Raw genomic sequence first — 117,933 nt, 5'->3', positions numbered from 1 at the left:
CAGTTATCAGTCTAGAAATGTTCATAGACATAGACTATACTTTTTTTTTTTGGTAATTAAGTGATTTAAATTTTAAAAAAAGCAAAATATTGGAAGCACAAATATTCAGATTAACAGATGGTAGACTCCTCTCGGCAGAGACAATAAAAAAAGACTTTACAATTCTTCTCAAAAAAAAAAAAAAAGACTCAAGACATTGTGATATTGGCATAGGGATAGATAAATAGATCAATGGAACAGAATAGATAATTCAAACATAGATCTTCACATATGTATTTGGGCAACTGATTTTTCAACAAAGTGGCCAAGTAAGTCAATGGTCAAAGGGCAAGCTTTTTAACCAACTGTGCTGTACTAACTGGTTATCCATATGCAGAAACAATTAACTTCAATGCTTACCTCACACCATACACACAAAAAATTAATTCACATTGGATCATAAACCAAAACATAAATGCTAAAACTGTAAAATTTCTAGGAGAAAACATAAGAGAAAATCTTTACTATCTTAAGGTGAGAAAGATTTCTTACATAGAACACAAAAAGCACAGTTATGAAAGAAACAATAGATAAATTGGACTTTATCAAAATAGAAAATCGTTTTTTGAAAGATCAGTTAAGAAAATTAAGACACAAACTGAAAGAAAATATGCACAAAACAGAAATTTGACAGAAAGAATCATACCCAGAGTATCTCACAACCCAATAGCAGTAAGGCAACAACCCAATTATAAAAACAGGCAAGGAACTTCCCTGGTGGTCCAGTGGTTAAGATTCGGAGCTCACAGTGCAGGAGTACCGGGTTCGATCCCTGGTCAGAGAACTAGGTCCTTCATGCCACAACTAAAGATCCCGCATGCGGCAACGAAGATCCCAAGTGCCACAACTAAGACCTGGCACATCCAAATAAATAACTAAATAAATATTAAAAACAAAACAGGCAAAACAGGGAATTCCCTGGTGCTTTTTGCGCTTTCACTGCCGTGGCCTGGTGGTTCAATCCCTGGTTGGGGAACTAAGATCCCAAAAGCCACATGGCATGACCAAAAAAAAAAAAAAAAAGACAGGCGAAACAGTTACTTTTCAGTCATGCTGGGGTTTTTTTGTTGTTTGTTTGTTTGCGGTACGCGGGCCTCTCACTGTTGGGGCCTCTCCCGTTGCGGAGCACAGGCTCTGGACGCGCAGGCTCAGTGGCCATGGCTCACGGACCTAGCCGCTCCGCGGCATGTGGGATCTTCCTGGACCGGTGCACAGAACCCATGTCCCATGCATCGGCAGGCGGACTCTCAACCACTGCACCACCAGGGAAGCCCAACAGTTACTTTTCAAAACATGATACAAATAGATATAATAGCACATGAAAAGATGCTCAATATTATTAAGTCATCAGAGAAATGCATCTTGTACATACCATTATACAACCACTGCACTAGATAGACTTACATTATTATTTTTATTTATTTGGCTGTGCCGGGTCTTAGCTGCAGCCTGCGGGATCTAGTTCCCTGACCAGCAATCAAACCCGGGTCCCCTGCATTGGGAGCATGGAGTCTTACCCACTGGACCAACAGGGAAGCCCCTAGACACATTTGAAAACACTGAGAATTCAAACTGTTGATGAAGATGTGGAAAAATGAAATGTCCATGATGGCTGGTGGGAATGTAAAATTGTACAACCAATTTCAGAAATCGTTCGGCAGTATCTTATAAAGTTACATATATACTTACAATGCAAACCAGCCTTTCCATTCTTAGCTATTTACCAGAGATATGAAAACATATATCCATGCAAAGATTTGTACACAAATGTACATATCAGCTTTATTCACAATAGGCAAAAACTGGAAATGACTCAAAGGGTCACAGATGAATGGATAATTGTTGTATGTCCAGTCAATAGACTGCCATTTAGCAACAAGGATGACCTGATGTCAACATCAGAGAAATAATCTCAGAAGTGCTACAGTGAGTGAAAAAAAAAAAAAAAAAAGCCAGACATAAAAAGTGCTTACTGAATGCTTCCATTTATATGAAACTCTAGGAAAGGCAAATCTAACTGACGTGAATAGAAAGCATATGTGTCATGGAGCTGAGAACGTAAGAGGTGACTGGGAAGGGCTAATGGCTAGAATCTATATGTCGATTATGGTGGTGTTACATGGGTGTATAACTTCGTGAAAACTCATTGAATTTTATGTAAATTATACCTTGAAGTTGATCTTTAAAAATTTTTATATGGTTTAGGTCATAAACTTCAATTTTGTGTAGGTCAGTGTACTTAAAAGAAATGCAATAAAATGGTCTTCATGTGACAGTATCAATACAAGGTTGTCTTTTACCTTTCCTTGCATATACTAAGCTTTATAAGGACATATATGTACCAAACTGTTGAAAGTGCACACTTACTGCTGGGAAGGATGCTCTGCAGAAAGTCCCCATTTCTTCACTTTCTTTAACTTTCCTCCCTTGCCCTCTTACCTTCCTTTCTCCTTGGCCCTTTCCTTAATACCAGTAACAATTTATGTTTGTAATAAGCTTTATAATTACAAAGCACTTTCCAACCTCATTGGATTCTCAGAATAATTTTGGGAGCCTGGGATGGAATTATTTCCTCATTTTATAGATGATGGAAATGAAAAATGAGGGCCAATGAGATAAAAAAATTTTACCCAAGGCAGCACAGTTTGTACGTGCCTCAGAACATAATAACTCTTTTCTTAGCTTCCATGTCTTTTTTTTACCCCCTACACATTACCAAGTTGTAAAAATAAATTCCACTTAGTTACAAATATAATGATTACCTTTATTGAAAACAACCTAAATTTCATGAAAAATTTTGTCTGAAATGTTTTGGATATCTGAAATAGGCCTAACATAGGAAGTATAGGATGTGGGGTTTCAGTAATTATAGGACGTCTTGTTGACAAAATCCAGTCACCTCAGACAGATCAGTCTGGGCCTTAAGATGCCTTTGGGTATGAGGTACTTATGATCAAGGGCCTTGTCATTGGTGTTCACCCACAAAAGCCACCAATGGAGGGATGTAAAGGGAAGATTAACTCTTTCCATTTCCTTATGGCTATTATGGTCATGCCCTGAACGCTGCTTTCCTTTCTCTTACCTGCAGCCAGACAGGGATTTTTTTCTGTTTGAACAACAGAACCATTGTTTATAAGATCAATTAACCAAATCACTCCTGGATTGTCCCTTATCTCTTCTTGATTTTTGTGGAATCCCATCCTAGCTCAAAACTAGCACTGAAACCCTGTGTTTTATACTTCTCTGAATTCCTCAGACTAACTGTTGCCCAAGGAAGTGTGGATATCTATATTGCCTTTGGCACTGGGAATAGGGATTGAGGGGTGAGGTAAGATTATCTATTTATATTTATATTGACCTAACATGGTGCTTTTTCTTTTAATCTTCACCCACATATTTATTGAGCACACATTCATTTCTTTCTTCTTTTTTTTTTTTTTTTGACCACGCTGCACCACGCTGAATGCAGGGTTTTAGTTCCCTGACCAGGGATTGAACCTGGGCTCCCTGCAGTGAAAGCACAGACCCCTAACTACTGCACCACCAGGGAGTTCCAAGCAGACACTCATTTCTTTGTCTGCCACAAAGAGATAGACATGGTCCCTGCCCTGGAGGAGCTCACATCTAAATTTCCAGTCATATAAGTCACATTTTTTGTGTTACTAGCTAAAAATAAAAAAACCCTACAAATTAGTTGGGTGTGCTAATCAGTCTGCCAGCTAAACTCCTGAAGGGTCGTGGAGGCAAGCTCCTTGTATGGATAAAGGAATTCTGGCTCCCTAGACAGGGTCTAGTACCCTATGAGCTCTACTCTCTTTCAAGCATGAGACACAGGCCCCCACTCCAGCTATAGACCTGCAAACCTTGCCGGCTCGCAGTTCCCAGCACTACAGCTTAAAAACCATATTTTCCCCACCACTCCTTCACCATTTCAGTTTCAGGGAGAGGGAATTAACATTTTTGGAGCACCTTCTTTGTGTCAAGTGCTTTTACATACATTGTGCTATGCTGTAATTGTCACAATTCCATTAAGTACAAGTCAATGCTGGAATCTAAAATAGCTATGTAGTAATGCAAAGAGGACTGGCTTTGGAATCATAAAGACTGAGGTTTCAATTCTGCCTCAGCCACTGACAACTAAAAGTCACTACTAGTTCACTCATTCCTTTCTTCATTTATTCACTAAAATATTTATTTTAGTAGATATTCAAGCTCTGTGATAGGAGGTGAAGATTCAAAGGTGAATTAAAACATAATCTTTATTTTCAAGGCCCTTACATTTGAGGGATGGAATAGGGAGATGAAATTCTTAAACAGATTGTATCAATACAATGATAGGTCTTACAGGTTATATTATGAAAACCTTATGACCTTTCACAATCTAAGCCTTGGAGTCTTCATTGGTAAATCAGGAATAATTATACCTCACTTCCAGGCACAGTGGCTGGCACATAGAGATTAATATTGCAAAGCCCACTATTCCAGGGAAAGCCTTTTGTGTCTCGCTTTTTCCTTTTTGTAAAGTAAAAACAATAAGTGATCTTTTAACAAATTATATTTGAAGGCTTATGATTCATTTTAAGTAAATACATTTACATAACTTTATTACAACAACAGGTATGAAAGGAAATTACTGAAAATCTCACCATGCTAGAAAATCAGTTACTTTCATTTGCCAGCCTTGTTTCCCAGTTTTTGTCTATGTTACAAAGCTGTATCTATATATAAATGTTTTAGTGTTGTTATATTTGTAATTTTTGGTGACTGTGAAAAATTTAATTGACTGGATTCCTGTAATTTGCTTAACCATTCCCCTACGGTTCCACATTTCTTTTGAGAGGCAGAGTGATTCATTGGAGAGAATGAAAACTTTGAAAACAGAAACATCCTTGGTTTGAAATCCTAGGCAAACCTCTTACTAAGTGACCTTGGGCAAGTTATTTAACCTTCCTGAAAATGTCTGACTGTTTAAAGAAGGTGGATTTTAATAGGGATTATGCTTTTATTCTGCATTTAGAGGTGATCTGTATAAAGTCTGTGCCAAAATTTGTATACTCAAAAAACAAACAAACCAAAAACCCCATAATTTTAGTATTTGATTATAAATATGTAATGTGATAAACACCTTTTACACATAAAGCTCATTTAACCCTTTATGTTATTTCCTTAGGATAAAGTGTCGTAAATGGGATTAGTTGGGTCAAAGATTATAAACATTTTTATGGCATTTAGTAACATCTCAAATTGCTTTTCAAAAGGCTTCCTTCAATTACACAGCTACTAGCATCACACATTGAATCAGCCTTACCTTATGGTTATCATAGGTATACTATTATGTGAAATCTTTGTAACTGTTTTAATTTTCTTTCTGTGAAGTTTGAATATTTTTCTCTTTCTGAAGAGCAGGTCTCGTCTGTAGGAGCGACAGCTCAGGGCCACGTGGGCTGCGGACTGCCCGAGTGGACTACATCTCCCAAAGTGCTCCACGGGCGCGCCGACAGGAAGTGGCCAGAGCATCTCCCGCCTCCACGCCGAAGAGAAGAGGTTCTATCCGGGGCCTTGGCGCTTCTCTTTCCTTTCGCGCCGGTTGCCGCTGCGGATCGTGGCGGGTCCATGTGCGCAGTGAGCGGCGCTATTCCTGGCCCAGTAGCACCCGAGCCCCGGGTTTGACTGTGTCCGCCCTGCGATGGACCCCAACACCATTATCGAGGCCCTGCGGGGCACCATGGACCCAGCCCTGCGTGAGGCCGCGGAGCGCCAGCTCAATGAAGTAAGGACGCCGGGCTGGCGGCGGCGACGGCGGGCGGGCGGGCGGACTGTGGCAGGCCGAGCCCTCCGGGCCTGGCCAGAGGCGGGGACGGCGTCGCTGAGGGGTCCAACTGGAGCCGTGGGGCGGGGACCTGACGGGGAGTGCCACGCCGGGGCCCTCAGGCTGCTGCGGCGGCGGTGGCGGCGGCGGCCAAGGCAGCCTTTGCGTCGGATCCTGAGCTGGGCCTCTGGCTGCGGTCGAGGCATGAGGAGCCGGCTGGGGCGAGGCGGGCGTGACGGGCTGGACACATGGCTGACTAGGGTGGCCGGCCGCCCTCTGGCTCATTCCCAGCTCGTTCCTCGCGCCCAGGAGGGGGCGAAAGTCACCAGGAGGTTTTTCAGACGTTTCCGGCAGCAGTCTCGCTGGCGCCGGATTCGGAGGGGCTCCTGGGAATGCAGAGCTAGTCCCATTGGGGGCTGTGCCTGTCAGCTTGTCACTTCCCTGGGCTGATCGGTGACCTGCACAACTTTCTCCTCTTCGGCTGAGCTGCTAGGGACAGCTTTCAGAGGCGAGCCACCGCTTCTTAGGCAGGGTGCGGGGAGTGCGGGATATCTATGGGAGTCTGATTCACTGCTCTTCTACTCTGTTAACGTCTCGGTCGGGGAGGCAGCGCGATTTAGTGCAAGGTGTCAGGTGAAGTGCACCCTTCTAGGTAGAGCTGTACCACTAATTTCTTGACTGACCTTGGGCAAGTCTCTTAACCTTCCGACGCTGAGTTTTTCCCATTCATAAAATTAGGCCACAGGGTTTGCTGTGACAGTCAAGGGAGACGATGTAAGACAGAGTGCCTTGAAACGTGCCAAGCTCCATGTCACCTCTCTGAGCGTTGGTTTCTTTTTTTCCCATAATTTTGGAGGAGACCACCCTTTGGAAAAGAGCCTTTTAATGTGGGTATTTTATTGTACTCTTTTCAGTTTCATTCTTTGTTTCTAAATTTCTGTAACTTCTTACATTTTAGTATTTTAGAGGCTTCTTTGAAGGATCGCTGTCACTTCCTATGCTTTCCTGTGAATTTGCCCAGCTTTAGTGAGGTTTAGTGTAATTTTTTTTTTTTTTTACATAAAGAGAAGTCCCTCGTTAAAATAGAAATTCAGTTAGTTTATGCTCTTCTTAGCTGGTGGGCAAATTATTTAAAAACATTATTTATATTGACTTCCAGTTGTATTGATAATTGAACATCTTCAGTGTACAATGCTGTTTTAGAGATTCCTGGCCTCAAAGAACTTAAATTTTAAGAAGACCACCCATGGAGTATAGACAAATTAAGTGTAAAATTATTTAAAAATGAAAAGTTAAATCTATTTTATATGTGAGTAAGACCATTAGATCTTGCCAAGAATGTTGCTGAAATTCTTAGGCTCGAAGACACCTTGGGAGGAGGATAGATTTCTTTTGGATATAAAGTAGTGAGTTGAAAGAAATTCCCACTTTGAACCATTACTAAACCATAGAGAGAGTTGTGGATTGCTTTTTATTTTGATTTGTTTTGTGATAGACACAGGTTAAGATGAACATTATTTTGTTGATGATGTGCTAATGCATATATAAACCTAGACACACTAAAAGTTTAGTCATAGTGATTTCTACCATGACTTTGCCCTAAAAGCACATTATTTTGACTAAAATACTGTGTGTAATTATTAATTTTAAAAATTATTATTTGAAAGAATTGGTTGCCTTGTAGAAAAATTGGGTAAGTGATACTTTCTGCAAATTTGAAATCCATTTATTCCTCAAGCAGGTATTGAATGTTCAGTTGTATGTACTAACATCTTGTAGTGGAGACCTGGGGTAAGTATTTCACAAGCTAGTTTTTAGAAGATGAACAATCAAAATAGTATTCAAAGCATTTATTACTTAACCCTTAAGCTGCTGTTAGGATTTTGAAATACTCTGGAGTAGTGAACACTGCTTATCTTTTCTTTCAAAAAAAATTTGATATCTGGCCTGTATTTCTTTGATGGTTAAATGGTTACATTTTGCAAATTTCTTTCTGTTCTTACACCTAGATTTTTTAGTAATTTTCCTAAGACAACTTTTCTATTAATTAGAATATTTATTCTCATTTCTAATCTTGATTCCTTTTTAATGAAGTGCTTCCATTTGAATACTTTTTGCTTTGACTTTTTTGTGGCAGAACCTTGATGTAGGAAATAGATCCCAGGTAAGTCTTGAAGAAGCTTTACTGTAGTAAGAAGGAGGAAGTAGCATTTTATTTCTGGCAAACTCTTCTTGCTTTGGATAAAATAGGGTGAACCAGTCAGTCCATGATGTCTCATTCAACTGAAGCTACCCTTTGGTTCATTTAGTTAAAAGAAAAAGATCATTGCCATTTGAATGGCTCTCTTCAGCTAAGTGAAGTAATCACTAACTCTATAAAAATTGTAAATGTTATCCAAGTATTAGAGTGCAGATGCTTTAAAAACAAAACGAAAAGTGCCCTTGTCTCAGAGCAATTGCACTTAACTGTTCCATCTGCTTGGAACCCCTTTTACTCAGTTGTCTCCCAGAAACTTCTATCACTGTTCAACTGTCTCCGTATCCCTAAGGAGTGGCCTGACTACCATGCTCCCTGTCTCCCTTCACTTGTTTATTTTTCTCTGTGTCACTTATTTATCATATGTATTTTACTTATTATTTCCCTAGTACAATTTTTGAGTTTCATGAGGTTAGGAATTACTGTGTTTTGTTACTGCAATTCTTTGGTTGTTAATGGTAGGCTTTACTGACTTCCTGTTATAATAGAGAACAGTATAGGCTTTAGATGTCTTATACCACCTCCACTTCAAGGATTTTAAGGGTGCTTTTTTTCTTTTTAAATTTTATTTATTTAGTTTATTTTTAGCTGCGTTGGGTCTTCGTTGCTGTGCTCGGGCTTTCTCTAGTTGCGGAGAACGGGGGCTACTCTGTCGCGGTGCACGGGTTTCTCATTGCGGTGGCTTCTCTTGCTGCAGAGCACGGGCTCTAGGCGCACGGCCTTCAGTAGTTGTGGCTCTCGGGCTCTAGAGCGCCAGCTCAGTAGTTGTGGCGCACAGGCTTAGTTGGTCCGCGGCATGTGGGAATCTTCCCGGACCAGGGCTGGAACCCGTGTCCCCTGCATTGGCAGGTGGATTCTTAATCACTGTGCCACCAGGGAAGTCCCTGTTTATGTTTTTTATGTTACATATAGATAAAGTTCCATACTGTTAAAGACCACAGTAAGGACACTCTTTTTGGCAGATATTTTCAAGATAAATCTGATTTAGTATTCCCCACTTTGTAACTTTGTAGTGTGTTATGAATTTTGATTTTTTTAAATATCTGCTGTAATTTGGAACCCATTATTCTCTCTCATGTCCCAATTTGAAATATGTTTGAATAACAAGCTTTGCCTCAAAGACTGAAGAAAACCATTTTGATTTTTTTTTTTTTTTTTTTTTTTTTTGCGGTACGTGGGCCTCTCACTGTTGTGGTCTCTCCCGTTGCGGAGCAGGCTCCGGACGTGCGGGCTCAGCTGCCATGGCTCACGGGCCTAGCCGCTCCGTGGCATGTGGGATCCTCCCAGACCAGGGCACGAACCCGTGTCCCCTGCATCGGCAGGCGGACTCTCAACCACTGCGCCACCAGGGAAGCCCTGATTTTTTTTTTTTTTTTTTTTTTTTTAACTACTGAAGATTTCTGCACTAGCTGTGGGGTGTTAAAGTTACTTAACTTCTAACCATCATTTTCCTTATGTTGATATGGTATGTCATTGTGTTGTGTGGGTTGAGTGAGATGATGAATGTAAAAATTTTAGGAAAATGGCACCTACTAAGTTCTCTCCAGATTATTTGAATTACTGTTTAAGTGCCAATTGATTAACCAATCCGACATGCAATACATTTCATTTCCTACCTCAGTCTACTAACTTTGTAGTTGTTCATCTCAGTGGCAGATGATCAGCACTGATGGAGAAAGAGCACAAGTACATATTATTTGGACACTGAGCTCACTAGTAGATAGCATTATTGCAGCATGAAAGTTGGCACTCTTAAAAGCACAGTGCCTGCCACATTATAGGCTCTCTATAGTAAATGTTTGTTGAGTGCAAAGAGAAATAAGAACTTGAATAATAGAAATGTTTTTTTGTTTTTCTTTTAAAATATATTTATTTATTTTTGGCTGAGTTGGGTCTTCGTTGCTGCGTGCAGGCTCTCTAGTTGTGGCGAGTGGGGGCTACTTTTCGTGCAGTGTGCAGCCTTCTCATTGCGGTGGCTTCTCTTGTTGAGGAGCACAGGCTCTAGGCACTCGGGCTTCAGTAGTTGTGGCACATGGGCTTCAGTAGTTGTGGCTCGTGGGCTCTAGAGCGTAGGCCCAGTAGTTGTGGCACATGGGTTTAGTTACTCCGTGGAATGTGGGATCCTCCTGGACCAGGGCTCGAACCCGTGTCCCCTGCATTGGCAGGCGGATTCTTAACCACTGGGCCACCAGGGAAGCCCTTGAATAATGTTAAGAATATTAAGAATACTCATCTTTGAATTGTTAAAGTAGGTTTGTGTTACAGACATCTGTCACTTCTCATTTAAATTCTATACTATATATTCTAGTATATCTAGAAGTGCAATTTTAAAAAATTTGTTTAGCTAATCTAAAATATGTGCATTTGGTATTCATTCAACATTGTTTCTTATATTCCAGACTATTTGCTCTTGAATACAAAGACTGTCCTTTCCTATCTGTACGCATGCGCACACACACACTCAGAAATACTTGTTTTTTTCATTTGTAAGATAAAGAAAATAATGTCTGGAGGTTTTTGGCAGATTATTATAACAGAGAACAATATCACTGCTCTCTTCCTGCTTTAGCTGCCAGTGTTCTTCATTGGAAACCTTTCTATATGCATACCTTTACTCATGCTGCTCACCCCTCCTGTTAACCTCTTATCTTCTAAAACTGAAATTTTTCCTAACCATAAATCTCATTTAAATCTACCTGTGGAGTAGAAGTTTTTCAGGCCTATTATTGCCTGTTGTAATAATAGTTTTCTAATTGTAATGTTTTATCTTGATAAGTTACTGTATCAAGTTACTTGATACAGTAACTTTTCAAGATACGTTTCTTGATATTTTGTGTTTATCTTTAAAATTCACAAACTAAGTCACATCTGCTGTTTTCACAGATGGTTACTATTACAACTGAAAGTGATATATTTATTTATAGATGGTTAATTTGATTTTATTTTATTAAAGCCTTATGAAATGTTTAGTCAATGAAAATCTTAGGTCTGGAAAAGTGCAAAATGACGGCACGTTTATAGGACAATTTAGCAAGTCTAGAAATTCAGCAAATATTTATGATGTTATGATGTATATTTTTGGAAGATAGAATAGTTTGTAGTCTGAGCAGGTTAACATTCTTTAATTAGGAATATCTTGAAGTAGATCCTGCTTTGAATTTGAGAGAGGGAAAGTTCCTGGATTCTTGGACTGTTAGACAGGAAGTTATTCAGTGACAGAGCATGTTAAAGATCTGAAAGAAAGATAACACCATATTAATATTTGTAAGAAAACAATTTTCTTTTTCAGAAATAGATGCATGCATTATTTTACTTACTGTTTCTGTCAGTGGCACATTAACAAAGAGCTTGATTTAAAGTGGGCGCTTTTTTTTTTGGTCGCTAAGTAATTTATAATTAAAGTGTGTGTGTGTGTGTGTGTGTGTATGTGTATGGTATGCGGGCCTCACTGTTGTGGCCTCTCCCGCGACGCGCAGGCTCAGCGGCCATGGCTCACGGGCCCAGCCGCTCCGCGGCATGTGGGATCTTCCCAGACCGGGGCTCGAACCCGTGTCCCCTGCATTGGCAGGCGGACTCTCAACCACTGCGCCACCACGGAAGCCCCAACTAAGGAGTTTTTTTAAACTGAGCCTGTGCGACGGGAGCCTGTGCTCCGCAACAAGAGAGGCCGCGATAGTGAGAAGCCCGCGCACTGCGATGAAGAGTGCCCCCCCCCACCACAACTAGAGAAAGCCCTCGCACAGAAACAAAGACCCAACACAGCCAAAAATTTAGAAAATAAAATAAAAAATTAAAAACTCCTTATTTGGAAAGTATTACTGCAATTTAACGAAAGGCAGGAGGACACAGTGAAGAGCCTCAGCCTAGTCCTGGTTTTACCACTACATTGCCTTAACCTCACTATGCCTCATATTTCATGTAGGTAAAATAGATACAGGATTTGCCTTTGTCAACTTCTTTAGTAAAGCAGAGAGGATAGAAATTCCTTGGCTCTTGAAATTACCTGATTGTATTCATTTTATGTAAACTCTGATGTCATAGTGCCCTTAAGCGCCTCTCTTCCTTATGAATGATGTAAAGTACAGTAACTAATTGAAGGTCTATTTGGTTACATTACAAAATGGTGAGAATTAATAAAAAGTTACCTCTTAAAGAGTAAGCTTTAAAAGATATATGTATTTTTAAAATTTATTTATTTTATTTATTTTTGGTTGCGTTGGGTCTATGTTCCTGCGCGGGCTTTCTCTAGTTGCATCACTCGGGGGCTACTCTTCGCTGCAGTGCATGGGCCTCTCATTGCGGTGTCCTCTCCTGTCGCAGAGCACGGGCTCTAGGCACGCGGGCTCAGTACTTGTGGCTCGCAGGCTCCAGAACGCAGGCCCAGCAGTTGTGGCGCACGGGCCTAGTTGCTCTGCGGCATGTGGGATCTTCCTGGACTAGGGCTTGAACCCATGTCCCCTGCATTGGCAGAAGGACTCCCAACCACCGCGCCACCAGGGAAGCCTGCTTTAAAAGATATTGACAGTAGGTGATTACATTGGAAAATGTGGGTCTAGAAGGGAAATTGATATTGGAGAAAGCATGACTACAGTCTGTCTGGTTCGAGGAGCTGGAAACACCAAGGAGAAAATGTCTAGTAGGCAATTGGGAATGTGGAACTGAAGTTTAGGAGAGAAAGCAGCAATGGAAAAGTGATTTTCCTTCTGCAGGTGAATTGAGAGGAAGGGAGTGTGATCCAGAGGTGTGGGGTGGACTAGAGAGCTGCATTCCCTTTGGGCCATGCCCATTTTGGGGACATTGAGAAACATAGGGAAAAGGAGATGGGATAATTGTGCAGAAAAGCCAAAGGGCGCCAAGAAAAGGAATTTCAAGTAAGAAGATTGGTTGTAGATTTAGTTTCCTTTTTCCTTAAATAAATTTCATAAATTTTCTACCACTGAACATGAATTCCTTTTGTAATAAGTAAAAAAGCTATGAGAAAAAGAAAGGGTTGTTGATATTTCTAAATGAGGGAAGTTAAAGCAAAATGAGTTTGGTGTGGGCAGGGGAGGGGAGCTTTAAAAATATTGGCAACCTTGGAGAAAACAATTTCTGATTACAGGGTTAGTGAGTGAAATGCTAGTAAGGGGGTAGGAATAAGTTTGTAGGTTAAAAAGGTAGTAGGGTCAAGGGAAATTTGTTTATGTGATATGTATGCCTTTTGTTTTTTTTTCTTTTGTAGTTTGACTTATTTGGGGGAGTAAGGGGAGCTACCTGTGGAGTAGAAGTTTTTCAGTCCTATTATTACCTGTTGTAATAATAGTTTTCTACTTGTAATGTTTTAATAGTCATCTATCCTAGAATTATATTATTCATACTGCTTCAGGACCTTATTCTTCCTGCAGCATAGATCTGATCATGTAAAAACTTTCAAAAAACGTTCACACTTAATGGATCTTGATGTCACAATATACCTGTTCATTTTTTAAAAAATAATTTTTATAGATTTATTTATTTATATTTATTTATTTTTGGCTGCATTGGGTCTCTGTTGCTGCTCACAGGCTTTCTTTAGTTGTGGCGAGCGGGGGCTACTCTTTGTTGTGGTGCACGGGCTCCTCATTGCGGTGGCTTCTCTTGTTGCGGAGCACGGGCTCTAGGTGCATGGGCTTCAGTAGTTGCGGCTTACAGGCTCAGTAGTTGTGGCTTGCGGGCTCTAGAGCGCAGGCTCAGTAGTTGTGGTTCACTGGCTTAGTTGCTCTGCGACATGTGGATCTTCCCAGACCAGGGCTAGAACCTGTGTCCCCTGCATTGGCAAGCAGATTCTTAAGCACTCTGCCACCAGAGAAGTCCCTACCTATTCATTTTTGTCTTTCACTGTTCTCTTTCATTCTTCTAGTAATCTCTTTAACATAACCCATACTTCTTTTCCTTTCAAAAATCTTTTCTCTCCATCTCTGTGGGTTTAAATCCTTTAGGGTCTAACTAAAAAACTTACCTTTCAGTCTAATTGGAATTAATCTCCCAACCTACTTTATAGTGGTGATCTTTTATCTCTGTCGTATCTGGCATGTTGTAAGTATTAGTAAGTGGAGTGGAGTTAAAGGAGATGGAGATGATGTTGGGGCTCTTGAAGAATTTTGATGAGGTGGGTTAAGGATGAACGTTGAATTATTTGGTATGATGACAGATCATGAGAAGGTAAGAAGTTGTCTAGAAAGGTAGTTTTGTGTTACGGGTGAGCAGCTTTTAAACCTGAGTATTGTTAGTTTTAGCTCTACTTAATGATATATAATGACCCATTTGTTGCTTCATTTCTCCTGGTTCTCTGACTGCTAGAAGCCAGGAGCTTGAGGAGGGGCCTATAATTAGTGTCAGCATCCAGAAGTTACATTTATACTTTGACTCATAAAAGATTTATTGTAGCATCTTCTCAAACCTAATCAGTGTTTGCCAAACTTTGATAAAAATTGATGCTAGTGATATTTTTACTTAAATTTATTTTTTATAGTGTAAAACATGAAGACCTTTAAAATTTATGATAGTTAATAAATATAGTAATAGTTAACATGTGATAAGAATTCTTCTAAATATGTGATAGTTTGCTATATCCAAGAATGTCAGAAAGTTGTTAGAGATTACCCAATGTTTGAAAGAGTTTTTTCCTAACTTGTATAGTTAGTGTTTATCTTTATTTGTCCTGTGTTTTATAATTGTACAGATCCGTGGGGTTTTTCCCCCATTTTTAAACTTTATTGGGGTATAATTTACATATCGTAAACTTTACCTGTTTTAAGTGAAATCAGTGATTTTTGGTAGATAATACTATTACCACAATCCAGTTTTGGAACATTTCCATTATTCCAGTAAGATGCCTTTTTCCAGTTTGTAGTTAATCCCCATCCCAGTCTTAAGTGATTACGAACCTACTTTCTGTCTCAATTTTCTTGAGAACCTAATTTTTAATATTTAGTACTAATTTAAGTCCATTTGTTACCTTCTTTGGGAGAATACAAGGCTTCCTGCACTAGGGATTTCAGCTGGATGGGGCCAGTAGATAGATGTCCCAGGTTGAGATTGCTTGTGCTATTCCTGCTGACAGAAATATCCTTTCTTTCTTACCTATAGTCTAGCTCTGTTGTCTGAAAGTAACTTTTTTTTTTTTTTTTTGGTCAGTTGTACTTTTTGGATTTATGCTGGTTTGTTTTTGAAGGCATTCAAAGTGACCTTAAGATAATAGGGTAATAATCTAAGTGCTTGTTTTCAGTGTTTAGTTTTGTTGATTTTTAAAAATAAATTTATTGATTTTAGCCACTTTAGTATCCAGTTCAGTGATTTTTAGTGTATTCACAGTTATGCATCCATCACCACAAACTTTAGAACATTTTTATCCCCCCTAAAAGAAACCCCATAGCATTAAACGGTTACTCCTAATTCCACCCTACACCTCGAATCCTAGGCTACTTTTTGCTCATAGATTTGTCTATTCTGGACATTTGATATATATGAAATCGTACCATCTGTAGTCTTTTGTGACTGGCTTCTTTCACACAGCATAATGTTTTTAAGGTTGATACATGTTGTACCACGTGTCAGTACTTCATTCTTTTTATTACTGAATAACGTTACATGAATGTATGGATATGCCACGTTTTGCTTATCCGTTCATCAGTTGATGGGTATCTGGGTTGTTTCCACTTTTTTATGAAAAATGCTGTGAATGTTCAAGTAAAAGTAGTGTTGTTGGCTTTTTCTTTTAATTGAGGGATAATTTACATATAACACAAAGCTCAAAAATATGTACCGCTCAGTCAGCTTTTACCTAGGTACCACCATCTAGATTAAGATAGATAGATAGATAAGTAGGTAGGTAGATAGATAGATAGATAAAACATTTCCATTGGCCTAGAATTTTCTCTTGAGACTTGTCTTCAGGTTACCATTATTCTGACTTCTGTTAACTATAGCTTGGATTTGCCTGTTGTTAAACTTCACATTAATAGAATCACATAGTATGTGATATAGTCTGGCTTCTTTCTCAACACATTTTTGAGATCTGTATTATTGCTTGATTCCATAGGTTGATTTTATTTTTTTAATGTATTGTATAGTATTTCATTGTATGAATTTTACCACAGTTTGTTTATACATTTACTTGTTAATGGACAGGTATTATTGTGAACATAAGCACTTATTTCTCTTGGATATATAAGGGGGAAATTGCTAGGTTGTAAGATAGGTGTATGTCAGATACTGCCAGTTTTCCAAAATGGTTTTACCATTTTATACATCTCCCAGCACTGTGTTCCATTTTTTTTCCCCATCTTGACCGGTGCTTTGGTATATTGCATATATTGTTTTGTGGTAGGATTGTCTTGTCCACATGTACTAATTCTTTGTGTGTGTGTGTGTGTGTTTCCACACTGTGCAGCTTGTGGGATCTCAGTTCCCTGACCAGGGATTGAACTCGGGCCATGGTAGTGAAAGCCCGGAATCCTAACCACTAGGCCACCAGGGAACTCCCCATTTGTTATGTCTTGATATTTGCCAAAATACTTTCCATGTTTATTCCTTAGAGCTATCCTGTGAAGTAGATTTTGTTATACTAACTTGGTAATTAAGAGTTAGATTTGCTGAATCAAACTTCCTCAAGAGTTAAAAAGGTAGGAAGTGGCATCACTTATGTTTGATTCTAGCAGTTCATTCCAGGAGTTCACAATTTGATGCAGGAGACAAGATATCTACTGTAATATTAATGGCCTAAAAAGTGCCACAGTAGTGGTCTTTGTGGGCTCATCAGTCTAAAAATATAAATGTGCTTTTTCACTCTGCACAGCCCCTAGGTGATCAGAACTGCTTCCAAAATGCCTTTTTTTGTTGATTCATTGTTAGTCTTTCAATAAATTTGTTGAGTATTTTGAATGTCAAACATATGAGGAACGTTATACGGTAAAGTCCTTACTCTCAGTGGAGCTTAAAGTCTAATAGGAGAGTCAGACATAAAACCAGCTACAAATATAATAATTAAAATACGTAATAAGTATTATGAAGTAAAAAAAAAACCTTGGAGCTTATGAGAGTAGTAGGGACCCCTGCTTAGCCCTAGTGTGATCAGTGAGGAAATGCTTCTCTAAGGAAATGTTTAAACTGAGACCCAAAGAATGTGAAGCTGTGGACCAGTTAACTCTGGTGGAGCACTGGAGAGAAGTGTTGTAGGTAGAAAGTCACAGCATGTACAAAAACTCTGCAATGGGGTAATGTGTATTGTTGAAAGGACCTAAAGAAGGCTACTAAGGTGGGGCAGTGGGGGGGTGAAAAGGTTTCTTTATTATTTATTTATTTATGGCCGCATTGGGTCTTTGTTGCTATGTGAGGGCTTCTCAATGCAGTGGTTTCTCTTGTGGAGCACGAGCTCTAGGCGTGCGGGCTTCAGTAGTTGTGTCTTGCAGGCTCAGTAGTTGTGGCGCATGGGCTTAGTTGCTCCGTGGCATGTGGGATCTTCCTGAACCCAGGCTCGAACCCGTATCCCCTGCATTGGCAGGCGGATTCTTAACCACTGAGCCACCAGGGAAGCCCCGAGAAGGTTTCTTTAAATGAGGCTGAAGATATAGGCAGGAGCAAGATAACACAGGGCCTTTTAGGCTTTAGGAAATAGAGTAGAAAATTGTTAAAAGGTTTGGTTAAAGGGGATTAGTTTACAATTTTAAAGATTATTGGCTGCTAAATAGAGAATGGTGGGGGGGGCAGATGGTTACATTAAGAGATGATAGTCACTTGGACTATGTTGGTGTTAATGGGAATGGAGAAAGTGGATATAATAATTATACAAGCATTTTGTATATAGAATTGATAGGGCCTGATATATTGTATTGGGGTAAAAAAGAGGGAAGTATTAAAGATGATGTTCAGTTTTCAGATATGAATAACTGTGAGGATAGTGCGGACAAGGGTTGGGAGAGGTGGTACAAGGAAGTAGAGTCACAGCTTTTAGGGAAAAAAAATCATTTGAACATAGTAAGTCTGAGAATCCTGTGAGATAATGAAGTTAGGGATGTTAAATAGGTTTGTTAGAGTGTCCTGGACTGGAAATGACATATTTGATTTATAGATAGTATTTAAAGACAGGAGTTGGATGAAATCAGCTAGGGAGCAGAAAAGATGGCCTGAGACTGAGTTCTTGCACCATGTTCTAGCATTTGTACGTAGAATGAGAAACAAGCAAAGGAGCCTGAGAAGGTACCAGGAAGAGTGGTGTATGAACTATGTAGGTGGAAGGGTGTTTCAAGAAAGTGATAATGGTTAACTGTGTTCAGATCTATTTGGAGTACTGGAAAGGGTAAATTCCTCCCCTTCATCTAACTGCTCCTGTCCAGGTCTTAAATTTAAGCATTACTTCTGGGTTAGGAGGTTCTACTTTGATTCTTCCATAGTGTTTTCTGTTTCTTCCATTATACTTTATGGCAGTTACCTGTTTGTCTTGTTTTCCTTCACTGTTAAGTTTCCATGAGGTCATGGAGACTCATTGTCTTGTTCAATCTTGTATTTTCAGCTCCTAGCATAGTGTTTTGCACCAAGAACACCTAAATAAATAATTTTTGGAGTGACTGAGTGAGCAAAGTATCACTCTGGGTCTAATGTGAAAGACATTTCTTTATATCCAAAGGGAAATTTTTCTGTTTGTAAGAATGTGTTTGTAGAATGCATGAGAGAGTAGCTTTGACATATATACACTACCAAATGTAAAATGGATGGCTAGTGGGAAGCTGCTGAGTAGTGATGACCTAGAGGGATGGGATAGGGAGGGTGGGAGGGAGGCTTAAGAGGGATGAGGGGATATGGGGAGATATGTATACATATAGCTGATTCACTTTGTTGCACAACAGAAGCTAATACAACATTGTAAAGCATTTATACTCCAATAAAGATATGAAAAAAAAGTCTATAAGGAAGAAATTAAAATAAAAATCACTAGTGTCCATGTGAACATGTGCAGAAAAATACTAAAACTTGGGCTGGAAGGAGGAGATAACATAGGAAGTGGTTATATTGGGGGAGAGGGAATGAGAACACATATGAGAAGAGATTTCAGTTCTTTATTAATAAATCAAAATCAAATATGACAAATTTAGGAATTATTAAGTAACTTTTATACTGTTAATGAAAGTAACCCAGGATCATAGCATAAAATTTGGATAATAGAAAATAACATATAGAATAGTTCCTCTATAATCTTACCATCCCAGATACAACTTATTAGCATTTTTGGTGTGTTTCCTTGTTTTCTGTATATGTTGCATTGTATATTCATGTAAATAAATTTGCTAAATTATCGTATAGTTGGTATCCTACTTTTATTGTATGTTCAAAGCTCTTCATTTAAATTTCCTATTGAAACATGCATACAGAAAAGTGATCGTGAGGGTACAGTTGATTAATTTTCACAAAGTGGACACACTTTTATAAAACAGCCATATTAAGAAATAAAACATTGGGCTTCCCTGGTGGTGCAGTGGTTAAGAATCCGCCTGCCAACACAGGGGACATGATGAGTTCGAGCCCTGGTCTGGGAAGATCCCACATGCCTTGGAGCAACTAAGCCTGTGCGCCACAACTACTGAGCCTGTGCTCTAGAGCCCGTGCTCCTCAACAAGAGAAGCCACTGCAATGAGAAGCCCACGCACTGCAATGTGGAGTAGCCCCCGCTTGCCACAACTAGAGAAAGCCCGCACGCAGCAACAAAGACCCAACACAGCCCCCCCCGCCAAAAAAATAAATAAAATAAATAAATAAATGATTTTTTTAAAAAAGAAGCGTTGTTAGCACCTTGGAAACCGCCCCTCAGGCTATTAATTTTTACTCATTTAATTTTTGTCTAGATACTTAATAGAATGTCTCTGGAGAAATTATTACTGAATTGAGGAAATAGGTATCACATAAGACACTGTTTTTGAGCTGCTGCCACCAGTGTAGGTCAGAAGTGCAGTGGTACACAGGCAAATGCAAACATACAAAAGTTTAAGGAGTTAGGTTACTGAATTTTTTGAGTTCCTTATATGTGAGTGATAGGAAATAAGGCTGGAATCAACTTGTGGAGGAGAGCCTTTTGTGCCAGCCAAGGAGTGAAATAGAGTACTGAGAATATTTATTTGCAGAAATTTAAAATGTATGTTTTTATTGTAGGCACACAAGTCTCTGAATTTTGTTTCAACACTGCTTCAGATTACTATGTCGGAACAACTGGATTTACCTGTGAGACAGGCAGGCAAGTTTCCTGAATTATTTTCTTGGGTGTATGTAAATAATATCATTTCAGAGGTTCATAGTTGAATAGCAGAAGTATCTTGGGAAGGCCCTTCAGTGATTTTCTTCACTGAAAATTGGTTTGCTCCCTTGTGTTTACTACAAACTGCCACAAGTGCCTTGATATCTGGTAGCAGAGTTTAAGGAATGTGATATTTCATTGAATTAAAAAAGAAGCTGGAAGGAGAAATTGATGGGGTTTATTGAAAGAGTCTCCATATTCCCTGTTTTCTTCCATGATGGATGATTCTAAGATACAAACCTCCAGCTGTTTGCTTTTACTATTTTATTTTAACCATTTAAAAGGTACTGTTTCTTAGTTCCAGTTTCAACAAAATATTGAGTAATTCCCTCAGTATCAGACTCTATGAAAATGGGGCATACTGCTCCTGATATCATCTGTTAGTCTGCAAAATAATGGAATTCACATCTTTAATGCTTGTTGTTTAATTTATTTGCAGATGTATTTCTGATAGGAAATATAAAGTGCCAATAACCTTACTATTCTAGAAAAACCAGTTTTATTTCTATGGTTATTTCTTGCTGTTCTTTTTCCCTACACCAATTTTGTTAAAAAAATTTTTTTGCTTTATTTAATGTATAGTAAGCACATCCCTTTTCTCTACATAGTGTTAATCTTAAAATTTATGTTTTAATGGCTAAATAATTTACAATAATGTGCCATATGCAGTGAACCATTTCTCAGTTGTTGGAATTTAATCTCAGGTCTGTTTGATTAACAATTGTATTCCCAGTGCCTAAGGTATTACCTGACACACTGCAGGTACTCAGTAAATGAATGAATGAATATAAGTTGTTTATGATTTTTTTAAATTGGCATATAAGTAGCACAAAAATGGGATATTTTTTGTGCCTATAAAATACAGTAATTTTGCTGGACCCTGGTCAGCAGTAAATCTTTAAAAAATTTTTCTAGTTAAATAGGAAAAGGTTGCTTTGTTTATTTTAACTGTCAGTTCTTTTTTACTAATGAAGTTAACATTTTCCCATTTAGTTATTTTTTTTAGATAAGAATCTTTGCCTTTAAATCTCAAAATGTTACTAAGATGTTGAAAGCGTTTGGCATTTAGGAGGGACCTTAACACATTAGAAACTTGATTATGTATATTAGCAAAATTAAATTCTACTAGAAAGTTGTTTATTAGTATGTACAAAACCAGAAGCAACCAAACTATGAAATTGGTCCTAATTTTCAAAATATAATCATTACTTTAAAATTTATTACATCCTTGTAATAATTGAATGATATTTTGTAGTACACGGTATATGGTGGTTTCATCTGCTAGACTTTGAAAGATGCATTCATTCTATCTTTGTAGTAGAACTCAAGCATTCTTTATGGAGTAGACTGTGAATCATGAGGTTCTTTCAGTGCAATTCTCACCTGCTTATGTGTTTTGTTCAAGCAAACACTTTTTAAAATACTGAATCAAAAGTGTACAAATAAGTATATATATTCACTTCCTTTGTGCATTTTGATGGAAAGAAATACTCAGAGGCTATATCTGGAAGACATAGGGGCTGTATCAAGTCTTAATTTTTATCTTTGTTCTGTTTTGGAACTAAAGAATAAAATAGTATTAATCTGAAATATGTCAGTCCCACATGCTGAGTCAGTGTTCTTGACTGTAGATGTAGTTTATCTTAAAGCTTTTGTTGAAGGATATTTTAATATGTAGTTGTAATCTTTTTTGAAATGCTGTAAGGTGGGGTATTATTTTAATTTCCAAGATAAACCAAAGTAGAATATAAAAATCATAGTTGTATCAGTTATCCTTGTTTGAATAGGTACAAGACTCCAGGTAAGTATTAATTACTAATCAGAGAAGAATCAGTGTTTTGCAGAATTTAGAAATTAATTTTGAATAATTTCCCTTTCCTATACATTCTGTACATTGGTGTTTGAGGATTCTCTTTCCTCATTTGGATGGAGGGGTCTAAATAAAAAGCATTATTACCAAGCTAGTTCAGTTAGGGTTAGCTAGCAGTGTGCAGGCTAGCAGTATGATAACTGACAGAAGGAACTAGCAATGTGCAAGGTGGCAGTATGATAACTGACAGAAGGTAGTAATCTGTAATTTTTGAACACAGCAAATTCTCCCATAAAATAACACGAATTTGAATTGGTGTGATTGTGGTGTATGATTGAAATACTTAAATTTATTGACTGAGAATCTTTATATACTGTAATTTTTCTATGATTAAAAATAACAACCTTTGTGTGTGTTAGTCACTTTGACCTGCTCTAACAGAATACCATAGACTGGATGGTTTATAAACAACAAATTTATTTATCACAGTTCTGGAGGTTGAGAAGTCCAGAATTAAGGCACTGGCAGATTTGGTCTCTGAGGACCTACTTTCTGGTTCATAGGCCCTCGCATGGTAGAAGCGGAAGAAGCTCTCTAGGGTCTCTTATAAGGGCATTAATCCCATTCGTGAGGGCAGATCCCTCATTAGCTGATCACCCTACTAAAACCCTCCTCCCCTCATCACATTGGGGGTTAGGGTTTCTGTATGAATTTTGGGGGCCACAAACATTCAGTCTGTATAACAGGGTTATTAATTACAGAAACTATTGGTATATGTATGTGGTTTTGTTTTTAGAGGCTTCATTTAGAAAGCAGATTTGGTAAAACAGCTTTCCTACAGAAAACAGGGGTGAAAAGTGTTGTGTGTAAGTGTGTTGTAAAAACAATTTTGTTTGTAGTTTGCAGAGTTCTCTTAAACTGTATGTTTAATAATAACTTTGTGGGTGATTACTGTAGCTGAGCACTAAACTTGTGTTTTATCAACTTTTAAAATTATAGAGTATAGTATTTTGATTTTAAAAGGTTAGTTTTCCTAGCAATGTTTGGTCTGACAAATAAATTGAGGTGTAGACAGGGATATTTACAGTGCTTTCACTTTCTTGTGTCAAATTGATCTATATTTTAGGTGTTATCTATTTGAAAAATATGATAACACAGTATTGGCCGGATCGGGAAACGGCACCAGGGGATATATCCCCTTACACTATTCCAGAAGAAGATCGACATTGTATTCGAGAAAATATTGTAGAAGCCATTATCCACTCTCCTGAGCTCATCAGGTATGTATATGTTTTTAAACTTAACCTTTGTTGCAGGTATTTAATTTGCAGGCTTTGGAGGGGTGCAGAAGAGGGGATCTTTTCAGAACATAAAAATCTGTCATTTTTTGTGGCACAAAACTTAACAAATGCCGTTACAGGGGAATTCTTTTTTGTTTTCTTTTCTTACTACAGTTTAATTTTATATTTATTAAAAACCAAAATTTTAAACTTCATGTAATACTTGTGAAACATACTATGATCAGATGAAAAGGAGGTATAGAAAGTTATAGAATACTGTCATATACTTTATATTGTATAGTCTTTTGATATTTGGAAGCTCGTTGTGTATGATTTTGTAGAATTTTTTTTAAACATCTTTATTGCAGTATAATTGCTTTACAGTGGTGTGTTAGTTTCTGTTTTATGACAAAGTCAGTCAGCTATACAAATGCATATATCCCCATATCTCCTCCCTCTTGCGTCTCCCTCTCACCCTCCCTATCCAACGGTCACAAAGCACCAAGCTGATCTCCCTGTGCTATGTGGCTGCTTCCCACTAGCTATCTATTTTACATTTGGTAGTATATATAAGTCCATGCCACTCTCTCACTTTGTCTCAGCTTACCCTTCCCTCTCCCTGTGTCCTCAAGTCCATTCTCTACATCTGCGTCTTTATTCCTGTCCTGACCCTTGATTTTGTAGAATTTTTAATGAGAATAGTTGATGTTCTAAATGAAACCTGTCAGTTGATGATGGGGATGAAAAATAAAAATAAAATCACTTGCATTCGTAACATTTGTTGGGTTTCTTTTAAGTCGGTAGTAACAGTTTTTGCTTAGTGACTTATGTATTTTTATCTAAATAGCCTTTTTCTATATATGAGTTAACAAAATTTGAGGTAGCATTTCTTTCTCCTTATTGTTTATTTTTGACTTTTAGGGTACAGCTTACTACATGCATTCATCATATCATCAAACATGATTATCCAAGTCGCTGGACTGCCATTGTGGACAAAATTGGCTTTTACCTTCAGTCTGATAACAGTGCATGTTGGCTAGGAATTCTTCTTTGCCTCTATCAGCTTGTGAAAAATTATGAGTAAGTATCTCTCTCAATTCCTGTAGAGTTTTTTTTGTTTTGTTTTGTTTTTGTTTTTTTTTTTTTTTTTTTTCAGTATGCAGGCCTCTCACTGTTGTGGCCTCTCCCGTTGCGGAGCACAGGCTCTGGACGCGCAGGCTCAGTGGCCATGGCTCACGGGCCTAGCCGCTCTGCGGCATGTGGGATCTTCCCGGACCGGGGCACGAACCCGTGTCCCCTGCATCGGCAGGCAGACTCTCAACCACTAAGCCACCAGGGAAGCCCTCGTGTAGAGTTTTGAGAAGTAGAAAAAGCTTGGGAAATTTAAGCTAATTGGTTTGAACATCTTGAAATTTCATTTGGTATATATACTAAAGTTAGTGAATTACATGTTGATTTTAATTGTGTCTTCTTTTTGAAATAGGATTCTTGTTTTAATTCTGCAATCTCTTCTGTTGATTCAACTATGAAACTCCTTGTGCCCTTTTTTCTTAATCATGATGTTTCCCTGTTCAAAACCCAAGTTATCCCTAACTTCTCAATATAGGCTCCTCAATTTGTGCTGATAAAAGGCCTAAAGATAAGGTTTTAAGATGTGAAGGGGGTCAAAGTACATTGATCATTAGAGCTCTTTATTCTGCCTTTCTGTGAACTTTTATCTTAATTTGGGTTCTTGCGAAGTTTCAAGAACCTACCTCTAATTCTTTAAGAAGAATATGTTGGAATTTCATATGATCATTTTTAATCATTGTGTTTGAGGGATTCATAGTCATCTGCTTCAGTGTTGGCATACTTGAACAAATTATAGGTCATGTAAGTAATTGGTATCGGTAAAAAAGATTTAGGGATCATTTTAGACCTGGGCTTAAGGATCAGAAAAAAATCTAACCTTGGAAGTTGAGCACTAAAAGTATAGCACTAAAAGTAGTAAGCCAAATGTAGCAGAGATTTTCTTTTAAGTGTGTGGTGAAAGTAATGAAATTGGTAGGCACTTGAAAGTTTTGATATTAGCAGATTATGAGGAAGGAACACTTACACCATGATGGTGGCTTTATTTCCAGTCCTAACAGCTCCACAGATGGCATTTTGAGCCCTCTAATTCTGGGACTTGTAGTTAGCCTCCAATACCCTTTTTGGATCCCAACTCAAAGTAGCTGATGAACTGCTGCTTTTGTTCTGAGCAGGAGAGAAATAAACCATTTACAGCATTGGTACTGGTGTTTTCTTGTGTTCCTACCAGCTACCCATCTTCCTGCTAAGGAATGTTCCAGCTGTTGCTCCAACCTCTGTCAGAGTGCCAGTTGTAGTTCTGGTAAGTGAGTGACTAAACTGAGAGAGAATAACAGTAATAAGCTGTCATTGTCATTGAGGAGGTTCGTCTCTCCTGTCCTTAATCTTAGCAGGAGAGCGTATGACAGGGATTTTTAAAATGGGAGACATAGGCTGCTACAGTGTTGGAATTTCAGTTCATTTTCAGCTAGTGTTCGATTGTGGAGCACAGGGTGTTCCCAAGGGATCTGTGTGGACTGAAGCAGTTCTAAGAAAATTATGGAGAAATTGGAAGTTGTGATGGCCTTCAGGAGCATAGATCCTCAGGAAATGCTTGTCAAGTGAAGGAGCATAGAAGGAACATTTGAAGAGGAATGCATCTTACACCACATGGAATAGTATGAGCAAAGAAAGAAAGGTACAGAGGTGGAAATGTGACACTCTTTAGTGACTAGTGAGGAGACCACTAAATGGTGTGGATAACTTCTGTTGAGAAATTGGGGATCATTTTGTCTTCTTTTTTTTTTGGTGATGGTAGAGGGGGATCATTTTGAATTGGTAAATTGGGACCGTGTTAAAAGAGGGTTTTGAATGCCATGATGGGGAATTTGCATGTGATCTTTTACATGATGAACCGTTGACTTTTTTTTAACAGAACAGTGATGGGCTAGTATTTGAGGATTCCTGTGAGTATGGTTCACCAGTTTGACACACTGTAGCCTTGTGGTAGTAGACTTATTGGTGGGAGGAGGTGAGCTCCACGTCCTACTCCTCCACCATCTTGATTGCTCCCTAGGCTTTTATTAGTGTCACATTTACATGCTTCCAGGTCGTATGGAATAGTATTTGTTTCCTTGCATAAATTACTTGATATGGTACCACCCAACTTCCAGTCCACTACTCAGTGTAGAGAAGGAGGTAGGAGAGAAGAATATCTTAACATGGAATGGGTATTCAAACCCTCTTAATGTGGGTGATCACCTGGGTTGGATAATGGAGAGAGGTGCATAATATAATATAGTCCTCACCTTTATTGAAAGATAATAATAAAGTTTGTCTAATCAGATTGGAGAGTGCAAATGGCTTCCTTTTGTAAATGGTATTGCTTTATTGACTCAAAGCAATGTATAGGTAACCTTTTAAAATGTATGCTAAGTGTAATTTCTCAGCACATTAAATAATATTTAGAAGTCTGTCAGTTAATTGTTTAATAATCTCAGTCATTATTAGCGTGAACATTTATCTTGGTGTTTTTTATTCTTGGCAATTTACTTTGCTTCTCATTTCTCCCAGTAGAAAAAACAATCCAGCCTTTTAAGATTGTCTACCTTTTAAAACTGTGCTAAGATATTCAATTCTTAGATACATTTTCTTCCTTCAAAAAGGCTACTGGTAGATAAAACTGGAGTCTTGTAGGGAAAATCAATTATTTAAAAATATTTTTAAAAAGCTAACAGACTTTTTAAACAATACTGTTAAAATGCTAAGGAATCTATATGGGGGAATGTCTCAATTAGCTATTCTTCACTCATATCCTTGGAGCAAAATGTGATTCAGAATTCAGGATTTATCAGATTTTAGAAAGGTAAGAAGGTTCACATAATACACTCCTATGTACCAGTACCCAGGGATCAAACATTGTTATTATATCTGATATAAAATATGTGAATATTCATTCCAAATGGGATAAATAGAGATCATAAATAGCCTGTTGAGGTCAGGTTTTGTTGCCAAAAGGTTACCAAAGAACTTCTGATTTATAGTGCTTTTAGAAATAGAATATTTTCTGCTTTATAGATGCCACTTCTGCCTTAATGCTTTGTATGTAAATTACTTAAGGATGGTTATATGTAATCAATTTTATATTGATCAGCTGCTAATGTTTAAAAGCCAAGTCATTGTAGCTCCTCAGTTGTATCAGTATTCACAGTTACAAATAGCATAGTGAGGTGGTTAAAGGGCAGATCCTGAATCTGCTGAGGTTCATACCTAGGTGTCTGTACTGGGAAAGATACTTAACTTCTCTCTCTGTGCCTCAGTTTCCTCAACTATAGAAGTGAGAGTACTAATGGGGCCTTGATTATTTACCTCATAATAAATGCTCAGTAAATTTTAGATACTATTATTTGAGTTTTTTTTTCTAGTTGCTTTTTGCCTGTGGTTTGATTCCATAGTAGGTTTTTCTTCTTTCTAGGAATATAAAATTGCTTAGAAAGTATTCGCTTATATTTGTATGAACAGACAAGTAGTTTAAATTTATATCTCATATGTATATGAGATATAAATATATATAATAGATATATAGGTATACTTATCTACCTACTTATCTATCTATCTATATATAATTGTGAATAAATTCTCACAGAATTAGTTTGTATTCCTACCCAAAGGTATAAGAAACCAGAGGAACGGAGTCCATTGGTAGCAGCAATGCAACATTTCCTGCCAGTTCTAAAGGACCGTTTTATCCAGCTTCTTTCTGATCAGTCTGATCAATCTGTCCTCATCCAGAAACAGATTTTCAAGATCTTCTATGCTCTTGTTCAGGTAATTTTATAAAGTAGTTTTTATATGTAAAGTCAGTGTCTATCATTTGCCACCTTGAACAATGATAAAGAATTTCAGCATCTGAATATAATTTCACTTGAAAATTTACATTAAGTGGATAAATTGCTAGTCAAATATAAATCGCCAAAATTACAAATACATTAAAGTCTAACCAAGCATACTTTCCCAAATACACAAATAGCTCTAATAAATCTTAAATTATAAGTGGGCAATCTTAAGTTCTCTTAAACCATCTAATACTATTTACAAAATTAGTAAAATTTTCTTATGTCTTTCACCTTAAGAATTCACAAGTCTCAAAATCAGTTACTGGATTAGAGTTTACATCTAATGTGTGCTCTGTTATAACAGCCAAATATGCATAGATTGTCCCAGTAATTACAAAACCTATTCCTAAGCTTGACACAAAAATACTAATACTGTGGGCTTGACTGGCACACTGTAATGGGCCTTATTATCTTTGTATGTTGTTCTAAACCTTCCTGGGATAAAAGATCCCACTAAAGAAATGGTTGTGTCTATAGTCTCAGTGGACTATAATTACTTATGAAACAGAGTTTTTGATTAGGATTAAAATTCTGGCTCTTTTTGTGCCACATAGCCAAAGAAAGATTCATCTCATCTACCAGGACCTTGGTTCAATTCATGCCATTACTATTTTGTTTTAATCTCATTTAAATAGACCTGTGACTTTATTTCCACTAAGATTATTATAACTGACTCACTCGATTGGTTGGATTTTTCATGCCCTTGCTAGACCTTTAAAGATAATCTAATATCTTTCTAATGGCTTCTTCTTATATAATTTTTAAAAAAATGATTTGGATAGACAATATACTGTTTTTTAATTGTTTTTCCCTTTAACTGGTAGGATCACAACTTCTAGATTACAAAAATAAGTTCTTTTTATAAATTATTCTAGGGCATAGGACCCAACTAATTTTTTGAGACTAGTATACCTTGAAATCAAAATATAGTACTGTCTCATTTGTGAAAATAGAGGTCCTAAAATTCTAAATAGGATATTGATGTTGTGAGCCTATTAAGTGATGTGATTTATCCCAGGAACACAGGAATGGATCAAGAGTAAAAAACCAGTTTTTGTGATTAACTTTTATAATACACGAAAAGAGAGACCTGTAAACAATCTTTAAGGATGCCAGATAAAGTATTTGATAAAATTTAATAACCATATCTGCTTTTAAAAAGAACAAAACAAAAATACCTAAGAATCCTGGAATAGAAATTCCCTTACCTTGATAAAAAATGTTCACTAGAAATCACAATAAATATACCTCATGGTGAAAATCAGATACATTCCCAGTAATTTGGGAATAAGACAAGGATGCCCACTATCACTACCACAGTTCACCATTGTACATAACTAACCAGATCAGCCAGATGAGAAATTTGCCTATGTACTGAAAAAGGAAATGTGGATTGAATGAAGTACTTTTTGTAGGTTTTGTGAAGAGTAAAAAGAAGTTGGATTTTCTTTTGTAAAGATTTTTAAATATTGATTCTTGATTTTAATTTAGTATACACTACCACTGGAGCTGATAAACCAACAGAACCTGACAGAATGGATAGAAATTTTAAAGACTGTTGTGAACAGGGATGTACCTAATGTAAGTCTCTGTGTATTTCTTATATCACTAAACTTAAATATTTAGTTACCTTTTGAGAATTTTAACTGATATTTCCTAAAACATTCTTTGTGAATTTATATTATTTGTGAGGCAGATTTTTCTAGATAAAGAGACCATTTCATTTGTTTACATATGAATATACTAAGTGAAAAATTGTAAAGGGCTATTTTGTATATTATTAAGTGCTTGTATTATATCTGTTTATTCCATCCTAATTCTCTGTTTCTTCAGTTTTTAATTGAGTTCATAACATATGTCACCTGACATAGTTAGAAATTTTTTTCTTGTAGTGAGAACTTTTAAGATCTATTCTCTTAGCAACCTTCAGACAAACAATATAGTATTTTTAACTACAGACACCATGTAGGCAGGACTTACTTATCTTACAATGGGAAGTTTGTACCTTTTCACCATCTTCTAAAACTTAACTGTGGTAGTCATTTCACAGTATATACATATGTCAAATCATTATGTTTATACCTTAAACTAATAACAGTGTTCAATATCAATTATATCTCAAAAAGAAACAAAGAGCCCGTAGCTGGACTTTAGCCAAATAATTTGTCAGACATGCATGAACAGGGGTAGAACTTGATTTACAGGTTGGTCAGACTTTGTAGTTAGTTATATTACTTGCTTTTTAAATAACAACTTCATAGAGCTATAACTCAAATACCGTAAAATTTAATATTTTAAAGTGTACAATTCAGCGGTTTTCAGTAGTACATACAGAATTGTCCAACTATGTTTTTTTTTCCCACATATAATAACAATTTTTAAAATAACCACAATTTTTATTTAATATTCTAGAGAGGTAGGAAATTTATAATTCCTGAATCCCTAGTGTGTTTTAAGTACTTTTATATACCTTGCTTATTTAATCCTCCAAATAATTCCTTCTGAATTTATTTTAAACAGAGACATGGAAGGGTTGTGTAATTTATCCAACATAATTTTATTAGTGAGATAAGTGAGACTAGCCTCCTGTTTTGTAGTTTATTGCTCAAATTTTTATTTAAAAAAAAATGCAGAAGAAATAAATAGGATGTTTCTTGCATTCCATGGGAAACTAGTTTGATGTGTTATTTTCTGTACACATTTAATAGGTATAAAATACAGCTTTAAGAGTTTTCATACTTATATTCTGCACCTTTTTTGGTATAATTTGTAATCATAAACATGCACATATAAGTAAACAGTTCAGTGGGCTACGAGAGTCATATTCACCCGAGTAACCATCACCTAGAATATTTGTTGGTGGCTGGGTCTGGTCATCCTTACCATCACCATTCTCATTTCTAGCACCATAGATTAACTTTACCTGTTCTAAAATCTAATAAAAAGGTAATTTTTTGTATCTGCCTTCTTTTGCTTAATGTTACGATAAATTCATGTTGTGCCATGGTAGTTTGCTCTTTTTTATTGACAAGTAGTACCCCGTTGTATGGATGTACTACAGTTTATTTATTTACAAGTTGATAGACATCTGGGTGGTTTTAAGATTTTAAGATTACAAATAAGGCTGCTATGAATGTATATGTTTAACTTTATAAATAACTTCCAAAGTGGTTGTACCACTGCTCTCACTGGCCAGTGTATGGGAGTTTTGGTTGTTCCACAGTCTCATTTCTCTGTCTTGACTTAAAAATATGTCATGGATGTCTTAGGTCAATATATAATGAACCAATTCATTTTTTCAATGGATGTTGCATAATTAAACATCACCTTGTTAATGAATGTTTAGTTCTTGGCAGTTTTTCTCTGTTACAAATGGTTTTGTAAATGAATATTGTCATACATATATATTTAATGTATGTATACTAATATTTTTGAAACTAGATTTCTAAAATGAAGTTTCTCATGCCCTTTTGATTTGAACTATACTAGTTTTAATTAAGCTACTTGCCATGACCTTGATTTATATTATTTGGATCTTAACTAAAATGTTTGAGTTTAAACTTTTATAAGACTTTGAGAAAGCATGTCCTTTGTAACTAAGTAGTGAAATGAAGTGCCTCTTATATTTAAATAAGGGTTAATACTTTTCCTGTTCTAGCCTTTTATTATGAAAGGGCATCATTGGAGGAGGATTCATGTTTTTGTGAGTCTGTTCTGAACTCACTATTCCTTTTAGATTGTATTGTCTATCATTAAATAAATGTCTCTTTAAAGGAAACACTTCAAGTTGAAGAAGATGATAGACCTGAGTTACCATGGTGGAAATGTAAGAAGTGGGCTTTACATATCTTAGCAAGGCTTTTTGAAAGGTACACACATTTCTCAATATATGATAATTTGAGTTTATTTTTTTCAAGAATTTGGTTTTTTTTTAATAAGTGCTGATATAAAGCATTATGAAGACATGATGGGCATTTGAATGTTCTTTTAGATATGGAAGCCCTGGCAATGTTTCCAAGGAATATAATGAATTTGCTGAAGTATTTCTGAAGGCATTTGCTGTTGGTGTCCAACAAGTAAGTCTAAGATAATTTTTCCAAGTAGAAACACAACACTATTATGTTAATTTGTCTTGCTTATTTCTAGTTTCTTTGGCATTGAAAGATTGCATGTAGCAGTCTTTAACATTTTGAACACTGCAGTAGTTCTCAAATGTTATGGTCTCAGGACCTCCTTACACTCTTAAATTATTGAGAACATCGACAAGCTCCCATTTATGTGGGTTATTATACCTTGTGATATTTACTGTATTAAAAATTGAAACTAAATTTAATGGTATTTATTTTAAAATAACAAACCTATTACATATTAACAATACATGTTTTTGTTAAAAATAATTGTTTTCCAAAATGAAAAATTTTTAGCAGGAAGAAATGGCATTGTTACACATTTTTACTAATGTGTAAAAATTTACTTAATGTCTGCCTTAATAAAAGGCAGCTGTATACCCATCCAGCTCTGTATTCATTCTGTTTCAATTTGTTTTAATGGAAGTAAATAAAGATAATTTGGTCTCAAAGATAAGAAGTTGGAAAAGGAAAGACTTTTAATATACTTTTCATATAATTGGGGAAATTTTTGATATCACACCAACATTTGACAATGGTATTTTCTTAAAGGTTAATTGTAATTTAGAGTTTGAAACTGTAACAATAAACATTTCATCTTCTGTTAAATTAACATCCATTGCACTTTGAATGGGTCTTTTATCCATATGTGATTTTGTAACATCCTTCCTGGGTCATTGGAAAATATTGACTTATTGAGTCTATGCCGATTTTCTAAATGTTTATAGATTTCCTTATGTAGTTTTAAAAAATTACAGTCATTAATATCACCATTGATCTCATAACTATCTTTAAATATTGGAAAGCTGTCAAGTGGATCTAAGTGGTGGGTATAAGATTTTGAGAATTCTAGTTTTGCTTGAAAGCTCAAATTTTAACACCAGTAACATATTGTCAGTTTACTTGAAGTGAGAGGCTCATTTTATTTATTTTTGAGAAAAAAAATCTGCCACACACACGTCTAAATAATCATAATTTGTCTATCAGTTTTTCTTTCATGCTTATGATAATATTTGGTGGGAAAAGCTACTATTTCAGCTTTTCTTCCAACCATTGTACTTTGATATGTGGCAGAAGTGCTATATGTATACTTCCCACTTATTAATATTTATATTTCTGGTTCACTAAGGACATTCTAAGGAAAGTTTATTCTGTGATTATGTGGCTGTAAAGAATATGATGACTGCTAGTACACTTTAGTGCCACTCCTTTGATTCATGTTAGGAACCTGAAGTTTTATCATCACTGCTTTTGTACCATCGATGCAAATGTCAACACAGTAAAAAAGGGCAAATAGTGTTTTAGCATTATTATGAAAATAGTTTTGACCTGTCAGACCCTCTGAGAGGTCTGTGGACCCTATTTTGACAACTGCTATTCTCAAGTATCAAGTTGAATTAGAACTTTTGGTAGACATTAAATAAGTAGGTGAATGGTTTGGGTAAGATTTGCCTAGAAGCTGATTTTAGCAATATAGTGCTGTCTCAGAATATTGTGGTATGTTCCACAAGTAGCATATGGTTTTCTCTTTTTTATACTTAAGCAGAAACTAGTCCTTTGACACACAGTGTTACTTCAATTTGTTTATTTAAAATACTTTGGGAATAAATATGGTTCTCCACTACATAATTTTAAAAATTACTTTCTTTTTAAAAGAATATGGTGGGGCTTCCCTGGTGGCAGAGTGGTTGAGAGTTCGCCTGCTGATGCAGGGGACACGGGTTTGTGCCCCGGTCCGGGAAGATCCCACATGCCACGGAGCAGCTGGGCCCGTGAGCCATGGCCGCTGAGCCTGCGCGCCGGAGCCTGTGCTCCGCAATGGGAGAAGGCCACACAGTGAGAGGCCCGCGTACCACCAAAAAAAAAAAAAAAAAAAAAAATGGTGGTTATTTTATGATAATGACATGACCTGGGTAAGAAGTGTCAGATGTTTTTGCTAGCTTGTAAGTGGTTAAACTTTCTATTTAAACTTTGTTTTTTGATCAAAATTTTTTTTTTCAAAGGTTTTATTGAAAGTGTTATATCAGTACAAGGAGAAGCAATATATGGCTCCTCGAGTTTTACAACAGACGTTAAATTACATTAATCAAGGAGTTTCTCATGCTCTCACCTGGAAGAATCTGAAGCCTCATATACAAGTAATAATTTTCTATCTGAACTGTTTTTCTAGAAAATATAATAGAAATAACATTAATTACCAAAAAGGTTGAAAAAGTGCATTTTTTTTGTTGACCTATGCTACTTAGTCTAGTTCTGGTAATTGTACATTAGGAAAATGATGCAACATCCTGACAAACTTTATAAAAGGTATATTGTGGGGCTTCCCTGGTGGCGCAGTGGTTGAGAGTCCGCCTGCCGATGCAGGAGACACGGGTTCGTGCCCTGGTCCGGGAAGGTCCCACATGCCGCGGAGCAACTAAGCCCGTGAGCCATGGCCGCTAGGCCTGCGCGTCCGGAGCCTGTGCTCCGCAACGGGAGAGGCCACAACAGTGAGAGGCCCGCATATCGCAAAAAAAAAAAAAAAAAAAAAAAAAAAAAAAAAAAGGTATATTGTAGATATTCAGATTATTTCTTAATCTGAAACTGTTATCTTAAAATTTACCTTTAACTTCTTACTGTTGGATCATGATTAGTTTAACATGATTAGTTAACATCATGTAATTTGGAATAGGCAAAGGACTATTTTACCAAATTACTTTTGAGGCTAATTTGCTTATGTACTATTTCCAATGTAATTTATTTGCTTTATTTAGAACTGTAGGGTTTGATGGACTAAAATTTCACATTGCATTTTCTCGGAATACTTAACTGCTACCTATGTACACATGTCTTATAATGACTCGTTGCACAAAGGGTAAGAATATGTACGTTGATAGTTGATCTGAGAATGCATTAAATGCTTTACTGAAGTTTGATGTTAAGCTTTAAAACACAAACTGGAGAGTTACTTCTGTTTTAGCACTTAACGGAAATTTGAAAGTTTAAATTTGAAGACCGACTTATCTTAACTTTTAAATTGCAGGGCATTATCCAAGATGTTATTTTTCCATTGATGTGCTATACAGATGCTGACGAGGAACTTTGGCAAGAAGACCCCTATGAATATATACGCATGAAGTTTGGTAAGGAATTTTCACTTTCTTAGAAACAAAGTATGTCGGTAGTTAAATTTGTATACAGTAAACCTTGAATATTAAGGCCTCATCTTAGGAACTGAAAAACCTTCTGTCGCTTTAATGCAATTTATTCATTGTTTAGACTTTCAGGAAGCTATTCATTAGTTTTGGCATTTGAGAAAGATAATCTTCATTTTTAGCAGACACAAATACGGTAGTGTTAGTAGTTATGATTATTAGATATGCTTCTGGCACATGTCAAATCTGTTAGAAATTCAAGGTTACACCTTAAACATTAAGTGTCTAAACTATACTTCTGGATTCCATGTCAGTCATCGTGTGTGGAAATGGAAACGACGCATACCGGAAGCTGGAGTCTCTGCATGGGACTAAAGAATTGTAATTTGGCTAATGTTGAGTATTAGTCCTTCTTCGTACCAAAATCTTATATACTTTCTGTCGTTTGTACTTTTGTGACCCCATTGTGAAAATTCTCACAAGTAGTGGGGTTTTGTATGAAAGAAAATAATCACTGGAGAAATTGATGGATTAAGATTTAATTTGTACAGGAAAGACAAGGAATTAGGCTTTTACAAAGTTATATGTGGATCTGGGTTTGTTTTCATGCTCATCTTCCGTGAAGATTTAGCAAAAATTTAATGTCCTTATTTGTTGTTACAGAGCATCATTTGTAAATTATGTGAAAATGTTTGTTAAAAAAATTGAAATTACTATTTTCTGTATTAATTTTAAATTTATTCTCTAGATGTGTTTGAAGATTTCATCTCTCCTACCACTGCTGCCCAGACACTTTTGTTTACAGCTTGTAGTAAGAGGAAAGAGGTAGGTTATTTAACATGTGGATAACTTTTGCTTTAATACTTAAAATATGTTCAGATATACACTTGGGTTTTTTTTTTAATTTATTTTATTGAAGTGTAGTTGATTTACAATGGTAATTTCTGCTGTACAGCATAGTGATTCAGTTACACATATACATACATCCCTTTTCATATTCTTTTCCACTATAATTTATCACAGGATATTGAATAGATTTCCCTGTGCTATACAGTAGGACCTTGTTGTTTATTCATTCTGTATATAATAGTTTGCATCTGCTAATCTCAAACATATAGTTTTTAATGGTAGCCGTATAGGTCATTTTGTCGTCAGTGTTTTAAAAGGGTTGTTTGGATATCCAGTAAAGCATTACTTTTCTCTTTTAATCTAGGTACTACAAAAGACTATGGGATTTTGCTACCAGATTCTTACAGAACCAAATGCTGATCCTCGAAAAAAAGATGGAGCCCTGCATATGATTGGCTCTTTAGCTGAAATACTTCTGAAGGTATTTCTGTGTGTGTGTGTGTGTGTGTGTGCACACACGCAAGCACAGTTAGTTTATTTTAATGACAGCAGTTGAGATAAAACAGAATTGAGGTACAATTCACATACCATATGATTTGCCTATTGAAAGTGTACAATTCAGTGGTTTTTCATATATTCAAGGAGCTGTTTGCAAATTGCAAATTAAATGCAGATTTTCAATTGCGCAGAGGGTCAGCACCCCAACCCCCTCGTTATTCAAAGATCAACTGTTTGTGGTTTGCATGTATTTTCTGCCATTCTGTGGATTATCTGTTCATTTTCTTGATGATGTCCTTTGAAGTATACATTTAATTTGATTTTGAAATAATGTCCTCTATACTTTTTTGCTCTTGCTTGTGCTGAAGGTAATTCTTTTTGCATATGAGTTATCTTCTTTTCATGTTGCAAGACAATTGTAAAGTAGTGTTTTTTTCTTCTCAGAAAATTGATCTTTAAGGAAGTTTGTAAACATGAATATATCCCTTCACAGCCTAGGAACATCATGCTTTTGTGGCATTTTGTATGTTTAGAAACCTCACCTTAATTGTACACATTTCGTCTGACTTCATAAGATCTGAAATTTGTTTTCACTTTAAAGTTAATAAATGATAACTATTTCAAAGTGTAAGTAAATATTTAGACACAGTTCATCCTACTCCCAGAAACCTTGCCGCATATGATGCTTCACAGACTTCATCACCATGAATTTGTGGGTATATTTTGTGTATCTTTCAGCTTTTCTATATCTGTCCACCCATTCTTGTCTTCGTTTATAAAGGGTAAATTACGTGGTTATCTGTTGTGTCTGGGAATCTTGAGTGAGTTCTCTTTGCACATTCAGGTTTTTGTTTTAACTTTATGTTTTTAAATTTTATACTTAGAGAAAATTTGCAAAAATAGTTCCCATTACTCTTCACCCAGCTTTTTCTAATGTTAACATATTAGATAGCCATGCTGCAATTCTCAAAACCAGGATATTAATATGATACTATTAACTAATCTACAGACCCCTTTCACATTTTATAAGATTTCCCACTAATGTCCTTTTTTGTTTGGTCCCTGATCCAGTCCAGAATCCCACGTTTCATTTAGTTATCATGTCTCGTTAGTCACTTTCGTTTTTTTTAAGTGTTGTCAGTTTTTAATGTTGATCTAATACGCAGTTCAAGGAACTCCTCTTAAAAACTTGTTACCATTTAGAAAATATCCTATTTTAAGATTCACAGGAGTATCTTTAGATATCCAGATTATTACCCTGAGAGCAGGATATTTCTCAATCTATGTTGTATTGTTCATTTAGAACCTTTCCAGAGAGGTTCTTTCGCTATAATAGTTTTATATTAATGTTTTATAGTTATAGTTACAGTAATATAAATATAACTATTTATATTAATAGTTTTTTTTTTTTTTTTTTTTTTTTATGGTACGTGGGCCTCCCACTGTTGGGGCCTCTCCTGTTGCGGAGCACAGGCTCCGGACGCGCAGGCTCCGTGGCCATGGCTCACAGGCCCAGCCGCTCCGCGGCATGTGGGATCCTCCCGGGCCGGGGCACGAACCCGTGTCCCCTGCATTGGCAGGCGGACTCTCAACCACTGCGCCACCAGGGAAGCCCTATTAATAGTTTTTATAACAAAAAAACATTTTATAAGCTAAGGAATACAATTAACCACTCTTCCCGTTACTTAAGCACCATTGATGTTAAGGTTTGGCATAATTGCTTTCTAAACAAATGATGTAAAAGGATTAAAAAAATGTACCCAGTGATTTTTGATAGTAACGTTAGAGAATAAGAAAATTTGATGTGGATCTTATGGTTCAAAATTCCAGAATAAATGTATGTTTTGACATCAGCAGTCATTTTTAAAACTTGTGTATCTATTTGGCATTTGAGATGATTGTATTTGGAACTTTGTTTATTTTTACAGAAAAAGATCTACAAAGATCAGATGGAATATATGTTGCAGAATCATGTGTTCCCTCTCTTCAGCAGTGAACTAGGCTACATGAGAGCGAGGGTATGTTTTAAAGCTGTATTGATTTATACATTTATGTCTTGTAATGAATAACTGCTTATGTGGACTTTTATATGGAAACTTTTAAATGTTCACTTTAAAGCCATGTTTTATTCTAGACTTTTGTGTAAGTCTTTAAATGGCTGCTCATAATGTGTGCATAGTTTTCATCTGTGTCTGATAGCAGTGTCTGCCTGTGTTTTGCATTCAGATCTTGCTATCCACACAAACATCATGTAGCCAAAGAGTAAGTTGGGATCATAGTACTGGTCGAGTGTTGTGTCTTTAGACATATCTACCACTGGCCAGCCTCCAGATTCCCACACATAGAACTTTGACAATAGAGATATTGTCACATGGTGGAATTTAAGATACCTATAGTAACTCACTGCATTTTTTTTTGAAAAAGGCTTGCTGGGTCCTTCACTATTTTTGTGAAGTGAAGTTCAAAAGTGACCAGAACCTGCAAACAGCCCTAGAGCTGACACGAAGATGTCTGATTGATGATAGGGAAATGCCTGTAAAAGTGGAAGCTGCCATTGCTCTTCAAGTGCTGATCAGCAATCAAGAGAAAGGTAAAGGATTTATATCTCAAAAATAGCGCAGTGTGCTTACACGTAATTGTACAAGGCATAATCCTAGAAACTTGATACATTGTCTTCCTTTTTATTTGAAACAATCTCTTGTTTACTCTTTGGTATATGTTGTGCCAGGTTTTAAGGAGTTTTAGCTGTTTTGGCCAAAAGTTTTTTTCTCTTTCAGCTAAAGAATACATCACACCATTCATCAGACCTGTCATGCAGGCTCTTCTTCATATTATAAGAGAAACAGAAAATGATGATCTTACCAATGTAATTCAGAAAATGATCTGCGAGTATAGTGAAGAAGTTACTCCTATTGCAGTAGAAATGACACAACATTTGGTATGTTATTTGAACCAGTCATTTATGCATTACTTAGATTATAGTATTTTCACAGAGCTTCTGTATTTCAGGTACCATTCTAAGCCCTTGATATATATTTTAACTCATTTAATTCTCACACAATCCTATGTGAGGAATATTCCTGTACTGAGAGAAAATATGAGGTATAAAAAGGTTAAGTAATTTGCCCAAATTAGAAGGAGTGAGTCTGGGATTCACACCTGAGCTGTATGCGTCTACAATGCAGAGCTGTTTACTTGTACTCACATTGCATCATGACTACCTTGTTTGTGTGGTTTCCTGGAATGCTTTGGACCAAGTGAAAGATACAGATAATAGTTATAAGCAGATTTTTAAAGTGAAATTTGTATAAATAGTTATTTCATAGTTGACCTTTGTCTATTGTACATAGCCCCGAACTTCTGCGAATTAACAATGTAAATTATTTAAGGGTAATAGAAAATATGGACATGTACCCAACAATTATCCATTCATATTCTCTATACAGTGGTTTACTTGTTGCAGTTTATATTCTTGCTAAATACTGAGGTTTGAAGAATCTAACTCTTGGTATTTGCTGTGGATATTTTTAACAGCTGATTTTGAAGTGGGTAAAAGACATTTGGATAAATATAGTAGTGTTCATTAAAAGTATATTGCATTATAAAAAGCTGATTATTATGACTCCTCATAACTAATGACTTTGCTCAGAATTTTTCAAAATGATTGAATTCAATGGCAACAAAAACCCTGATGACTAGTATTTGGGCATTGTCAAATGTTAGCCAGTAATTTAAATAAAAATATTCATAATATTAAGCACTTTCTATGCCTTGCCTCACAGTATCTATGGAGATGTCAGGAAAAAGAGGTCAAGTAATCTGTTTAAGGTGACCTAGTAAGTGGCAGAGCAGTACCATTGATTATAGAGCCCAAGCTCTTAAATAATACTGGTTGATTTGGAAATGCTGATCGGTGGTGCTGTCCCAGTGAGAACATTTTAAAAATTAAGTTTTAGACAAAAATGTGTTTATACTGCTTTAATGGCAAACCTTAATTACATTCTCTTGAATGTAGGCAATGACATTTAATCAAGTAATCCAGACTGGGCCAGATGAAGAAGGAAGTGATGACAAAGCAGTTACTGCTATGGGAATCCTGAATACCATCGACACACTTCTTAGTGTAGTTGAAGATCATAAAGAAGTAAGAAAACGATCCAGTGTTGTAAAGGTTTTAGGGAATTTCAAGCCATTCTTCATCAGCTGTTCTATGCTTTTTGGAGGGCTCTGACTTATCTATTCTCTGGTCATCTTCTCACATACCTTGATTTTGCTATCTTTTAACTAGTACCCTTGTGTAGGTACCTTACAGATATTTTAGAAGGAATAGGAGGAGGTATTTGTATCACCGTATCTTTACCACAAGGCTCTGGGTTTTGGCTCCCTCTTAGGGTTACCTTTTCAGATCCAAAATTATGGTGATTCCTAGGAAAACATTCTTCCTAGTTTTCCTTTTTAATAAAAAAATTTTTTAGTTAGGGTATAATACATATAACATATACCACCTTAACCATTTTTAGTTGTACATTTCAGTGGTATTAAGTACATTCACATTGTTGTGCAGCCATCACCATCATCTTCGTAGTTTTCTTCTTTTACTATTGTCTTTTGGAAAGGTAAGCAAATTGTAATCATGAAGTTTAAAGGTGGAATTATTTAAAAAGAAAAGAGTAAAAAACATAGAAAACTAACCAGTACCCCTTACTTACCACCTGAATTTAACGTTCTATGGTATATCCTTAGACTTCCAGTAAGAAAAAGTTTCAGATAGATGTAATTGGAACCATTAGGGCACCACTTCTTAATCTCATTTCCCTACTTCCTTCCCTTAGAAGTAAGCATTGTTCTAAATTTGGTGTTTATAATTACAATGCAGATATTTAAATCTATAAATCATGTTTTCAGATTATCTACAAACTGCCTTTTGCAACGTGAGATTTTCAGTAAACTATTTTTTTTTTGTAGATTATAATTGGAGATAGCTAGAAGCCATGAATCCTATAGCTACCTTACGGTTAACAAATCAATTGTTTACTGTATTTGAAGAGTTGAAGATGTATTGAGTATATGTATTTGAAATGGATATACTGCTTCTATATCTGATTAGTAAATTTTATCTCATTTCCTCTCCCCCACTTTTTAAACATTCTGATGACTTTCAGGGATTTGGGATCCAATTGAGGACCATACTGACAAAAGGGGAGTTTGTATTTTCTGTCTATCTTGTATGACTTTGGGGCCTAGCTCACTATTATATAAATGAAGGTGGCTTAAAAACTATTGGGAGTGGTAGGAATAGTGCCTTATTTTAAATAATTTTTCAGTAAGCTACTTATTTACATCTCAATTACACTCAATTATATCTGGCCTGAATTAATCTATGTTTACACACAAAAAGATTTTAGTCTCTGCAGAATGATGTGGCTCCTTTATTTTCATACTTAATTGCATTTTTCCAGGAAATTTTTTCTTTATAGGTAAACTATGCATGTTCTTTCTTTGTTTGTCTCATTGTAATGGTATTTCATTAAATTTCATACCCATATTGATTCACAATTTCATAATGTGAGTCATTTTGAAACAAAGGTTTAAAATATTAATTTGTTCACAATATTGACTTTACATTGAAATGCATTGAATTATTATACATTGTTTAATAATTCATTCAGTGTGCTACAATTCCATATGTTTTTTTTTTTCTCTTTTAGATAACCCAGCAGCTTGAAGGAATCTGCTTACAGGTCATTGGAACTGTTTTACAACAGCATGTCTTAGGTATATACCTCTGTGTTAAGAATACACTACTATTTCATATGAGCAAGCATTGTCCTAATGACTCAGTATTCTCTTTTAGAATTCTACGAGGAGATCTTCTCTTTAGCACATAGTTTGACATGTCAACAAGTGTCTCCACAGATGTGGCAGCTACTACCTCTGGTATTTGAGGTTTTTCAGCAAGATGGCTTTGATTACTTTACAGGTAAGTCAAGTCATCATAGAAATACTGAGGATTCCTCCCCATTCAATTTTAGTGTATCACTTGAATACAGACTTTTGAATATTCTAATCTAAGTGTTTTGTTGTTTGGATAAGTTATCAGTAGGAATTAGTGCTCAAAGATGACCCGTACCATTGATTTCCATTATCCATTTTGATTTAGTTATCACTTGAGATTTTTTTCTTTAACACACATTCTTACCTTCTGCCCCATGTCAGTCTTCTTTCTATAATCTTTAACTACTAAATATGAAGGAATGCACTTTAATAATAGCCTCATTTTTACATTTAATTATAAATGAATAATTAAAAGTGAACTTTAGGGACAGAACATTCAGACTTGCTTTTCTTTTTCTGAGATTTTTTCAGAAACATAGCATACATGTTAGTAAAGATACTTAACTGATGCTTTTTATTAATACAGATATGATGCCTCTGCTTCATAATTATGTAACAGTTGATACAGACACACTTCTGTCTGATACCAAGTACCTTGAAATGATATACAGTATGTGCAAAAAGGTAGGTCACTTTTAGTTAATATAAGCATGTGAGGCTGGTGCTATAAAAAGTACAAAATTGTGAAGAGATGTGGTACCACATTATGGTGAGCATATTATACGGGTCTGACAGAATAAGGGCTTTAAGAGTTATAAACTGAAAATGGCTTTGATTTCTAGATCTCTCAGTAATGGCTTTGACAAGTATTTGTTTTATGTCTGCCCTCTGACATTTAATTGGAGTTATAAATGTTTGGGTTTTGGGTTTTTTAAATAAATATATTTATTTATTTATGGCTGTGTTGGGTCTTTGTTGCTGCGTGTGGGCTTTCTCTAGTTGGGGCAAGCTGGGGCTACTCTTTGTTGCAGTACGTGGGCTTCTTATTGCGGTGGCTTCTCTTGTTGCGAAGCACGGGCTCTAGGCGCGTAGGCTTCAGTAATTGTGGCTCGCAGGCTCTAGAGTGCAAGCTCAGTAGTTGTGGTGCCTGGGGCCAGTTGCTCCGTGGCATGTGGGATCTTCCCAGACCAGGGCTCGAACCCGTGTTCCCTGCATTGGCAGGTGGATTCTTAACCACTGCGCCACCAGGGAAGTCCCAACACCAGGCATTTAAAAAATGATTTCTCTTCATGACGTTTTTAGATGTGTTTGTCCTCATCGATGTCATTCCTTTCTGAACACTTAGTCACAAAATAATCATCTAGTTATGTTATTATTTATTGCCAAATTATATTGTTTATGTTAATACTCTGGGAACAGAGATATCTATACCATCTACTTTCCTATTCCAAAACCCTTATCCTTAACCCTTACATTCCTCTAGTGCTAATGAGCACATCAAGTCCATGCTTTTATTTCTTGTCTGGAGACAGCCTTTGCCATCAACAGATTGCCTCTACTTCCTGCTCATCTCACATTCCATTGTCAGTATTTTTTTAGACATAGTGGTTGTCAACTTGCTATGGTTCAGAATGGCACTACATGGGATGTGCTTTGATTATGTAGACCAGTATTACAGACGAATAACTCCAAATCCTATGGATGCTTTAGACTATAGTCTGTACAATGACTATTGCAGTCACTCATATTAATTAGAATACCTTAAATACTTCAGCAGCTATAGACTGATTCAAGGTTTTGTGACACCTCCTTGCAGTTTATATTTTGTATTGATCAGGTTCTTACAGGAGTTGCAGGAGAAGATGCAGAATGTCATGCAGCAAAATTGTTAGAGGTCATCATTCTGCAGTGCAAAGGGCGTGGCATTGACCAGGTCAGTGGAGCTATTCATGATTCATGTTGGAGGATTCAGAGAGGGAATCTTTCCCTTTACTTTTTTATTTTGGGCATTTGTTCTGTATATTTTGTATGTTGTTTATTATTTAATAATTCATTGTTTATTATGACACCTAGATAACATGTTAAAATTGTTTTATTATGACACCTAGATAACATGTTAAAATTGTTCATTTAAAATTTAACCAATATTTAATAATGATCCTATATTTAATATGTATGGAAATATGACTGGCAAGTTTTATGGCTACTTGTTATGCAAGGTAAGTTTTGACAAGATTTTTTTTTTAAGTATATTGTGAGAGTATTGTTTGCCACACTATCACTTTGCAATAAGATAGATTTAGTCATTAAATTTCCATGGTCAGTTTCAACAGGAATTTGAAAATCCATCTTTATTGAGACATAATTAAAAGATAACATTGTATAAGTTTAAGGTATACGGTGTGATGAGTTGATAAATGTTTATATTACAAAATGATTACCACAATAAGGTTAGTCAGTAGGAATATTTTGAATCCAATATTGCTATTGTGGTGGGGCTCTAATAGCTCAGTGAAGACTAATTTTTCTCTAAAATTGGATTTCCCACTGAACTGGCTCAGCAATAAAAATTGGATCATTTAATGGAAGGGGGGTTAGTTGAGGCAACAAGAAAGTTAATATGGGTGGGTAGTTAACGGCTGCTTTACTTAGAGTTTTGGAATGTTTTGCTATCTTTCTCTACAGTGTATTCCCTTATTCGTGGAAGCAGCTTTAGAGAGACTGACAAGAGAGGTGAAGACAAGTGAACTTCGAACAATGTGCCTACAAGTGGCCATTGCAGCTTTGTATTATAATCCACACCTACTTCTCAACACCTTAGAAAATCTTCGCTTCCCTAATAATGTTGAACCAGTTACAAATCATTTTATTACACAGTGGCTTAATGATGTTGATTGTTTCTTGGGGTAAGTGACATATATTGGATCTTTATTTACTTTGTAAGGAACTCTGCAAAATCTTTTTTAAAGGAAAAGAAGGAAATATTTTATTTTTATTTTATTTTTTAGGCTTCATGACAGAAAGATGTGTGTTCTGGGCCTATGTGCTCTTATTGATATGGAACAAATACCACAAGTTTTAAATCAGGTTTCTGGACAGATTTTGCCAGCTTTTATTCTTTTATTTAATGGATTAAAAAGAGCATATGCCTGCCATGCAGAACACGAGAATGACAGTGATGATGATGATGAAGCTGAAGATGATGATGAAACGGGTAAGGGATTTGCAATGGAGGAAGCCAGTCTTATTACCTAGTTAGAAATATCACTGGACTTGTTCTTTTAGCCCTTGTCCTAAAGAAATGTGGTATCATAGCCAAATGCTTTCATGTTCATTCATTCATAGAACTAGAGTGTAAGGTCCATGAAGGCAGGAACTTTCAGCTGTATCACCATTATGTAAAGCAGTTCTAGGCGTATATAGTTTCCAGTGTTGGCAGGGTTTTTGTGTGTGTGTTTATATATATTTTTTAATTTTATTTTTTAATTTTTGCCTGTGTTGGATCTTCGTTGCTGCACGCGGGCTTTCTCTAGTTGCGATGAGCGGGGGCTACTCTTTGTTGTAGTGCACAGGCTTCTCATTGCAGTGGCTTCTTTTGCTGCGGAGCACGGGCTGTAGGCACGTGGGCTTCAGTAGTTGCAGCACGTGGGCTCAGTAGTTGTGGCTCACGGGCTCTAGAGCACAGGCTCAGTAGTTGTGGCACACGGGCTTAGTTGCTCCACAGCATGTGGGATCTTCCTGGACCAGGGATCGAACCCGTGTCCCCTGCATTGGCAGGCGGATTCTCAACCACTGCACCACCAGGGAAGCCCTGTTGGCAGGTTTTTAGTGTTAGTAAACGTCTGTCTATTAGTGCTAAAATCTAGCTATATCTACACGGTAAAATTAAGTTAATTAGATGTTGGCTAATACATTTCACCTGTAAGACAGTATAGACTATAAGAATATAAACTGATAGGACGTTGTTTAAAAGAAATTATTGTAATGGTTTCAAAATATGACACTTGCCATTTTTGTCTTTTGTCATTTACTATCTTAGCCAGCCAGCCTTTAAAAAAAAAAAAATCTCATAAAAGGTATTCTGTGGATATAACAAACTATTTTACTTTACTGTTGGTATTTGATTTGGTATATACCATAAGTCTCAGAGCACACCAAATGCTGGTTCTCATATTATGCAGTCCTTTTTCAGACTTATAGTACTAACAGTTGTGGTTAGTTTTCTTAGATTTCTATGAGAATTTTTTTTTTTCTGTTTATTGCTGAATATGTATTTAAACACCAATTCCTGGAACTCTTCCTTGAATTTATTCAGTTGTGATTTGTAATTCACCAACAATGATCACTTTCAGTGAGTAACAGAATATTCCATTGTTAACAAGAGCACCTTTTTATGACTTGGCAGAGGAACTGGGGAGTGATGAAGATGATATTGATGAAGATGGACAAGAATATTTGGAGATCCTGGCTAAGCAGGCGGGCGAAGATGGAGATGATGAAGACTGGGAAGAAGATGACGCTGAAGAAACTGCCTTGGAAGGCTATTCCACGATCATTGATGATGAAGATAACCCTGTTGATGAGTATCAGATATTTAAAGCTATATTTCAAAGTAAGTTAACTTGTTACATGTAATTCAGATAGCTCCATATGATCCATTTTCCTGAGTCAATCTGTTCTTATTTACGTCTGCCCCTTAAAGAAGGGGTTTTGGGTATATCAAACCCAAACTAAAATCTGATTTAGGATTGTTAGGCAAAGTAACCAAAGTTACTTCTACTGTTGCCGTAGAGATTCAGAGTATTTTCCTCATCCTATTATTTTATTTTTATTTAGATTGTAATTTTGAAATATGCACATCATAGGAAAATTGTATAGTTCAAAAAGTTTATACAATGACAGTTTGTTTTTCCTACTTCTAATTTCTAACCTCCCAGCTTTCCCCAGAAATATCTACTGTTATGTCTGTTTCTTGTGTTTATGTATTTGTGTATCTTTTTTTCCCCCCTGACTAAACCCATGCTTACCTGTCTGAGAATTTGACCATTTATATAACATTTATGGTCTTGGAATCTCTATTCTTTTCTCCTGTTTCACAATGTGTGGCTACGGAATACTAGGTGCCAGTTTTTTGTTTTTTACATCTGTGTTCTTTAACCCAACTTAAGAAATTAAAATTGGCACTGTATTTGAACATCCTTTCCCTCCAGAGTTAACTACTGTGCTATTTTATCATTCCTATGCATTATGAAAGTTGATGTAGAATAAATTCTCTGATAACCAAAGCATTAATCTTCCAAACCCATGACAAAGCAACTGTGATGCAAGCTTGCAGAAACACAAGGAATTGTTTCTGAGCTACATGGCAGGCTGTAAGGATTGATTGAAGTGCCAAGAACTTACTGACTGGCTTTTGTCCATGACTTTGTAGTTTGTATACTTAAACACATGTTAATCCCTAAAGGATGGTTTATTATAAAAGGCTCATCCACAGTAAATGCAATAAAGTAGAAGTAGAAAATCATGTTATAGAGAACATTTTCTCTCTTTCTCACTCACTCACCACACACACACCCCTTTATATAGCTAATTGAAATACAGAAATACATAGACTTGCTACTATTATATATCATCTTATGTAGTGCTTGTTTTTTGTTAAACACTGAGATTTTTAACACCTGATCCTGTGACGTGCTGTGAAATTTTGTTATTACTTTGTCACAGGTTGAGTTTGACAGCTATTTAGGCTATAATATAAAAATGTGTGAGCATTTTAACTTAAATACTGCAGAGCACCTTTCTATGGAAAGACAGTACATATATCTAAGAAAGGTTTTTGAATAAGCAATGCAGAAGAAAATAAGTTGCTTTAATTCTGAATCTTTTAAGGGGTTTGGGTTAACTTTATTTCTAGTTTCCCTAGTTTGTTACTTACTGTATAACAGTTGGATTAGGCTCTAAATCCTTGTTTACTAGAGATAAGAATTATGACTGATTAGATTTTTGAGGCATAATGCTAAACCAGAATTTTTTTCCCCCTGTATCTTTTTTTCACAAGTAATTTAAAATACCTTAGATTATTATTGGGAGAATATAAACTAGATCAGAATTTCAGTATTGGAGGTGGAGTAGAGGGAATAGAACAGAAAAGAACTACCAGGACTGTCTTATTGCCCTTTTTTCCCTTGTTTTCTTTTTGATAGCTATACAGAATCGTAATCCTGTGTGGTATCAGGCTCTGACTCATGGTCTTAATGAAGAACAAAGAAAACAGTTACAGGATATAGCAACTCTAGCTGATCAAAGAAGAGCAGCCCATGGTATGTTAATTGAACTCAACCCCTCTTTTTTTTTTTTTTTTTTTTTTAATACTTATTTATTTTTTTATTTGGCTGCACCAGGTCTTAGTTGCAGCACTGGGATCTTTAGTTGCAGCATGCAAAACTCTTGGGATTTAGTTCCCTGACCAGGGATCGAACCTGAGCCTCCTGCATTGGGAGCGCAGAGTCTTAGCCACTGGACCACCAGGGAAGTCCAACCTCAACCCCTTTAATGCAGTTAATGACTTTGATACAGCTTTAAAATTTAAATTAAGTGATTTAAAATTACATAAAAGCTACAGTTGTTGGAGGTGATAAATTCATTCCAATCTGTAGGAATGAAAAAAGGAATTTTGGTTTCGGCCATAATTTACTGATTTTAAGTATAGTTGAAGACTACTTTCAGTGTGCAGTAGCTTTGATAAGGTCGCTAAATCTCATGGGGCTGGTTTGATAGTAGAAAATTCCATTAAAATTATAAATTTTAAAGTTATGAAAACTGCAATTTTTAAAAACTATATTAAAGCCATATATCATTTCTTTTCATCGTTAAACATTTCAGTATGCCTTCCAATACAGGATGTTTCAGATAATACACAGCCTAGTAGTTTTCTAGAGGTCTTAATACTGCATCAGACTAGTTTTATATTTAAAGAGGTTCCTCCTTATAAAAAAGGCACAGCTTTCTAAAGTATTTAATTTGAATTTGCCTGCATTAGATTCATTAGCTGTTATAACCTTTGGAGATTGGATCCTTCTGATTTAGTATTTGACTCAAAATAGAGTAAAGATTTTTCTTTTTTAACAATCAAAGTTGGCTAAGAATCCTGTAGCATACAAGAGAGTTCATCTTCTCTACATAATATACTCCTCTCTTCTATACATTTAGAGGGAGAACAGAGGCCAAAGTTCAGAACTTCCTGGCTAATACTGGTGGTTAAGCTATTGTTAATGTCTGTCAATTCCTTCTTTTCTCCAAAGCAGTAAGATGATCGAATGCTCTATTAAACATTCACATATTTGTTTTTCTAGAATCCAAAATGATTGAGAAGCATGGAGGATACAAATTCAGTGCTCCAGTTGTGCCAAGTTCTTTCAATTTTGGAGGCCCAGCACCAGGGATGAATTGAGTTATACCACTTTCCTGCAGTGTGATTGTAGTGAAGAGCTTGTGTTCCTCCTAGTAGCGGTTCCAGAACTGGTTCACGTTATCCACTCTAAACTAATTGATCAATAGATGGACAAAAAAACCCCAGGAGGTGGGACCTGATCATGCAACTTGGCACTGAAAATGAATCCAGAGGGATTTTGGCGGGGGAGGGAGGTAACCTGGGGGGCAGGGAGTATTTTCTTTATTTTTTGAAGAAAGTAAGATTCTGACTGAAAGTTCAAGTGACACTGTGGAAATCTGCAACAAGAGGGGATGTCATGAAGGCAGCTTTTCTTTTTCTGAGGAAAAAATAGGCATGGGCTACAGGACTATTTAAAATGTCTCATTTACAGTATAAGCTCAGAGGTAGATGTAATTTTTACACCTATGAGTATTGTCCAATTTCTGTCTCTTCCTCACCATTGGGTATCTATTCTTTATATGTAAATAAGATAAGGTAATCGATAGCCTTATTCAATCTTCATCATTTTCATCATCAAAGATTGTTCCTATGTAGATTATTGGACATTTATTGTAGCACTACATAACTGATTAAAAGAAAAATCTGTAAATGAATTAGCACTTTCATATTGAAACAAGCCTGCTAGCCTATGTATAAAATAGCAAAATGTTTGCTGTTTATAAAAAGATGGGATGTAATGGGGTGGGGGGCAGGGGTAATTTCAAGTTATTAATTTAAAAATGAACTAGCAATTTTGTACCTGGTGACTTTGTGGTGCACTCACCTCTGATAGTGACTTGAATTCGGTATGTTAAAAGGGGTTAGTGATATTTCATTGCTGCTAAAAATGGCAACTCCCTCTGTGTCCTGTTTTTTCTTAAAGCTCTCAGTGTACAAGTGGATATTTGGATACAAGACCTTACTGTAACAAATAGGAAAGATGATATTTGAAGCATGTAAATTGGATATAAAGTTCTACTCTTAAAGAGTTGATAAAAGAGTATGGCTAAACATCTATATATGCAATCTATTAAAATAACTTAATTCGGCTATTATGTCTTCATTTGATTGCAGTTTTTTCCTAATTATAAATTTTTTCCTCAATGATCTGTTTTTATCCTGTACCTAGAAAGAATATAAAATGTATACTTTTAAAATTGACATTTAACACCTGCCCACCTCCCTTTTCCCATCTCCTCTCCCCCTCTTGTTGATGGTGGTATCTGGTCTTAGATAGGCTGAAGGCACAGGGTTCCCTCCAAAAACCACTATTGATACCACTGCAAAAACAGGCCAGCAACAAGACAATGTAGAGAGGTTGGCTTGCTTCCCTCTCTTCTAACTGCATGTTCAAAAATAAGCTTTTATTGATATTAAACATCTGTCAGAAGAGTCATACATTGGTTTATTTTTTATATACATGTATACACACAATATTTCAAATTGAAAGCAACATCTCAATGGATTCAAGACTATTAAGTGCTGTTGTCTAAACAGACTGGAAAATTTATAACTGTAAAAATGAAACATGCACACATTATTTAAAATGCATAATGAAGAAAACCCATTGGTGTTGTGTTTTTCTTGTATGCCAGTAATTAAGCCACTACTGTTGGCACTGTTTGGTTTTCTATTTTAACACTGAAGGAGTGAAAGTATTTCCTATATTTATGAATTTACTATGAAAATCGGCAAAAAAAGAAAAAAAATGTCTGTCTAAAATGTGTGGGTGAAAACTGTTAATCAAGTGTGTTTCTAATTTTTTTCCCCCCAAGTTGGACACCATCTGTAAACCCTAGGTTGCTTCAGGGGGTTTCACTATTATATAAAATCAGTAAAATTAAAATGGAGTAGTTGTATATATGCAACATTGTGTACAGAGGGGAGATACTGAATAGTATTAAACATTTTTGTCTTCCTTTACCTTTTATCCCCTACCTAATATCTAGTCTACTTTTTTAAATTTCAAACTTCACTGCTCTTTGAATTGATAATTCCAATTTTCACATTGTTATTGGAAACCATATCTAATAAAGGTTCTAGTTATTCCCATGCACAGTATGGAAATTCTCGTTTGCTGAGGTTTTGTTTCAAGAAAATGTATTGGCATGTATTTGAGAACACATTTTATTGTCTCCTCTGTCATACAGTCCAAACTAATCTACGTTTATGGATTTTTGACTGAAATGAAAGACCTTAAAATTAAACTATATTTAATATTAAATATTGTTCAGATGGTAGTTTCTAATACATCAAATATATACCTCGATTATTTTCAGTATTTCCTTAAATATAACATCAAATTAGAGTTTATTATAGATTATGGATCTTGATATGTGTCAGTGTTTTTAAATAAGCTTATAGGACTTTTAGATAACTTTTCGAGAGTAGTATTTATAAACTTGTAATTAGTTGCATGTAGATTTTATTTATTTATTTAACATACAGCCTTTCCCACAGTTTCACTAACCTATAACTTATTTTTTAATTTATACAAGTTAATTCTGATTTTGTCTGGGTTTCAGTATTTGTCTTTTTTAATGGCTGACATTAGCATAAAATCTTCACTTTTTTGTAAACTTAAGCCATCCATTTTTATAAAAGCTATTCGTTTATCAGTATTAAATAAAGGATGTTAATCTATTTCTCTGCAGGTAACAGAATGGTGATTACTAATCTACACACCTTATCAAGATAGTGACTGCTGTGTTCACATGTGGAAGAGACCAGAGTGTAGAGCAGGGGTGGCCATACCGCAGCCCTATGGCTATGTGCTGCTATTCAGTCCCAGATGTAGTCCCTGAAGCAAGCATGAAGAAAAAGTCATTAGGAATTGTATTAATATAAACCGTGTCTTTGGGAAGATCTAGCACAATGATTTAAGCATAGTAGGCATTCCATAAGTGTTTGTAAAATGAATGACCTAAAATTACATTAAAGCATATTGGTTATAAAAATGTCAGTTCTGTTCTATATAATTTTAAATTTTGGTGAGATTATCTGTGAATATTAGTATCCCTCCTGAATTCTAGGTTTTACCCTTGATGAGGTTGGCCACCCTTGCAATAATAGCACTTCACACTTCGGTGCATGTGGTTTTTACAAAGGGAAACTAGACATCCAGCTGGAAATCCAGAATTTTATTACTATGAGAAGAATATATATATATATATATATTTTTTTTTTTTTTTTTTTTTTCCAGTACGCGGGCCTCTCACTGTTGTAGCCTCTCCCGTTGCGGAGCACAGGCTCCGGACACGCAGACTTAGCGGCCATGGCTCAGGGGCCTAGCCGCTCCGCGGCATGTGGGATCTTCCCAGATCGGGGCACGAACCCGCATCCCCTGCATCGGCAGGCGGACTCTCAACCACTGCACCACCAGGGAAGCCCGAGAGGAATATATTTTAAGTAACTTTTTGAGACGTAATTCCCCTTCGAGGTTTTTTAAAAGCGCAGGTAATAATTCCTTTATGTATTTATAGATTCTGCTTTCATGTATAGATAGAAATTTGCCAATTACACTTGGTATTTGAATCTTATATTTAAATGCTTCCTACTAGAGTCTTTTAAAAAGTTTCTTTTAACATCCTTTTAATAACTCAAAATGAAATAAAAAGGAATTTCCTCAACCTGAATAAAGGCATCTACCAAAACCCTAAAGCTAACGGACTTAATGATGAAAGATTAAAAACACTTCCCCCTAAGATCAAGAACCATGCAAGCATGCCCCCTGTTGCCACTTCTTTAGCATTGTACATGAGGGTTTAGCCAGGGCAATTAGACATCCAGATTGGAAAGGAAAAAGTAAAACTATGTTCACAGTTGACGTGATGTCACAGAAAACCCTAAAGAACCCAGACACACACAAAGAGCTAATGACTTCATCAAGGTGGCAAGACATAATATCAATATACCCAAATCAGTTGTATTTCTATACAGCAGCAATGAAAGTGAAATTAAGAAAATTCCATTTACAATAGCATCTCCAAAATTATTAGGAATAAACTTAACAAAAGTGAAAAACTTACACTCTGAAAACAGCTAAATAGACATCCCATGTTCATGAATTGAAAGACATTCTACTGTGAAGACAGCAATACTTCCCAAATTGATCTGCAGATTCAGTGTAATCCTTGTAAAGCTTAGCTTTTTTGCTGGAATTGACAAACTGATCCTAAAATCTGTATGGAAATACAAGGGACTCAGAATAGTCAAAACAGTCTCTAAAGCAAACATTTAATAATTATGACAATAGTACCAGTAAGGATACTTTTTTTTTTTTTTTGGCTGCACTTCGTGGCTTGTGGGATCTTAGCTCCCTTACCAGGGACTGAACATGTGCCCTCTGCAGTGAAAGTGCAGAGTCCTAGCCATTGGACCACCAGGGAATTCTCAAGGATAAATACCTTATACTGACCAAGGAATAAAATTGAGAGTCCAGAAATAAACCCTTAAATTTATGGTCAATTGATTTTCAACAAGGGTCCCAAAACCAAAGTAGGAAAGAATCTTTTTTAAAAATGGCTCTGAGACAGCTGGGTATCTACATGTAAGAACATGAAGTTGGACCCTTAACACTATATACAAAATAATTCAAAGTGGTTTAAAGATATAAATAGAAGATCTCAAATTCTTAGGAAAAAATACAGGTGTAAATTGTGACTGAAATAGGTAATAGTTTTTGGATATAACACCACAGGACAAGCAACAAAAGAAAAAAGATGACTTGGACTTCATCAAAACTTACAACTTTGTGCTTTAAAGGACACTTTTCCAGAAAGTGAAAAGACCCCAGAGAATGGGAGAAAATATCTGTTAATCTTGAGTATATACAGAAGTCTTAGAACTCAACAACACAAAAACCTCAATTTAAAAACAGTAAAGAATTCAAGTAGACATTTCTCCAAAGAAATAAATGGCCAGTATCATAGGAAAAAATGCTTAACATCACTAGTCCTTAGGAAAATGCAAATCAATTCATGATGCGGTATTTCATAATAGTATGTCTATAATCAAGAAGGTGCACAATTACAAGTATTGGTGAGGAAGAAGAGAAATCGAAACCCTCATACAGTGTTGATACGATGCAAAATGCTTATCTGTTGTGTAAAAGTTTGGCAGTTCCTCAAAAGGTAGAAAATAGTGTCACCTAGCAATTCCACTCCCAGATGATGCAGATATCTGAGAAGTCAAATATATGTCCACACAAGAACTTGTACATAGTTGTTCATACTATCATTACTATAGCCAAAAGGAGGAAACGACCCAAATAGCCATCAATTCGTGAGTGGATAAACAAAATGTGGTATATCCAAATAATCAGATACTTGGCAATAAGGAATGAAGTACAATTACATTCTACACGTGCATAAGCCTTGAAAACAAAGTGAAAGAAGTCAGACACAGGATTCCATTTACATGAAAGACCTATAATTAGCAAATCAATAGGTTAGTGTACACTGGGCAGGGGTGGAGAGGGAGGAGGGAATGAAGAGTGAGTGCTATTGGGCGTAGGGTTTCTGCTGGGCATGATGAAAGTGTTTTCCATTAGATAATGGTGATGGTTGAACAGATTTGTGAATATACTAAAAACTACTGGTGTATGTACACTTTAAAATGATGAATTTTATGATATATGAATATCTCAATTATCAGTTTTCTTAAGCCTCAAATTTGTTTAAAGTTCTCTAAAAAGTAACATGAAATGTTTACTCATTAAATACAAATTAAGATCTAGCTATCCCCTTATTATAGGGAAAGTATTCTTCCCCCCAATATTTTGTTTTGCTACCAGGTGCTCATTTGTTTTTTAAATCCCATCACCCTATCAAACAGCCCTAGCTGGTGCCAGAGTTTGGGTGGGTAGCAGGAGGAATCTTCAGGAGCTTTAGATTGATAACATTTTGTAAATTGAGTTTACTCTCCTCTTAGTTTCCCACTAAAATAAACCTAACACACATTAACCACAACTAGTAACCTTGGAGCTCACTTACTGGGTAAGATTTTCAAAGATGTAATGAATGAATGGGGTTAACACGTGGTCCAGGGGAAGAGTTAGTAAAATGGAAAAATTGCACATACTGGAGTCACTACAGATAGCTTGAAATGAGGGGAATCATGCAACTAGTCACTAAGAAAACATTACCAGTTGTATTATACCTATGCTTATATCAGCATATATACTGAGAACTATATATCTGAGATTGGAAAGGAACATTTTAGGTAACTTCCTCATACACTTCCAAAAGTATGTTCTAATTAAGCTCTGATTAATGCTTTCAGTGTGGAAGCTGATTAACTGAGTTTATTCTACAGACCAAGGACTCTTAATTCTGGGTCCAGGAGTCCTATGAAACTGCAAAGTCTTTAGTATATTTTTCATAGCTTTCATCTGAATCTCAAAGGAGTTGTCAAAGTTCTTAAGAACCACTGCAGTTGACCATTAAAGTGAGGATTGGAGAGAGAGGGGCTAACATTTATTAAGCACTTGAAAAGTATCTCTGATAGGCACTGTGCTACATTTATCTACATTCTCATATATCCTCCCAGTCACACTGTGAAATAAGTGTTTCTGCTTTACAAATGGGGCTACAGTTTGTAAGACGAGTGACACATCTAACGGCCACAGCTTCCAATGGAGAGAGTTCGTTTTAAATTCTTTAGTGTTTTAAGAAAAGAAAAAACAGAAGAGAAAGTTTTTTTTAAAAAAGAAAAATTCTTCAGTGTTTAAAAAACTACAAATTCATAATAAAATTATAAACCTATATGAAAATAATTTGATAACTCAAAGTCACCTCCTAGACATAATTTATTTTAAGAGTTGAATGCATTATTTCTACAGTTTTTTTTTTGGGGGGGGCGCGTCGTGTGGCTTGTGGGATGTTAGTTCCCCAACCAGTGATCAAACCCGAGCCCTTGGCAATGAAAGCATGGAGTCCTAACCACGGACTGCCAGGGAATTCTCTTCCTATCTTTTTTCTATACATATAATACTTTAATGGTTATATCATTGTACAAATATGCCAAAATCAACCAATTCTCCAGGAAGTTTTTAGTTACTGAAAAATGTTTTTAAAAACTTGATGGCAACAGCTTTTGAAGGGGGCTAGAAATAAGTTAGCATATTTAAAACTGGGGTAAAGGTTCAGCTTTGTGTAAGAGCATGGATGGACTAGTACTGATTGGCAGTGAAATGTTTTCAAGCCATTAATTTGTTAAGATGTAATAAGATATGAGGGATAGGAAGTGATTTAGGGAAAATGTGAAGATTCTGGATGGCCCTGAATACTGTGTACATTTGAACTCTGTTCTATAGTCAGTGGTAAATACTGCAACACGAAGTATCCACTACCTATGACAAAATCATTATTAAGGTTTCCCCCTGAATCAGATTAGAATTATAGTGTCCTATCCACCAACACCATTCAATGTTTACAACCACTCAGTAGGTCCTGGGGATAAAAAGATGTCCTGTAACTGCAAACTACTATTACAGGGTGATTTTTAACTTCCTTTTGAGATTCTGCATTACCGTGTTTTAACAGACTAGAGGTTCAGGACTTAGTAATAAATGACTAAACTGCATAAAAGTATTTTGATTCTTTTAATAATATTTCTGATTATAAAATACAGATATAATGTACAGAAAGTATAAATTAAATGTACAGAAAGTATAAATTAAGAAGTATAAATTAAAACACCTCGTTTGTCATCTGAACTCTCTACTCTGTAAAAAAGGGAAATCTATCCATTGGGTACAAGACTTTTGAATGAGCCAATTCCTCCAGTTTCAAGCAACCTAATCCAATTTTATGTGCCACATGTTTTATTCTTACAAGGGCATAAAATACAAAAACTACTTTAAACTTCTAAAGACTATGTATTCAAATGACACTCAACGTCCTATTTTCCTTCCAGTGGCGTTTAGGCACCAATTACGCAGCTATACCTTGGTTAGGGTCTGCAGCCTGACCCCCACTCCCTACCTAAAAGAAGGTCTCGTTAAAAATCTCAAACTGGACTCGGATGTAAATCAAAACACTTCAATTACCCTCACTTAGGCCATTCCATAATCACCTGAAATGCAAAGATACTAGATCAAACATCATCCAGCTCTGTGCAGCTTTGTAAACAGGACACAAATCTCCAGTTACAATGGGGCCATCCCTCTCAGTCTCCTAGTAACTCAAATCTACATTTGAAACACCAGATTTAACAAATCTTGAGTCAACACACTTTACCTCATCTTTATTCAGCCTGGTTGCCAAAGCATATGCATACATACTGAATACTCCCGAAATGACTAGTATTTCCAACAGCTTAGAAAAATTCTGGGTTGAGAGCTACAAGAAACACTACCTAAACTTCACAACTAATCTGTATCCATTCTTAATACTGGGGAGACCGAGTCAATGCTTTCCTCAGCCTTTTGACTTCCCTTTAATTCGCGACATACACAAAAGGGAAAGTAAAAAAGAAGTTAGCGACACCATTACAGACGACTTCAAAATTTGAACCTAAGGAACATGAAAGCGCAAAAGCAACCGCAGTGTCTCCCAGCAGAGTCCAAGACCACCGCCCCGTTGTCGAGCTACGCCGGAATTTCAGCTGAGGCAGGAGGCTCATCCTCCTACCAATGATGATGCCCCGGCGACTGGAAAAGCAAAGGGAGACTTGGCAGCCAGTGACAGGCATACAGCAGCTCTCGGAAAAGCAGAGCCTCCGCCCAAGACCAAAGGCCTCAGCTGGCACCGAGAGCCCCCAGGGAACGGTGAGGCGTCCCATCCTGTGCTACCCCACCCTACCACTTCCCTCCCAACGGGACGACACTCGGCAATTGCTGGGCAAAGCCCACCCGGTCTCCAGAACGCGCTCCAGCAAGCCCACCGGGAGAGCCAAGGCCACCTCCTAGCCCCTGTGGGAAAAATGGCGCCTGTGAACCCTTCTCCCTCCCGGTTAGTCACAAGGACCAGCCTCCCTCCCTCGCTACAAAATGGCGCCTCCTGCTGGGGCCACAGAATCTGCATAATTCACTCGTCAGTGAGGCGGTGTCGCGCTGGGACGAGCGGTTCTGCCAACCAGTCAGAAGCAGAAAATTTGGTTCCGCACTTTGGGTAAGCCACTCAGGCGCTGGCTGTTAGGCCAGGCGAGGCTGACGTCAGGAAAAGGGGCGTGGATAAGGCGGTCTCCTTTCGCGTCGCCTAAATTTGAGCCAATGGCAAGCAGGAAGCGTCCAGTGAGTGACGTAATGACAGCCCAATGGAGACTGGGGGCGGGCCTCAGACCCACTATGCTGGTTGCGGGGTTGAGGGGCCGGGCGGCTGTTTCCTGTCCTGGTGCATGGTGGTCGGACGAAGGAATTGTTGGAAAATTTTCTCGGAGGTTCGTATATAAATGTGTTTTTACCCAGTGTGCATTATTCTCCGCCCGGCCGCCGCCCTCAGCGTGGCGGCGCGGGCCCGGTAGGGCCCGGGCTCGGACTCTGGCTCCTCAGCCTCTGCCGCAGGCCTTGCAGATCCAACGGCCGGCCGCGGTAGAGACGCTTGGGCAGAAGCGGAGTTTATTAATAACCCGCGGCCGCCACTCGGGCGGCGGAGCTTTTCTCACTGAGGACGCACGCCCCCCCCTCCCGCCCTTGTTTCTGCGCACTGCGCCCCGCCTGTTTCCCTCAGGGGACCGCCGAGGGGAGGGAGTGAAGGAGAGGAGGGTGGAGCCCTTGGGAGCCCGGCGGCGCTTCTCGGCATGACCTCCGCGCGGAGCGAGTCCCCTGGCGCCGCCGAGGCGAAGCTCCTCCGGCTGAGATGCTGGACCCCGGTCGGCACCAGGCCCTAGCTGGGGCGCCGGCGGCAGAACTGGCCAAAGGCCCGGTCGGCATCCCGCGTGTAGATCGCACCCAGAATTTCCTCCCACTCTGGTCGTGCACAGAATTCTTGTTTCCCTCACTTAAAAAAAAAATTTTTTTTTATGGTCATTGAGGCCTAACAGCGAATATTAGAAATTGTCATTTTTATCCTCCTTTTTTCTCGGTTTTTGCCAAAGAGTATACGAATGCTTTGGTTGCTTTGTAACATTTTATTGTGGAACGTAAATAAATTTTTATTATCTGCCCTTTTCCTTTTTTTAACATTTAAGTTTACGCATTAAGGAAGGAAGTTAAGTAAAAAGTAGATAAGAATACAATTGCTAAACTGATTATTTGTTTAAGATCAGTTTAAGCCTTTGGAAATGTCTAATCAGCTGGTATAATCTAGTGGGGATGTGAAAAATTGTAGATTCGAGGTTGTGGTCGGCTTTGTCCTGAACCTTACTAGAAGATAGTTGTGTTTTGCTGTAGGTGACAAAAATCTGTGCAATATTTAATATATTCTATTGCTAAGTGCTTAGTTTCAGTTCATTGTTAAGTGTTTAGTAAGAGAATAGGTAATGAGCTCATACAAAAGCTCAGGTAAGACAGGTAACTAATTTATCCAGGTGTATTTTGATTACTTTGGAAATTATTTAGTGTACAAATACTTGGTGCCTAGTTTTTCCATAGCTGTCTTTTATTTTTTAAAAATAATGGCTTTATTGATATAATTTATATACCTTTACAATTCACCCATTTAAAGTATAATAATTAGGTAGGTTTAATGTATTCAGAGTTGTGCCACCATCTCCAAAATTTTAGAACAGGTTCATCATCCCCCAAGAAACTGTACCCACTTAAGTTACTCCCCATTTCCCCATAACACTCCTCCTTCCCCAACCACTAATCTACAGATTTGTCTATTCCCAACATTTCATAAAAATGGAATCACACAGTATGTGGACGTCTGTGACTGGCTTCTTTCATTTAGCATGATATTTGCAAGGTTCATGCATGTTACAGCATATATGAGTACTTCATTTCTTTTTATTGCCAAATATTTCACTGTGTGGACGTAACACCTTTTATTTATCCATTCATCTGTTGATGGACATTTAGGTTGCTTCCACTTTTTGTCTATGATGCATAATGCTGCCATGAACAGTTGTGGAACAAGTTTTTGTATGGACATTTGTTTTTATTTCTCTTGTGTGTATATGTATACCTAGGAGTAGAATTTCTTGGTCGTTTGGTCATATGGTAACTCTGTGTTCAATCTTTTGAGGAACTGTCAAACTTTTCCAAAGTGGGTGTACCATTTTACATTCCTACCAGCAGTGTATGAGAGCTCCCATTCTCTAGATCCTTGCCAACACTTGTTATTATCAGTCTTTTTGATGGTAGCCATCCTAGTGGGTATGAAGTGGTATCTCTTGTGATTTTGATTTGCATTTTCCAATGGATAATGGTGCTGAGCATTTTTTCATGTGCTTATTGGCCATTTGTATATTTTCTTTTTGGAAATGTCTATTTGGGTCTTTCCCCCATTTTAAAATTGGATAGTTTATCTATTATTGAGTTCTAAGAGTTTCTTATATAAAGGTCCTTTATCAGATATATGATTTGCAAAATGTCCATTGCCCTTTGCTGCAGGTTGGGATATTGCTGTGAAGTAAGGATTCATCATATTCTTCATGGAAAGATGACCTAGCTGTTTTGGGGAATTTTTTCTCTACTATTACTTTAGCTGTTATTAAATATTTATAATGTAAGTACAGTTTATGATCATTGGAGGAGAACTTTCTGAGCCCTGATGTTCTCATCATTACTTAATTTTGAAGTTTTTATCTAGTTTTTGTTTTTGGTTTTTAATCTGAAGTTTTACCCAGTTCTGAGTCTTTTTGCTCCTGGCTTTATTTCAGGACATAGTGATTTTTTAGAGTTGGGTTGCTTGAGTCATTGCTCTTCGCTTAATTTGCATTTTAAGGGATGGCTTTTGTGAGACAGTGTTTTTTGTTTTTTAATTAATTATTTATTTTTGCTGCATTGGGTCTTTGTTGCTTCACGCGGGCTTTCTCTAGTTGCAGCAAGTGGGGGCTACTCTTCATTGTGGTGCATGGGCTTCTCAGTTCGGTGGCTTCTCTTGTTGCAGAGCACAGGCTCTAGGCGCGTGGGCTTCAGTAGTTATGGTTCTTGGGCTCTAGAGCGAAGGCTCAGTAGTTGCGGTGCACGGGCTTAGTTGCTCCGCGGCATGTGGGATCTTCCCAGACCAGGGCTTGAACCTGTGTCCCCTGCATTGGCAGGCGGACTCCCAACCCCGTGCCACCAGGGTAGTCCCTGAGACAGTGTTTTAAACTTAACGGTACTGTCAAAATCAAAGTGATTTTGTTTTAAAGATGGATTTAGACTGGAAATCTCCCTCTTCCTCATAGAAATAAAATATCAAAAACAATAATACAGCTTTCTCCATACTTTCCCATAAATCTAATCCCATTTTAAAACTGTGCCACAGTGGGAGCTCTCTACCCTGTGGAAATAACTTGTCCATTAATGTGGAGACACAGGCATTTAACTCCGAACTACATTTTTTGTACTTAAAATACCACTTTACGGGAATTCCCTGGCGGTCCAGTGGTTAGGGCTTGGTGCTTTCACTGCCGTGGCCTGGGTTCAGTCCCTGGTCTGGGAACTAAGGTCCTGCAAGCCATGAGGCAAGACAAAATAAACAAAACAGAACAAAAAACCCCACTTTACTCAGACACTGAGTTAAATGATTTGTTGAGTGGTATTCATATATACATAAACTTATCTTCGCTGCAATCCTAGGTCAAGTACTGAGTTATCCCTGTTTCGTCAACTGAAGTTTAGAGTAACTTGACCAACTATTATACAGCAACGCTTGGACTTGAACCTATGACTGGCTCAAAAGCCCAGTCTCTCAACTGAGTTATTCAGTAACCTACCAAGTGCCAACTTCTTTAACTTTTAAAAATATAGGATGTCTGTAGTTCCTTGAATGATACAGTATTTTGACTACTGTATATAATATGGCAGAGCATGAATGTTGTTCTGTTTATATACACCTTTAAGTTAAATAATGATGAATGCATTTGTCCTTGTTTTGAAAATATATGTAGTATGGTTATAATGGTCACAAGAAGTTGGAATTATTTAAATTAATGGCAGTTTATACATGCTATATACATAAAATATACAGTAATATAAGAAGTGAGGCACAATGAAAAGAGCATTGGAATAAAAGAAGACCTAATCTTTAATCCTGTTTTAGGCAATTAATTAGCCATGTCCTCATACTAATTGTATTCATTTGTTCAACAGATCTTTAGTAATTGTGTAGCATGTGCCAGGCATTCTTTTAGGCACTGGGAATTCAAAAGTGAACAGGACAGAGGGCGATTCCTGCTATCATGGAACTTAGAGTTCACTTAGAAATTCTGATAAGTGGGACTTCTCTGGCAGTCCAGTGGTTAAGACTTCTCCTTCCAATGCAGGGGGCTTGGGTTCTATTCCTGGTAGGGGAGCTAAGATCCCACATACCTTGCGCCAAAAACCCAAAACATAAAACAGAAGCAGTATTGTAACAAATTCAATAAAGACTTTAAAAATGACCCACATATGGGCTTCCCTGGTGGCACAGTGGTCGAGAGTCCGCCTGCCGATGCAGAGGACGCCGGTTCGTGCCCCGGTCCAGGAAGATCCCACATGCCGCGGAGCAGCTGGGCCCGTGAGCCATGGCTGCTGAGCCTGCACGTCCAGAGCCTGTGCTCCACAACGGGAGAGGCCACAACAGTGAGGGGCCCGTGTACAGCAAAAGACCCACATAAAAAAAAAAATTCTGTTAAGTGCTACGAAGAAGATAAGAGTACTGTGATAGAGAATAAGAGGGTGGTGGTAGAATGGATATTTTAGATAGGAGGTGACACTGAACAATATGTGCAAAAGCAGGAAGAGTTAGGAGTATTCTAGGAACTAGAAGGTCAGCATGCATGGCTGGATGTGAACAATGGAGGACCATTGAAAAGTACTCTGCAACATGAGTTATGTTAAACTCATTGGATGTTTATTGAACATATAATCTTAGGTATCAAAATTCCAATGACCCCTGGGACACAGTACCTACCTTAGAAGCCTTATAGTCTAATTGGGAACATTGGATGTGGGAGTAAAAGGACTAAGAGGAGAAAGGAATGGAATCAGAAGCCATTCAGCCAAAAACAAGGTTCTGTAAACCTCACTTTCCTCACCTGTAGAAAGAAAACTGGCATGTTTTGAATACATCTTGAGTGCTAAGGGCTTTATGTACATTTATTTCACATAATTCTTTAACAACAGCCCTATCAGGTGAGTGTTCTCCCATTTTATCAAAAGAGGAAATGGAAGCTCAGCAGCAGGTTAATTGCCTGGAGCTGAGAGCAGGTTCAAATGCATAGCAGGCCGGCAAATTATAAAACATACAAATGAAGTCTATAATAATTAAAACATGATTGGTAATTCAAAGTGATGAGGGCTACAGGCCAGATATCAGCAAATACTGTAGGATTCAGATGATAATGGACTGAGATCTTGGTAATGAGCAACAGAGGCATGTGGAAGAGCCAGTGACAATTAAAGGCTGTTCCCTGTGTCTGGACTGCCTTCTCTACTCTTCCTACCCCTAGGAAATGTTTACTTATCTTTCTTATGCCCATATTCACATGTTATCATCTTTGCATACCTGAGGCAAAGTTAGGTGCTCCTTACTTTATGAATGCTTCTGTTTATAGTAACTTTTTTTTTAAAGTAACTAGTTTTAAAACCATGAAAATAATACATGGTAAATATTTTTTTAACTTATGGAATGTATACAGTAGAAATTAAAAGGCCCGACCCCAATCCACCCTCATCTCCTAGTCCCATTTCTGGGAGGTAATGCTGTAAAAAGTTATGTATGTGTGTGGATAGCAAGAGTTAAAGAAGAAAACCAGGAAATGAAAAGATATGATTTATTAAGCTAGTGGGAATTAATCTTATTAACTTAAATTTTTCTTACAATATTGTATGCAATGAAAATTCTGTTGTACAAAACAAAATAAGATAGTTGGCAGTGTTATTGGACTGGAAGTATGAGAGACTGGAGTAAAGAAAGCAGTAAAGAAGTTATTGCAGTAGTTAATGTGTGAGGAGTTGGAAAAGAAAGGTTTTGAAGGATAAAAATAATGGAGTTGAGAGGAATGCCCTGGTGGTCCAGTGGGTAAGACTTCACACTCTTACTGCTGAGGGCCTGGGTTCAGTCCCTGGTCCAGGAACTAAGATCCCACAAGCTGGGCAGTGTGGCCAAAAAAAATTAAAAAGATGAAATGCTCTCTGTCATACCAAGTTCCCATATATATGGTTCCATTTAAAAAAAATCATGGAGTTGACAATTGCCCTGTTTTGAATATAAGAATGAGGGTTTAGTCGAGGATGACTTTTGATCATTTTAATCTGTTGTCTGGGTTTGGTGGAAATAGCCAAGTCCATATGGCAAATTGATTAGAGTAGAAAGATGAATTGGCAAACTTTAATGTTGTATATGGAATGTGTTGTGTTTAATTCAGACAGAAAACAGGATGTATTTTGATATAAAATGAATGACAACGTGGTACATTCCTAGGAAACCTCCGCACCTACCTATTGGATAGTGTCTTCCCTTTCCTCTGGCATTTGTCCCTTCAAACAGAAATGCTGAGAGGAAAAAGAATCACTGGCAGACTTTTGGATGGGGAAGTTTGAGAAGTTTGATTTGAGACCTGGGAATGTATGTAAATGTTTGGTTTTTTTTTTGCGGTATGCGGGCCTCTCACTGCTGTGGCCTCTCCCGTTGCGGAGCACAGGCTCCGGACGCGCAGGCCTAGCGGCCATGGCTCACGGGCTTAATTGCTCCGCTGCATGTGGGATCTTCCCGGACCAGGGCACGAACCCGTGTCCCCTGCATCGGCAGGCGGATTCTCAACCACTGCGCCACCAGGGAAGCCCTGTAAATGTTTTTAATTGATGGATTATAGATCTGTGTTTTAAAATGAGGAGTGCATGTTAGATTCAACTGGGGAGCTTTTTGTAAGTGGACATGCTTATTGTTGAGAAGATAATATTTAAGGAAAATACACTAGGAGATAAATGTCTGTTATTAAAAGTCAGTTATTCAGGGAATTCCCTGGTGGTGAAGTGGCTAGGACTCTGAGCTTCCACTACAGGGGGCACGGGTTCAATCCCTGGTCAGGGAGCTGAGATCCCACATGTGGCAGCATGGCCAAAAATAAATAAATTTAAGAATTTTTTTAAAAGTCAATTACTTAAAATCACCTTTATTTTATCTTATTTTTAAAATAAATTTATTTATTTATTTTTGGCTGCATTGGGTCTGTTGCGCGCAGGCTTTCTCTAGTTGTGGTGAGCTGGAGCTACTCTTCGTTGTGGTACGCGGGCTTCTCATTGTGGTAGCTTCTCTTGTTTCGGAGCATGGGCTCTAGGCATGTGACCTTCAGTAGTTGTGGCACGAGGGCTCAGTAGTTGTGGCATGTGGACCTAGTTGCTCTGTGGCATGTGGGTTCTTCCTGGACCAGGGCTCGAACCTGTGTCCCCTGTGTTGGCAGGCAGATTCTTAACCACTGCGCCACCAGGGAAGTCCCTAAAATCACCTTTAGAAATTATTTTTTTGTCTTCCTTTTTTGGGGAAAAAGACTTTCAGAAGGAAAAGGAGTTGTTGGGTTTTTTTTACCTTTTTAAAATTGAAGTATAGTTGATTTACATTATTATTCTTTTAAGGTGTACAGCATAGTGATTCATTATTTTTATGGATTGAAATTTTCTCTTTAGTTTTTATTTTTTTGTGGAGAAACCTTGAAAACATGTATAAGTGAAAGAAGGCAGTCACAAAAGACCACATACTATGATTCTATTTACATGAAGTGTCCAGAATAAGCAAATCTATAGAGACAGGAAGTAGATTAGTGGTTGCCTAGGGCTTTGGAAAGGGGGAGGTAGGGTTTTCTTTTGAGGGGTGATAAAAATATTGTGAATTCAGGTTGTGGTGATGTTTGTACAACTCTTAATATACTAAAGTCATTGAATTGTACACCTTAAATGGGTACATTTTATGATATGTGAATTACATCTCAGTAAAGATATTTTCAAAAGGAAAAGCATGGGGCTTCCCTGGTGGCTCAGTGGTTGAGAATCCGCCTGCCGATGTAGGAGACACGGGTTCGTGCCCTGGTCTGGGAAGATCCCACATGCCGCGGAGCAACTAAGCCCGTGAGCCATGGCCGCTAGGCCTGCGCGTCCGGAGCCTGTGCTCCGCAACGGGAGAGGCCACAACAGTGAGAGGCCCGCATACCGCAAAAAAAAAAAAAAAAAAAAAAAAAAGGAAAAGCATGAACAAGAGGAAAGTTCCTCTTGAATAACACATCTCTGAAACTTTTTTTTTGTCTTCTTTCTCCTCTGGCAATACCCTTTTACAGTAGTAGGAGAAAATAGGGAATAAGACAAGAGATAGAGCCGTATAGTCTCTTCTCATTTAGCTTTAAACTACTGATGAGCATTAATAGCAAACATATATATAATGCCATGTGCTGTTACAAGTGCTTTGTATTTAACACAGATACCTCACAATACCTCTGTGAAGTATCCTCCTTCTACAGATAGGGAAACTGTGGCACAGCATGGTTAAGTAACTTGCCCAGGTCACATAGATAATATGTGGTAAAATGAGATTTTGAAGCAGGTGGTTTTGCTCCAGAGTCCTTATTCTTAAGTATAGTGTTATACTACCGCTCATAAGCATTCCTTCCTAGGTATAACCCATACTTTCCAATCTATCTATAGGGGAATCCTCCTTAGATATGTTTTAGTAGCTGGTTACTTTAAATATACTGCTTCCAGTCTAGAGAAAAACAGGTAACTAAAGTATACTGTGCTAAGTGTTGTTATAAGGGTATGGACAGAGTATCTTGGGAAATACATCTAAAGCATTCTGACCCAATTTGGAGAGTTCAGATAAAACTTTCTGGTGGAATCTGAAGAATTTAGCCAAGAGAGGAGGAAGAGTATTCTAGAGGGTATGAATAGCAGTGTTCAGACCCCAGATGCAGGAGACACCTTGGGCTGTTCTGGGAGTGGCAAATAATCCAGCAGCTCATGTAAAAGTTGTTGAGCCAAATGGTTAGAAGGTTGACTTTGCCACTTACTTATGTTGTGAAGTTAAGGACATCATTTAACCTTTGTGAGCTTCACTTTCTTGGTCTGCAAAATTGTGGTAAACTGGTACTTAATTCATAGGATTGCTAGAAGGATTAAATGAATTAGTAGTAATGCCTGGCATATAGTATTTTGGAAGGGTTAGTTATCATTATAATCATTTTTATTAGTATTATTAACATTTTAATTAATATTATTATTAAATGATACCAGTATCATTAACTACTAGAATTTTAAACAGTATTGCTGGAGTGTAGAATGTGAGGTTATGCTAGAACAAGACTGGAAGATAGTGACCAACTTGTCTTGATTTGCCCAAGACTATCCCAGTTTTAAAACAAAGTGTCCTCCCCCCCCCAAACAAAAACAAAACAAAACTGAGAGTCCCATGACCCGGGAAGCTTCTCAGTCTTGGGCAACCCAGGATGATTGTCCGTCTTATTGGAGAAGTTAGTAGAATCCAGATCATGATATTTGGACTATATGGGGAAATGGGAAAGTTTTGAAGGTTTTGAGACAGAGAAATGCTCTGATTGGATTTGAAAGCACTTGGACTGCTATGGAGATTAGATTGGAGGAGGGTAGGAGTGGATTTTAGGAAGCCAATGTAGTAACCCAAGCGGTGATGGTACCCTGAATTAAGACAACCTAATAAGAGAAGTGAATGGATTTGACAGATATTTAGGAGGTAGAGTGATAGTTCTTAGTAATCAGTTGGAGAATAAGGGGGATTTGACTACTGGGTAGGTGACTGCGTTTATCATTGAGGGAGAAAATACAAAAGTAGAATTTTGTGGCAAACTATTTTGAGATGGAGGTGACTGTGGACCATGCAGGTCACCAAGGCCAGTAAGCAGCTAGGTATATAGATCAGGAGCCCTTAAGAGAAAGGACTAGATAGATTTTAAAGAGCTTAGAAATTCCAGAGATCTTTGAAGCCAATGGAATGGATATGATATTCCAAGAGGAAAAGTGCATAAAATGAAAAAACAAACTAGGACGGAAACTTGCAGTTTCTCAATATTTAGGAACCCATAGGAGAAATGGAAAAGGATTAGCTAGGAAGTTGGAAAAAACCAGGAGCGTGTGGAAGTCGTAGAAGCCAAGGTAAGAGAATGTTCTAAGAAGGAGATAAAGGTCAGTGATATCAAACCCACTATAAGACAGAAAAATATCCATCACATTTTTTTTTAGCTGCGTTGGGTCTTCGTTGCTGTGCGAGGGCTTTCTCTAGTTGCGGCGAGCGGGGGTTACTCTTCATTGCGGTGAGCGGGCTTCTCATTGCAGTGGCTTCTCCTGTTGCGGAGCACCGGCTCTTGGTGTGCGGGCTTCACTAGTTGCAGCAGGTGGGCTCAGTAGTTGCAGCACGCGGACCCTAGAGTGTGTGGGCTCCAGTAGTTGTAGCGCGAAGGCTCTAGGGTGAACAGGTTTCAGTAGTTGTGGCACACGGGCTTAGTTGCTCCGCAGCATGTGGGATCTTCCTGGACCAGGGCTCAAACCCACGTCCCCTGCACTGGCAGGCAGATTCTCAACCACTGCACCACCAGGGAAACCCCTATCACAGCTTTTTAATCTGTTCTTTTATTGATGGACATTTGAGTTCATTGCAATTTGGAACTATTATGAATAAAGTTGCTATGGACATTCTTGTTAAGTCTTTTTGTGGATGAATATTTTCATCTCTCATTCATAGAAATGGCCGTCAAACTTCATGTTAAAGTGGAGATTAGTGACCAGCCAAAGCAGTGTCAATACTTAGGGACAGAAACCAGATGGATAGCAGTGGGAAATCAGGAAATAGTCTTAGTAACAACTGTTAGAGAAATCTAGCTGTGATAAGGAGAAAAGAGAGACTAGTAGCTGAGTCAGAGGTGAGATTTTGTTTTTTTGATGTTTTAAAAAAATATTTATTTTTTAAATTTGGCTGCGCAGGGTCTTAGTTGCCATGTGAGGGATCTTCATTGCAGCATGCGGGTTTTAGTTGTGGCGCGTGGGCTCTTAGTTGCAACTTGAGGGGTCTAGTTCCCTGACCAGGGATCAAACCCAGGCCCCTTGCATCAGGAGCGTGGAGTCTTAACCACTGGACCACCAGGGAAGTCCCTGTTTTTGTGTTTTTTTAAGTTATTGATGGGAAGGAACTGGGAGAGAGAGGGTTTTTTACAGAAGAGATCCCTGAGATCCCTAAGGAGGAAAGACAGATGAAATGCAGAGCACAGGTTGGAAGGATTAGTCTTACCTTGTAGGAAGGTAATGTTGTAGGAGAGAAGGAAGAAATGTGTGGAAATGCAGTGAAGTGAGGTTTGTTGGCAGAGAATTCCTCTGATGACTTCTATATTTTCCGTGAAGTTGGGAGCTGATTAATTTGCTGAAAATGAAGTGGTGAAGGAGACGGGGTGGGAGGATAGCAGGAGAGGGAGTGGGGGAAGAAGGTTAGAGGTAAATGGAAAATATTTTAAATAGTCACCATGAAGAAATAAAGACATGTAAGTTTGCTGGACTGCTTTGGGGGTTCAGAAGAGGTTGGAAGAGCCCAAGAACTTTTATGGCCCTTCAGGACTATTCCATCAAATAAGTTATTAGATCTGAAAAATGCTTTGTAAATGTGACCTATACAAACAGTTATTTCTGACTAGAGGTGTATGTTTTAACTATCCATGTTTAGTGTCCTATTCAATGTACTTTTTTGGACAAAGGATCTATTTTGTTATAGAGTTGTGTTTCAGGAGTGCCCTCTCTCATTTTCATAATTGCTCACAATGCTTTGCTTCCCTTACCTATGACAAGATGAGCAATTTGGATAATAAAATATTAACATACACATGTTTATCTTGAGGGAAATAAAGTACAATCTAGCATCATAGTTTTGAAATGACTTTATGCTTTTTTTTAACAGAGCAATGTCAGAAGTTGAGTTTGAATATATCAGAACCTTTCTCTTTCTCCTGATGCTTCCTCAAACTCCCTAGTCTCAGTGACAGCAAGCCAGGGCATGCTTAGCAGACTGAGCTATGCAGGTGTGCCCTTATCAAGCCCTGTTTTTAATGCTACACTGTTGAGGTATGAGAGAGATTTTTTTTGGTTCTTTTTCACATCAGTGGTTCAGTTAAGAACAAACCATCACCAAAATTGACATTGCTGATGACAAGACCTAGATGTCCATTTCTCAATTCTTGTCTCTTCTCACCTCTTTTTCTCACAAGTATTTTAGTTTCAGGTCTCCTAGGCCTCATGTCAACTACCTGCCAGTCAATTTCAAATATTCTATTTCTGAATGGTCCTGGAACTTGGCAAAAAGTTTGAAAGCCTTCAATTTCCAACATTTCACCCGTCTGATAGAATATTCTACTTCTTTAAAATAGGTAGTATAAACTCTATCCCTCAGTTTTACCCTTTAGCATTCTGTAGAGCCTATGAAAACTCTACATCATTCACCAGCACATTCTAACTATTCTGTACTTAACTGAATTACATTTCATCAGTGGAACATGCTTATTTCCTGGGTGTATTTAAATAAAATTGAAGGGATTTAAAGACAGTTTTCCACAAATGTTAATCAAAGCAGTGTTACTGGGCTTCCCTGGTGGCGCAGTGGTTGAGCGTCCGCCTGCCGATGCAGGGCACACGGGTTCGTGCCCCGGTCCGGGAAGATCCCACGTGCCGCGGAGCGGCTGGGCCCGTGAGCCATGGCCGCTGAGCCTGCGCGTCCGGGAGCCTGTGCTCCGCGACGGGAGAGGCCACAACAGTGAGAGGCCCGCGTACCGCACCAAAAAAAAAAAAAAAAAAAGCAGTGTTACTGGATCAGCATACTGCAGAGGTACAGGATAGCCTGCTATTTTTATGTTGCTATACTAAGGAACTTGCTCATTCCAGGTTAGAAGATGTCATAAAATGCAGCACAAATGACCATGCTTAAATGGAGAAGCACTTTGTATAGTAGTAAATTTATGACGAAAATTTGGAATTGAGACCAGGTAATAGACTGGCACAGCTTCTCTGTTAAGTGTTGAGGTGAAACCAGCCTGAGGTTAGGATCTGAGCTTGACAGTTTCTGAAGGCCTGGCTTCTGTGCCTTCATGCAGAAAGACCTCTAAGATTTGTTAATCTAGGGTTTTTTTTGTATCATTTCTTACCACAATAAAGGTTACTTATAGTTGGAGTTCTTTATACCTGGACCATTAGATTTATATTTTCATAATAATTTGTGGTAATAATTGTATCTAACAAATCAGACCAAACTTGAAATATCTAAGGGCTTCACATTTTAAAATATTGGTCTGATGTAGATTCATACCACTGAGGAAATACTGATTCTTTTTTTTAAGGAATAAAGTCAGCTAGTATTTAGTTACTAATTTTAACCATCAATTTTCAGACTTTTTTTTCTAACTGCCAATAATTTTGGATATTTTTCACTTTTAAAATTATGAAATCTATCAACTATAAGGAGGAGTACCTGTATAAGTAATTGAATAAAAGCTTATGTTCCCACTTGGTTTTTAACAGATCCTAATATTTTTCCATATGTGTTCAGACCTTTTCCTAAAAACTATGGTTAAAAACCGGGCTTCCCTGGTGGTGCAGTGGTTGAGAGTCCGCCTGCCGATGCAGGGGACAGGGGTTCGTGTCCCAGTCCGAGAAGATCCCACATGCTGTGGAGCAGCTAGGCCCGTGAGCCATGGCCACTGAGCCTGCGCGTCTGGAGCCTGTGCTACGCAACGAGAGAGGCCACAACAGTGAGAGACCCGCGTACCGCAAAAAAAAAAAAAAAAAAAAAAAGCCCACAACATAAAATTTACCGTCGTAACCATTTTTAAGTGTAGGGTACAGTAGTGTTAACTATATGGACATTGTTGTGTGATAGATCTCTAGAACTTTTTCATTTTGCAAAACTGAAACTATACTCATCAAACAACAACTCCCCTAGTACTTGTAACTACCATTCTACTTTCTAATTCTAAGAGTTTGACTACTTTAGATAGCTCATATAAGTGGAATCATGCAGTATTTGTCTTTTTGTGACTGGCTTATTTCACTTAGAATAATGTCCTCAAGGTTCATCCATGCTGTAACATATGACAGTATTTCCTTCTTTTTTTAAGACTGATATGCCATTGTGTATATATAAATTGCATTTTCTTTATCCATTCATCCGTTGATGGACATTTAGGTTGCTTCCACCTCTTGGCTATTGTGAATAATGCTGCAGTGAAGAGGTGTTCAGATCTCTCTTTGAGATTCTGTTTTTAATCCTTTTGTATCTGTACCCAGAAGTGGAATTGCTGGATCATATGGTAATTCTATTTGTAATTTTTTGAGGAATCTCCATACTGTTTTTGTTATATTTTTATTTATTTATTTGGCCGTGCCATGCAACTTGCAGGATCTTAGTTCCCCGACTAGGGATCAAACCTGGGCCCCCTCCAGTAGAAGCGCAGAGTCTTAACCACTCAGCCAGGGAAGTCCCAATAGTGGGCATTCTAACAGGTGTGAGGTGATATCTCATTATGGTTTTGATTTGCATTTCCTTGACAGTTATATTGAGCATATTTTCATATGTTTGTTTGCCATTTGTTTATCTTCTTTGGAGAAATTTCTATTCAAGTCCTTTGTCCAATTTTTAATTGGGTTATTAGTTTTTTGATGTTGAGTTGTAGAATTTCTTTATATATTCTGGATATAACATTTGCTACATTTCATAAGTGTGTTTTTTTCTCTTATGCTAATATGTATTATCATCTTCCAGAAAGGCAGGAACTTTATTTATTACACACATGTCTTCATTTGAGATTCCTGTTGTACCCCCATGACAGCTTCCTCTGTGTCTGATTTTGGCCCATGATTCATTATTAAAGCACAGGAAACTGACTACCTTTTGCAAGGTGGCCCTTTCTAAAGGTGTTATGTGTATCTTACATACTTATTTTCACACAACCTGAAAATGTTGGTGCCAGAAATAATCAAGACTCATGATGGTGGATATGGTGTGAGCAACTATAGAGTGTTTGATCTCTAGCTTATTTATTTCATTTATTCACTATTAAATTTTCCCCAGTTGATCATTTTCTAACAAAGGACATTAATTGTATCACAGAGCCTTTTTGAGAATAAGATGGGCTGTGTACCTGCCATCACTTATTATTTCTGGTAATTGTAGTGCCCATATGATCTCTTCTGAATGCTCCACCACCCCATGTATTTGCCAGCAGTTTGTGTCCAGGAATCAGCTGTCTCTTCAAGATGTTTCAGTTAGTGTAGATTTTTTTCCCTTAGGATAGAAACTATAGGTCCTGAAGCCTTCCTAAAGAAGCTTAACACTTGACCAGCTTTCAGACAAGAAAGAACTTTTATTTATTGCAGATATATCAGTTACCTGTTGATGTAGTTATCTGGAGATTTATAGATAATTCAATGAAAAGGACAAATGCTTGAATTATGGTCAAACCGTAGGCATTTCTTAATATCATGACCCAAATTAACTTGTAATCTGCCTTTTTCAAAATTCATCTTCTAGATGAATACTGTAAAAATCATAGAGTGCTTACTACATTTTTATAGGTGTTTTCCCTTCCATTTCCTTGTCTTATTTCTGTTATATAGCAACAGTACTTGTTCTGAAAATTAGCCTGTCCCAATCCTGTACTCATCAGGGGGCTTAACAGCAGAGTACCAGTTTTACTTTGAGGCTTCTCTGTTAGCCCTTAGAAGTAGCAAGGAAGTATTGAAGTTTCAATCTGCTTTATGAACAGTTATAGATTAGAAATATTTCAGGAATCCTGGAAAAGTCAGCCCGTGATTGACTTTTATCACAGCAGATACCTTTCAGAGTCTAAACCATAGTCCCTGGCTTTAATCCAAAGAGGGTGTAGTTTATAGTGTTTATAAAGCAAAAATCTTCAAGTAGTCCTAACATAAATATAATTGCAAATTATTAGTACTATCTGCATTTTGCTCTTTTAAATATTGACACTGAAATCAGATCTTTAGACCTGGAAAGGTCCTCAAGAGATGCTCTGGTATCCAGTTCCCTGGCTCAAGGCAGCTAAATTATCCCAACTCATGTTTGAGACAACTCAAGGCCTACAGAGGTAATGGGACCTGGAGATGGGAAAAGGGAGGAAGGGGGGGGTTGTGGTGATGATTGGTAAAAGAGCCATTCATCCATTTATTCTGCACCAATTGTGTGTCTGTTGTGTGCCAAGTACTTTTTAGGTACTTTAGTCAGTGATGAGCAAACAGATAAAAACACCTGTCCATTCTATTTGAGGGAGAAATAGATAAGAAAAAAAATATATAAGTAAATACATGTGATATGTCAATTTATTAGCACTATGCGAAATATAAAGGAGGGAAGAGGGCTGGGGTATATCATCATTGGGGGGTTGGAGGTACAGTTTGCAATGAGGTGAATAAGGACGCTCTCGTTGAGGTGCCATTGAACAAAGACTGGAAGAAGATGAGGGAGTAATAATGAAGATACCAGGAAGAATGTTTCAAGCAGAAGGAACATCAAATGTAAATGCCCTGAGGCAGCAGAACATCCAGTATGTTTGAAGGAAAGCAAGGGCACCAGTGTGGCTGAAATGGAACGAATGAGACGGAGAGTAGTAGAAATGGGGGCAAGATCATTGGCCTCATAGGCTAGTGTAAGGACTTTTGGCTTTACTCTGATGAGAAATCATCAAAGGGTTTTGAGCAGAAGAGAGATATGATCTAACTTTTTCATTCAAAAGGACGATCTGACTGTTGTGTTGAGAGGAGATGAGGGAAGTCACAGTAGAAGCAGGAAGACCAGTTAGGATGCTATTGCAGTAACATCTCAGGGTGAGAGATGGTAGTGGCTTGCATCAGGGAGGTAATGGTGAAGCTTGTGAGAAGTGGCCAGGTTCAGCATAGATTTCTGAAGATTGAGTCAACAGGATTGACTCAATCCATTCATGGATTCTAAGTGGGAATCTTCAACCATGTTAAACCCAAAGAATACTAATTATGGGAATTTTAGACGTGGTACAGAACTGATGGGCAAGACTTGGGTGTGCTCATATAGTTTACTGATGAATTATTAAAAGCATGCTCTGGACTTTGGGCAAATACTTTTACCCTGCATATTAAGTGAAATTTCAGCTTATTTCAAACACTGTTTACTTCCATAGCAATTTTTTGTGGTTCATAAATATTGTTTGTAGATTTTATTTCATATACATCGTTCTTTGTTCTCAATGCCTACATTTTTTTCAAGGTAGAAAATGTTGTTAGCCCAAATAAATCGAGATTCTCAGGGAATGACAGAGTTTCCTGGAGGAGGAATGGAGGCTCAGCATGTTACCTTGTGCCTGACAGAGGCAGTAACTGTGGCAGGTGAGCAATCTTATTTGAAAGGGATCTTGTGGGTTTGGAAGTATTTATCTTAGGGAAAATGAAAACTTACAATACTGTTTATTTTGTTCCTCCTCCTTTAGCTAAAGGCAACACAAAGCTAAGCCTTTTTATGAGCATTTTTACCCTGGTATGGATGCTGGTATAGTAGGGTGTAGAAATATTTTTTTGTAAATGCTATAAGAAATCCCATTTGAGTCTAAGTTAAGCAATCTGCCTTTTGACTAATTTTTATTTTTAAAAAAATTAACTTAAACAGCACACACATATGATAGTTATCTAAAGAAAATAACTATTTTTTTTATAATAGATGGTGACAATTTAGAAAATATGGAAGGTGTAAGCCTGCAAGCAGTAACACTTGCCGATGGTTCTACTGCTTATATACAACACAATTCTAAAGGTATGTGCCTCATATACAGCCCATTGGCTATTACCAGCAATTCATAACCTCAGAGTTGGAACACCTAGCAGTTATACCGCTTCCCAATCCCTCCTACAGACACTGTACTACATATGGTAGTAATTTCAGTTTAACTTAAATTTTGTTTTGATAATTTGAGGACACCTTTTGAGATATTTGGAAGATACTCTCGGGTATCAGAATTAGTGAGGAAGAGGGGAGGGGGTAGTGTCCCTGACCGATTTTTAGTAAGACCTTTCTCACTTTTTCCCTTTAAATTATTATTTAATGTTTTTACAAAATATGTGTAAAAGTAGACATTTGGTTTTGCTTTTATAACATTACTTCTAAATCAGTGTTTACTTTGCTTCAAGTAATAGCCTAGTTCTCAAATTCCTTGTTTTTTTGGAAAGCTACTGAGCATATGTATACATAGTCAAGGGACTTGTAGCCCCCAGGGATGAGAATGACAGCTGGCCTCGTGTGCACTGATAACATCTTTCTGTCTTCCCAGTTTCAGCTTTGCTGGGGTCAGGGTCACGATTCCTAAGTGGCTCTGAAAGGTATATAGAGGTTTGACTCATGTAGCTTGCTCAGATGAGCCACTCTTCCTCTTGAACTTGTCTAATTGAAAATCAGAGGGGAGAAAGGATGGCTGAGGGAGGATTTTCTGCTTTCTGTAGGATCACTGGATGTGTTATTGAATTGCCTCAGAACATTGAGGGAAGAATCAAGATGAACATGATCTTAAGTAGTGTATGTTTTTATAGTTGATATCATTTTGAAATTGTATAAAGTTTAAAATTTTTGCTTGTGCTAAATTATTGGCTTAAATCTTTTGTTCTAGATGGAAAACTCATAGATGGTCAGGTCATTCAGTTGGAGGATGGTTCTGCTGCCTATGTTCAACATGTACCCATACCTAAAAGTAGTAAGTATTTGATATTTACTTACCCTTCTGATTCTCATACTTCAGTATTTGCTGCCTCCAGCTGCCTCTTACTACTTAAACTTAGTCCTGATCTCTAGTCCTCCTTCTGAAAGGGGAGATAGGTAGATGTCAAAGAGAGGATCTAAAGACCATTTTAACTTAATTGAGATTTTCTTTCGAAGATAATGGAAAAGAAATTACTAGACTGCACTCTGGAGATAAATGGGCAACAGTTCTAAGTGAATATTTTTATTATTTGAGATAAATCCTACACGTCTTCTCATTTTTTTTTTTCCCTTCTTTCAATTCTCCTATCCCCTGGTAAATATTCCCAAAACAGGTATTCTAATATCTTTTCCTAAAACAGGTATTCTAATATCTTTTTACCTTTAAACACTTATTCAGAGCAGCTTTGCTGGAATTACTTAAATGTTGAAGGATCCATAAAGGAAGTGTAGGTTTGTATGATATGTTTAATGGTTTATTGACTCTGTTGTTGCTGAGTTATCAAAATATGCTTACTAAATATGGGATCTAAATGTAAACATTGTTCTTGAGCAGGGGACAGTTTGCGTTTAGAGGATGGGCAAGCAGTGCAGTTAGAAGATGGAACTACAGCATTTATTCACCATACCTCCAAAGGTAAATTAGCTTTGAACATTTGAATAAAATAAGGGGGAGGTAGGGTGTGGGAAAAATAAGACCTGCCTTTAGTTGCAGAAATGCTGTTGTCATGTAAAAGAAGGATTATGCTTGTTCTCTCAAATATAAGATGGTAGATTTTGGCACAGTCTAAGGGAAAATTTTCTAATAATTTGAGTTGTCCAGTAACAGATAGAAATAGCAAACCCCTGGTCCCTGGAAGACTTCAACTAGAGGCTGCTTTTAAAATATGAAATTAAACATTTGAAAGTTAACTTGTTGATTTTTTTCTTCCTTTTAAATATAATGTCTTTAGCAAGGTCCTTTGCCCCTTGTGTTGGTCTTTAAAACTAAATAAAAATTTTAAAACTATCTGAAGCAAATATGGCAAAATGTTCATGTTTATTAGCTTTGTTTAGGGAGGACCAGGGGTTTGAGGTGGAATGCATAGGAGCAATGAGCACAGCTCTGTAGCCAGAGTATCTGGGTTCAAATCTGGATCTGCTGTCTTTTAGCTGTGTGCCCCTGAGCAAATTATTTAACCTTTTTGTGCTTCAATTTCATCATCTGAAATGAGGATTATAGTAAGTATCCACATCATAGGGTAGTTGTGAAGACAAAATGTACAAACATGTAGAGCACTTGGAACAATATTTGTCACATAGTAAATGCTCAATAAATATTAGCTATTGTTATTACTTTATAAAATACTTTATTATAGAATGACTGTAAATGTTTTAAAAGACTATTTAGTTGTGAAACCAAAGGAAGAAATTTTTTTAAATTTCGAATATTTGAAATTGTAAACAAATTTATTTAAAGTTGAGAAAAAGTAAACTGAAAATTTTTTTTCCTTAGCAGTGGGAGTTGATCATAGGTTCACTGTAATTGGCTAGATTTATTATTTCACAATGCTGTATGTTTCTTAGTATGGTTATTTAGAAGGGGGAAAAAACCATGGAGTCATACTGACATGAGTTCAGATCCTGGTTTCTCTGCATACTGATTTTTTTTTAGTACTTTTTTTTTTTTTTTTTTTGTGGTATGCGGGCCTCTCACTGCCGCAGCCTCTCCCGTTGCGGAGCACAGGCTCAGGATGCGCAGGCCCAGCGGCCATGGCCCACGGTCCCAGCCACTCTGCGGCACGTGGGATCCTCCCGGACCGGGGCACGAACCCGCGTTCCCTGCATCAGCAGGCAGACTCTCAACCACTGCGCCACCAGGGAAGCCCAAGTACTCCTTTTTAAAAATAAATTTATTGATTGATTGATTGCTGCGTTGGGTCTCCGTTGCTGCGTGTGGGCTTTCTCTAGTTTTGGCAAGTGGGAATACTCTTTGTTGCGGTGCGCAGACTTCTCATTGAGGTGTCTTCTCTTGTTGCGGAGCATGGGCTCTAGGCACGCAGGCTTCAGTAGTTGTGGCTCACGGGCTCTAGAGTGCAGGCTTAGTAGTTGTGGCGCACGGGCTTAGTTGCTCTGTGGCATGTGGGATCTTCTCAGACCAGGGCTCAAACCCATGTCCCCTGCATTTCCAGGCGGATTCTTAACCACTGTGCCACCAGGGAAGCCCTGCATTACTGATTTTTGACTGTTAATTGTTAGGTTTTTTTATTTCCTGGGTCCTAAGGAAAGTGACTTTATTTCCTCAAGCCTCAGTTTCCCATTTGTACAATAAGGTGGTAAATATACCTGCCTCACAGAATCATTGTGAGGATTGAATGAAATAACACATGTAAAGCACATGGGCCCTGCTCATAGTAAATATTCGATAAAAGTTCATTCCCTTCTTCCTTTAAATATGTAACTGTTTATCAGACTACCTTTAATTTAATGCCATTCTCTTCTACTCCCTCAGATAGTTATGACCAGAGTGCATTACAGGCAGTTCAGCTGGAAGACGGCACCACAGCTTACATCCACCATGCAGTGCAAGTCCCACAGTCTGATACCATCTTGGCAATTCAAGCTGATGGGACAGTGGCAGGTCTACACACTGGGGATGCCACGATCGATCCCGACACCATCAGTGCTTTGGAACAGTATGCAGCAAAGGTACAACATTTACAATGTGAAGAACATCCCAGATACAGCTTTTAATTCTTTCACTAAAAGAAAAGAAAGCAAAAAATAAGAAACTAGGAATTCAGAGTCAAAATCAGACAGCATCAAGGAGAAGATAAGCATTTATCTTAAAAGAAGTGAAGGGTAGAAACATTTGAAGACAAAAAAAGGAATGGAGTAAAACCTTTTAGAAGAGGAATGGGTGGCAGGTAATTCACAAAAAGATACACTCAACGATGAGTGCCATAAAAGAAACAATGAGGTATAGATGGAACTGCTTAAGAATTATAAAGTGGAAACTAGAGTTTGGAAAAGGTGAAGGAAAATCTCAATTAAGTTTTACATCAAAAGGGCTGTGTTTTTTTTCCTGCATTGAAATTATATCATTTATATAATTTAAAAGGTTTTTCCCCCATTTTTTATAATGGAAATTTTCACACATACACAGAAATAAATGATAATGTACCCATGTACCTATCTCCCAGCCTAAACAGTTATCAATATGTGAAATTTTTTTAAGCTTTATTTTATTCCTATAGGTGTCCATTGATGGAAGTGAAAGCGTAACAGGTTCAGGAATGATTGGAGAAAATGAGCAAGAGAAAAAAATGCAGGTATGTAAGGCTACTTTTTTATATTAGAATCTCTTTCTCTTAGCATTTCTGGGCCCTTCTAGGGATGAAAGCAAGAACTCACTACCTCCCTAGGAATATTTTACCAATTCACAAAAACAGTGTATGCATTAAGCAGCAGCTTTCTCAGATTACCTCCTCAGGTCTCAGAATTCATTATATGGATGAAAATGGCACTAAAGAAATAGAAATATCACAGAAATCCAGATGAAGCTTGTCTTCTGGAGTTCAAAGCAGTTTTGGAGACCAGGCAGTCTTCTGTCTGCCCCACCCTCAGCAGTTTGTGGATCCTTTTTCTGGGCCTTCACCCTTACTGTGACTGACTAACCCTTGCTGCTTTGGTTTTTATGTTTTTGTTTCTTCTGTTTACAACTGATTCCCTCCATACTTTCCTTTTCAACTTCTGGAGAGAAGGTCCAGTCTAGCTAATTGTCATTGTTCCTTTTGGGCAAAGCTGTTTTTACCGCTTCTACCAGACTCCTTCCTGCGCTGCAGATGGCCATGGGTTGGCTGCCCTTGATTCAGATGCTCACCTTGGGTCCGGTCCTTGGCTATCCCTTACCCAAATAACAGCCTAGAGCTGCAGAGCCTCACCAAGGTTTGTAGTTAAGTACAGAGTAATCACAGATGCATTCTGGGAGATCTACAAGTCAAAATTCAAGACTCTTATGAATTATGTGTTTTTGTGTTTGTTTGAGGGGTTGGTGTTTGTATGTTCTTGGAGCTTATATAATCACTGTAGTATATTACTGCTTTAATGCTGCTGCTTTTTTTCTCAGCAGTTATCTCTAGTATTTGGCTGACTGTTCCCTCATAGTTTTTTGCAGTCTTCCAAGTGTTTTATCATATTTAACTCCTAAAGTTATTGCTTCAGGGCAACACTTTTTAACTTGAGCATTAGCATCACCACTTAATGCCATTGAGTAGTACTGTTGGGGGTTATCAAGAAGATTTTATATTTATAATTATAATAAATAATAAATCACTGGTAAAAATTTGATGATTTTAAACATTGCTGGATAGCCAGTATTTCTATTTATCACTGAAGTGATGCCATGAAGTAGCAGTAATATAAACACAGTTTGTAAATCATTAAGGCCACCAGCTTTGAAACTACATGATTCTTGGCAAAATTTTCAAGTCTTTGAATTCATAAAATGAGACTTTAATAATTTTTATACTGAAGTATGTCAAATCCATCTAAGTCAAACTCTACTAAAATGCAGACACAGTGTAAATATATACAAGAGATGTAGGTCAGTGCCTTGGAGTGGCCCAATAGGGTTCTGTCTCTTATTAAAGACTAACAATTAAGTTTTTAAATAATAGAATATTTTTAAAGAAGGACAGTTTTAACTACACTTGTTATAAACTAGAATAGGTCTTAGAAAAAATGAGTGAATTTACCATTGGTCCGTATAACATTATACTATTAGCATAAAATTCTATTATGATCAATAATTAATTTCTGAACCCAGAAGCATACTAGGAATTCAGAACTGCTGAAACAGAATGTTATAAAAAGCATGCTTACTCTTTATCTGCAGACATATAACCATTTGGTGTTTGTGCCAATAGACAAAGAAAATGAAGAAAGTTGAATAGGATTTTTGTTCTGACTGTAGCTTTTTCTCCTTTTCCCTTTGTACCTCTCCTTTACAGACTAGATCTATGCTGTCCAAAATGTCGCTACTGAGCACTTGAAATGTGACTAGTCAGAATTGGCATGTGCCATGAGTGTAAAATACATACCAGAGATCAAAGACTTACAATGAAAATAAGAATGTAAAATATCTCATTAATAATGTCTCCTGTTGATTACATGTTGAAATGATAATATTTTGGACATACTAGGTAAAATAAAATAATTACTAAGATTAATTTCACCTGTTTCTTTTTTCTTTTTAAATGTAGTTACTAAAACATTTTAAATTATATATGTGGGGACTTTCCTGGTGGTGCAGTGGTTAAGAATCTGCCTGCCAGTGCAGGGGACACAGGTTCCATCCCTGGGAAGATCCCACATGCGCGGAGCACCTAAGCCCGTGCACCACAACTACTGAAGCCTGCGTGCCTAGAGCCCGCGAGCCACAGCAAGAGAAACCACCTCAATGAGAAGTCTGCACACCGCAACAAAGAGTAGCCGCTGCTCGTCGCAGCTAGAGAAAGCCCGCGCGCAGCAACGAAGACCCACCACAGCCAAAAAAAAAATTATATATGTGGCTTGTATTTGTGACTAATATTTCTTTTCATTAAGTGCTAGACCAGAAGTTCCTGAATCTTCTATCCTCCAAAACAATTGAGTACCATAGTTGAGATTGAGGACCCAATACATGGTATTAAAAGGTCAAAATATCCCAAAAGAACCGCTGCAAATAAGCAGGACCTATAACGTCTTGATTTGTCTCTTAGTACTCATCCTGCTTCTGCTAGAGTTGCTTGAGAAGTTGTAACTCTGTGTCTGGCTGAACTTTAAAGTAAAGAGGTCTATACCTAATGCAATAGATTTTTTTACAGTCTTGTTTCAAAGCTTTAGTTTTTTTTCATTGTGATGCTTACAGTTTAGAGCTTTTTCTTTCGTCTATAACATAAGCATACTAGTGCTGCTGAGCTGATCTCTTACTTGAAACCAGATTTCATAGAACAAGAAAGACCTAGAGTATCTAAAACATAATGTGCTCGTGGGAAGGCAATTTTGCCCCCTAGGGGACATTTGGCAGTGTCTGAAGACAAGTTTGGTCGTCACAATTGGAGACATCTACTGGGTAGATGTCCTGCAAGTCAGAGAACAGCCCCACTACAACAAATAATTATTCTGTTCAAAATGTCAGTAGTACCGAATTTGAAAACACTCATCTGAAGTACTATGTTTAAGGATGGCTATGTGTTCAGTTGTAAGAACCATAAGGATGATGGGATATATGTGTTTCAGGGAGGCTATGACTGTTGTCATTGCCCTCCAGCTACACCACCCTTAGTTAAGCAGAACAACGTGCTACTAAAGTAACATGTAATTTGTAATAAAAACATCTCAGTCGAGCTTCCATTCTGCTATGTAGTATCTGTGTGACTGTGGGCAAATTACTTAATTTCTCTGCATCTGAGACTTATTAGCTAAATGAGAACAATAATCTTTGCCTTACCCATCTTGTGGGGTTATGAAAACCAAATGAGAGTTTCATTTGATTAATATTTTAGGTAACACATGAGAATGTAATTTGTAAATATGTTAGCATCATGCAGCATTGTAGATGCTTTACATGTTCTGTTAGAATCCAAGGTCCTTTTTCATGGTTTCTATTAGTTTTGACTTCATTAAAAACTAATTTTATTTACATTGGAGATCAAAGTCCTTTGGCTTGGCAGTTTTTTAAAAATAAATTTATTTTTGGTTGCATTGGGTCTTCGTTGCTGCACGGGCTTTCTCTAGTTGTGGTGAGCGGGTGCTACCCTTGGTCACAGTGCATGTGCTTCTCATTGTGGCGGCTTCTCTTGTTGCAGAACACGGGCTCTAGGTGCATGGGCTCAGTAGTTGTGCCTCACAGCTTTAGAGCTCAGGCTCAGTAGTTGTGGTGCACAGGCTTAGTTGCTCCACGGCACGTGGGATCTTCCTGGACCAGGGCTCGAACCCGTGTCCCCTGCATTGGCAGGCGGATATTTTTGTTTGTTTGTTTGTTTTGTGGTACGCGGGCCCCTCACTGTGGTGGCCCCTCCCGTTGCGGAGCACAGGCTCCGGACGCGCAGGCTCAGCGGCCATGGCTCACGGGCCCAGCTGCTCCGCAGCATGTGGGATCTTCCCGGACCGGGGCACAAACCCGTGTCCCCTGCATCGGCAGGCGGATTCTCAACCACTGTGCCACCAGGGAATCCCTGCAGGCAGATTTTTAACCACTGCGCCACCAGAGAAGTCCCAGAGTCATTTTTGAGCCAAGTATGACAATCTACACAGATAGGATGTGGCAGCACCATCACCACATGCCCACAGAGTAGAAAGTCATTCGTCAATTTTCATTGTATCTCAATTTCTTAAATAGGTCATAATCTTTAAAAAAAATCTCTAACATCAGTGCAATTGTTTAAAGTCTTGTGTTGAGTTCCAGAGAAGTAATCTTCTACTTAACACTATATAAGTATAGACTAGGATCATACGGATTGTAATGTCTCCCACAGGTGACTCAAATGACCTAACCCCCTCTTTTCCATTGCTTTTGAAATTGAAAATGATTTTTTACATTGTTTAGAACATATGTCCTAAAATACATATATACATTATTATATATATATATATATATATGTATACACACACACACACACACACACACACACACACACACACACACACACACACACACACACACACACACACACACACACACACACACACACACTCTTAATTCCCTGGAGTATGTCAAGGAACACCTGCATATAATGCATTGATGGATGCTCCCTGGCTTGACTTTTCTAGAGTGGGAATCAACCTGTGAGCGCTGACTATGCCCCATTGTGGATCTCCTTTTGACTTCTTCCCGAGCTGCTGACTTCAGCCATGGAACAGAATTAACCTAACTGGCTCAGCATGATAGAATCTTCATAAAATGATGACCTGAGTCTGGAAAACCACATTACAGTTTTATCTTTTTTATCCTGAAAATTGTAACTTCATCTACTTTATTTCTGTTTAAATAATTTAAATCATACTTTTTGTTTCATCTAGATTGTCTTACAAGGACATGCAACAAGAGTAACTGCTAAGTCTCAACAGAGTGGAGAGAAGGCCTTTCGATGTGGCTATGACGGATGTGGAAAATTATATACAACAGCTCATCATCTTAAGGTATATATGAAGGAAAGGCTGTGTCTAGTTATGAGAATATCTAGGGCATTAAATGCCAATATAATGTGTTTGTAGTATTCAAACACCATTATTCTCCCCCACCTATCAAGATACAAATACATTCATATACAAAAGCCTATGCAGATTTTAGAAACTGAACTCTTTTGAGGGCTTGGACTATACTTGCTTCATCTCTGGCTCCCTCATGTACAGTATACTATGTGGCACATGATAGGGGTACTCTACATATTTGAATACATTTTTCTCAAATGTGAAATTTATGTAATTATATGGGAGATGTATGTGTAATCATTCTGTTAACAGTGATTTGCTGAAATGTAGTGAAAGTTGGTGTTAATTTGTCCTGTTTGTCAAATACATAGGCCAAGTATTTTGATTGTAGCTAAATACAACATACCATGACCCATAAAAATAATAGCTAACATTTATTGAATAACTTAAAATGTGTCAGGAAGTGTGCATTTAGCATGTTTGGAATAACAGCCCTAGAGCCCATCACCACTACTTATCAGTGTGTACATGTTACTTGACCTCTTAAGTACCTCATTTTCCTTATCTATAATATTGGATGATAAAAGTACCTGCCTCAACGAGTGGTTGTGAGAATTAAGTTAGTTAATTCTGTACATGTAAAGTACTGAAGAGAATGGCCTGGCATGTGGTAAAGGTTCAGTAAATGTTGGCCATTGTCATGAGTATTCATTTGTCACAGCAGCCCTCTATCGTAGGTACTATTATGTCCCCACTTTACAGAGAGGACTTCGAGGCTGAGAGAAGGCAAGTGCCATGGCCACACCACTAGTCAGCAGTGACACCTTGCCTCAGATTGAGGCCCCTCTGCCAGCAGCCTCCACACTCTTAGCCTTATGTTGTGTAGCGTCTCCCTGTACTCCTGTGTCTCACCAGGTACATGTTCCATTCAAACACCTTTGACCACTCTAGAAGAACTCAAACCTCCAGTATTCCTGTTCCTTATTTATTATTTTTAAATATATATATATATATATATATTTTGTTTAATAGATTTTTTTTTTTTTTTTTTTTTTTTGCGGTAAGCGGGCCTCTCACTGTTGTGGCCTCTCCCGTTGCAGAGCACAGCCTCCAGACGCGCAGGCTCAGCGGCCATGGCTCATGGGCCTAGCCGCTCTGCGGCATGTGGGATCTTCCCAGACCAGGGCACAAACCCGTGTCCCCTGCATCAGCAGGCGGACTCTCAACCACTGCATCACCAGGGAAGCCCCTATATATATATATATATATATATATATATATATATATTTGGCTGCGTTGGGTCTCCGTTGCTGCACATGGGCTTTCTCTAGTTGCAGCGAGTGGGCTTCTCATTGTGGTGGCTTCTCTTGTTATGGAGCATGGGCTCTAGGCACATGGACTTCAGTAGTTGCAGCACGCAGGCTCAGCAGTTGTGGCACGCAGGCTTCAGTAGTTGTGGCTCACGAGCTCTAGAGTGCAGGCTCAGTAGTTGTGGCACACGGGCTTAGTTGCTTCGTGTCATGTGGGATCTTCCCGGTCCAGGGATGGAAGCCGTGTCCCCTGACTTGGCAGGCGGATTCTTAACCACTGTGCCACCAAGGAAGTCCCCTGTTCCTTATTTAAAATGAATACTTCTTAACATACAGCATTTGGTCTGTACTGAGAATTATTGATCTGTAGTTTTTGAGAAAAGAAAAATTATCTTTTGTTTTTCAAAAATAACATACAAGCAACAACATAATTCAGCAGTGGAAAAATAAAAAAGGTCTCTGTGGAGACCATCCACCTGTGGAGTGCCTCAAGGAAATAAACTCATGCATGTGTTTTAATAACAGGTACATGAGCGATCACACACAGGAGACCGGCCTTATCAGTGTGAGCATGCAGGCTGTGGGAAAGCATTTGCAACAGGTAAAAACATGAATTTTCTTTGTTTCTTGGTTCCACTTGGGGGTCAGGCAGAGATGGGTCAGAGGCAGGAACTGACCCCTTGCCTTGGTCTGAATTAATGGGCACACAGTGACTAGTTTTCCAATCTCTCCCATACTGCCTTTTGTCCTATTTGCTCTGTTCTCTCTCTGTGTTCTCATTTTGCTCCTCAGACCTGTTTCTGCTGACTGTGTTTGTTATTTCACTCCACACTCTGCTTTCTTTTTTTTTGCGGTACGCGGGCCTCTCACTGTTGTGGCCTCTCCCGTTGCGGAGCACAGGCTCCGGACACGCAGGCTCAGTGGCCATGGCTCCCGGGCCCAGCCACTCCGCAGCATGTGGGATCTTCCCGGACCGGGGCACGAACCCGTGTCCCCTGCATCGGCAGGCGGACTCTCAACCACTGTGCCACCAGGGAAGCCCCACACTCTGCTTTCTTTTAGCAGGAAAAACAAAAGTCGAGCATTAAAGCTGACACAGAGTTTAACATTAGGACAGACCTTAGGGGGAACCATGGGAAACGGGCTTAGCAGTGGGACGGGTCCTGCCCCGGTACACATCCAAGAGGGCCAGGACCATTGCCAGGCCTCCTGACTTCACCCTATTCCTCATTCCATGTCTCTATTCTTTTTGGTTTTGTTTCTCAGGATTTTTTTCTTTTTTATTATGAAAATTTACAAACATTTATATAAATAAAAAATAATGTTATAGTATACCACCATAAACAGTTCAGCATGCATATCAGTAACTAACATTTTCAATATTTGTTTATATTTCTTTTTTGAGGTAAAATTTACATACGGTTTACTGTACAACTATTAATTGTAACATTCTATAAGTTTTTTTTCCTGTATCATCCAGTTATTCATTTATTTAAAAAAAATTTTATTGGGGTATAGTTGATTTACAGTGTTGTGATAGTTTCAGGTGTACAGCAAAGTGAATCAGTTATGCATATTCATATATCCACTCTCCCCCCTTTTTTTTTAGATTCTTTTCCCATATAGACCATTACAGAGTATTGAGTAGAGTTCCCTATGCTATACAGCAGGTTCTTATTGGTTATTTTATATATAGTAGTGTGTATATGTCAGTCTGAGTCTCCCAATTTATCCCTCCCATCCCCCGCTTATCCCCTGGTAACCGTAAGTTTGTTTTCTACATCATGACTATACTTCTGTTTTGTAAATAAGTTCATTTGTACCCTTTTTTAAAGATTCCACATATAAGCGATATCATATGATATTTGTCTTTCTGTGTCTGACTTACTTCACTCACTATGGCAATCTCTAGGTCCATCCATGTTCCTGCAAATGGCATTATTTTGTTCTTTTTTATGGCTGAGTAATTTCCATTGTATATATGTACACATCTGCTCTATCCATTCCTCTGTTGATAGACGTTTAGGTTGCTTCCATATCCTGGCTATTGTAAATAGTGCTGCAGTGAACATTGGGGTGCATGTATCTTTTTGAATTATGGTTTTCTCCGGGTATCATGTCTTGATTCTACTTCAGTATTTGGGGATATGAGTTGTAAACATCTAATAAGATTGGGGCACTTTAAAAAAAGAAGCATACAGTCTCTTCCAGACAGAGATGAAACTATTGAATTTTCAGCAGGACATTCCTGAGTTGTCATACTCTTGTACTTTTTTAATAGTTATTCTGTTGTGTTTGCCTAGTATTATATCCTTGGTGTTTACTATATTTTTCAATAACTTAATCTCAATGGGCATGCTTAGAGGGGTCTTGTGTAATTACATTTCTTTTAAATTTTTCTTAAAGGTTATGGATTAAAAAGTCATGTCAGAACTCATACAGGAGAAAAGCCATATCGGTGTTCAGAAGATAATTGTACTAAATCTTTCAAAACTTCAGGAGATCTACAAAAACATATCAGAACTCATACAGGTACTGGTGTGAAGAAATGTCATATCTAGGCCAGGAGTTCTTAATCTGCAGGAAGGGACTTGGGGAAGTAGTTTCTGGAAGCGTTTCAGGGAGTCAACATCAGTGGCTTCTCTTAAACTCCCAAAACTCCATGCAATTTGCCATTCGTGTGTGTATGCTTCTTTCCAGGATGAGGGCCTGTAATGCTGTTAGATTCTCAAAGGGGTTCGTGTTCCAAGAGATTAACAATGGCCCTAGACCACCAACCTTCTCAGTTTTCAGGAATTATCTGAGCAACAGGCTTATTTACCTGGGATTATACATCTACTTAGTAGCCCAACAGAGACCAGAACCTAAGGCACCCAGTTCCTTCTCAGTTTAGTACTGCTTCTTCTGCATTAAGCTGCTTCTGAAAAAAAGTGTCTGAACCTCTCACAGCCTCACAGAAAGAAAGGCTTGTTACTTCCTTGTGATCATCTCCCTTATCCTTAAATTCCTTTTCTGCTTTTCCTAAAGGGTACTCTGTTCTTATCTTCCCTCCCCTCCCCTCCTTGTACTTGATTATTTGCAGATTGGTAATATAAAGGTAATTATTTGCTTTGGATCAGAGCTGGAAGAGTTTCAGAAACTGTTGATAAGAGATGCTATTATAAGCTGTTGACTAAGTAGTATAGCATAAGGTCCTTTAGTTTGAGATTTTACTGCAGATGTTTTAAACATAGTGTTATCGCTTTGTCCCTAAATACTTCTAAGTATTCTGAGATAGTTTAGCAGATTTTCATGGAGGATTCTTCCAGTCATTAAAGTTTAACTTTTAGTTCAAATATGATCCCAAATCGGCTTTACTTTACAGTGTTCAGGAACAAAGCTGTAGGTCCCTGCTTCTATTTCATTCATGCTCTTAGTTTTATCCATTATATCAGAGGCAAGCGTCTCCAAGCTCCTGAGAATAGTAATATATTCAGCAAGTATTTTTGATTCATATTATGTGTTAGACACTAGATTTTAAAAAGACCAAAAATTCTTTTTCTTCAAGTATTATAGAATAAATAAAGTAGGAGGTAAGCTTTTAGGGGATTCTAGGGTTGTTCTAACTTAATCATTATTGACTCTATTTTTATTTTGTATTTCTTTAGGATATGTATTTCTTTGTCTTTTCTCAGCCCTTTTTTTTTTTAAGGGATCACAGGCAGCTTTTAGTGTGCTTGCTGTGACACCTCTTTTATTTTTTTAATAACTTTTAAAGATTTATTTATTTATTTATTTATGGCTGTGTTGGGTCTTAGTTTCTGTATGAGGGCTTTCTTTAGCTGTGGCAAGTGGGGGCCACTCTTCATTGTGGTGCGTGGGCCTCTCACTATTGTGGCCTCTCTTGTTGCGGAGCACAGGCTCCAGACGCGCAGGCTCAGTAATTGTGGCTCACGGGCCCAGTTGCTCCATGGCATGTGGGATCTTCCCAGACCAGGGCTCGAACCCGTGTCCCCTGCATTGGCATGCAGATTCTCAACCACTGCGCCACCAGGGAAGCCCTCAGCTCATTTTTTAATATCCCTTTCTGGGTGATTCCATCTTGGAAAGTCATGTAATCAGTGATGAGTTTTGAATACTATTCAGGTTTTCCTATGTAAATTTAAGTTTGGAGTAGACGATGTTGTTGACAGAAAAAAAGAAAAAAAAAAAACTCAAAGGGAAGCTCAATACAAAAAGGCTAGAGAGTCTGAGCATGAATGATCCTAGGCAGAATTGAAGGATAAGACATTTCAATATTCTGTGTATTTTTGCACCATTTAATGTATTTCCCTTTGTGTTTTCAGGAGAAAGGCCCTTTAAATGTCACTTTGAAGGCTGTGGTCGGTCTTTCACAACATCGAATATCAGAAAAGTGCATATTAGGACACACACAGGAGAAAGACCTTATTACTGCACAGAACCAGGATGTGGGAGGGCATTTGCCAGTGCAACCAATTATAAAAACCATGTGAGGATACACACAGGTAACAGTCTCCAGTTCTTGGTCTTCTGTCTTTCAAGGCTCAGTTGAATTCCTGCCTCTCCTATAAACCATTTACAAGTAATCTCTTCCCTCCTTCCTGCCACTTGGCATGGTAGAAATGGATTATGCAACTTGAAAAAACTTCACCTTAGCATTTTTACATTTATTTATTCAACAGTTATTGACCATCTGCTGTGTGTTCCCCTGCCAGGCACCAGAAATAGAGACAGACAAGATATTGTCCAGGACAGTTGATTTAGGGAGGGATAGTAGACATAATTATTGCAGAGTGTCTATGGGTATATATTTTTTAACGGCTTTATTGAGATATAATTCACGTACTGTACAATTCATCCATTTAAAGTATATGATTCGGTGTTTTTTATTATATTCACAGGGTTGTACAACCATCACCAAAATCCAATTTTAGAACATTTTCATCTCACCTGAAAGAAACTCCATACTTGTTAGCAGTCTTCTCCCACTCTACCCCCCAGCCATAAGCAATTATGGATTTTCCCCTTCTGAATATTTCATATAGATGTACAGTATATGGTGTTTATTGTCTGGTTTCTTTCCCTTAGCATAATAGTACTGAGGTTCAGCCATGTCATATCAGTAGTTCTTCCCTTTTTAATTACTGACTAGCATTCCTTTATATGAATGCATCAAATTTTATTTATCAATTTACCAGTTATTTTCACTTTTTGGCTATTATGAATAATGCTGCTGGAGTATTCATGTACAATTTTTTGTGTGGATGTGTGGTGTTTTTTTTGGCTGCACCACACAGCTCTTGGGATCTTAGTTCCCTTGCCAGGGATTGAACCTGGGCCCTCGGCAGTGAGAATGCAGGGTCCTAACCACTGGACCGCCAGGGAATTCACTTTTTTTTTTTTTTTTTTTTTTGGATATGTTTTTACTCCTCTTGGGTATATACCTAGGAGTGGAACTGTTGGATCTTATGATAACTTTAACATTTTGAAGAACTGCCAAACTGTTTTCCAAAGTGGCTGCATCATTTTACATTCTCACCAGCAATGTATGAGGGTTCCAATTTCTCCACATCCTAGCAAACAGTTGTTGTTATCTCTGTCTTTGATTATAGCCATCATAGTGTGTGTGAAATGGTATCTACCTCATTGTGCTTTTGATGTGTATTTTCCTAGTGTGCTAATGATGTTGAGCATCTTTTTATGTGCTTATTGGCCATTTGTATGTATTTTGGGGGGAAATGTCTATTCAGATTCTTTGCCCATTTTTAAAATTGGGTTATCTTCTTTTTTGTTGTGTTACAAGAATTCTTTATTATATTCTGCATACAAGTCCCTTGTTAGGTATGTGATTTACAGATATTTTTTGCTGTTATTGTGGGTTTTTTTTGTTTTTTCAATTTCTTGATGGTGTCATTTTGCAGCTCAAAAGTTTTTTGTTTTTTTTTAAAAATTTTTCGGTCGCGCTGCATGGTTTGCGGGATTCCTAGTTCCCCAACCAGGGATCATACCCAGCCCCCTGCAGTGAAAGTGCCGAGTCCTAACCTTTGGACTGCTGGGGAATTACCCAAAACTTTAAAATTTCTTTTTTAAGTTGGAGTATAATTGTTTTACAATGTTGTGTTAGTTTCTGCTGTACAATGAAGTGAATCAGCTATATGTATACCTATATCCCCTCCCTCTTGGACCTCCTTCCCACCCTCCCCCATCCTACCCATCTAGGTTGCCACAGAGCACCGAGCTGAGCTTCCTGTCTGTTATAGCATGTTCCCACTAGCTATCTGTTTTACGCATGGTAGTGTATACATATCAATCCTAGTCTCCCAATTTGTCCCACCCTCCCCTTAAAACGTTTTAATTTTGATTCTCCACTTTGTGGTTGTATTTTTTTTTTATTTGAAGTATGGTTGATTTATAATATTGTGTTAGTTTCAGATTGTTGTATTTTTGATGTGAATGGAAAGGTGAATGAGAGGGAGATTTTTAATATATTGTTTTTATTACTGATATTAAGAGTAAACTTGTGATAATTCAAAGTGAAAAGACATTTTTGAAGAATGGAACTTTAGTTGTGTAAGTTAGTCTGCATTCTGCAGACCCCTGGATATCTCTGGAAATGTTTTCGGGCATTTATAACAATCCCTTTCCCTTGAAAATGGTACATTAACAAGTTTTGAATACTGCTATGGACAGAGGGGAAGCCTTAAGAGGATTTAAAGAAAATTTGCTTTTTTAGGAAAAAAATCACTCTGTCAATACCATAGAAAGAAGTTAAAGGGAGATGAGACCATAAGCAAGGAGACTGATTAAGGGCCATTTGAATATTTGAAGTGAGTGAGATGGAGAAGGATAAAAATGAAAGACATTGAAGAGGTATCAGCAAAGGACCTGGTGACCAAGTTAGTCATGAGGAAGGATGTGGAGAAGAGAAAATCCTATTGCACTGTTGGTGGGAATGTAAAGTGGTACAGCCACTATGGAAAACAGTATGGAGGTTGCTCAAGAAATTAAAAATAGAACTACCATACAATCCAGCAATTCCACTTCTGGGTATTTTAATGAAGAAAACAAAAACACTAATTCAAAAAGGTATATACACCCCTGTGTTCATTGCAGCATTATTTACAGTAGCCAAGATATGGAAGCAACCTAAGTGTCCATTGATAGATGAATGGATAAAGATGTGATACACACAGGGACTTCCCTGGTAGTCCAGTGGCTAAGACCCGATGCTCCCAATGCAGGGGGCCCGGGTTCAATCCCTGGTCAGGGAACTAGATCCCACACGCCTCAACTAAGAGTTTGCATGCCGCAGTTAAAGATCCTGCATGCCACAATTAAAAGATCCCGCATGCTGCAACTAAAGATCCCACATGCCGCAACTAAGACCCGGCACAGCCAAATAAATAAATATTTTTTTTTAAATGATGTGATACACATACAGTGGAATATTAGTCATAAAAAAGAATGAAATTGCCATTTGTGACAACATGGATACCTATAGGGTATTAAGCTAAGTGAAATGAGTCAGACAGAGAAAGACAAATACCATATAATTTCACTTATGTGGAGCTTAAAAATAAAACAGACAGGGCTTCCCTGGAGGCGCAGTGGTTGAGAGTCCTCCTGCCGATGCAGGGGACGCGGGTTCATGCCCGGGTCCAGGAAGATCCCACATGCTGTGGAGCGGCTGGGCCCGTGAGCCATGGCCGCTGAGCCTGTGCGTCCAGAGCCTGTGCTCCTCAATGGGAGAGACCACAGCAGTGAGAGGCCCAAGTACCGCAAAAAAAATAAATAAATAAAACAGACAAACAGAAACAGACACGTGGATAGAGAAAACAAACTTGGTAGTTGCCAGAGGGGAGGGGGTTGGGGGATGAGTGAAATAGGCGAGGGAGATTAAGAGGTACAAACTTCAGGTATAAAATAAATGAGTCATGGGATATACAGCATAGGGAATATAGTCAATAATATTGTAATAACTTAGTAAGTTGATGGTAACGACTTATTGTGATCATTTTGTAATGTATAAAAATATTGAATCAGTATGCTGTACACTTGAAACTAATGTAATATTGCAAGTCAATTATACTTCAATTTAAAAAAGTATAATTTCAAGACAAAAACACAAAACAACCCGCCTCCCACCAAAAATACAAATTCATTTCCATCTTGACTGTGGTATGGTGCCACCTAGTGGCAGTTTCTGCTCCAGCCTTAATATGAATAGGGCTGGTTCTCTGAGTTGGAATTGCCTGACATTTCCCTGCCTGGCCTTGCCCTTGTCATATCTCCCCCACAACCACTCCCCAAGATAAGAACTTTAACCTGCCCTGCTTTGAGAATGCAGGCTGGGCAAAGGATGGAAGCCATCTCAATTACTAATGTCTAAGATGTATATTACAGATTACATTAGTGATTTTATTATTTATGGTTGGTTTTACTGTGTTCAGAACCATGGAAAAAGATGGAGTTAACCCAAGAAAGGTGTTAAATGAGAACAAACTGGGATATGCATATGTATACACACATAAGCACATTTTAGAGATTATATGAGTTCACAACAGTACCTCCAATTCCAGCTCATCTTACAGAGCTCTTTTCTTCCCTCATTCCATATTTGTATGTCCCTTCTTCCATAGTAAGAGCTCTGGCTTCCAACAGCATTGACACATTTATTCATCGCTTAATCCTTTATTACACCTAAAATAGTTTCAGAGTTGTTTTGCCCATAGCACTACAATAAACAAGCCCCAAGAAGAATTGAAGATTTGTTTGCAGTTTTCCCCCCTCCAGCCTAGTCCAAGATTGAGAGCATTAGTCAAATACTGGTGTATGAGTTACTTTAATTAGTTTATTCTCCCCCTGCTACCCCCCACCCTGGCCCTGGCCCCCATACTCCTTCTAAGTGGTTACATGTATTCATTTAAACTAAGGTTAGGGGGACTTCGCTGGTGGCGCAGTGGTTAAGAATCTGCCTGCCAATGCAGGGGACACAGGTTTGAGCCCTGGTCCTGGAAGATGCCACATGCCGCGGAGCAGCTAAGCCCGTGCGCCACAACTACTGAACCTGCACTCTAGAGCCTGTGCTCCGCAGCAAGAGAAGCCACCGCAATGAGAATCCTGCACACCACAACAAAGAGTAGCCCTCACTCACTGCAGCTAGAGAAAGCCCGAGCGCGCAACGAAGACCCAATGCAGCCAAAAATAAATAAATAACTAAATTTATAAAAGCAAAAAAAACTACAGTTAGGTTAATTTGTTCCAGTTTGCTCTCAGTGTTAGATTCCCCCCACTATATATTAACAGTGTCTAGATATTTTATGATATTAAATAATTATTGTTAATTTTGTTATTTAAAAAAAGCATCCATCTTTTATACAATCTGAAATATTTATAGATGAGATAGAATGCCATCTGGAGCTGTTTCAGAATAATCCAGGGTGGGAACAGGGGGCAGAAATGTGTGGTGAATAAATGAAACTATATGGGCCATAAATTGATAGTTGAAGCTAGATGATTGGTACATGGGGGTTTATTGCACTGTTTCTCTATACTTTTGTGTATGTTTGAAATTTTCTATAATGAAAACTTCTAAAAATATATGTACTGCCTACATTGTTCTCAGACTGTTTCATGGAAAAAGAATTACTTTGTATTGAGTTGTTTTTAGTGAATATTTAATAGCTTTTGATTGGATGCAAGAAGTCAACTGAAGTTAATATAAAATGTTTGTGATTTTAGATTACTGAAGTGTCCAAACTATGTCTCATAGACTTTTTAGAAAATCTTTATTATCCTTATAAAACCCTTAGGGTGGGACTTCCCTGGTGGCACAGTGGTTAAGACTCTGCGTTCCCAGTGCAGGGAGCCTGGTTTCAATCCCTGGTCAGGGAACTAGATCCCACATGCGTGCCACAACTAAGAGTTTGCATGCCACAGCTAAGGAGCCTGCCTGCTGCAACTAAGGACCCATGTGCCACAACTAAGACCCAGTGCAACCAAATTAAATATATATGTATATATATATGGACTTCCCTGGTAGTGCAGTGGATAAGACTGCACTCCCAATGCAGGGGGCCTGGGTTCAATCCCTGGTCAGGGAACTAAGTCCCACATGCATGCTGCAACTAAAAGTTCTCATGCCACACAACTAAGGAGCCCGCCTGCTACAACTAAGGAGCCTTGGAGCCCCAACTAAGAAACCTGCCTTCCACAACTAAAACTCAGTGCAACCAAATAAATAAAAATTTTTAGAAAATAAATAAATATATATATATATTTAAAACCCTTAGGGTAAGCTACATTCGTTATACTAATAATTGCATTTATTATTGCCATTATTAGTAAAGTATCACTAATATATAGATTATCTAGTTACAGGTAACAATAACAGTTTCACCAATTCTTAGAGTTAACTGGGCAATAAACATCTCCATCCTTATTTTTGAAATTAAGGGGAAAGTGGTATTCAGGCATGGGATGAGACTCAGGGTGCAGACCACCTTTTGAGCCAAGTTGAAACCATAGTTAAGGAGTCTTTTCTTGTGCACTGCCTCCTAGCAGGATAGAAAGGGATTTGACAGCTATTTATTTTTGCCACTAGAGGTTCCCTCTCTCTGCCCCTTCCCCCACTCCCATACCCCCACCCCCCCGAAGGTATGGAATGATTATGCCTTCGTAGGTAAAAGTTGATTTTTTTGTACGTGTGTGCTGTTCTTTACTTAGGGGAAAAGCCATATGTTTGTACAGTCCCTGGGTGTGACAAAAGGTTCACAGAATATTCCAGTTTGTACAAACATCATGTTGTTCACACTCACTCCAAACCGTACAACTGTAACCACTGTGGGAAGACATACAAGCAGATCTCCACGCTGGCCATGCACAAACGGACAGCTCACAATGACACTGAGCCCATCGAGGAGGAGCAGGAAGCCTTCTTTGAGCCTCCCCCAGGTAAGGGTTTTTTCCAGTATGTCTATGTCTGTGTTTGAAAATCAACAGTTATGAACATAATTTATGACTTAAAGCATTTTCTCAAATCATAAAGTTTTTCACATAGTCACACAAACATATCATTTACAGCTGTGATAATTGCTATCAAAGAAAGGCGCTTAATGCTCTGGGATATAAGAGGGGAAGTTAGTCTAGTCTTGTAGGTCAGAGAAGGCTCCCCTGAGGAAGTGATTTTTGGAGAGATCTACAGGGTGAATAGGGGTTAACTTGGTGTAGAGTCAGGGTTGTGGGGCGTTGTGGGGGTGGTAAACAGGGAGCAAAGGCAAGAAAACGTTCCAAATAGAGGGATTGGCACAAGCAAAAAGCCCTAAGGTGGGAGAGAGCAAAGTAAATTGGAGAGACTGAAAGAAGCCTGGCCAGCGTGGCACTTCTGCCTGGTAAAGTGTGGTATGAAATGAGACTGCACAGCAAGGCAGGGACAGCCTAGACTATTTGGGTGTATTAAGATGTTGGTCTTAATCATAAGAGCGGTGAAGGACTCCCAGATAACTCTTAGTTGATTCATATGCTATTCAGTAGTGTTGTAGGAGACAAAAACATTCATTTCAATAAGGATAAACTCTTGGAAAAAATATTTTAGAGAATTAGATTATATGATTTCAGTTAAATAAATCAGCATAGTTAAATAGGTAAAATGAAGTAGGTTTTTCTAAAACAAACAAAAAACATATGTTGTCTTGTTTCATTGAGTACCTCCTAAATGGAGTAAATTTGAAAATTAAAACATCTTTACCCATTCTTAACAACTAGTATTGAAGGGTTGAAAAACATTTAGGTAGGAAAAAAATGGTTGGAGAATAAGGAAAAGAACAGATCATTCACTGTCTACTCAAATAATTCCCTGTAGTTCTAATTTGTCTTTTCAGATATCAGTCATGTGATAGTAAGAAAATAACAATTCCTTCACTCTTTTATTTTTTAATTTTTTTATTTTTGGCCACGCCACGTGGCTTGTGGGATCTTAGTTCCCTGACCAAGGATTGAACCCGGTTCCCTGGTAGTGAAAGCGCCTAACCACTGGACCACCAGGGAATTCCCCCAAATTCCTTCACTCTTGAATGCTATACTGTTTTTTAGCCAAAGAGTGTAAGTGTGCATGGTTAGATATTACAACAGCTGCTAAATCGTTGCAATTAGAAAGCATACTTTCATGATGTCAAACTTAGGTTTAAGACTGTTCCTCTTTTAAGCTTCCTCAATCTCTTCCTTAAAGGTTGATATTTCAGATTGTCAGAATTTCTTGTGTTCTAGAAGATAATCTATAATAATATACATTTTGTTAAAAAAATTATAGCAAGATTGTTTTTCCAAGAATAAGGATGGGTTTATGTTCCTTTTCTCCCATATGGTCCCCTAGGTTTTGAACCCATTAGAATAATGGTATAATAATAAATATAATAAATAGCCGTGGAACAGAACAAAAAGAAATGAAGTAATGAGTGTCATAGAGATTATACCAGTATGACTATAGCTGTATGAGTGTAGGCATCAACCATAATTTTGAGAAGTACTCATAAATTAGCATGTAAAGTCCTTCTTTGAAGGAAAAAAAATATTTACCCTTTTTCTGGCATCATGAGAGGTGGAAAGCAATAGAAGAGAGGGATCAATAATCTTCCTGGTTGCCAAGTGTGGCAGTAATTGACTATTGAAATTGCTGTTTACTTTCTGGTTCTTTGTGAAACAAAGAAGCAAAGGGGGGCTCCTGTTCTGTTACTTACTAAATGGTTAACCTTAACCCAGATAATATGCCATTACTTTGTCTTTACACAATGATGTCACTGTGTACTGATGACTTATAATCAGTCACTTGTGTTAAAAGAGTAAGTAACTTAGTGTTAGTACGTTGTTTTACATACCATTCTGGTTTTGTGGTTAATGTTTATGAAGGTTGTCTTATCATTTTTAGTAGCTTCTTAAGTGACTGCAAGGACTGAGTGCATACTTGCCATGTTGGAAGGGTTTATTGCCAGTTAGTCTCCCTGTACAGTTCCCCCACTCCTCGCCCCAGCACACATGCATGGTACCACATAATTACACCAAATAAGAGAATAAGCAAGGTATCTCAAAATTAGAACAGTTACACTTTATGTGGAAAAGTTTGGTTTGGTCTGCTTTGATTTGGTTTGGCTTTGCAAAAGAGGAGGTGGAGAGATTGGCAGGAGGTGCTGGAAGCCATTTTCCTGGTTTAGAATTTAGGGACTTCCCTGGTGGTCCGATGGTTAAGACTACACTTCCAATGCAAGGGCCTCGGGTTCAATCCCTAGTCAGGGAACTAAGATCCCACATGCCACATGGCCAAAGAAAAAAAAAAAAACATGATTTAGAATTTAATACGCATGCCATGTAACTTTAGTCAGTTTTCTCTGTAATATTTTAAATCTCCTCTGTTTTCTAAACGGCTTGGTTGTTTGATCAAATAAATAATTCATTTGTTTTAAACAGGTCAAAATGAAGATGTTCTTAAAGGGTCCCAGATCACGTATGTTACAGGTGTAGAAGGGGACGATGTTGTGTCTACACAAGTAGCCACAGTAACCCAGTCTGGGTTGAGTCAACAGGTTACACTCATATCCCAGGATGGGACTCAGCATGTAAGTACCCACCAAAAGTCAAACAAGTTAAATAATACTTTTCTGAGCCTGAGCTTGAAAGGCAGTTTGGGTCCCAATGGAGGAAAGCCTTGAATTGGGGCACAGAGTTTGGAGTTTAGCTTGTAGGCAGTGCTGGATCTCCTGGAGGCTTTCCAGTAGCCTGTTGAAAGCAACTACATGCCAGGGAGATTAGTAAAGAGAGAAGGTTTGTGACTCTGTAGAATTCAAATGGTGTTATGGGTATTGTTCAAATGTGAGGTGGTGAAGGTCAGAACCACAGTGAAATTGAGGGCTTGAAAAGTAATAGATCCATGTGTAACCCAATTCAGAGAAGGGATAAGATTGAGAAGTCAGCAGAGGTTTGGCTGAGGTGATGAGGACATCATTAAGAGATCCTGGCAAGTCAGTGATGGGCACATCTGTAAAATTTCCAGAGTGTGACTCTCTCCCTACCTGGAATCATGGGAGTTCACTTAACTAGCTTCACAGAATTTAATAGAAGAGGTATCCTGATTTCCCCAGGAAAATCAATATAATGGCTGTTGTTCAGTAGTCAAACTTGTCATTGTTTTCTAGATGCCACTAGCCTAAAGTAATTCAGACTTGATTACATTTTTAAGCTCTAGCTAAGGTTCTCTTAATAACTGGTGGAAATAGACATATGGGGTTCTTTATCCTTCTATATCTACCTCTTCCATGGAGAACTCTCTTCCTACCTGTCTCTCTCGGACCTTTACCTCCCATGATTAATTTGCGTTTTGTGTTGATAACTGTTAATGTGCTGATGTTAGCTAGAAGGCAGAATGTATTCAGGATAGGAAAATATAACGCACTTGTACCATCCCATTCATCCCTCTTCCCCTTACTTTTGACATCACTAATTCTACACAGTACTCTTTGTCCACTGATTGGCATATACGATTTAACATATTTACTAACACAATTTTAATTCAGCATCAACCCTAAGCCTTTTTTAAAAATTAGGTCATCACAGATAGGCTCTGTGGAGGTCATTTGATCTAACCTCCTTCCCTCCCTATACTGGAGAAATTCCCTCTACAGCAGCCTCCATATAGATGAGGCAGTTTCTGTCTGAAGAGACAGTCTGTTCCATTGCTTGATAATTTGAGGGTTTATCAGACTGGAACTTACCACTGTGTCATCCACTCATGGCTTTTTTCTGACCATAGAGAATGAGTCTAATCCCTCTTCATATGTTTTAAAGCAGCTATTTTCCCCATCACAATGTTGTATTTTCTCTAGATATAACCTTGCCATTTCCTTTAGGGATTTCTTTTCCATTCCTTTGGTCAATTAAAAAACAAACATTTATTGAACGCAATGCTACAGATATTTTGGTAAAGTTAGTTTGGGGTGTACTGGAAGAGGGGTATCGTAGTCTAGTAGGAGAGGGACGTTCCTAAAATGAACAATAATTTCTCATAATGATGGGTATATAATCGACAGGTATGTAAAGTGTTGTGGCAACCTGGAGGAAAGAGTAAATGATGCTTCCTGAAGGAATCTTGGAGGCCCTTATAGAGAATGGCCATTCAGCTGGATCTTGAAGAATTTTTATGAGTTAGCCAGGCAGAGAGTGAAGGAAAGGGCAAAGTCACAAAAATATAACAGAATATGACATTCCCAGGGATGCAAATGATTTGTTGTGGCTGGAGTGCCACATTTGTGTGCTGGTTTGGAAGTAGTGAAAGATGAGTCTGGAGAAGCTGTTAAGGCCAGATGATGAAAGGTCATTAGTGCCATGTAAGAAGTCTGAACTGTAGTGATGGGGAGTCACTGGGGATTTGAGCAGGGAGCATAATGAAATTTGTTTGTTTTTTAGAAAGGTGACAAGGTAGAGGATGATTTGGGAGGGGTTAGACTCAATATTTGGAAAGACAATGTATTGCAGAAAAATAGATGAGAGAAAAATAGGGGTCTAAATTGGCAGTAGAGATGGAGAGGAGTAAATGCATTTAAGGAATATTCAGTTTTTCCAATAAAGATATTTTAAAAAAAAAGGAATATGCAGTTTTTCTGATGACCTCTTTCCATTGTAAAATGCTTATTTGCTCCCAGAGTAGACTTATACAAGGATTAGGCCTAGCCCTTAATAAAGACTGCCAGATAAAACAAGAAACATTGCCTGATTGTAAAATGCATTGTATTGCAGGTCAACATATCTCAAGCTGACATGCAGGCCATTGGCAATACCATCACAATGGTAACACAGGACGGAACGCCCATCACGGTACCGGCTCATGATGCAGTCATCTCCTCAGCAGGAACACACTCTGTTGCTATGGTTACCGCCGAGGGTACAGAAGGGCAGCAGGTAATTGCTTTTTCCTTTTATATCAGTCAGTACATATATCAATATCAAAACCATTACATAGATGTACAATGTGATATAGTGGTTAAGCACACAAACTTCAAATTGAATCCCAGTTTTACAACTTCTTAGCTACATAACCCTCTGAGTCTCAGTTTTTCCTCATCTGTAAAATAAGAGTGATTATTGCATCTATCCCATGAGGTTAATAGAAGGATTAAGCAAGATAATGCATATAGTCAGCCCAAGTATATATTAAGTGTTCATTAATGGTTGCTCTTCCTATCATCATTATCATCATCAGATACTTAGAAAAAAAAATTCATTTGCAAAATTTAATTTTTTGAATATGTAATATATTCACATAATTCAAAAATCAAAAAGTATATACAGATATGCAGTGAAAAGTCTTCTTTCCACCCCTGCCCGCATAGAGATAATCCACTTTTATCAGTTTCTTGCATAATTTTCCCAACAACTCATTAAGCATATACAAACAAATACAAGTAAATAGTCATCTTCCCCCCCTTCCCTTTTTATGGTAGTAAATTCTATACTTGTCTTCACCTTTTTTTTTTAACCTTAATGATACATCTAGAAAATCTTTCTATTTCATTATATGAAGAGTTTCCCCCCCCCCTTTTTTTTTTTTTTTCCCTGCCATGCAGCATGGCTTGAGGGATCTTAGTCATCTTAGTTCTCCAACCAGGGATCGAACCTGGGCCCCGACAGAGAAAGCACTGAGTCCTAACCACTGGACTACCAGGGAATTCCCTCCTTATTCTTTTTTTAAGCTATATCATATTCCACTGTATTAGACATGCCATAATTTATTTAAAGTCTTTTGCTGTTTCAAACAACACATAACCTTGTGCACATGTGATTTTGTATATGTTTGAGTACATCTGCTACTAGATAAATCCTTAGAGTGGAATTGCTGGGTGAAAAGACATATGCATTGGTAATTGTGATAGATATTCCCAGACTTCCCTTCTAGGGTTATACCCATCTACATTCCTAGCTGCAGCCTTTGAGAGTGCCTCCTCCCCGTCTGATAGTCAACAGAGTGGTAAAACCTTTGGATTTTTGCCAATCTAATGTATCTCTTTGTAGTTTAATTTTTCATTTCTTTTAAAATAAATGATATTGGTTAATAACATTTAAAAACTCTTCTTGTGCTATGCTGAAGGCAGTGTGGGGTTTCACTGCAGCTACCTTACCCTTTTTCAGTGAAAAAGTCTGTCAATTAGTAGCTGTCATTCTTCCTAAATTCGGTTATAGATTCAATACCATCACAATAAAAATTCCAGCAAGCATTTTTGAAGATACAGATAATCTGATTCTAAAATTTACATGAAAATACAAAGGACCTAAAATAGCCAAAACAGTCCTGAAAAAAGGAACAAAATTGAATGTTTTCTACACCTTGAAATACAAAACTCAGAATCATAAAGCTTCTAGAAGAAAAGTGTATGTTTTTGCAACCTTAAGGTAAAGATTTCTTGGACAGGATACAATCAATGCACTAGTAATAAAATTTTTTCTTTTCTGATAAATTGGACTTCTTCAAAATTAATTCTGCTCACCAAAAGACAATGTGTAGTAAAAGATTAGATAAGCCCCAAACTGGGAAAAAGATATTCACACTATATCTGACAGTGGACTTGTATTGAAAATATATGACAGACTTCTATAAATCAACAATAAAAAGGTGAACAACCCATTAAAAATGAGCAAATCATCTGATTGCTTATTTGAACAGACCCCTCACAAAAAAAGGTACATGAAAGGCAATAACACAAAAAAGTGCTCAACATCTTTAATCATCAAAGAAATGCAAGTTAAAATCACAAAGAGATACCATTTCAGACACAGGGAAATAGCTAAAATAAAAAAGACGAACAAAACCAAATGTTGGCGAAGAAATGAAGCAACTAGGACATTCAGCACACTAGTGAGAATATAAAATGTTACAACTATTTTGAAGAACTGTTTGGCAGTTTCTTATGAAGTCGAACATACCTCTACTCTATGACTCAGCAATTCCATCTAGAATATATATTATATGATCCCACTTACACAAAATCCAAGAATAGACAAGACGATCCATGGTGATAGAAATCAGAAAGTGCTGCTTGGCTGGGGAGGAAGTTGATGGAATGAAATATGAAGGAACTGTTCTACATCTTGTTTTAAGTGGTGGTTTCACAGTTGTATCTAACTGTCAAAACTCAACAGAACACCTAAGATCCTGCATTTTTATTGTTTCTAATTTTACCTTATGCCAAAACAAACAAAAAACGCAACCACTAGCTTTCAGGCTGTCTTATGGAATGGTCCCACCTAATCAGTTTGCAGTCATTTCCATGGCTTTAGGATTCCTGGATGGGTTTATAGCCCAGCTTGGGTAAATACACCTTGTACAGATGCAGGTCTGGAAAGATAGTGACTCTAAAGTTCACATTCTTATGTAGCTTATCTGTAGCCTGTGAGCTAGAAAAGTTCTCAAGAGAGAAGGCTTTGAGGGCTAGAATGAAGCCAGGCAGCTTCCAGCGACTAGGGATATCACAACAGGGATGGGGTTTCACTTGAGCACCTGCTGCTGCTACCGCTCCTTCTGCTGTTAACTACATGTAGGCCATCGGGCAAACACTGGCTATCCACTGGGGTGTTTGGACCCCACCTGTGAATTATCTGTAACACTTAAATTGGTTGTAACCATTTCTTTACATGCACGGGAAGAAAGTAGTCAGTTCTTTCCTAAGTCTTTTTTTTTTTTTTTTTTTTGTCATTAACGTTATTGCATTTCTGAGACTCATTTTTCCAGGTGCCTTTGGAAGCCTAGTTAGCAGGTATAGACTAAAGAATCAGTGCTTTCCATCTATTTTAGTTAATTTCAGATTACAAAAGTAATACATATTCCCAATGGAATAAAATAGAGAATCTGGAAATAAACCCTCACATATATAGTCAACTAAATTTTGACAGTCAGAATTGGATCATTCAGTGGGAAAGGGCTTTTCATTTGTCTTTTCAACAAATGGTGCTGGAAAACCTGTATATCCACGTGTGAAAAAACGAAGTTGGACCCTTATCTTATACCATATATAAAAATTAGCGGGCTTCCCTGGTGGCGCAGTGGTTGAGAGTCCGCCTGCTGACGCAGGGGACACCGGTTCGTGCCCCGGTCTGGGAAGATCCCACATGCCGCGGAGCGGCTGGGCCCGTGAGCCATGGCCGCTGAGCCTGCGCATCTGGAGCCTGTAGTCCGCAATGGGAGAGGCCCGCGTACCACAAAAAAAAAAAAAAAAAAAAAAAATATAGCTCAAGATGGATTAAAGACCCAAACTTAAGAGCTAAAACTATGAAACTCTTAGAATAAAACAAAGGTGAAAATCTTCATGATCTTATTTCTTATGTATGACACCAAATACACAGGCAATGAAAGAAAAAATAGATTAGGAGATTATTTCTTACATGTGACACCAAAATGATAAGTGATGAAAGAAAAAAATGAATTGAACTTCTTCAAAATTAAAAACACTTGGAAGTTCCCCGGTGGCCTAGTGGTTAGGATTCCACGCTTTCACTGCCGTCGCCCGGGTTCAATCCATGGTCGGGGAACTGAAATCCCACAAGCCACGAGGAACGGCTAAAAAAAAAAAATTAAAAACACTTGTGCATCAAAAGCCACTACCAAGAAAGTGAAAAGACAATCTACAGAATGAGGGAAAATATTTGCAAATCATATATCTAATAAGGGATTAAAATCTAGAAAAAAAAAAATATATATATATATATTTTTTTTAGGATTTTTTTTGATGTGGACCATTTTTAAAGTCTTTATTAAACTTGTTACAATATTGCTTCTGTTTTCTGTTTTGGTTTTTTGGCCTAGAGGACTGTGGGCTCTTAGCTCCCCGACCAGGGATTGAACCCTCACCCCCTGCATTGGAAGGTGAAGTCTTAACCACTGGACTGCCAGGGAAGTCCCTAGAATATATTTTAAAATAATAAAATAAAATAAAAATAATATTATGAGGGGAAGAATATCTAGACTGTATAAAGAATTCTTATAACTCAACAAGAAAAAAGCAAGCAAATGAATTTTAAAATGAGTGAAGGGGACTTCCCTGGTGGCACAGTGGTTAAGAATCTGCCTGCCAATGCAGGGAACAGAGGTTCAAGCCCTGGTCCGGGAATATCCCACATGCCGTGGAGCAACTAAGCCCGTGCACCACAGCTACTGAGCCTGTGCTCTAGAGCCCGCAAGCCACAACTACTGAGGCCCGCACGCCTACAGCCCGTACTCCACAACAAGAGAAGCCACCACAATGAGAAGCCCGCACACTGCAACGAAGAGTAGCCCCTGCTTGCTGCAACTAGAGAAAGCCCATGCGCAGCAACGAAGACCCAACGCGGCCAAAAATAAATAAATTTAAAAAATAAAAATGAGTGAAGGACTTGAATAGACATTTCTCCAAGAAGATTTACAGATGGTCAATTAGCACATGAAAAGATATTCAACATCATTATCATTAGGGAAATACAAATAAAAAACACAATGAGATCCCACTTCACCTACATTAGGATGACTGTTATCCAAAAAACAGAAAATAACAAGTTTGGGGGATGTTGTGGAGAAATTGGAACTCTTGTGCATTGCTCATGGGAATGTGAAATGGTGCAGCTCCTGTGGAAAACAGTGTTGTAGTTCCTCAAAAAGTTGAACATAGAATTACATATGATCCAGTAATTCCACTTAAAGGTATCTACCCAAAAGAATTTGAAAATAGAGACTCAAACTAAAAATCAGCTATTTACCTTGATGTTAAAATAACAAGTCTCAACAATAAAGACTATTTACTTCATCTTTTTTTCTGTGTGTATGCATATGTGAACAAAATTAGGATTATAATACAATTTTGTATGCTTGTCATCCACTTAACACTACATCCTGAGTACTTTCTCATATCAATTAAATGTTCTTTTCTAAAATATTCTATTTATTTATTCATTTATTTGGTTGTACCGGGTCTTAGTTGTGGCAGGTGGGCTCCTTAGTTGCGGCTCACCTTTTCCTTAGTTGCAGCTCACAGGCTTCTTAGTTGCGGCATGCATGTGGGATCTAGTTCCCTGACCAGGGGTTGAACCCAGGCCCCCTGCATTGGGAGCTTTGAGTCTTAACCACTGTGACACCAGGGAAGTCCCTAAACGTTCTTTTAAAAGGATTTTTAATATTTACAAAATAATCCATAAAATGGATATACATAACATTAACTTATTCCACATTCATAAATTGTTGTGCAAACCTCTTGATTATTTTCATAGGAAACAAATTCTAGACATGGAATTATTAGATTAATGGTATGAACTATTTTAAGCTTCTTGCTACATATTGCCAAATTATTTTCTGGAAAGTTTTAGCAATCATGCCATGGATCTAAAAGTGTTCTTGTTTTCACTGTATTCTCACTAGCATTAGGATTGTTTTTATATTTGCATAATTCACAAGCCAAGGATAAATTATATTTTTACTTTCATTTGTTTGGTGAAGTTGAACATGTTTTTCATATTAGCCTGCATCTGTTTTTTCTTCACTGAGGTAAAATTTACATACAGTGAAATGCACAGGTTTTTTGTTTGTTTTTCTTTGGCCACAGCACGCTGTTTGTGGTATCTTAGTTCCCCAACCAAGGATTAAATCTAGGCCCCTGGCAGTGGAAGCACAGAGTTGTAACCACTGGACTGCCAGGGAATTCCCTGCACAGATCTTAAGTTTATAGTTCAGTGAGTTATTAAACATACACACCCATCCCATCCCAAACAAGATCTAGAACATTTCTATTACCCCAGAAAGTTCTCTTGAGACCCCTTCCAGCCAGTCTCCACCTAGTTATTCTGATTGTATTATTTTGTTTGTTCTTAAACTTTGCATAGTGGAGCCAGAATATGAACTCTTCTGTTTTGGGGTTTTTTCTTTTAACATAATATTTTGCAGATTTATTCATGTTCTTGTGTATAACATCATTTCATTGTTTTTTATTGCTGAGCAGTATTCTGTGGTAGGAATATATCACAATTTGTTGATAGATTCTCCCCTTGAACATTTGGGATGCTTCCAGTCTTTGATTATTGTGAATAAGGTGGCGGTGAAAATTCTAGTACAAGTATATTTGTAGACATATGGTCTCATTCTCTTAGATAAATACCTGTTAGTGGAATTGCTGGGCCATGGGGTAGAGGTATATTTAACTTTATATGAAAGTGCCAAACAGTCCTCCAAAGTGATTTGACTATCATACACTCCCACTAGCAATGTATAAGACTTCTGTTTGTTTCACAGCATCAACATTTTGTGTTGTTACTTAAAAAAATTTTAGCCATTCTAGTGGATGTGAAATGATATATCATTGTGGTTTTAATTTGCATGTAGGTTGCTTAATTTCTTAATATCTGGTACTTCTCTAGATACCTGTTCTTTTTTTTTTTTAATAAGGAAATGTGTTGGTTTTTTAAAAAATAAATTTATTTTATTATTTATTTTTGGCTGCATTGGGTCTTCGTTGCTGTACACAGGCTCTTTAGTTGTGGCGAGTGGGGGCTACTCTTCCTTGGGGTGCGCGGGCTTCTCATTGTGGTGGTTCTCTTGTTGCAGAGCACAGGCTCTAGGCACTCAGGCTTCAGCAGTTGTGGCATGCAGGCTTCAGTAGTTGTGGCACGCAGGCTTCATAGTTGTGGCTAGCGGACTTAGTTGCACCACAGAACGTGGGATCTTCCCGGATCAGGGCTCAAACCCGTGTCCCCTGCTTTGGCAGGCGGATTCCTAACCACTGTGCCACCAGGGAAGTCCAAGATCCGTGTTGTTCTTGATTTTTACTTTAAATCTGTTATGGTCAGAGAACATATTCTGTAAGATTCATTATTTTGAAATTTGAGACTTGTTTTCCCTGTGTCTTTCATTGATTTCCCATTGTATTCCATATGTATTTGAAAAGAATGTGTGTTCTGCACTTGTTGGGTGTAGCATACTACACATTAGGTTAAGGTGGTTGATAGTGTTGTTCAAATAGTCTATAACCTTATTAATCATTTCTGTATTTGTTCTACTAGTTACTAAGAAAAAGGAATTAATATCTCCAACTGTGATTGTGGATTTGTATTTCTCCCATTTAGTTGTTAGGGGTTTTTTTTACTTCCAGTATTTTAAATCTCTGTTATTAGGTGCATACATGTTTCATTTTAATTCCTCGAATAACTAACTAATTATACCCTTCTGTGTTACTTTTTTGTGGTTGCTCCAGGGGTTAAAATGTGCATCCTTAAGGTATTGAAGTCTACTTAGACTTAACATTGTACTACTTTACATAAAATCTAAGAACCTTGCAACAGTATAGTTTCATTCATGCCCCTACTCTTTGTGCTGCTGTGATATATTTTACATTTATATGTTATAACCCTGGCAATGCAACATTATATTTTAGCATTAAACAGTTAATCTTTTAAGTAAGTTATAGGGTGACAGGAAACATAATATTTTATACTTACCCACTAATTTATCATTTCCAGTGCCTTTTATTCCTTTCTGTAGATTTGAGTTTCCATATGGAATCATCCCTTTGGCCTGAAGGATATGCTTCAGCATTATTTGTAGTGCAGATCTACAGTGACAAATTCTGTTTTTGTTTATTTGAAAATATATTTATTTCACCCTTCTTTTTGAAACATTTTTGTTTTGAAGGATATTTTTGCTAGATATGGAATTTTTGGTTGGCAGTTAATTTTTTTCTTTCAGCACTTTAAATTGTCTCTGTCCTTCATTGTTTCTGATGAGAAATCAGCCATCTTCATATCATTGTTCCCCTGTATATATCAGTTTTCCTCTGGCTATTTTCTAGATTTTTTTAGCAATGTGATTATGGTGTGATCTTCTTTGTATTTATCTACTAGGTTTCTTATACATAATTATAAGACAATATATATAATATTATAAAACATCATATAATAATTTTGGGGGGGTATTTGTTTTTTACCAGATTTAGGAAAAGTCTGGCCATAATTTCATCAAAAGTTTTTATTCTGCCTCATTCTGTTTCTCTTTTCCTTCTGGGTCTCTAATTATATGTATATTAACTTGGTATTGTCCCACAAGTTTTTGGGGAGCCATTCTTTTTTTAATCTTTTTTCTCTGTTCTTCAGATGGATAATTCCTATTGATCTTAGAGTTCACTGACCTTTTCTTTTGACATCATCATCTTCTGTTAGGCCCATTCAGATAATTTTAGATATTCTCATTTTTGATTGTAGAATTTACTTTTTTTTTTTTTTTTGTGGTACGCGGGCCTCTCACTGTCGTGGCCTCTCCCGTTGCGGAGCACAGGCTCCGGACGCGCAGCCTCAGCGGCCATGGCTCACGGGCCCAGCCGCTCCGCGGCATGTGGGATCTTCCCGGACCGGGGCACGAACCCGTGACCCCTGCATCAGCAGGCGGATTCTCAACCACTGCGCCACCAGGGAAGCCCGAATTTACTTTTTTTTAATAGTTTTCATTTATTTACTGAGATTTCCTCTTGTGTGCATTCCATAAGCCTTTTAACATATTTATAATAACTGTGTTAAAGTTCCTGTTTGCTAATTCTAACATTTTGGTCATCTCATGGTCTGTTTCTACTGACTTCATTTTCTCTTGACTCTGGGTTACATTTTCCTCTTCCTTTTTTTTTTTTTTTTTTTTTGTGGTACGCGGGCCTCTCATTGTTGTGGCCGCTCCCGTTGCGGAGCACAGGCTCTGGACACGCAGGCTCAGAGGCCATGGCTCACGGGCCCAGCCGCTCTGTGGCATGTGGGATCTTCCCAGACCGGGGCACGAACCCGTGTCCCCTGCATCGGCAGGCGGATTCTCAACCACTGCACCACCAGGGAAGCCCCATTTTCCTCTTCTTACGTGTTGTAATTTTTTTATTGCATTCTGGACATTATGGATGATACATTATAGAGATTCTTAATTTTGTTATCTTTCTCTGAAGAATGTTGATTTTGCTTTGTCAGGTAGTTAAGTTACTTGTAGAGGCCGTGTTTTATACTCTATTAAAGTAGTTCTGTTTTAGTTTTGCCATTTAGTCTCAGGGTGAATCTTCAGTCCTGGGATACAATCTTTACTCCTAAAGTGTGGCTCTTAGGGTTTCAATGGAAAGCCTGAGGTATTTTCCAAACCCCTCTAACTTGGTGGGATTGAAATTCTAAATCCTGTCTGTCCTGTGGTATCGCTGAAATCTCTTCTCAGCTTTTCAGCCTTCTAGCTGCTGCTTTCTACCAGATTTATTGGAACCTCCCCAACACGTTTGCAGTTCTGAGGCCTTAAAGAATTGAGGCGAGTTTATACACAGGTTTGGGAGCCCCCCTTCCTCTGGTTTTCTCCTTTCTAGGATATCCCTCTAAATACATAGGCATTCTGGCAGCCATAGACTCCAGTATCTGATAGCTTAACTTGCCCTGTGCTGCTCAGACTGGTGAGTGCCCTCAGTGGAAAAGCTATTTAAACATAGATGTGACCCAGTGTGGTTCCCTTGTTTTGAGAATCCCCTCCATTTCCTGCCTGCTTTTTATCATTCACAACTGCCTTCAAATGGTTGCTTTTTCATATTTTTTTCCACACTTTATGATTGTTATCTGCAGGAAGGGTTAGTCCAATATAAGTTACTCCCCCGCTGCCATACTGAAATCTGTTGCTGGACTATGGAACATTACTGGAATTGATCCAAGCTAAATATCTATTAGCTCTAAAATCTAGCATTTTTAATGGATTAGTGGCCAAGTAAAATAGTAGTTTCAGTTTTTAACTTATTCTTTCTCTGAGTTTGGCTGCACAAAATTCTTAAATATCATATAATAGAAGTAATTGATGCCATTTTCTTTGTTATCCACATAGCAAAAGCTATATTTGTGGTTTAAGAGCCACAAAAGCACTTTTAACCACTTTGACTAGATGCTTCAGGAACAAGATGGAAAGATTCCATGGAATCTAAAAGAGGAAGTGCGTATAACAAGATGTGTTGCTTGGAATTCCCTGGCAGTCCAGTGGTTAGGACTCTGCGCTTCCACTGCAGGGGTCATGGGTTCGATCCCTGGTCAGAACTAAGATCCCTCAGGCCATGGTGAGGTCCCCTCCCCCCAAAAAAAAGATAGTTGCTATTTTGTCAGTAATGGTACTGGTACTTTGTTTTCCTAGTTAATGGAAATCTTTTTGTTGTTGTTTTTTTTGGCAGCACCATGCAGCTTGCTGGGATCTTAGTTCCCTGACCAGGGATCGAACCTGGGCCCTTGGCAGTGAAAGCACCGAGTCCTAACCACTGGACCGCCAGGGAATTCCCAATGGAAATCTAATTTTATTTTTATTTTTTATTCTTTTGTCTTATTTTTTATTTTTAAAAATTTTAATTGTTTTTTATTATTTTATTTTTTAATTTTTAAATTTTTTATGGAAATCTAATTTTAAATGCAACAGATAAACAGGAGAAAATAGTGTCTCTACCAGTGATCCAAACTCGGGAATAAATAGACATTTGAGGTGTGAATTAGTCCACATGTGTAACTTCCCAGGCAGCCGCTTAGGGATAATAGAATCTAGGCACAGTCATGTCTGTCCTGGTTAATGGAGCCTGACATAGCGAATCCACTTTTTCAGTGTCCTCTACTCTGTTTTGCCATTGGCTCACTTCATAACCTTAGATATGTCCCTTGTGTCTGAGCCTCAACTTGCTCAAATAAAAAAGAGGAGTCCATGGGAATTCCCTGGTGGTCCAGTGGTTAGGACTGCCGCTTCTCACTGCCAAGGGCTCAAGTTCAATCCCTGGTCGGGGAACTAAAATCCCACCAGCTGCGTGGCACAGCCAAAAAAAAAGAGTCCAGAATAGACAATATGTAAGGTCTTTTCCAGCTTTAGGCTTTTACAAGTGTATGGTCAGAAGGGGGGTTTTTCCTTTTGAATTTGAAGACAGTCCCTTGTGTTAAATGGATTTTAACCTATTTAAATCATAGTTTTAATTTTTCTGTGTATTTTTTAAGGTTGCAATTGTGGCTCAGGACTTGGCAGCATTCCATACTGCATCATCAGAAATGGGGCACCAACAGCATAGCCATCACTTAGTAACCACAGAAACCAGACCTTTGACCTTAGTGGCAACATCCAACGGCACCCAGATTGCAGTTCAGGTGGGTACAATGGCAACTGTCCTCCATTGACAGCAGTGCTGCTCAGCTCTCAGCCTTGTACACTCTGCTTTATGCGTAACCTTCACAGAGGCAGGGTACAGAATCATCAGTATTACTTAGCCACATTAAGGAAATTGCAGTAGACTCAGAGACTAAAACTTTGTTTTCTCCCATCCTTGTATATTCTAGGGGAATTTATAACAAGAAAAATAAAGCTCCTGGTATATATATATATATATATATATATATATATATATATATATATATATATATATATATACCTGTGTGTACCTGGCCAGCCATCTTTACTCTCAGAATAAAAGTCTAATTAGGCAGGATTCTATAAAGCACTTAAGAGTTATTTTTTGGAAATGAACCTCCTGTAAACATAGACCCCAAGTTAGTCCTCTGAGAATCACTGCACAGCTGTATTTTATGGTGGGGAATGTCAGAAGACTGTGAAGAACACATTCTCTGGGAAGTCACTGCATTCAGGCAGAGAATCTAGAATGCTAGGTGTAGATTACCTTTCCTTGGGAAGATTTTTTTTTTAATGTATTTACTTGGAAAAGGGTTAGAACATACTCAGGAAAATGCCAGCTATTGGTTTTAATTTAGTTTATGGGCATAAAAGCTAAAGGCTCAGGAAGCTCTCTATCTCCACTGGAAAAGATGAGCATCATTTTGTTCCTTGCATGTGTGAAGAAGGTTTATCAAAATCCTAAATAAAGAAACTGCATCCCCAGCAGGAATTTGTTTTTATGTTTTGTGGATCAGCAGTAGTACCTTAACAAGCCCAGGTGTCAGAGTTAACGAGAGAAATTTTACTTCTGGTATGTTATATTTCTTTGGCATCTTGACTCTGGTTTTGTGTATGTTCTTGTTTCAGCTTGGAGAACAGCCATCTCTGGAAGAAGCCATCAGAATAGCATCCAGGATCCAACAAGGAGAAACGCCAGGGTTGGATGATTAATCCTCAGAACAATGGAGCAATAAAGTAAGAGGAGCCTTTCATCTTCAGGCAGCAGAGATCCATGAAGCCCGGGCCCAGGAAAATTAGAAATTTTCCATTCCTGAAACACTGTACACATTTTTATGCAAGAGTGGAGAACATTTTATTCTTGACGCTTTTGTGTATATAACCCTTGGAAAAGATTTCCCAAACTGATTCATTGTGTACAAGGAAGTATGAAATTAGGGCAATATGGTAAATTTTTATGTTACTCTTTTATCAGATTGCAAAATCCTAGAGTCTACATGCAAGACCAGTGAAGTCTTATGGAGTCTTATGATGGATTTTTAACTTACTGTGAAAAATTAAAGGCTGTGTCTAAAATGTCAAAGGTTTTATACATCAAACAATCATAATTCCAAAAGCCATCATGGATAATAAAGGATGTAAAGCCTTCACATATTTCCCTCAGCTAGTAGAGTGTCTGCAGTTTTTGTTCTACTGTATACTTGTCCATTTTTATTTGTATCTCACGGTTTGAAGACTATTCATTATAGTTTTCCATCCCTGTTAAATACCAGCTCTTCAAGCTGAAGTGCTAATTGTATTAGCATTACATTGGATTATCTATAAAATTGCAGAGTTTGGTTATTTAAAATTAAAAAGTTAAATCCAGTACTTTGGTTTTGTTAAAGATTTTCCTTAGCGTTCAGTTTCTTGTTACTGTTTTTTTAAAATAATGAACTATCAAAGTTTGACCACAGGCTGGAGCCCGGGATAATAGTGCTGTAATTGGAAATGGCTTTACTCTGAAAATTAGGTTAGTGGTTGGTGTAAATTATTTATTTTTGCTTATGTACTTTTGTTTTAAAGCTTATTTACCCTAAAGTTTATTATTAATTTTGAATACAGCAATTTTTTAAATGTTACCTTTATATTTGTTTCATTAAATTGGTATGGAGTTGGGGGGAAGTGTTGTAGAAAATATCACGAACATAATAAAATACAACACATATATTGAGAGTATATTGTGTATCAAGCACAAAATAAGTACTTTTCTATACATTTTTATCTACTCATAACAATTTTGTGAGATATGTGGGATTTACTACTCCTGTTTGTACATAAGGAAGCTGAAGGTCCAAAGAGGTTAAGTGTCTACCCAGGCCTTACAGCTGTGGTGAGGCAGGGCAAAGACTTAAGAACCCAGACTTTCTGCCTCCCAAGTCCAGGGTGTTTTTTCACCACACCACAACTGCCTTCTCAGATGATAACCTGTGACAGAGATTATCAAGTTGAGCTTTGGTGATCTCGATTGCCCAATGACCTGAGCACCTGAAAAACCATCTCTAATGTTGGAAAATCAGTGTAGGGTCTACCAAGGTCCAAAAAAGGGTGTGTGTGTGTGTGTGTGTGTGTGTGAGGGTTGTCCTGCAACAATCACTTCTTTGCCGTTGTTCACCATGCTTTGTTTGCCAGGGAGCTGAAACGTGGCTGTTTTTCATTTCAAGCCTTACAGTAAAAAGGAAAAAATGTTGTGCTGTTGTATTTAATATAAATGTTATCTTTGATCAGGTTCTTTGAAGTCTTGCTAAAAAGGGTCATGATTTAGTCATTTGAAATGGGAAACCCTTCAGGGTTGGGCAGGGGGATTGGCTGCTTTCCCTTCAAAGCTCTTCATAGATAACATTAGAAAAGGTCTCAGTCACCCACAGTCTCAGTCTCCATTCTTGACAGAGACATTTAAACACGTAACTCCCAGCTGAGGCTTAGAAAGGGGCCAGCATGGGGGGATAGAGGAAGAACAGAATCTCAGACTCATGGGGTGGTGCTCCCACCTCCTGGTCCCAGGTCTGGCTGCTGACAGGGAGCGCCTCAGCTGGGCCCAGCTGGGTCTGCTGTGCTTCCCAGAACCAAAACCCAAGCTCAGCCTCCTTAGTCTTTGCCTTCCATCTACCTTTGTTCAGGTTCCAGGGCGTTTCTTCCTCGCCCCAGCTCCTTTGCCAGCTGGATTGGGCAGTGCAGAGCTGGATGCGGCTGGTGGGCCTGATTATACCTCAGCTCAAAAGAAAATGTCTTCCTACTGGCACCAGAGAAAAGGGCAGAGGGGTGCTGCTGGTATGTCCCCTATCTGCCTTCCTGCGAAGGGACCTCAGGAGCATAGGAAGGTGGCATGTTGCCCCAAGGGAAGACTCCAGCTGATGTACTGAGAGTTGCTAGTAAAGCTGGTGTGGGCTTTCT

At 37.8% G+C, this 117,933-nt stretch overlaps 2 protein-coding genes and 1 non-coding gene across 10 annotated transcripts; all 3 read left to right on the top strand.

The window, feature by feature from the left end:
- The first annotated feature begins 5,524 nt into the window (after window positions 1-5,524).
- IPO7 (importin 7) lies at window positions 5,525-53,273 on the top strand. 2 transcript variants are annotated; one of them, XM_059069148.2, is made up of 25 exons: window positions 5,525-5,809; window positions 20,265-20,346; window positions 23,343-23,496; window positions 24,418-24,576; window positions 28,215-28,371; window positions 29,931-30,020; window positions 32,214-32,308; window positions 32,431-32,515; window positions 34,570-34,704; window positions 35,589-35,688; window positions 36,449-36,525; window positions 36,914-37,030; window positions 38,976-39,065; window positions 39,472-39,637; window positions 39,825-39,985; window positions 41,063-41,191; window positions 42,756-42,822; window positions 42,902-43,027; window positions 43,469-43,566; window positions 44,720-44,815; window positions 45,568-45,788; window positions 45,891-46,096; window positions 47,288-47,494; window positions 49,086-49,202; window positions 50,235-53,273. In XM_059069148.2, the coding sequence occupies exons 1-25, from the start codon at window positions 5,726-5,728 to the stop codon at window positions 50,330-50,332; spliced, it is 3,117 nt and encodes a 1,038-aa protein (XP_058925131.1). In that variant the 5' UTR covers window positions 5,525-5,725; the 3' UTR covers window positions 50,333-53,273. The 2 variants fall into 2 exon arrangements, with proteins under 2 accessions (XP_058925131.1, XP_066894746.1); XM_067038645.1 differs by lacking the exon at window positions 20,265-20,346 and having other exon boundaries at window positions 5,574-5,809.
- On the top strand, window positions 39,209-39,392 carry LOC131760665 (small nucleolar RNA SNORA23). Its single transcript, XR_009336770.1, has one exon. It is a non-coding gene; the product is annotated as a small nucleolar RNA SNORA23 (small nucleolar RNA).
- Window positions 53,274-59,594: 6,321 nt separating the features above from the next.
- On the top strand, window positions 59,595-116,621 carry ZNF143 (zinc finger protein 143). 7 transcript variants are annotated; one of them, XM_067038642.1, is made up of 16 exons: window positions 59,595-59,699; window positions 76,634-76,748; window positions 77,077-77,169; window positions 78,017-78,100; window positions 78,662-78,742; window positions 80,597-80,793; window positions 81,342-81,416; window positions 86,149-86,268; window positions 88,116-88,191; window positions 89,997-90,122; window positions 91,916-92,095; window positions 98,316-98,543; window positions 101,049-101,197; window positions 103,371-103,532; window positions 114,594-114,740; window positions 115,630-116,621. In XM_067038642.1, exons 1-16 carry the CDS (start codon window positions 59,604-59,606, stop codon window positions 115,711-115,713), a joined length of 2,013 nt encoding a protein of 670 aa, XP_066894743.1. In that variant the 5' UTR covers window positions 59,595-59,603; the 3' UTR covers window positions 115,714-116,621. The 7 variants fall into 7 exon arrangements, with proteins under 7 accessions (XP_066894743.1, XP_058925133.1, XP_066894741.1 ...); XM_059069150.2 differs by having other exon boundaries at window positions 59,601-59,695; XM_067038640.1 differs by having other exon boundaries at window positions 59,607-59,699; window positions 78,659-78,742.
- Window positions 116,622-117,933: the final 1,312 nt, after the last annotated feature.

This window comes from Kogia breviceps, chromosome 7 (assembly GCF_026419965.1).
Source record: "Kogia breviceps isolate mKogBre1 chromosome 7, mKogBre1 haplotype 1, whole genome shotgun sequence".
In the NCBI taxonomy this organism is placed as follows: domain Eukaryota; kingdom Metazoa; phylum Chordata; class Mammalia; order Artiodactyla; family Physeteridae; genus Kogia; species Kogia breviceps.
Note: the sequence above shows the minus strand (reverse complement) of the source record. Positions and strands in the feature narration are given on the sequence as shown.

Bases quoted from the DNA above. Each gene is read 5' to 3' on its own strand.
- ZNF143 (XM_067038642.1), top strand. From the start codon at position 59,604: ATGCTGGTTGCGGGGTTGAGGGGCCGGGCGGCTGTTTCCTGTCCTGGT. The intron at 80,794-81,341 runs GTACAACATTTA...TTATTCCTATAG, and splicing joins TGGAACAGTATGCAGCAAAG to GTGTCCATTGATGGAAGTGA. The intron at 114,741-115,629 runs GTGGGTACAATG...TTCTTGTTTCAG, and splicing joins GCACCCAGATTGCAGTTCAG to CTTGGAGAACAGCCATCTCT.
- IPO7 (XM_059069148.2), top strand. From the start codon at position 5,726: ATGGACCCCAACACCATTATCGAGGCCCTGCGGGGCACCATGGACCCA. The intron at 20,347-23,342 runs GCAAGTTTCCTG...TCTATATTTTAG, and splicing joins TTTACCTGTGAGACAGGCAG to GTGTTATCTATTTGAAAAAT. The intron at 45,789-45,890 runs GTAAGTGACATA...TTTATTTTTTAG, and splicing joins GATGTTGATTGTTTCTTGGG to GCTTCATGACAGAAAGATGT.